The sequence below is a fragment of the Phyllopteryx taeniolatus genome, chromosome 15 (genome assembly GCF_024500385.1).
Source record: "Phyllopteryx taeniolatus isolate TA_2022b chromosome 15, UOR_Ptae_1.2, whole genome shotgun sequence".
Classification (NCBI taxonomy): Eukaryota; Metazoa; Chordata; class Actinopteri; order Syngnathiformes; family Syngnathidae; genus Phyllopteryx; species Phyllopteryx taeniolatus.
Genome location: NC_084516.1, coordinates 7116111 through 7219110, shown reverse-complemented (window position 1 = coordinate 7219110; position 103000 = coordinate 7116111). Strand labels below are relative to the sequence as shown.

The following is a 103000-nucleotide window of genomic DNA, read 5'->3' as shown; positions in this document are numbered from 1 at the left end:
TATAAATACATACAATATATGTGTGGATATATGTGTAAATAGAATAAGAAGAATGCTAAGTATATAATAATAATAATAATAATAGTAATAATAACAATAATAAATAAGTACACTGTGTAGTCAAATATATACTGTAAATATATATAATGAAATACATTAAGAAAGCTTATAATAAAAAAATAATTATTAGCACTTTTCTTGACAGGAAATATGGTGCAAAACAAAAGAGAGAAATTGAATCCTGTTGGCTGCCATGACGAGATGGGAGTATACTGTACCAGATTGGGGATGCATGATGTGTCTAACACACACGTACACAAACACACACACAACGCGGGATAGTCACCATGACGACTTGCTTTTTATTTATTTATTTTTTTAACAAACATCGTGGACAATGTCAAGTGTCGCTATGGTTGCGGATGAAAATATGTACACGCCGTTTTTTTTCTCCCGACCCTACCATCCATCCACTCCTTCCGCAGAAACATCAAGAACCGAATTAAAACTGTCGCCATGGTAACCTCAGAATATGGGAAAGTAGGGAGAGAGTGAGAGGGAGAGAGACAATAGCCTGCGTATGTGAAAGTGCGAGGCAAAGCTCTAGGAGGAGACAGCTTGATTGGATCCAAAATGGAGGCCGCCGTGCAATGAGGTGGCTGGATTTTGCTCCGTGGGAACTCACGGAAAGTCTCTTTATCTGTATCGGGGTCAAACTGTGGCCATTGTAAACCATTTTACTGTACATACTGTAATATTCGTATGTTGAACGCCTGCCTTCAAGGGGCGCGGCCTAGTGAGTGACGTCATACTGAAGTTACCTACATTCTATTTCCTGATCTACGGTTATCATCACCAAACTTTTCCTCTGTGGTACCCTGCTGTGAACAAATTACAAAAGGAACTACAACAATGTACAAAGTAATAAACATTAAAACTAAACACACGTGAATTTGTTAAAAGAAAAAAAACACACACACCAAGGTTGTACAGCTCTCGTTTTTATCTATATTTTTACTAAGCTTTTTTATTTTCTTTCTAATTAAAGAACAAATACATACAACACACGTGAATGTGTGAATGTACAAAGTAATGAACATTAAAACTAAACACAAGTGGATTTGTTAAAGGGAAAAAACCACACACCACATCTCTCGTTTGTATCTATTTTTTTACTAAGTTTAAAAAAAAAAAAATAACAAATACATACAAAAAAAGGGCATTTCACATTTATGTATCACTAAATCTGTACATTAAGAGCCGTACGGTTTTCTTTACAGTAGGTAACAGATTTGTTAAAATCTAATTCAAATTACGTGTCGGAAGCCCAGCTAACAGTCAACGTTTAGATGTTACACACTTCTACACCTTTCAGTCCTAATCCGGGAGAAATACACCCTAATACTACAAGGGCAGTTTGATAAATAAGAACGCATGGCCCGATGAGGGCGGTGATACGTTCGGAGCCGTTCGTCCCCGCCCGTTGGCGCTGCCGTGTGAAAACACAAAAAGCACACCATCGTGTCATCTCGCCTCCATGCTGAAAAAGCCTTCATTTATTTCAAGGCACCAGAATAGCTTGGCAGACGGCGGTTAGTCGCAAGTATTGACGTCTTTTAAACATAATAATCCTTGTAGACCGTTACAATAAGCCGTGAAGAGTACAGTAGTAACCCAAATTTGCACGTTTAGGTCGCAACGTGTACGTCGTGTCGCCGAGACGGGACACGCCTCGCGAGCACTTAGCTTAGCATCGCGAAGTCACGTCAACTTAGCCGCAACGAAGGACAAGCTTACTTCCAGTCGCCGTGACGCCTATCAACGGCAACTGTGAGCCGCTACAATGTTGTAAAACCCCCTCCATAAACGTAATTGATTGAGACCTGTGTGAGTCTTTGATTTATAACCCATCTTTATTGTGGAGGGTGCGCTTGTTTTGATTCCACAAGTGAGCCTCGATTTCGCGAGGGGCGGGGCTGCTTTTTTCACGGTTGAAGCAAGTGTGGGTAGACTGTGTATGTGTGTCGGTGGTTAATGTAATATTATAATACGTTAGACCAGCGTTTACAACCTTATTAAGGCACGTATTTTACAGTGCACTACCAGACAAAAATGTCACTATACGGAATATTACCTTGATTTAGGGGTTTAATTTACTGCGTCACCTAGTTCGTAACTATATATTTTTTTTCATATGGAAAATCAGTTTTCTCCATTATAATTAATTGAAATGAAATTATTACATTCCACCCCCCCAAATAACACCAATTTTATTTTTTTTGCTGTGTGTCGGACTATTGTTTAAAACCATAATACAACAATGAAATAATGTAAAGAAGGAAATGAGTTTATAAAGTGTAATTACTGTACATGTTGTAGTATTCATGTGTTGGATGTCGGCCTTTAAGGGGCATGGCTTAGGGAGTGAAGTCACAAACTGGAGTAGGGTTAGCCAGTTAGTCTGCGTGTGAGTGTCTAGGCGCGAGTTGTGACCTACAGCAGCTCCTTGCAAGTGTTCTCATTTTTCCCCCCCGATCCCGTGTTTTTAGGGGGTATTTTTTTCATGGCAATTATAAAGAAGTGTCTATTATGCGCGGGTTTTCAATATTTGCGGTCGTGCTCTTGCCCTATCTCGGCCGTCCTCCGTACTCAGTAAAAGGATTTCATCTGAACTTATTCACAGATTTACTTACTGTGTGAAATCTTGGCCTGTTTAGTTGAACACTAAGCTATTATTCTGCCGTATGAATGGCAATAGGTGGCTACACAAGTTAATTGTACATTCTGCCATTGTGTGGAAGAGCATGTAATTCTAACTATGTCGCTAACATGGATAAAACTAAGATTATTTGTAATAAATACATAATAATTTATAGACCGATTAAGTGATGTTGGATAATTTCCCACAGCACACCCGATCTTTCATGACCCACAGTGGTATGAATCCATATTTAGTGAAAATGACTTTTGCATTTTATACTTAATAGCATTCACTTTTTGTCTCGCGCTGCAGGTGAAAAATACAATGGAGGTGCAAATTGACCAGCAGGACGAAGATTTCACCTTTAGCACCCCTGATAGCAATGGTAAGATCAGACTTTTTTGTATACAGTATACATCGTCATACAAAGTTGACATACAGTACTTTTAATTCTCCAGATAGCTTCAAGGGCAAGTAGAAGTTATACAGTGAAGCTTTGCTATTAGTGACCAAGACCCTGCGCAATTAGCAAAGATTTGCAAATAGTAGACTACCCACCCAAAAATCATGCTTGTATTCATAGTTTACACCTTTAATACCCAAAACTTTGATAGCAAAACACTTCAATATTATTTCAAACTCATCTGACAATATTACACTTAAAAATAAATAGCTGACAGATAATTTGATTTTGAAAAAAAAAAAATTACTGCTTTGTTATCTTTAACGTTAGCTTCTTATGTTATCTTCTTAGATTTTATCTACATCTCTTATCGCCGTACTCCTTTTACATGGTGCCTCTGTTCAGATTTAGACACATCACAGTCAGGGCTTAAGAACAAGATGATAATCATGTGTTCCTTAATCTCAACGTCTGACACTGCTAATTTATTAGCACTTTTACTGGATAAATGGTAGGCATACTTGAATGTTACTTGCTCTGTTGCATTTATTTAAATTCTTTACACTTTACTGCATTCCTTGAAAAGTGGTTATACAACAAAATATTTTTAATGGTATTCATTTGACCACTGGATGTTTATGCTTTATTTTATTTGTATTAATCTTTTTTTTCATTTTATATAAAATATGTATTTTATAAATAAACAGAGAAAATGTCACAGAAAATGTACATTAATACCTTGTTATTTTAAGGAAAAATGCTATGTCGAGATATACTATTCGTTATCCGGATATTCAATTACCATTTTTGTCCATATTGCACAGCTCTACCTGAGATTTTACAAGACAAGCGTGTGGTTACATGCACTTTTGATGGAGAAAAAAAAAAAAAAAAAAAGATCATTCCTGGCTGGTGCTACATGACAGATGGTGGAGGGATACTGCTGTTCTGTAGCTCCCAAGCACTTTTTTTTTTAATCAGTAAGGGAACACAGTGGATCTGAGTGGTTTCCAGTTTGTGCTTGGGTGCCCGCTCATACATAGTGAACATCCAGTGCTAATCTGTGTACATTCACATATGTACATTACTCCAACAAGCGCTACCGCAAGGAACTACAGCGGTACCTTGATTTAAGATTGCCCCAATTTACAAGCCATCACTTGGGTCCATTTTGTTTTTGTTTGAGTGAAGTGAAAAAAAATGGGAGCAATTAAGGTGCTGTAATGCCCTTCGCATGTGGGCAAGGAGAGCCACTGTCTTTGATGCAGCCTTATATTGAGCGAGATAAACAGCCAAAATTACAAAATGAGAAGAATTGCAAGGAGCTGCTGTAATCCACAACTCCATGCAGGAGAGCCTCGTTTCTCTCTCTTGTTTGTTAGTTCAGGATGATGCGTTCAATGGTGTTTTCTCAGTTTTCCCAGCGGAAAAACAACTGCCCAAACCGAAGAGAGTAGAGCCAAGCCGAGCCAGCACCGTGCAGTGAAAAACTGGAAAACAGGCATCTCCAACTGGGGATGCATGAAATTACCAAAATACAAAAACACTACAAATTAAATTAGCCTGTTTTCAGGGGGCAAGTGAGTGACTGTATACCCCGCCCCGTATACTGCTCGGCCAATGGCCAATTTTACTTTTCTTTACCATCACCACTCGAGTGGCTTCCACTTGTGGGAGCAGAGCCCAACGTGTGAGCAAAAGAAGAAAAAAGAGCGCCTGTAAGGACATTAAAAGCATTTCAACTCACGGAGGCAGCACTTCATATACTATGCTGTTTATTTTCCGCTGATGATATGTCAAAATGTGGCTCATTGAAAGCAGCTAAATTGAGGTCATACACTGACCATAGACCAGTCAAAGACATCATTATTCATTCATTCGTGCCCCCGGTGGTTTTCCCTGCCAGGTAAGCGTCCGGCAGAGGACACGGACGAGGAGCAGGCTTTTAAGCGCTCGCGCAACGCCGACGAGATGTTGGAGCTGCGTGTGCTGCTCCAGAGCAAAGTGAGGAGGCCACATGTCACTCTTGTTTGTCTTGATTTTTCTTCCCGTTTTCTGAGAATGACCAACCCCCCGCGCCCTCCTTGCTGCTTCACAGAATGCTGGCGCCGTTATCGGAAAGGGCGGCAAGAACATCAAAGCGCTGCGCACCGACGTGAGTAAACACATGAAATGTTCAAGGATTGCTTTACAAAGTATCCCAACCACAACTCCTAATTGTAACACCTTGGTGCATTTCCTCAGTCTTATATTTGCTTTTATTTGGAATGCATTCACATTTTGCCTGTTGAAATGTAGGGATGGGCAAACGCACAATCAATCAATTTTGTAATTGTAATTTTTTTGTTTAAACATGATTTTCAACGAGATGGCTGAAACTGTCCCTGGATTTTCTGAACCCTTCGTTTAACGCAAAAGCCACCAGTTTGAATTGCACACAAAATTCTTCATGATCACTTAAGCTCATTTTTAAAACTTTATAAGTATAATTTCCTTTTTTCTGTCAAAAACCTTCCAACTATTGTCATATTTGTATTTTTTTGTAATCAAAAAGCAAACTTTATCCTTTTAATTTTAGACCTTTTAAACTGTATCTTAGCCCAGTGTTTATTTAGCGGAGCCATTTATTTTACCTTAGAAAAATGTCACAGGACTACACCAAATAAAAATGTCACAAAAATTACACACACTTACATAATGATGGATACACAGGTTAATTGTACCTTTTGCCATCTAGTGAAAGGGCATTTAATTGCTCTGCCTGTCAGCATACATCATTGGCATGGATAGATAGCAACGATACGTTATTTCTAGTAAATAAATAAATAATTTCGGACCAATTAAGTCAAATTGAATGATTTCCCGTGGCACCACTTTAGTGGTTGGTAATAACTGGAATTAGACTGTTGCTGTAACTCTGGGACGCTGCGTGTTGTACTGCGCAACCTCCGTTTGGCCGCAGCGCTCCCTTTTCATGCTGTCCTCAGTCTCCTCTTGGATGAAAGTAGATTCGTAATCACAACATTTGAGGATACCCAAAATGACAAACGCTGTGGTGCCCTGTTGTCTGGCTTAAAAAAGAAATACACATGCGAACCAAACATCCATTCGAGTGTTATGTTTTTCTAACATGACTTAATTATTACACAATGTTACCTTGACTTATCAGTGACTTGAGTTTTTCGAGATACAGTACAAGCTGTTGCTCGGCGGATTTTGTTTTTGTTTTAGTTTTGACTTGTCAGCAAAAACTTGGCATATGAGCACACAATGGTGGCAGCAAACGCAACTCCGCAAAAAGCAGCAGTTTGGCACATAGTGAACAATTCTTCAAAAAAACCGCCTTGAAGCTGTTTATTGCCATTCCCAATTGAGGTTTAAGAATTACACGTAAAACAGCCCCATAACTTTGCATCAAATTCCGCTAGCTTAATGCTAAAACACAATTGACGGACTTACAAATAGCATAGATATTGCAGTGTTATCGCCCTTTAAGCAACGGATATATGAACACAAACGCTGCAGCAACATATGTAAACAGACAATATAACAATACTTACAGGCATATATTTTTTATCCTCTGTGAAAAAGGAATACTATTACTGCAGGTTTCGGAGTCAGTTGTTAACCTGTTCTTCGTGTATGTCTGTATGTATGTATCGTATTATACTGCCTCCTGGTGGCCAAGTCACACACACCATAAGGAGCACAAATGTGTGGCTGAAACAGATTGAAAGCATTTCCATATATTTCAATAGGGAATGATGATTTGAGATATAAGTGTTTTGTGTTACAAGAGTTATTCCGGAAATTAAACTTGTAATTCACGGCACCATTATATTCATGTTTTTCTCATTTCTCTTTTTTTTGTCTCAAAAAAGTACTTATTTAATGTTTTTTTGTACAACTTTTTGTGTCAAAAACAAAAATTATTTCAGGACTTTCTTGTCATTATGTGAATACCTTTTGTGTGGACAGAAAACTAGTTGTGACTGAGTCAGTTGCTGTAGTACATTTCATTTTGAATTCCACACAACTGACCACACACAATTTATCAGGCACAGTGTAAATCTCATGCACCACCCTGGAAGGTGAGCGCCCACTTTACTTTGGGGAATCCCTGGATGAATCAACGATTATGCCCATCCCTATACATAATGCTACTTTAGATTTTATCATTGGCTAAAAATGATATCTCCCCATATTTTATCAAAGCTATTATCTACCTGCTTAAATATGATGCATGAGAAAATCCAGTGGGATACATTGTGCTCGTCTCTGACCATTTGTTTTGACCAGGTCACGCTTCCTGTTTCTCTCACATTTTGCCTAAAAAAGACAAAAGTTCAGCGTGCATTCAATTAAAAATGTATTCCTTCTCCCCCCTCTTTCCCCCTTGTCCTTTCTTTGTTTTTTTATTATTTTATTTTTGTGAATTCTTGGGCCACCTTCTGCCCGTTGCCCATGTACTGGACCGACATGCCCCTCCTGCGTTGGCCCAACCCAACCCCGAACGCCCGCCCGCCCGCCCGCCCGCCTGTCCGCCCACCTGCCACCCCCTGGTCGACCTTGCCCATAAACCGTGCCCCTAACGTGATTGAATCCCCCCCGCCCAATGCTGCCCAACCACCATCACCACCACCTCCATGCAGTACAATGCCAGTGTATCAGTCCCAGACAGCAGTGGCCCAGAGCGGTATGTCCCACCAGTTATTGCCTCACTGCCTGATGACAACGTCATGAATACGCTACGTTCTGTTTTCGCTGCAACGTTTATATTAATACAGATGATGACCCCCCCCCCCCCCCCCCCCTCGCTGCCAAATCCCCCCTACCCACTTCCCCCACATGTCCTCTTGATGTTTCTGTCCATTCCTAAACGTCTTTGCCACTTTAACCATGTTATATAGTGAAATGTCGGCTGTCTGATTCAAGGAGCGCAAGGCAAGCAGGCACCTTTTTAAACGAACCCCACCCATCGATCTCTCCCTCCCTTCATTCACCTCTCCATTTCCTGCATTGCCACTCATGATATCTCCCTTTCGCTCATCCATATTGTCGCTTTGCAGCCCCCTTCTCCTGCTATTAACATGTTTCGACTTGTAGAGATGAAAATGTCATATCACGATTGCACTGACCCAAATTATCAGCACAGTATTCTACGGCAGCAATATAACCAAAAATTGTAGGTAAGTAAGAATGCGCCATAGTCAAAGGTGGCAAATGTACTCACATTCTGTACTAAAGTACAGGTACAGATTCTTATGTTAAAAAAAAAAAAATACTGGTAAAAGTGGAAGTACTGATTCAACTCCTTTACTTTATCCTGTTCTAATAACTTGGCAAAAAAACTTGTTAACGCAGGCTTTTATGCTATCAAAACTTGTTCCCATAAAAAATTTGATAGTAGCTAATAATAACGCAAAAACTACACCTTACATGTACAGTGGGACCTCGATATAGCGGACTAATTGGGGGGGGGGGGGGGGGGGTTCGTCCAATATAGCCGATTGTTTGTTACATTGAAGCACCTTTTCTTTTTTTTTTTTTCTTTTTTTGAGGCCATATGCACCCATATTACTGTACCGTGCAAAATTATTGTTTTGTAGTTTTTTTTTGTGGTCTAAAATGCCCAGTTCAGTGCAAAGTTATTACAAATAAATGTAAAAAAAATTGCTTGAAAATGTTTGAATATTTCACATTTTATCCAAACTTACCACGCCGGTGTGCGTGGTCATGGTGACATTATTGACATACAGTACTCATCATAGACGAGTTGCTTTCAGCTGCAAGGAATTAGTGTGCTTCCTAGTTCCAAATCTGTTGTCAAAGGCGAACAGCTTGACAAAAAACTGTTACTGTACCAAAAATAGCATGTTCCAGACTCCAGAGACTTGTTTTGTATTCCTCAGAGTTAACGCCGCAGCCATGCCACTCTCTCTCTCTGTGCTGTGCTCCATTCATAATAGACAATAGATTCCACTGTTTTGTCTCCTCTTAATCAGGATATATGCATGCGCTTTTGGGTTTAAGTCTGGAGATAGACTTGCCCCAACAGTTCAGCACAGCCTCTGTCAGTTGATTGTCTTGTGGGCGTTAGTCCCTGCAGTCATGTCTTTAGCAGTCACAGTGGGTTTGTTTTTTAACTGTTTGTTCAATAAAACGATTGAAAGTGCACAGGAGGCTGTTTTTATCCTTGCCCACTTGCAGGGTAATTATAATACATAGATTTTGAAATTTGAAATCAAATTATTCGAGTTAGTCAATTAATCGTAGAAGTCCTACCTGCATGACCACACATTCAATATAGTTAATTTTGTACTGTTTGTAACATCAAAACATTGTATGTCGTAAACCAAGGACCCCCCTGTTCACACACCCATTGCGCCTCGCCGTATCGAGATGTGTCGCAACATCAGTGCGATCGCGCCAATTGCACACAAAGGCGCATAGACAGTGAATCTCTGTTTTTCAATTTTACTCTCCAATTGTAGTTTGGTGGCAATCCGCCTCTGTTACACAGTGTTAATGGTAAATTACAGGTGTAACCCCGCTGCTGCTAAACATGGCCCCAAACCTTCCATACACCTCCCCTTTGCTTGCACCCCCCTTTCTGTCCTCTGCCACCTTGCAGTGTGCAACCACTCGCATCTCCTTCCCCCCATTCTGCCGCTCCCACCACTACCTTGCTTGTGTTGTCTACGGCAGAACTTCTCAACCGGTCTCGTTTCCCCATGTACTCTATAATGCTTGAATGCAGACTTTTTAAATTTCACCGAGCTCTCCACATTGTACCATATTGAACAGGAATTTGGAATTTCAAACTAATTTGTTATACTCAAATTTGAAACGGCTTCAAACTACTTGAATGTTTTCGTTTAGAAATGCAAGTGAATAAGTGCAACTTGACATCTTAATGCCCCATATTTTAAGCCACTGCAACATTATTCACACTTTGAACATTAACACCGCATTTAAATATAACAAGGTAAAAAATCTGTAATAATTCGATTAAAATGTATTCCACATAAAAGTTAAAAATTATACCCAAATGAAAGTTTAAAAGCTAACAGTTCTTAAAGATTAAATGCAAAATAGATTGTACTAAATAGTTAAATACAACTGAACTGTACTCAGGCTGTGATTATTTCGCATACTACTAGTGGTTCTAGTACAGTACCACAATTTGAGAATCAGTGATTTAGGATACCCGCGTCATTCACCTTACATTGTTCAGCATTGTATGCAAGTGAAGAAGAAATTAAATAATTTAATCGAGAAATACTCATTTGTTCCATATTTCTGTAATTTAACATGTAACAATTATTGATGTATTCAAGAAGAGTGTTGGCAATAAGCCTGCCAAATTTGAATACATAAAAAATTCGGCAAGTATATAATATATAATAGTGCGGGCGTGTCCACTGAATGCGCTAAAACACGCCCAACTTTCAGACGGTCAACCAAATACGTTTGTTGTGTTCTGTATGTTCGAACAGCTACAATATATCCGCTTACAACCTTGGGTGGCTGGAATATATCCAACTGAGTGGTCGCGGGGCTTTTCCACACCGCTGAGAGAGTTGCTAGCCACCAGCTAGCTTGTGGCATAACAGGCTTCCAGACCCTGCAGACAGGCGGTGAGCTCTTCCAATATGTCACCGCCTCACTTGTTGTTGTGTAAGTGTGTAGGTCCACATAATAGAGACACTCCGGCGATAGTTAACTGTTTATTAAGCACAGCAGCAAGGTTATTCAGCCTGTGGCTCACACTACATGATAGATATTTGAGCACATACTGAACGTCCTAGTTATAAACCCCACATTGCTTTTCGTTGCAACATATTACGGTAGCCTGAATAACACAAAATACACTTGGGAATTTAAATAATACTACTAAGCTGCTCTGTAAATGGTGGTATCCAGGGAAGATGCATTTCATAGCGAGTTGGCTAATTGCATGCTGTAGTGGTAGCATGGCGGACACCCAAGTACGTCACTGGGCTTTGTGTTAGCCACGCCCCAATAATGAGGAAAACTGAAATGGTAAAAAGCAGTTTAAGACTATATCTCCACAATTGAGTACTCCACAGTTCTCAGTTTTTGCACATTTACAGCAATTATCTTCAGACATATATAATGTATTTAGAAACAAATCTCGGAATTCTTTTTATAGGGTCTTAAAATCATCTGATGAAACAGTATATTGTCTAATTATATATATATTTACTTTGAGCAAGAACAAAAACTTTCACTATTCATCAGTATATTGTAATTTGTTAACTAAGAGAAACAACAGTTATTTGGTTGCATAATTTATGTTTGATGTCCACCAGTTGAGAATCACTGTTCTACGACACACCCCCACTGCTTCCCCTCCTCCCCCTCTTCCCCCTTCTAGTGAGACGTTGTGCTGGCATTGTGTAGTGGGGTCTCGCTTCAATTAAGTTTTCCACTTTGTGTTATTATGTAATTTTATATGAAGGACTGCCCCAGCCCCCTGACTCCTCTGTGACCTCTTGTTAATTGTAGCCATTTGAAATCCATCCATCCCAGATAATCTTGTCTAAGTGCATGTTAGCCACGTGTAGTATTTGTGGGAAATAGCTCAGGGGATCGAGTCTTCTTTTCCTCTTTTCCAAGTTTGAAGCCTCCTCGTCCAAGCCTTTCTATATGCGTTTCCTTGACTATGGGTTTTCTGCCCTTCTCAATAATGGTATTTTCTTTTTGTCTTCTTTGTATAATACCTTGCATTCATTTTGGCTTTCCCGACAGGATCCTGAGCGTGAACGCCAACATCGACACCATCGGAGACATTCTGCTGAAGATCATACCTACTTTAGAGGAGGTAAAACACCCTAATTTCTATTCGACAATGACGTGTACAAGAAACCAATAGCTGATCTTCAGCATGCGGGGTATTTGCTGGCAAAAACGAAATGTAAATAAAAAATTAAAAAAAGGTTAAATTGAACATTTATTATGTATATTTTTATGTGATTTAGAAAGAGTCTTTATATTTAAATTTCAATTATCTACACATGGTATTTTTGTTAAAATTATTACATTTCATTATATTTCTAATATTGTCTTTAGATTTTTATTCATAATATACAGTATTGCATTTTATATACTATTTGTTACTCTTAGTACATTTTCTTTTTAATTTTATGTATAATATATCTTTAGCTTTTATTTTATTTATGTATTCTTTAAATGTTATTTTATACATAACATATTTAGATATTTATATTATAAAATGTTGGAATAAATTGGACAAATTGTGTTTGTTACTCCTTTATAATATATTATTTAGAATTATTTTTATTTGTAATATATTCTTCAAATGTTAATACAATATATGCTTGAGATCATCTATATTTCCCTATAATTTTATTAATAAAATTATACTAAAATGTTGTGTGTAATTTATTTAATATCCTTTAATGTGTATGGATAGTATAATATATATTAATTCTTTTGACAGTATATTTGTTTGTTTTTTATTTATTCATACAATGTTCTTTATGTTTTATACATATTGTTTCAGCTATTCCTCAACAGTGATGCTCAGTGTGGTACCACTAGTGTGGTACGCGGGCTTCATCTTGTGTTATGTGAAAAAAAATCACTGCTTAAGTACAGTTCAGTTGTATTAACTTTAAACTTCAATACATTTGCATTTAATCCTTTACAACTGATTGTTTATAAACATGTATTTGGCGCAATTTTTATTTAACATTTATGTGCAATACATTTTTTCTTGGTGTAAAAAGTGCTTTGTAACACTGCTTTATTACATATTAATTGTTGTTATTTTAAATGTAATCTAAATAGGTTTACTTTTTTAATATAATATGATTTAATATAATTTGTATGGCATTTATATTTTATTTATGTTTTAGTTTATATATTCTTACACATGAGAAAGATAAAAACTAGATGCTGCTTAACTTAAATAAAGTATCCCCTTTAATTTTGATTGACTGCACTAATTCTTAGGGATGTCCCGATCACATCTTTTAAAAAAATATTTGCATCGGAGTCTTTGATTGTAAGGATCTGCCGATACCGAGTCCTGATGCGATACCTCGATAATGCATTAAAAAATAGCGTGCATCCAAATTTTCTCAAGTCAAAGTGATCAGATTGTAACATCCCTACTAATTCTTTCGAGCTAGGTAGAGCAACTTCACTCTTAACCACGTTGTCATCCACTATTGTATCAGAATACATGGCAAAATCCACAATAAGCCCAGTGGGACACACTGTGGTCATCTGCAACGGCACAAGGCACTTAACTAGTCCCTCCCATTGTTGTGTTTGTGTAATAAGTACCAGCATTACAGCGGCATCGACTTTGACTGCGAGCTCCGCCTGTTGATCCATCAGAGCTTGGCGGGCGGCATCATCGGCGTGAAAGGCAGCAAGATCAAGGAGCTGCGAGAGGTAGGACGAGAGTCTTAAAGCGACAGCGCTTTAATTTCTGCTCAAAATGACCCAATGCCGGCGGCACGGTAGCCGACTGGTTAGAGAGTCAGCCTCACAGTTCTGAGGACCCGGGTTCAATCCCCGGCCCCGCCTGTGTGGAGTTTGCATGTTCTCCCCGTGCCTGCGTGGGTTTTCTCCGGGCACTCCGGTTTCCTCCCACATCCCAAAAACATGCATTAATTGGAGACTCTAAATTGCCCGTAGGTGTGACTGTGAGTGCGAATGGTTGTTTGTTTGTATGTGCCCTGCGATTGGCTGGCAACCAGTTCAGGGTGTACCCTGCCTCCTGCCCGATGACAGCTGGCATAGGCTACAGCACGCCCGCGACCCTAGTGAGGAGAAGCGGCTCAGAAAATGGATGGATGACCCAATGCCATTCTGCTTGCCGTAGTAACACATTTATGATGTTGTTTGTTCCCCCCGCCCAGAATACACAGACGACCATCAAGCTATTCCAAGACTGTTGTCCACATTCTACAGACAGAGTTGTCTCTGTTGGCGGGAAGCCAGAGCGAGTCGTGGAATGCATCAAAGTCATCCTGGAGCTGGTGGCTGAGGCGAGTCTTGACCTAGTTTTTACACTTCCCCAGACATTTTCTTCTCATACAAATGGAGGCAAAACAGCTGATGATGGATGAAAATATTAGGACTGATGCTCATACCTACAGCAAGGGGAAAATCTAGGAATAAATTGCTCTGCTGTCATCCGCATAGTCAGTTGAATCCCTCAAAAAATCAGTAGGCACACCTTTGTGTACTCCAAGGCAAAAATTTGACTCATTTGTTGTTAGCTCTTTCGCCAAAATGCAAATGCTACGCTACTTACATGAGGCTTGATTACGATCCATGGTACTGGCTAAAGCTAACAAAGCTAGAGGTTATTTTTGTTCCATTTCAGAAAACCCAAATTAAGTTAGATAAATGCAGGCCATAAAGCTATACGGTCGTCCACATAATCTCAGTTTGAATTTCTTCAAAATCAACAAGGACATCTTTGTCTGGTCTGAGGAAAGCAATGTATATATTTGTTAAATACTGCTTGCTATGCTGTTTTTCGTTAAGCCAAAAGTTGACACCATGCTACTCACTTGAGACAGAGTTACCATCTTTAACGATTAATCTAACAAGGCTAGAAATATATATATTTTTTGTTTGTTTTCAATTAGTAATCCCCAAACTAAATGCAGGCTTTGTATAAAGCTATGTGGTTGAACCAAAATGCTAACACCATGCTCCTAACATGAGGATAGTTACTATCCATGGTGCCAGCTAAGCTATGTGGTCATACAAATAATCAGTTGAATGTCTCAACGTACTTTTATTATCTGTAAAGTAGAAGATAGCTGGGATAGGCTCCAGCAGACCGCAACCCTAGTAAGAATAAGCGGTAAAGAAAATGGATGGATGGATGGATGGATAGTCTATTGTTTCCTCTGGAGGTGTCTCAATTAATTGATTAATCGACAACTAATTGATCATCAAATTAAATATTTTTGATTTCATTATTTTGATAATCGTTTAGAGCCATTGCTTAACCTAAAATTGTCCAAATCCTCTGATTTCAGCCTCTCAACAGTAAATATTCTTTAATAACTTTAATCATTAATGAAAGCAGACTGATTATCTTTTGTGTTAAATCAAGATATTTGCAAACATCTTCTTTTACTTTGGAAAACAACGATCAACATTTTTGCCCATTTTCCGACAGGATACGGACCAAACCACTAACTGATTCATAATCACTTCATGGAAAAAGAAATATATCAGTTAAATCTTTTTGCAACCGTCATACAAAGAACCTGTAATTAACATGTAGTTGAACGGGAAGCAGCCTCAGAAGTGTATCTCGAACTAGTAACACTTTACGTTAATCAGTAGCCAAGAAGTAGCTCTCAGTTTTAGAAAGGTTGGTGAGTACGACATCACTCCCTCTCGTGTGATACTGCTTAATTGTAGTTGATTTGGTTTTGTTTAATAAACAATACCAAATAAGCAACAATAATCACTTAAGAAACAGTAATCGGAAAAGGAGATTTTGCAATAAATTTTAATGCAAAGTAAAATTCCGATTAATTGATGGAATAATAGGTAGAATAATCGATTCTAAAAATATTCGCTAGTGACAGCCCTAGTTAGCTCACTAACCGAAATGCTAACTGAAATAACATCAAACAGCAGCTTATCTGTGTGTTGCAGGCTCCAATCAAAGGCCGCACCCAGCCTTATGACCCCAACTTCTACGATGAAACGTACGACTACGGCGGCTTCACCGTTATGTTCGAGGAGCGGAGCCGGCGGTCCATGGGGGGGTACCCCATCCGCGTGCGGAGTGGCTTCGAGCACCTTCCCCCCGTGCACGGCAGCCGGTCGCTGCACCCCTCCCGCCGGGATTATGACGACCTGAGCCCCCGTCGGGGTCCGCCGCCACCGCTGAGCCATGGACGAGTGGGCAGCCGACCCCGCAACCTGCCACTCCCACCACCACCTCCGCGAGGGTGAGGAGAATCTGTTCGTTTACAACAATATTATTCCATGGCACCCATCATGGTAACAGTATTGTGAAGTTTTGTATTTGATCTATAATGTATTATTTTTATTAGATTTTTATTACATATATATTTTTAATTATTTTATTTTATTCATAATGTACTCTTGATTTTATTTTATTTAGAATTTTGTCACAATATTTTCTCTATTCTTGATTTTATTTAGAATAAATATTAGTATAATTTATTTATGTATTTATATGTATTTAGCTTTTAGATTAATTTTATTCATAAATATTCAGACTTAATGAATACACTCAGATTTTATTTATAATAGGTTTATATTGGATACAATTGTTATTCTTTTATAATATATTCTTTATTTTTGATTGATTGATTGTTTTTTAGATTTTGTTTGTAAGTTTTTCCCTTTTATTCATAATGTATTCTTTTTTATTTTTTATTTTCTTATGTTTTATTTATAATTACTTCATCAAACACTTTTTTTCTAATAATGATCCTTGTGTACAGTGAGACTCCTATTACAGAAAATCATAACAACAGTATTATATTCATTTGATTTATAATATACATTTTTTATTTATATTTATTCCTTTTATTTTTATTTAGTTCTAATTTATTTAACGCTCATTTTATTTATAATATACTCAAGATTTTATTCTTTTGATCTTACTGATACTATATTGAGGTTCTATTTTCTGCACAATATAATTATTTTGTTATTGTTAAGAATATATTTTGATTTGATTTAATTCATATATTATTTGTTTTTTAGTCATATGTTTTTATGTTTTTATCATATATTATTTTCATTTGTATTAATTTAAAAAAAAATTCCACATTCTTTTTATTTATTTTACAATTAAATTTGTTATGAGACCATTTATTTTTCTTCTAACGCTCCTTGTTTACAGTGACAGATTCTCCCGCAGCAGCTATCATGATGACAGACCAAGGTGAGGCCGAAAATGTCCTCTCGCATCTTTTTAGCGTTAACCACGTGAATGCTCATCCTTTTTATGTGTGCAGTGACAGAAGAAGTCGTGGAGGAGAGCGCTACGATAGCATGGTGAGTGCCGCCGTATATGCAGTTCTCTCCCGACAAGGAGAGGCGATCAGAATTCCTCGTCCGAGCATAGTACGAGCGGAGCGGGCACGAACGCTGATGCTGTTTTTTTTACAGAGGCCTGTGGTTGCCCAGCAACACTCGTCTCCTTGGTTGTCTTGTGGCAAGCAGTGTATGCCGTCCGGAGAGCGCCGGGCGAGCAGAGTCGTTCCTGTGCAGCGTCGCTTCAAATTTATAATAATGAATCCATGACTTTGCCGTTAGTAATTGGATTATGTGGATTTATGGCGTCAAACAGAGGCCAAATGGCTGCGACCGGCAGAGGCGCCGCTGACTCACTTTCAACTAGGAGAACATGACGTCAGCCAGAGGAAGTGTAAAAAGTTATTCTGCTTAATAATCCAAAACAGGAATTCAGGACATTCTTTGAGAGTCACCCATCCCTTTAAAAACAATCGTTAGAAATTAACTGTATATGAATTGGTTACCAATCAACAAGGTGGAATGGTGAATAGTTGTTTTTTATGGGAATAGCAAAAGGACATTTCATATTAGCATCGTGTGATATGGTTATCGATTCAATTCCAAGTAAATACAGGGACAGTATTATGATACAGATACTACTTAATGATGAACGTTGATGCATCATCAAATTAATAAATCGAAAGAATTTTCATGCCCTTTAACGATTTTTGTGATTTTGTTGTTATTGTTATGGTTATTGTAAAACGATAATGTAGAATTGAACAACCGATATTAATTTATCATAATTTTCCCCATGGTTGAGCAAGGAAACGTAATCAAATGCCTATCTCTCGTAACAACCAATATGGACATGGGATTGTGAATCTAGTTGTTTTTAACAGTAGTGGTGTGCGATACTAAAGATTTGGTACCAGAGTGTTGAGGTGAACCCGACTATGTCCAGTCAGAATTTCTCGACCTCACACACCAGCTCAGACTCTTTCCCTGCCAGAGAGGTGACATTCCACGTCACCAGAGCCAGCTTGTGTAGCCGGGGATCGGATCGCCAAGGTCCTGCCTTTGGCCACCGCCCAGCTCACATAGCACCCGACCCCGCTGGACCCTGCCACAGGTGGTGAGACCATGGGAAAGGGAACTCACATTGCCTTTTCGGGCTGTGCCTGGCCGGGCTCCACAGGTGCAAGCCTGGCCACCAGGCGCTCGCCATCAAGCCCCACTTCTGGGATCAGGAAAACTAAAATAGTAAAAAAACAAAAAAGAAAAGTTCAATGCTACATCGCCAAAATTGAGTACTACACAGGTCTCAAGTTTGTGCACATTTTCAGCTATTGTCTTCAAACGTGCAGTACGTTTAGAAATAAATCTCTGAATTTACTTTGCAGGGTCTTCAAGACTTTACCATCATAATACAGTTTTTGTTTAGACACAATACAACTAACAAAACAGTAAAGCAAAACAAAGAAAAAGTAATGATGTCATTATCATCTATATCTGTACCGACATTTGCATTGATATTATGTACAACGACATTGATCCTGCCGTGACTGTTTGAGAGGCCTAACAAGCAAAATGTATGACATCGGATACATTTTTCTGTTGGCGTTGCTAATGGTAAAAATAATCATATTTTCTAACTGATCTGTCCCTGTGGACTCAATCACATGACTTCAAGTACAACGACAGCTTCAGCGCATTTCAGCCGAGTAGGCGTCAACCATCGGATGGTTCCAAGGTCGTAAAAGTTAAGACTTGACCCACTTACAGTGTGTATAAGATATGTTATACAATAATGGGGATGCGATTATGCTTTCGGAGACTTCGTTCCAAAGTTCAAGTTGTGCCAGAGGGACTGCAGGTGTGACATTTCAGGTCAACAACGTGTGAAACATTAATATGTGTGTGTGCATGCATGTTTGCATGCGTTTCTGTGTCCGTGTGTGCACCTGGAATGTTTCCAGAGCCTCACTTGGTCTAGTTATTTAATCTAGCCTGCTTTGTCAGAAATTGAACATAGAATGAATATTAAGATGATAAGCTCTATTATACGTTAAGTCTGTGAGCATGCCATCTTAAATCTGACACTAAACCATATTTTTCTTTCTCTCCTGTTGCTAAAATACAGAGTGGAGGCGGTTATGGTGAGTCTCACCATTTGTGTTAATGCAGTATACATTAAAATGATTGAATTTGAATGGTTTAAATTGCGGTTTTTACCTGTTGTGGTTTGGGTCTTGAACGTATCCTCGGGATAAACGGGAGTTCAACTGTACAAGCAATGTAGGAAGTGTAAAAATTATATAAGTTAACCACTGTTATTATTAAGAAGCCTTCGTATAGTCTTCAGTCAGTAGTTGCGAATGTATTAGAGATCTAATCTTGTTTACAAGCATTGGCTCATTTTTGAATAATCATTTTGTCTTACTTTCTATTCTGATGTTTTCAAGACAACAATTCCTGGGATCACTTTCATTCTGGTGAGTGGGCAAAAAAACAAACACATATCCAGCGTTGTATTGCACAATAAAAGACGCTTCGTGGTTGGCTTCCCAGGTGGCCGAGGCTCATACGGTGACATCGGCGGGCCTGTCATCACAACGCAAGTCACTATCCCCAAAGACGTAAGCATTCAAATCCGGGAAAAATGGTGGGGAAAAGACATTTGTGATTAAATATTGTGACCGTTTTGCAGCTCGCCGGCTCCATCATTGGCAAGGGCGGCCAGAGGATCAAGCAGATCCGCCACGAGTCCGGAGCCTCCATCAAGATTGACGAGCCGCTGGAGGGCTCGGAGGACCGCATCATTACCATCATCGGAACGCAGGACCAGATCCAGAATGCCCAGTACCTGCTGCAGAACAGGTGAGTGTCTCCCAACTCTGCTTTTAACATTCACGTAACTGCTTTGACCCGAGCTGTCAAATTGGTCTGAAAAACTTGAAAATGCTTACATATCAATGAAGCGCATGCTTAAATTTATTTGACGTCAAATTGCTACAATTCGCTTGCTTGATGGAATCACGTACCTGTACTTAAAGAAAATGTAAGATTAGAACCTTTCAGGGTTCTCATGTGCTTGAAATTTTAACTACATACATATCAGGCTGTATAGTTAGCTTGTTAGATCGATGAATTAATCTACATCATTTTTGCGGGGAGAACCTGCAGTGTCAAATTGGTCTGAACATTCTTAAATTTCAATGTTTAAAGTGCTTGCTTGATATGACTTTCCCGACAAATATCTTTTTGCTGACTAGTTAGTTAAATGGAAGAAGTAACTTTTGCAAAAAGTATTTAAGAGAGCCTGCTTCTTTAAAATGTTTACATTTCAATAAACAGTGGTGCCTTGAAATTACGAGTGATCTGATTTATGAGTTTTTCAAGATACGAGCCATCATTGGCCGGATGTTTTGCTTTAACTTGTGAGCGCAAACTTGAGATAGGAGCACTGTATGGTGGCAGTGACCTCAACTCACTTCACAATAACCAGCAGTTTGTAGCAAAAAGTGAGCAATCCTTCAAAAAAGAGGCTTGAAGCTGTTTAATGCCACTCACAAGTTTACTGTTAAACCCAACATAAAACAGAGAATTGCATGTTGTTTATTTAAAACAACCAAACAACTTTGCCTTAGGAACATACTCGCTAGCTTAATACATACAGTGGAAAACGCCGTTGACGGGCTAACGATTAGAATAGATCGTTATGGTGTTATAACCCTTAAAGCAACAGATATTTGACCACAAACAGTGGAGCAGCACATATAGACGGACAATATCACAACAAATTCAACTCGTATTTTCAAAGTGCCACTGTAGTTTGCTTGACCCAGCTGACTAGTTTGCTTGTTAAATCAACTAATAATATCGTGGATGAACAGTAGTTAAGAGAATTGTTTATTTCCTTCATGGCGAACAGTAGCTACCTTGCTGACTAAATCGTTTTTTATATGAATAAATAAACTTAGAATCTGCAGTGTGGGGGGAGAAAAAAATCCAGAAAATGCTTGAATTTCAATGTTTATTGTGTGCTTGAAATTTCTTTCATGTCAAATTTCTACTTGGCTGACTAGTTGGCCTTACATGGATGAATAAATATAAAGACCATTAAAGAGAACCTAGGCTGAGATACCCTTTATAAGCCCATAGGTGCTGCTGTTTTGGTTATCCAAGTTAAACTTTCATGTTTTGTTGTTGTTTTTCCCCCCAGCGTGAAGCAGTATTCCGGTCGGTTCTTCTAGGTTGGAAGAAAGACGAGAGAAGCCATGCCGCACGTGTACCATTTGTTCCAGAGCCAACATTCCTCCGCCATGGACGGATCAATTCTACCGTATCCATAGAAGCTTCGGGAAAATCGTTTAAAAAAAAAAAAAAAAAAGAGAGAAGAAGAAGCTGCCCCATAACATATTTCTGTGTTGGTGTAGATTATTTTCAAGGACATGATGTATCCAAATCATCTTTTACCTTAGTGTTTGCATTACAGTGCAGCATGCATCATCTTTTTTTTTTTTGATGAGTTTTTAAAAATGAAATAAGTTTCATACACACATTCTCTGTCAGAAGAAACGAGCAGCAATTAGCTTAACATTCTTGATGGACCTGGCGAGCGTCGCTATTTGTCGTCAGCCACACGACAGCTTCAAAACTAAAGTGGTTAACTGTGAATATTTCATTCAGAGGCCGGCAGTTTCCCATCTCTTTAGCTAACATTTTTTATGTACACGTCTTACTATAACGCTAAAAAAAAGACTTGTTCAAATGTCACAAATTTGCTTTGAAGTTTGATGAATGTTTGATACTATTGAAAAGATATTTACATTTCTTTTTTCATTGAGTGGCGAGGCGATGTACAAATTGTGTATATAATATTTACATCCAATTTTTCCTCTGTCTCGCCAAATAAATGCTTTGACATGTAGTTTTTTTTCGTTTTGATGGTTTATAGCCATTTGTAAAATGGTTGGAAATGACACGCCTTCTGTGTATCTGTTATCGATATTCCGCAGGTCTTTGCCAAATAAAGGTTTTTGTTTTCCACTGATCGCTCCGTTATCTGGTTGACTTCTAGAGTCGTGCAGCAGCACTAGCAAGAAAATTTTTTTGGGGGTCAAGCCGCCATAATTCAGACTTTTATTTTCACGCTCCAAATGTTTTTTATTTTTATCCCCCCAAAACACCAAATATTAACCCCCACACAAAAAAACAAAGCAAAACAAAAAACACAATACTATCAAAACACTTTGTTCTTAAGGAGCTTCTTTCATCTGTGAGGAAAAAAGCTAATCTGTGTTGTGTCAATACTGCCAGTTGTTGCTGCCAAGTGAAACATTGCAAAAACAAAAGTTATATTGTATGTATGTAGAATGCTTTGTCTGACAAATAGGACCAAATGGAGATAAATGCTTTTTCTCACAGCTACGGCAGTGAGCAACTAGCTTCTTCGTTTCATCTGGGAAAAAAAGCATGTTGAATATTTTTACCCCCCCCCCCCCAAAAAAAAACACCCAAACAAATGTTTTTTGGGGTGTGGCAGCAATATGCTTCCGTAATACACTACCGTAGAAATTGCACGTATGGATAAAAATGTGGAAAAATGGATATGCATGCTTTTATTGGTCACCTAAATGAAGCGTATTTGTTATCAGTGTTGTCTGGGGAGAAAACATCTCTCAGAACTTGGTGCTACTTATTTGTATTTAAAAAAGTTTTAATCATGTTTTCAGAAAAGACAAAAAAACATTGTTTTGAATATGATTGTCACTATCGAATATTTTTTTATTGATTATTCCATCGATCATGCCATTTAATGGGATAAAAAAAAATTGGATTAAAATTTATTGCAAAATATTTTTGGGGATTACTTTTTATTAAGCGATATTGTTATTTATTTAGTATTGTTTAGTGATAAAACCAAATAAAAAAACATCACACCAGCCTTTTTGAAACTTTGAGCTACTTATTGGGTACTAGTTTGATATACACTTCAGAGGCTGCTTCAGGTGCATCTACACAATAATTACAATACAGTATTGTATTTTCATAATAGATTAAATGACTATTTTTTCCCATAAATTGATTATGACTCAGTTAGTCCATGGTTTGGTCTGTAAAGTGTCAAAACAGGAAAAAATGTTGATCATTGTTTTCCAAAGTAAAATCAGTTGTTTGCAAATGTCTTATTTTGATTAAACACAAAAGATAATCAGTCTTCTTTCAACAAGGCCTATAGAAATCAGAGAATATTCACTGTTGAGAGGCTGAAATAAGAGGATAGGGACAATTTTATATTAAACAATGGCTCTAAGCGATTAATGGATTATCAAAATGTTTGTTGAATAATTTAATGATCGATTAGTCTTCGATTAATTGTTGAATGCGCTATAGTTTTGGATTAAAAAAGTCACTTGGAGATAAGCGTTTATTGTACTAACTATAAAAACTTTTTGCAGTCAACTCAACATATCTTTTTTACTTTAAGCCGTTTTTTTTTAATTGTACGCAATAGGTATTAAAATAAATATCTTTGTATACTTAGTAATTCACAAGAAAACTTAGTGTTGATTGTGTATAAGTATCATCGAGTCTTCTCTGTATCGTGATACTTTATCGTTATGGTTGTTAAAATGTCGCGATACTCTTGTGTCACGTGTCATGTCCACCAGCAGTCAGCACTCGCTTTCTTCTTTTTTTTTTTTTTTTTTTTTTTTTTACCGGAAACGAGTTACAGTAATGTCATAGACGAGAATTCACACGCTTTCCCATCGCTGGAGAGAACGCGAGAGCTTGGGGCTGTCAGTCCCCTTTCCCCCCCCGTCACATGTGCCATCCGTGCGGGGCTCAGTGAACCAACCTCCAGCTCACACCGCGGGGGTCGCCGCGGTGGGACGGAGACACATACACCCCGCTTTCGAGACCCCAAAGTCGGCTGCGGAGTTTTTTCGCCCCCTCCCTTCCTCCTCGATGAGACTTGGCTCCTTTTCGTCGTCTTGTTTTTGAATGTTTTTTACAGAATACACTTCATGGGACCATGAAGTGAAACTCCGCCATATTCGGCACATCCACCACGCCCGCCGAGAGTGCTGAAAACTTATTTGTTTCACTTCATTTAGCACTAAAAGCGGCGTGTAAAGGTAAAAAGTAAACTTACATAAGTTATATATGTTGTGCTTTTAAGTGAGTGGACTCGAGGTTGTTGTGCCCCCCCCCTCCCACCTTCTCCCATCCTCCCGCAGCGCTTAACCGGCATCATGTTTGTGTCCGTGCCCAGGGAGGCGACGCCTGAAGCCGGGCACGATGACCCTGATGGCGGCGGGGGCTTGCTGCCTCAGCCCGGAGGCCAAAGAGGCTCGGAGGATCAACGACGAGATCGAGAGGCAGCTACGCCGCGACAAGAGGGACTCGAGACGGGAATACAAGCTTCTTTTGCTCGGTAAATGAAGTAAATCAATCTTTACACATAGTGTTGTCAAGCCTTTGGTTACTCAATAGTTTTTGAATGTCATGCGTGACAGACGAAAGCGAACAGCCTCGGTGTGTGGAGTTTATTTAAAAAAAAAAAAAAACTTTATTTGCCCCCTGAGGGTGCGACATTTCAAGGTACTGACATGTTTTTGTACTAGACTCAAAAATAAAATCAATACTTTCAAAGTAAATCACCGGACACTCATATTAAAGTCAATGTAATTAAATCCATTGAGAAGAACGTCTTGTGTCAAGTAAGTTCATCAAATTCAAAGTGTGGATCAAAGGCAGTTTTTTCAAAACCACTTTTTGGAACCCTTATTGGGCGTGGTACGGTCTACCTTGGTCTTACGGTACCTATAGTATGGCATTCACTAAATTAAGATAATGGAATATATATGTATATATATATATATCCCTTCATGCCACAAAGTTACAGAAATACTGTATACAACTGGATGTTTACTGGCTAGCATACCATGTTGTCGCAACTCGCTCAGAAGCAAATCATCAATATAACAGTACACAGTGCTAAATAAAAGGGTTTCGGGGGCTGTCTGCAGTGGTAGGAGTAAGGCACAATGTACGAGTTGCAAGTAAATGTATTAACCCTCAAGTTTCAAGAAAGTCCCAAGTTACTGTGGCAAAAATCAAACGAGTCCAGACTAAATTTAAAGCATGTCGAGTCAAGTATGAAATTTCCCAAATTCAGAGAGCGGTATCAAAACTACTTTTTGGAACCTCTTGGACTGTCTGCAATACCTGCCTTGAACAGAAATTCACCAAATTGACTGTTATCAAATGTTGTGGAGGGTGTCAAAAGAGCTGTTCTGGACCATTTTTTTTTTGTTCTTTGTGCTAACCTGTTGTGTACAGGCGATCTGAACTGGCCAAATCTTGGAGGGGCACCAAAAGTCCCCATCTTAGGGTTCCCCCAACTTTGGTATGCTACGTAGGGACTAATTTTGACCTTTCTTTTCCTTTGCTTAAAAAAAAATCACTTGTATGGTTGATTTCTTAAGCATGGAGCCCCTCCAACTTAGAGGAAGGGTGTCAAATGAGGTGAGCTATTAACCGCAGTGGTATGGTATCTAAAGGACGGAGCAAGTGATGATGCTGGTCGGTACACATTTTTTAAACTCTACTGTTAGGAAAACAGTTTTTGTAGCTACTACTATTGTCCAGGTAGAATTCATAGTGGTACGGCTATCAACACAGTTGATCCATCCTATTTTTCTAGTTTTGGAATCCTATTGTTGGGACACTGATTTAAAAAACAAAACAAAAAAAACAAAATGTATATTGTATTTACCAGGGACCGGCGAGAGCGGTAAGAGCACCTTCATCAAGCAAATGAGGATCATCCACGGCCGAGGCTACTCTGACGAGGACAAGCGTGCCTTCACCAGGCTGGTGTACCAGAACATTTTCACCGCCATGCAGGCCATGATCCAGGCCATGAAGACGCTGCGGATCCCTTACAAGTACCAATACAATAAGGTACCCACACGCGCGAGGGAGCCTTTATCGTCAGTTTATACAATGACTGCAGGAGTGGGGGGGTGGTGTGGCGGGGCTGCGGTGTGTTAACTGCACAGTGGAGAACTTGATTTGCGGCCATGTTTAGTTTCGCAGTCCTGCTGCCAGACACTCACAGAGAACAAGGTGGTCAGTCCTCTGCAGGTTTACAATATTTTTCTTCGAGTGAATCCCCATTTATCACTGGGGATACATTCCAGATCCACCTGCAATAGGTGAAAATCAGCAATATATATAGATATTTTTTTATATATATATATATACAGTGGTGCCTTGAGATACAAGTTTAATTTCTTCTGTGACCAGGCTCATAACTTAAAACACTTGTATTTCAAATCATATTTTCCTATTGAAATGATTGGAAATGCAATGAATCTGTTCACGCCTTCCCTAAAAAAAAACAACAAAATATGTTTTAATGTGTCTTTTAATGAGGAAAAATAGCACTCCACAATATTGTACATTATAAATAAACCGTTTTTGTGTCACTACATAAATTGAATGACCATTGTGCTGCTCCTTCTTGTGTGCCTGCCTTGGCCACCTGGGGGCAGTATAAGACAGAAAGACAGCGTTACTGTTCATTGATGTGTCAGAGCTCCTCTCACAGCTCATCAGTATGCCACTAATACTAGTTGTTCTACGCAGAGGATAAAGAATATGATTCTTGAGTCCTATTATATTGTGTTGCTGCACCGTTTGTGTTCCAACCTTTGTTTAAACCGTTGTAGCACTGCAACATAGATGCTATTTAGCGTTAGCGTTAAGCTAGCAGACTGAAAGGCTTAGCTATGTGGTGTTTTTTAAATACAGTGTAATTGTCTTTGTTTTGTTTAGTTTGACAGTAAACCTCAGCTGGGAGTGGCAAGAAACAGATTGGAGCCTTTTTTTGAAGATTTGTCCACAAACTGTTACTTGTTGTGAAGTGAATTGAGTCACTACCAGAATACAGCTCGTCTCTTAGGTCTGCGCTTGCAAGTCAAAGCAAAAAAATCGTCTGAACGACAGCTCGTATCTCACAACACGCGCGCGCACACATTAAAGTATTTCCTCGCGCATGTTCTCACTTCCACATGCACAGTTCTCCATATGAGAGACAAAGTCTGCTTGATTTAAGCTGTTCATTTGTCAGTTCCAGTTCAACCAAACCATATTATATTTCTCCTCTTATTGGAACGGTTATTACTGGAGCTGGAAAGGCAGCTTTTTTTTCTTGGTTCTCAAAACGCTCTTGTTGTAGCAGCAATATTGAGCGTACTCTCATAGAATTATGCTGTTCCCATTTAAAAAAAAAAAGCTTTATAATCATAAAATTTATGTACATCTTTAGTTTCGTATGACTATTCTTATAGTGCAATTTTCTTTTCCCGCATCAGATGTGAATCAATGAATGAATAGTATTACTCGAAATAAGTCACAAATTACAATTTATTCTTAAAATTACAATTTACAAAGAAGTATTTTCTTGGTTTATTAAAATGTTTATTGTAAAATATTTTTTTATTGTAAAAGGATGACTCTTATCTGGTAAAAGTACAACTAACTAACTAACTCACATTTTTTCACTTGCTGTTCCATGTGAAATTAGGACTCCTCATAGTTTTTGACGTTATCCTTGTAAAAAAAACAAAATTTCCGCATACAATCAGAACTTTATTCCTATCAAATTACGGCTTTTTTGTCAGAATTATTTATTCTTAAAATTGTAATTTACCAAAAAATGTTTTTCATGCTGTAATAGATAGAACCTTTCTCGTAAGATCACTTTTCTCCTCGTTTGAGATGCTTAATTAATGATGTTATTATAAACACTCAATTGTATTTTTTTTTTCCTCGTTGTGGCACTAATAGCAATTTGTAGATGAACCACACACATACGCACACACAAATGCACATTTTCACAAACGTGAGAGACAAACGTGAATGTTTAATGGAGGCGACAGGAGCTTATTAATCACTCCAATTAGCACAAGCACACGAGAGCACAAGTTCCAGGTACAGACCAGGGAAGGCCCCATGGGAGAACGCTCCACTTCCCGATGTCCCTTGGTGTGAGTTTGTGTGTGTGTGTGTGTGATTGTTATCATGTCACAGTAACTTCATCTGAGTCAGCATGTGTATGTTCTTGAAAGGGAAATCATAAACCAGATGAACTCTTGGCTAACCCTAATGCTAATTATTACGCTAATAGGTCATTCATAAATGTCCCCTTTAAATGCAAGTGGAATATTTGTGCAGCTTGTTATTAATATAATAAACCAGATTGCATGGTTGCCGTTTTGTCCCTTTGTTGCGGTTTGTTTTGTCAGTTTGCGGGATTGCGCAAACATCGCACAATTTTAGCGAAGGGCCAAGATAGTTGATTCATACCACATTTTTTAAACCTTTCCTTGGGGGAACCAATTAGAGCGGTATGACACCTAAAGGTTAGAGGTCTTCAAATCTAGAGGAGTATCAAAGGTTGTCAACGTTGCTAAAATAGTTGATTTATAACCTTTTTGCTTTCTTACCATTTGTTCAATAAAGCGATTGAAAGTGCTCCGGCGGCTATATCTATTCTTGACCACTTGTTGCAATACGCATTGCAATACGTTTTGACTAGCGGTGGTAGGCTATATCAGCTAACATCGATACCTTACCATGTGTTGGCGATCGTAGACGTGCTGTTGTGGTACACATTACAGTTTATGTTCCTTATTAAGTGTGAAATGATCCCAAACTTTGGACAATCACAGCAACTTATTTCTCCGTGGAGTCCATGTGGAGAGACGACGCTTTGAGGCATAGATTTTGCTTTAACCTCTTTTTATACTCAAACTATCTTGAGTTATTTGTATAGCCATAGTCCAAAGTTGTGCAGGGTACCAACCAAGCTAGACGACTAGGGTTGGTACCCCAACTAATCGAATCACATTAGCTGGGTACCGACTCTAGTCGTTTGATACCTAAAATGGGAAGCTCACTTGTGACATTTGCAAATGCCATTTTAGCCCGATCTCCTTTGGAAAGAGGCTGAAGATAGCTGAGCCATGCCACATTTTTGGAAGCTTTCTCTTGGGTTACCAAACAAAAGCTGTTTCATGAAAGCGTAAGAATCCAAATTAGGAATGTTGCTCCTTCACTCACGCCTGCAAGAGGCACAAAATGGCTCCAGAATATCCTCTTTCAGCGCTGGAGTAAAATAGCGTCCACCTGGCCCGTGCGTTGACAGGAAGTATTCGCTGCCAAGCGGAGAGGCAGAGAATTAAGGGCGGCCAAAGATTCCAGGAAGACATCCGTCGGCCAAGCCCGAGGAGATTATCTCAACGAGATTTTACCCGGAACTCTGCAGCGGTGGCACTTAGGCGGCCTGCTAAATGCATTTGAACGGAAGCGCTCGATGTGCTCCTGCAACGATTAGACGCAAAACCTCAAAGACACACACACAGAGGCAGAGAAAGTGTTTCTTCTGTGGCAGTCCTGTTCTGCGGCACGGTTGTTTATGGGGAACGTTCACTGGATGTATTGAGTCAACTTGTGCGGACGTTTTTGTCATGAAAGAAAAGGAGGTCAACTGCTGTTTTGACATGTGCAGTCTTGCTCGTGATTTAATTGGCCGCTCCCTCGCGAAAGCAACAAAAACAATACCCGCACACCCTGCCGCAGATTCATATGCACAAGTACTCAATGCATAACGACTGTGAATATATATACAGTGTACACTACAGATACAGTGTGCTATCGATACATTAGGGGCTGAATTTACACTGCAGGTCCAAGAAGTGCACAGTTCTTATTCATTTTATATAGAGTGTATATAGAAAATACTTTTGTAATTTTCTGGTATCTTTACTTGAGTATTTATTTTTTGGGTGACTTTTTACTTTTATTCACATACATTTTGGCCACAAGGTTTTTCATCCACAGATACATTATGAATTATAAATATTGCGTTTTACAACGATACTTAACTATATTTGGCAGCAGCCGTTCTGTCTCGCTCACTTTATACCCGGAAATGTATTCTTAGCATGAGTAAAAGCTCATGTGCATTTTGATTGGCTGTAATCGGCGATGTTGCGATGCTGTGCACCGGCGATTCAAATTTTTAATCGGACAGTTCGGCCACTCATAAAAACTGTTGTCAAACGCCGTGAGAGTTAGTCAGGTTTAACATACATTTGCATTAGTTTTCATGGAAAAGGCATATTAAGCAATAGGATAAAAATCCTCTGTATCTCCAAAAGGTAATTAGCATCTTCAAAAAACATGTTGCAAATCATGAAACTTTATTTGCCGCACATTTTGGCATTAAAATCTTTAAAAATATTACTTTAGAGTAATTTTTTTTCTTAGAAGTAATTATTACATTTTGAATGATAACTGCCAATAAATAATTCAAATAATCATATCAGTGAAATTAATTGATTTTCAAAGTGAAATTCAGTGGGGTATGTTTTTACAGTTATTGATCAAATTACTATAGATGAAAATGACCCATATAAATAATTTACTGTGTTTTTGCACGCCCTTGTTCAGGCCAACGCCAGTACTGTCTGTGAGGTGAACGTGGAGACGGTGACGACGTTTACAAAAGAGTACGGAGACGCCATCAGGAGCCTGTGGGCCGACCCGGGGGTCCAGGAATGTTACAGTCGCAAGAGAGAATACCAGCTCTCCGACTCGGCCAAATAGTGAGTGTGCTGTAAACAGATGGGATACCTGCCGAATACTTTCCATTGTTTCCTATGCCAGCTGCATGCATGGCTTCTGGGTTTACTCTTTATAAAGGTGAAGTTTAAATAAAGTACAGTGCATGTACAAAAAAAGTTCTACACTTCTCTGTTCATATGCTATGGTTTTGTCATTTAAAAAAAAAAAAAAGAACAGAATAAATAATTTCAAAAACACTTCCACCATCAATGTGAATGAACTATAACCTGTAAAACTCAATGGATTTTCTTGTTTTGTAACCTTTTCAAAATAAACAACAGAAATAATGTGATTGCACAAGTTTGCAAACCCTCTTATAATTAGGATTTGGCTGTGTTCAGAATTGAAACTCATGTTAAATTTTGAGTCATCACACACCTGCCACCACTTAAAGCACTTCTGATTAAACCACTCAAATGTTCAGCTGTGTTAGTAAGTTTTGTGTTAACACTGACTGGTATATGAAAGTTTTGTGTTAACACTGACTGGTATATGAAAGTTTTGTGTTAACACTGACTGGTATATGAAGCTGTTCCTAATTCCCTTCACCTTGTGTAAAACCCAGGTTCCAGCTGAAGAAAGATAGCCCCAAATCATGATGCTGCCACCACTCACTGCCTTTCGGAATTATGGTCAAAAGTTTCAACCTTGGTTTCAACGGACTAAAACTAAATCTCCCAAGTACGTGGGAAAATGGTCTGATGAAACCAGCAAACGTTCTTTTAAAATAATTTTTTTCAGATAAAAAAACTTAACATTTTGAACGGGGTGTGTAGACTTTTTATGCCCACTGCATTTCCACAACCTAATTAAGATGCCAAGGCCCAATTAGTCATCAGGTGCATGGACCACTTTAGATGAATAAACGCCTCCTTCAACTTGTCCGTCACCTTTTTGCCATCAGAAAAACAAAATGGGTACCAACTGTAATCGCTAGCAGTGACGTAATCTTTTAGAGACATCGGATAATTGTGTCTCTGATCAGAATAGGGGGAAGGGTCAAAATAGGCCCAATTACTGGTATGTGTGTACCCCAGTGATTCCGAAGCAGTGTGCCATGGCACATTAGTCTGCCATGAGCAATCTTAGGGTGTGCCGTGGGAAATTATCAAATCGTACTTAACTGCTCCAAAAATTATTCATTTACAAGAAATGTAAATGTCCTCTATTTATGCCAGTGAGGCATAGTGACAGACAGAATACATGCTCTTCTGTTAGATGGCAGGAAGTACATACAGTAATTACTGTGTATCTACTTTTGTTGACATTTTTGTTTGTTGGTGTGCCATGGTATTTTCAAATTGTAAAAGATGTGCCTTCACTCTATAAAGGTTGGAAATCACTGGTGGAGCCCTACTTAAATGTAACTTGTTGCTCTCCAGCTACTTGAACGACTTAGACCGCATCGCCGACGCCGCGTACCTGCCGTCGCAGCAGGATGTGCTGCGGGTCAGGGTGCCCACCACGGGCATCATTGAGTACCCCTTCGACCTGGAGAACATGGTGTTCAGGTGAGTGTGCCGCCTCTGTCGCCTACTGTGGGGAGGGAAAAAAACGGGTCGCCATAATGCTTTTGTCTCCGCCGCAGGATGGTGGACGTGGGCGGGCAGCGCTCGGAGAGGAGGAAGTGGATCCACTGTTTCGAGAAAGTCACATCCATCATGTTCCTGGTGGCGCTCAGCGAGTACGACCAAGTGCTGGTGGAGTCGGCACACGAGGTGACGCCCAGCAGTGTGCTTTATTGGCCTGCAGGGGGAGATCTTCAGTCACTCTTCTAGGCTTGTTTACAGCTCCCTCCTCCTCCTATCTTTGAACATTACTTTCTTTTTGAAGAACCGTATGGAGGAGAGCATGGCCTTGTTCCGGACAATCATCACCTACGAGTGGTTCGAAGAGTCCTCGGTCATCTTGTTCCTCAACAAGATTGATTTGCTGGAGGAGAAAATAATGCAATCGCATTTGGTTGACTACTTTCCTGAATATAATGGTGAGCAGAGGAGAAGAAGCTTTTATTTACAATACTCACCTTATTCCTTGTCAAAACATTGGCACAGGTCCCACTAAGATTTTTTTTTGTTAATTTTTATATAGCTACTTTAGATAAAAGGGTTCAGTTGAAATTAATTAACGTTCTAATACATTCCATTACTTCATATAAGCAAGGTAGTGTATTACATTTGTCAACATGACATTTTATCATGTTAAAAAGATTTAATAATCTGTTACAACTTTGAATCAACCTCAGAAGGTGGAAAGTTAATGGGCCAACTTAACCCCACTGTTGAAAATGTATGCTTTTTTTTTGAAGAACAGCAACATGGGAAAAAGGCGCTTACATGACATACATGGCTAAATCTTTACAGGCAATACAAAAGAGACTTTACACACAGACGTCCCCCTGCCGTTGTTACAAATCTGTACTACCTCTGAATGCGGAAAATTGCCTGGTCAACTTCATCCCTCCCTTCTGTACAGTATCTCTGCCACATATACAGAACATAACCATGGAGAAAGGCGAAAAAATGCCAACTTTGATACTTTATGCTTGATATGCTTAATGCTTCAGATAATTGATTCTTAAAGTCTGATGGTCCACGGGTTCTTTAGTGGTATCCCAAAAGAATTATTGAATTAAATGTTGAAACCGTGCATAATTTTAAAGTGGCACAACCTTTTTTTTTTTTTTTGTTTTTTTAAATCCAGAACAATACATTTATTAAGTATAGTTGTATATTAATTTTAAGTACAACCTATTACAATGGCGACTTTGTACACGTTATGTGTCGGTGCTGCAAAAATGTGAAACAGTCAGAAAAACGTCACCTTTTAAGATGCTTTATTAGTAATTGGTGGCTTCTCATGTGCGCTCCCGCCCCTTTGAAGGTCCGCAGGGGGACGTGAAGGCGGGCCAGGAATTCATCCTGAACATGTTCGTCAACCTGCACCCCAACCGCAAGAAGCTCATCTACTACCATTTCACCTGCGCCACCGACACCGACAACATCCGATTCGTCTTCCACGCCGTCAAAGACCACATCCTGCAGGGCAACCTCGAAGACTACAACCTTGTGTGAAACGGAGGTATGGCGTCAGGGGTCCGGAGTGGAGGGAGATTCCTGAAAAGCCTCGCTATTTGACTACTTTGATGCAAGATGGCGGCAACGGAGCACCCAATGACGGTACTACTGAGATATTCAGACCTTTGATCACTAAACTGCTGCCCGAGTGGACGAAGCGTTATAAAAATCTCACCGAGCGGCAGTCAGCGGATGACTGCACGCGGACACAGCGGGACTGATTTTTACGTGGGTGCGAGTCGGTCTCACTTTAAAGTGGGAGTCCCCGTCCGTCCATTATAGCTCGTGTGTGCCTCTGTTGGGAAAACAGTATGGAAAGTCATTTGAGCATTTATTCGATATCCAGTAGGGATGGGCGAGTACCGTTACCAGGTATCGGTATCGGGTCTATACTGGCCTTATTTCAAGGTATTGGGTGAAGGCTGCTGATACCAGCCACCGATACTGAAGGCAAGAAAATCTGACCTGGAGTAAGTCCTCCTCATCAGTATTCGAGAAATCAGTGAATCATCATTAGGGTTGGGCATCAAGAATCGCGAGAGTCCAGTTCTCCCGGAATCGTTCAAATTAAAAAATATCTGTTCCCAGTTACGATGCCTATAGTCCGCCCACCCCGAAGAAGAAGTGGCGAAAACCAACTTAGAAGCGGCGAAAACCAACGAAGAAGAACACGCACAAACGCATGCTTGTGCCCAACGGCGCCGAACAAGTGTGTCTTAACTTTTTTCAAATTAATGACCAGTCGCCTCAGTGCAACACCGGTGCCGTGTGAAGTTACTTTTTGTGTCAAAATGCTGACTTCCGGTGCGTACCCTTCAAAATAAAAGGCTACAAGCTTAAAACAGGAAGTCAAATTAAAACGTGCACATATAAACCATTTGACATGATGTAACATCCATCCATTTTCCGTACCGCTTACCCACACGAGGGTCACGGGCGTGCTGGATCCTATCCCAGCTATCTTCGGGCGAGAGGCGGGGTACACCCTGAACTGGTGGCCAGCCAATCGAGTCCCAAATAACTGTTTTAGCAATGCTATATTTAACTTTTAGCTGAAACATGAATTAACGAATATAAAGTCATTTGGGTTAGTTCCACACACATTGCCATCTAGTTCATAAGTTTGATATTAATACTGGTGATAAAACCCCGAGTCAAATGTTCGTTTTAGTCTATGGTGCGGATTGCTAAGAAAATGGATGTTCATAATTTGGACACCCTTTATTTTAACCATGCAAATTTTGTTTGACCCAGCCCCCTAAAAGAACCGGAATCGAGAATCCTTTGGAACCGGAATCGAAATAAGGAACTGGAAGCGGAACCGGAATCGCTCAAATTCAAACGATGTCCAACCCTAATCATCATGTGCGTCAGAAAGAAAGAAAGTTTAGTTCACAATTATCTCTGATTGTATTAATTGAAATTCTATCTATCAAAAGTATTAGTGGTGTCGGTACTCAGTATTAGAGTAATCAAGAGCGAATACTTGTACTGGTATCTGTCTAAAAATATAAAGGGGTGTCGAGCATTCATAATATACAGCTTAAGGTCCATGTACTAATATGCTCTAGGTCCTCACTGTCAAACAATTCAACATACTAGTAGAACAACTTTGTGTCAAAACAAAACAAAACTGCACTAGTTGACACTGTGTGCTACTAGTACCTACTAGCTACTAGTTTTTATAGTGTCACATGTAGTGCAACGCTTAGGGTCACTAGTATCATGTCATTTTCCTACTGTTGTGCCCAAATTGTCCTACTGGTGAGGAGAAAGCGCATACTAGTTCATGGACCTTAAACTGGAGGTCAAGATTGTTGGATAAATGCTCGCACGGCTCTTTGAGCAAATATCCGATATCAAACCGTTAGAGCATTTATTCGATATCTTTGAACTTATAGTAGTAGTACTAGGCCAAAGGTAGCACAAGTAGTCGGGGAAAAAAAACATTACTCGTCGGACATAGTTGTTCTACTAGTGCGCTGCCTTGTGTTTCGAGTGAGGACAAACAGTGTACTAGAATATGGACCTTAAGCTGGATAGCAAGGATATGGAATAGATGCTCAAACGGCTTTCCATAACCCAGTCGTAATCAACACTAATTGCACATTTCCCTTTTAAGCCTTCACTCATTTGCATACTTGAGTAACATTGTTTCACCAGTTTGGAGTCGACATCTTTGTTTTTGTGTGTGCACAGCATCAATTTGTATTTGCCACACTGGAAAAAAGAAATACTACAATTGCGAGAAAACGGTTGTAAAGTTGCGAGAATAATACAAATAATAACGGAAATATCCGGATAAAATTTTTTGTAATTTTCCGAGAATAATATTACAGGATTTTTGGTTGTGTTTTTGTGAGGAAAAAGTCCAAATTTTTTTAATGAGTGAATTTAAAAAAAATAACTATAAAAAAACTTTATCCATGGAACATTCCAACTTTATTCTTTGCAATTTTGCTCTCTTTAAATTATTACTTTATTGTAGAGTCACACAGTTTTTTCCTTAATACAATTCTGGCTTTTTTGCTCATCCAACAATATGTTTTTCCTGTAAAATTTGGAATTTTATTCTCATGAAATTACCACTTTATTGTTGTGAAATTTGCCAGTAAAAGATAAAAAAAAAAAAAAGAAAAAAGTACAGTTTCAAAAAACAGTCGTAACGTTGCAAGAGTAATGCAATTGTAATTTCACGATTAAACAAAAGTTGGTTTACTTTTTAGGTTAATGTTTTGCTCATGTAACGAGGATCAAGTCTATCAGAAGTCTATTTTTTCGACAATGTTAAAAAAAGTCAAAATTTTAACTTGTGAATTAAGAAAACAAAACTATGGTATAACTGTATATACACGATTTACAACTGTGTTCTCATAACATTCCAACTTTGTTCTTATAAAATTGCGATTTTTATCCCCAACTAATTATGACTTTACTGTACATTTTTCCTTGAAAAAAATTCTACTTTTTTTCCCTGTAATACAACCTTATTTTTAAAATTCTGGGTCTTTTTTGTAAAATTGGGACTTTATTTTCCCCTAAGATTGCCACTTTACTCTTGTGAAATTTGCCACGTTTCTCAAAATATAACATTTAACTTTAGTATTAGCCACACTGAAAAGATTAAACAACAAACGGCAAGAAAAAAAAAACAGTCATACAGTTGTGATTATAATTTCACTATAATGTTCCGATAGTCTGTGCTTTTGATGAAGTTGTCATATTACGACACTAAAGTCATGTTACAAGACTTTTTTTCATCTTTTAGTGAATAAAGTAATTAATTTTAACGAGCGAATGTAAAAAACAAAAACTAAATCTTAAACCGCAAATAAAGTGTAACTAACTACACTGTTTACGAATGTTTGTAACACTCCTACTTTATTCTTGTAAAATTGCAATTTTTATCCTCTTCAAATGGTGACTTCAATGTAAATGGACTTTATTCTTGTAATATAGATACTTTTCCCCCCCCATAAATCATGACATGATTCTTGTAAATTACGACTGTTTGAATGTACAAATAAAAAAAAATCTCATAAAATTCTAAAACTTTTTTGGGGTCACAGTTTGACTTTTCATCGAAAGATTACCACTTTAGTTCTTAAATTTTGCACTTTTTTCTCAAAGTAACTTTTTGAGTAAAATTATGACTTTATTCTCGTAAAATAATACATCTTCATTAAAATGAGTTACTACTATTTTCATAAGTTACCACTTGTCTTGCAAAATAATGAATTTAAAGCACCACTGAAGCTATTGTTGTAAAATTAACTTTTTCAAAAAATGAATGTTTCTAGCCCATAAACTTTTATTCAGATAAGATACATCTTTTTCGCAAAATTATGACTTTTCTCATACTACTACAACTTTGTTCTTGTAAATTACATTGTTCTTCAAAATTTAGAACAGTTTCTCATAGATTAAGGCTAAAAGTCATTTTTTAAAATATTTTAATATTACAAAATACTTCTTGAAAATTTACTACTGTTTACTTCACAATATAACAACTTTTCTTGCAAAATTAGGACTGTCCTCTGGTAAACCTGAATTTGTTTTGTAAAATTACAATACCTCTCGTAAATTGAAAGTTTGTTTAAACTTATTCACTGCCAGCCTTCCCAGTTATTTTTTTATTTTTTTTTTTTCCATCAAACTGAGGCTGTTCTCGTAAGAATTACAACTTTATTTTTGTAAAGTTACGCCTTATTGAGCTGATATTCCGAGTATATTCTCGTTGAATTATGAGTTTGCGGTAAAAGTGCAAGTCTTATTAAAGTACAAGTTTTTCCCCGTAACCGAAGTAAAATTATTATTTTTTTTTTACGACTTTATTCTTGTAACAGTTTGACTTATTTTCAGTGTGTCCCTAATAGTCCACTTCCACAGGCACATGAACACATTTCAAAGGGAATTCTGCTACATAAGCATTTCATCATTTCTTTCTTTCCTTTTTTTTTCTTCCATAATTTGGTGATTGTATGAAGCTGCAGTCATGTAATTTGTAATATGCCAAATTGGCTGTAGAAGTGGGTTTATTTGAACGTGCACTATAAATATGACACGGTACGGCGACCGCAGTCCCGAAGAGCCTAAACGCCGAGAGAAAAGTGTGTTAAATGTGTGTTAAATAACCTCTCAGGCATTAAATGAGTGCGGTCTTGATCTCAGTTGAAGTGCTGTTTAAATTGTTGGAGTAAATGAATAAAAGCTTAATTAGAGCAGATTGGTGGCACCACTGTTTACATGACCTCTCGTCGTCTTATTAAAAGTAATTGCAGTCTAATTTATGCTTGAATTTCACTCACTGCAATTGATGTTTTATGCAGCATCTGTGTGTGTGTGCGCGCGTATGCATGTGTGTTTGTATGTGATCATTTGAATAAAGTAAAAATGTTGCTAATGGTTTGTGTCTTTGTGTGTTTACCACTGGCGCAGCATCAGACTTCACCATTACGTGTTTCTGTTGATGTGTGCTGAGATTTAGTCCACAGGGAACGATGATGTGCAAGGATGGATTTAAGGCAGTCTACAGAATTCCAATCGCCTGCTTGGAAATGTGTGCCTTCCAGCCATTTTGTGTTGGCATCCTGCTCCATCAGTAGGTAGGGACACTACAGTGGCGCCTTGAGATACGAGTGACCGGACTTGCGGGTTTTGCGGGATACAAGCTGTCGCCCGGCTGAGTGTTTGCTTTGACATGTGAGGGAAAATTTTAGATGTTAGCGCTATGTGGTGGTTGTGATTTCAACTCAAGTCACTTCACAAGCAGCAGTTCAGACTGCTCGTGAACTTAAAACTAAGAGAATTATACGTTGCGTATTTGAAACAACTGCATAGTTTTGGCTTAAAAAAAAAAAAAAGTGCTTAGCGTAACGCTAACAAGTAATGCAAAACACTACACGAGCTAACAAATAGCATCAATGTAGAGGTGGAACGCTTCAAGCAACAGCATTTGCAGTCAGACAATATGGCAATACTCAGGCGTTTATTCTTTGTCCTCTGTGAAAAATGACTAATGTTACTGCAGCTAACAGATCATTTCCAATCATTTCCACTTATTTCATTGAGGAAAGATGATGTGATAAATTATTGTTTTGAATTATGAGTATAATCATAGAATCAATTAAACTTTCAATTCTTTCACCTTCAAAATGTTTTATTTTTTTTGCGTGAGATTTTGTTTTAGATTTTCTTTCCTAAATTAAGACTATACCCGTTAAATTATGACTGTATAAAATTTTGACTTTTTCCTGTAAGTCTTTCTAAGAATTTCATTTGTCAAATTTTCTCTCCTAGATTAAAACTTAGTTCTTGTAAAATTATGGCTGCTTTTGCCAATATTTCTTTCCGCTGTTATTTTGTTTATTTTCATTTAAAAATTGTCATAAATTAAGACTTCAGTGGTACCTCAGGTTTTATGAGCTCCGAGCCATCGCTTTGCCAATAATTTTTTTTATGTCGTAAGTTGCAAGCAAAGACTTGACTTACAAACACTAAAATTGTGGCAGAAAACTTCACAACAAGCAGCAAATAATGAACAATTCTTCATAAGAGATGGCAAAGTGTTTGCTTAAAGCTGTTTATGGCCGTTCCAGTTGAAACATAAAACAAAGTACTGCCTTTACACGTTGTTTATTTAACCAAACCATAACTTAGAAAAGTCGGCAAGCTTAATTCGAACTCACAATGCAAAATGCTATATACGGGTGAGCAAAACTTCCATCGATGAACGTGTATATATATATATATATATATATATATACATATATATACGTTGCGGTAATTCTTTAAGTGACGGATATTTGGACACCAATGATGCAGCAACACATGTAGACAGACAATAGAACAATACTGAGGCAAATATTCTATGTCATCTGAAAAACAACTGACTGTCCTGTGGCTTACTGAGTCACTTAGTCGAAAAACTCTTTATGATGAATGTCTGTAATGCCCCCTGATGGCCAAGGAACAGACAACAGAAGGAGCACAATTTGAATGGGCATCGACGCATGAAATCATGATGCAAAATTACAAAAATATTATAATATAAATAATATAATATCTATATTCTCATATTGGAACTTTTTCTCGAAAACAGTCCGACATTCTTTTATACATCATCCTCAAATTATGACTACTGTAAAATTCAGACTTTTACGGCATAGCTACAGTATTATTGTAAACGTTTGACTTTTTTCTATTGTCCGATACTTTTTTTTCCTCAATAAATTCTGATTTTCTTTTTCTTGCTCGACCATTTTGGGTGGGGATTGATCACTTACAGTATGTTTTTGAATGTGTTTTACGTTATTTTCTCATCTTTTTTTTAGATTTTATAAAACAATGTACAAAAAGTATTAAAACATTGAATGGTTGGACCTACCTTGAGAAATGTGGAGGTCAAATAAAATTAATTTTACCTGTAAGGATTATAGTCCATTCTAATTTCATCCTAGTTTCACTCGAAAGAGGAATAACCCAAACGTTTTTGTGGCTAGTGTATACCAAGGATGAGGAAATAGTGGCACTAAATCAGAACAATTGCCCTCCCCAACCCCCCATCGGCGACACGCCTACGGCATTCTTCAGGACACCCACAAGGAAACTCCCTTTACTGGAGGCCCGTCATTTTTAGTCAACGCGTTACTTAGATGTGTTTTGACTGCGTATGATGTGATCAGAGGCGCGTCGCCGAGGTCCCAGCCAGGAGCCGCCGTACACCTCCGCCGCCTCGCCGGCCCCACAGGAATGTGGCCCCACACATGAACGCCAGCCAAAAGAGTGGCAACATCTCAGCCGGAGGCTGCTGGCGTTGCCATGGACTGCTGCATGGACCTCTGCCTGTCCCCCGAAGAGGCCGAGAAGCGCAGGATCAACAGAGCCATCAATAGGCAACTGCAACGTGATAAGAGAGAGTACCAGCGTGCCATCAAGCTCCTCTTTTTAGGTGAGTATTAACCTCTAAAAAACAGGGAAATATTGAAAGTGTCTCAAAATTCTGTGATATTTTTTATTTATTTATTTTTTAATCAAAACTGTTAAACTCAGTCATTTTTGTTGTTTTGCTGACAATCCTGCCATACCATGTAAGGATTGTCGCTGTCCACTGAAAGGCATGTATTCCCAATCTTTTTTTTTTTTTTTTTTTTTTCCCGCATAAAAAAAACGGCATTTTTGTAGTTTTTCGATTTAAAAAGGAAAAAGCAGCATAACAATCCTGCGATAAAATGCAATTATCTGAGATGTCTGTTGAAAAGCATGTACCCCCCTCTGTCAATTTTGTCGTTTCCTTTTGTTTTTCAATCACCCACCCCCGCCCCAAAATCTGTTTAGTTTTTGTTTTTGTTTTTATTGTTATCCAAGGAACCTCCCCAAAGACCTCCCCTTACTGTACGTCTGTCTGTGTGTTTCGGTTACAACCCGTCTCAGCCAGTTTGTGCTCTTTCTCACAAAGAGAGAAATAATCTCTGTTTCACCATTTTAGTTCAGCTAATTAATGAATTATGAAAGTGATACACAAGTCAAACTGTCATCTAGTGCATTCTTCTCACGCTATGAAAAGATAACCATTGGGACACAGGGAACATTTTTTCTTGTTTTGTTCCTGCCCTCCAGGGACGGCGGAGAGCGGCAAGAGCACCTTCCTCAAGCAGATGCGCATCCTCCATGGCAACGGCTACACTGAGGCCCAGCGGATTCCCTTTGCTCGCTTGGTGTGCCACAACGTGGTCACCTCCATCCAAGCGCTGATCGAGGCCATGCGGGTCTTCTGCGCAGACTACGCGGACAAACGCAACCTTGTGAGGGAACTCCGCCCACATGCCGCGCGAATTGCCAATGTACCTTGCTAGTCGGCATTCCATTCTAGTATGCTGTCTTCGTAGCACGCAACATTATTTTCACTTGCTCTAATTGGGTTTGCGATGATAACGTAGCAAGCTTGAGTATCGAAAGCATGAAGGCCTCTCAATGAGAACTTGACATTGTGCCATGTTGTGTGGTAATAATTCTATGAAGAATGAATGTAATCTAGGCCGGTTCTCGGAATGCAAACTTGATGGGGCAGGCAAAAATTTGAACAGGGCATCATTTAACACCATACTTTATATTTTTCATGATTTATTAGGCCACTGACTTGGCTATTGCTATGCAGCATCTTTCACTACTTAACGTCCTCCTGTATAATACTCTAATAACACATAGGTACTGACTACTGTTAATAGGGCACATAAACATCTGTACTTGTGTCTAAAAAAGTACAAAAAAGTGAAGCACACATAAACATAGGATCAATAAGTACACTTTACAAAGCAAATCCATGTACAGTGACAAAGTGCATTGTATTCTATTCTAATAAAACAATATTAAATCAGCAACATTCAAACAGCAAACAGAGCAGTTGCGATTGTTGCTCTTATTTTGAAACTCAGAATTGCACCACTTCGGGTGGCGGACTGTAACTTCACAATCACCGAACGGCAGGAGGTTCATGATTGAACGTCACTATAGAAATGTATACAAAATTAATAAATGTTTCAGGCAATGAAATTATGAAGATGAACATATTGCCTTCAACAATAAATGACTTTATAGCCATTTCTACAGTATCACCGCAGACAGCCAGCACACAGCACGAGAAGCGGAGGAGACGTATTTTATTTGAGGGGGCACGGCGTTGGAGGAAGCCATGCCCTGTCTTGCCCCAGCGTATAGCCGGCCCCGAATGAAATGCTAACATGCTAACAATTAGTATGCTTTTCTATTGCACGATAGCAACCTGAGTTCATTCATGTTATAGTTATGCCAGCATATATCAAGATAACCTGAGAAAGATGAGTTTGGTACTCGTGTGAATTGGTAAAATGCTAACAACAGAAAAAAATTGTAAAAAAATTGCATTGAGTCACATGGATGAGGATTTGATATCATGCCCTCTAGTCAGGTTATATTCCTAAATAGACTAAATTAAATGATAATATATTGGTGTGCTAAAATATAGTAATATAGCCTGAGTACAGGCACGGTGGCCGACTGGTTAGAGCGTCAGCCTCACAGTTCTGAGGTGCGGGGTTCAATCCCCGTCCCCGCCTGTGTGGAGTTTGCATGTTCTCCCCGTGCCTGCGTGGGTTTTCTCCGGGCACTCCGGTTTCCTCCCACATCCCAAAAACATGCATTAATTGGAGACTCTAAATTGCCCATAGGCATGACTGTGAGTGCGAATGGTTGTTTGTTTCTATGTGTCCTGCGATTGGCTGGCAACCAGTTCAGGGTGTACCCCACCCCCTGCCCGATGACAGCTGGGATAGGCTCCAGCACGCCCGCGACCCTAGTGAGGAGAAGCGGCTCAGAAAATGGATGGATGGATGGAGCCTGAGTACATAAAGCACTTTGGTATTGAGATGAGAATTTTGCGTCATGCCGTGTTGTCAGGTATTATTTTTAATAAAAATCAATAAAACGCTGACATGCTAACAATTGTTATGCTAGCATATTGCCAAGATGTCAACCTGGGTACAAAAATAGCCAAGGCAGATAATGCCCCTGTAGTTTGGTACTATTTTTTGATGAGAATTGATAAAATGCTAACATGCCAATAAATGTCATGATAACATATAGCAAGATGGCAACCTAGGTCCAGCTACAAAACTTGCATTAAGGCAGATGAATGAGGTCATCATGCCCTCTCGTCGGGTACCATTTCCAATAAGCATTTTTCAAATGCTAAGCTAATAGTAGCCCTCTCTTGCGGGTATTCTAGGCCCTGGCGGAACGTCTGAGGCAAGTGGAGGCCGAGAAGGTGGACAGGTTGGAGGCTTGGCAGGTGCGCGCCATCAAGATTTTGTGGAGCGATTCCGGCCTTCAGCACTGCTACGAGCGAAGACGTGAATTCCACCTGTCCGATTCGGCCAAATAGTACGTTTTTTAATAACATTTTTAGATGATATTTATATACGGTACAACATATTGACCGACCGGTGTTACAGTTACTTCAACGACATAGATCGAATCACTGCACCGGGTTACATCCCTAATGTGCAAGACATCTTGAGGGTCCGCGTCCCCACCACGGGCATCATCGAGTACCCTTTCCTTATAAAGGACGTTATCTTCAGGTAGAGTATGACACTTTAATTTTTCAGAATTTATTATTATTTTTTTTTGTACTCAGGTTGCTTTATTTCTGCGTTAATGTAATTAATGTCTTGTTAGCATTTTTATCATTTCTCTTCACTAGGTTGCTATATATTAGCATATTAGTGTTATATTGATTTGCCACCAAATAGTAAGTAAGTAGTAAATATATTTTCTGTCCGAAGAGATAAAATTTTTCTAAACCACCCCCCACCCACTATATATATATATATATATATATATATATATATATATATATATATGTATGTATGTATATATATATATATATATATATGTATATATATATATATATATATGTATGTATATATATATATATGTATATATATATATATATACATATACATATATATATGTATATATATATATATATATATATATATATATATGTATATATATATATATATATATATATATATATATGTATATATGTGTGTGTGTATATAGGATGGTGGACGTGGGCGGTCAGAGTTCTGAAAGGAGGAAGTGGATCCACTGCATGGACAACGTCATTTCCATCGTCTTCCTGGGCGCTCTCAATGAGTACGACAGCGTCATGCTTGAGAACCCCGCACATGTAAGCCTCAAAACTCCTCCTTTTGTTTTTGTTCTGTTTTCGGTGTGCTATTCTCTTTTTTTGTCGGTTTTTTTTGTCTTGTTTTTTTCTGCTTTTGTCTTAATATTTTATTAAATGTGTGCATCAATTATTTCTTTTTAATTTTTAAAATATAAGAAATATTAATAATAATAATATTTCATATCACTAAATGCCCGCATTAGCACCTGTAATTCCAAGGGGGAAGTAAGTAACTTGACAAGATTCTCTCGGTTTTCATGTCAAATTGACATATTGTGGCTCCACTGATGATGTCCTTTGGTTGTGGCTGTTAACGAGGTAGCTCAAATCTTCATATCTGGACTTGATTGAACTAATTCAGATCCAGCTCTCCTAAACCTGAATGATCCTAGTTTTTGAGTTCAGGGGAAGTCAACTCAGAACTCTGGTTTGGATTAAGAGCATTGTGAACCTGCTTGCTGGAATACCCCCTGATGTCTTTCTTATCGTTGTTTTCTGGCTTTGTTTGAACTGTCTGTTGCCTTTTTACTTTTTATGATCTTTTTTCTTGTAAGTTTTTTTAATTTTTCTTGTTCTTGTCCTTTAATTTGTCTCTTTTGTCTTTATTTTTGGCTTTGTGTTCTTGTTTCTTTGTTGTCTTGCTATTTTGGTTACATTTGAACTGCTGTTATTTTGTTTTTGTCTTTTGAGTATTTTTTCTTTGCCTTTTTTTCTTTATTCTGACCTTTTGTATTTATTTTTTTGTCTTGATCTCCTTTTGGTTTTGTATTTGTTATTGTCTTTTGTTGTTGTTATTATTCAATGTCCTCCCTTCCGGTCCATCAGAATCGGATGGAAGAGAGCTTGGCTTTGTTCGAGACCATCGTCAAGTACCCGTGGTTTAGCGAGACCTCCTTCATCCTCTTCCTGAACAAGAAGGACCTGCTGGAGGACAAAGTCCAGCATTCGGATGTGGCCACCTACTTCCCGCAGTACAAGGGTACGTACTTCCGCCTTTCTTCTCTGTGACGTGATGGCTTTTTTTCCTGGCAAGCCACCAGGCAGAGGTCACAAGTCAGTCTCAAGTCTGAAGTTTTAATTAAGACTGGGCGATTAATCGTTTTATTATTATTTTATTAGATATTTTTGAGTGACATTAGACCGCGTTGAATGTACCGCACACGCCGAGCTATTATGTAACCCGTTTGAGTTTATAAAAGTGTGGGGGGGAAAGAAAGTTCACCAAACAGTACAGCAGTATGAAATCAACTCCCCAGGGCTTAATAACATAGGGATAAGTGGCCCCAATCTTGAAAATGAACATTTTCAAATGTAAAGTAGTTCATGTTGAGTCTTTTGTGACCCGAGTCCCCCACATCTGCCACCAGGGCCTCGGAAGGACGCCAAACACGCCCAAGTGTTTTTCCTGGAGCTTTACAAGATTCCGCACAAGGGCCACAGGAAGCCTCTGTTCATGCACTACACCTGCGCCACCGACACCAGCAACGCCAAAGTGGTCTTCAACAGTGTCAAGGACACCATCTTCAGAGAAATCTTGGAATTCACTCAGCTATAGTCAGCTTTTGGAATGAATTGACTTTAATATGTTGTTGCAGCTTTAACCATCCCATAAAAGCAGCAAGGTACATTATGGTTTCTTTCCATTGGTTCATTTTTTTTTAAGCAAAGACTTTAAAAACTGTTTTGGCAAAAGTCGTCTGTGGTGAAATGCGACCAAACCCTACTTGCGGTTCTGCGAGGAGGAAATACAATGTCTTTGTTTTTGCTAATTAACAGATGCTCAATTTACAACAAGTTAAATTGCAAGAGTGATGTGACAAGAAAATTGCCCTACTGCACCTCCCAATCACAATGGGCTCAAGGTTGGAAGGCTTGCACAGACTAGACTAGTCAACTAGTCGATTGCTAACGGTTAGCATCAATAGATGCAGATTTACAACCATTTAAGCAATGGTTATTTAGGGGAGGACAAAACAGATTAAAGGCAAGTTTCCATTCATTTTCAGTTTTGAGCTACAAGCGTGGTCACAAATTCAACTTGTCTCTCAAGGCGCCGCTGTATTTTTATGACGGCTTATTAACCAAAAGGGCCGACTAACCAAGCGTTTCACTGCGTAGGTTTATGATGAACATGCGTGCCAGATTAGATTTTTTTTTTCCTTATCTGTATTGAAGGCCTTTTTTTTTTGTATGTTGAAGATGACTTATACTGTCTAAAAAAAATAAATACAAATCAAGCGATTTCAATTTCGCCTCTGTGCTTGAGCACTAATGGTAAAAAAAACTACCAAACCTCCTGTCAGCCACTAACATAGCAGCAATAACACAACATTATCCCACATCCTACCTCTCCACTCGCTCGCACAGCCTCGGGGGGAGCTGCTATAGGAGCAGGTGGTTGTCTTTATTTGGGCACAGCCCCGGTCACGTGACCAGAAAATGGCGGAAGCGGCTGGCCGCCTGCGAGACCAGCGTCTCCCGAGAAAGAGGAGGAAGAGGAGGGGGAGTAGGCTGGCAACAGGAAGTAGGCGACAGGAGCTGCTTCTTCTTCCCGGTAGCGGTGAGTATGGGAAAATGAGGGAATAAAAATGGGGATGTGATGGGGATAAAAGGCAGCTCAGCATCCTCCATGAAGGATGCTCACTCCTCACATCTTATTTCTCCATCCATACAGCAGAGCAAGGACTGCTTGTGGCCGTAGCAGGAAGTAGGATATTTTCATTGGATGTTTTATTGATTATGTTTGCGTTATTTGCATGCCTGTGATCATGCAGTCCTTCCCTTCGATGCGGGGCTTGTTGTGACGTAAAAAGTCCTCACATTCACACGGCAACGTGATCTTTATTTGAAATGTGAATTTATTTTTGTCGTCGAGCTGTGAGAGCTCGTGGTTACATTTGTGTGATTAGGGTTTGGTATTTTTTGTTTTGTAGGTCCTCCTGGGAATGGACCTCGTGCCACAGAGCAAAATGAACTCTGAGGGCAGCGACGGTAGACCTGGTAAGTGTGTGGATACCAAACATTAAAAAAAAAAAAACATTCAGGGCAGTCAACCCAAACCTTTATCGCAATTTGCCATTCACAAATTGTGAAACTGTTTCGCCCTAGATTTTACAAGAGTAAAAATATCCCTGGCTAATAGGAAAGTCGAAAATGGTGTAAAGGAGGTATGTTTATGTGATACATCTCAACTGAGAGATTAACATCTTCGTATGTCAGGGAGAGGCTAAATTTAGCCTGGGTTGTTAACGGAAGTTGCGGGGAATCTTGTGTCCCAAGATGGCGGAAGATGGTGCCAAAGCCCTAGCTAATGGGAAAGGAGCAATTGTGTCAAGGAAGTATGTTGACGTGATACAGCTTGACTGAGAGAGGAACATCTTCACATGACCTGGGTTGTTGTTAGCGGAGGTTACAGAGAATCTTCACCAATGTGCATGTTTTTGCTTGTACTTCCCGTGCGTTTTTGCCAAATAAAATTTTCTGTAATCAATTTATTTTTAAGGGTAATGTTTTAAATTGTTGAAATGGTATTACAGTGTGTTGGGATCATTGTTGGCAAATTTACAATTGAATCTATGCCAGAATTCTACTTTTGATATAATAATATAAAATAAACAATTTAAACTTAAATATGTGCTAGTTTAAATTTACCTCCAAGCACCATCCAATTTTGATAAAACGGGGAAAACTTTGAATCAATGTTTTAATCTCAAAGGCACTTGCATAAATTGGAGTTTGTTATTTCAGTACGGAGGCCGCGCTACTTCATTCACATAAAACACGGAATAAACTTTTTTTTATATAAAACTTTTTTTGAACTAAATTCCTGCTAACACAGAATAAATTACGGATTAGGACAAAATACTACATGATGTGTAGTATGTATGGGATTTCACTTTTTCCCCCCCCAATAGTATTAAAACAATCGTATTAAAATGTTTATGAATGCAGCAAATGTACTGTACAAAATGTAAGTGGATAATTGTAAATTTAATGGTTATTATTAAAATATGACTAATATTTGTGGCCAACTTTCAATTTAATCTATATATTTTTGTTAATATATTTTTTAAATGCAAAAATAAAATGTATTTTTTATTAAAATGTTGTGCCTCAGTATCAATAGGATTGTGTATTTTAATCCATAATTAAAAGTAAATTTCCACTATATTAATTAGTATTAAAATCTAATTAATAACAGTCATAAATAAAATTTGCACAGTGCTTTTTATAATACTTAAATACACTTAATATTATAATCATAATATTATTACTATCGAGGAAAATAACTGTTTTTTAAAAATGAAAAAACATTCCATTTAATTACATCAAAAACAGGCTGTCCCACCTATTCTTCTGTTTCTTTGGCACTCTGCTGGTCCACACAGCAGATGAAGGACATGGCGATATGGCAAGCACACAGTTCAGAAAAGTCACACACACACACACACAAACACACAAACACTATCTGGTGGGGCACTGGCAGATCTGCCCCTAATGCTAAACCAGCATGCAATACTATTAATGTTGTTTCAGTGCCACCCACCTCCCTGCCCCTCCAAGGAGGCGGCACCCACCGAAAGAAACTGTCGGCCCCCCGCATCAGTCTCTCCCTGGAGCAGAGCGAAGACGACTTGGGCGAGACACCCGACGACCTTGACATCAATGTCGATGACCTAGATACTCCGGACGAAGGGGATTACCTGGACTACACGGACCACGAGTTGGACTGGGACGGTAGGTCGGGCAAAAATCGGACAGAGATCGGACAGAAATTTGGACAATTGCGACAATTTCATGTGTTTTGATGAACTGTTTGATTTCAGAAGTGCAAAAGTACTCACGGTGCGTACTTAAGTAGAAGTGCAGTTACTAGTGTGAAAAGACCATGGTAAAAGTACTGATTCAACTCATTGACATAGTAAAACAATGACAGACCCCGAAAGGCACTGAAGTGCAAAACTAAAAAAGTAAAAATGTATTTTACTGTTAATTCTACACAATACACAGTTTGATAAATGTCAGAATGCTACCGTCTTTGCTCCCTCCTCACCATGCATACCACCACCCCACACTCTCCTTTCCAGCAGTTTCAAATTTACTCCCCACCACTTGTTTTCAGATCCCAAAGCTGAGAACCGATGTCGGACAAGCGAGTCGTACGAAGCCGCCCCGACGTACGGTGCCGAGGACGAGCGTCAGGACGTCAAGCTGTGGCGAACGGTGGTCATCGGCGAGCAGGAGCATCGCATCAACATGAAGATCATCGAGCCCTACATGCGAGTCATCTCCCATGGAGGTACACCGTCCCAAATAATAATGCTAAACTTTATCGGCGCGCAATAGCGTCGTTATTTCTCAATGGATTGAAAAACAGTAAAGGACAAAATGCGTAGCTAATTCAGTGTGGGTGTGCTATTATGTTTCCCGCTTGAAATACATTTTTCAGCTAGTTTACGACGGAAACAGCTCAGTAAGACAACAACATCCTGTCAAATTATTTTGTCACGAACTAATAAAAAAACATATGGAACTAGTTGACATAAAATTCTTTAGTTTAGTGTTGTTGTTTTTTAAAACTTGCTGAAGAACAAAATCTGTAGCTCATTTATCGTGGGTGCGCGATTTTTTTCCCCAGTCAGAAGTAGATGTCAGGAACAAATAATCAGACATTTTCTACAAACTTAAGATGGAAACGCAACGTAAGATTAGTCCAAAATGCATATAGATCACTGCACTTTAAAAAAAAAAAAAAGTGGTTTCACTATGTATGTTGCCAGAGACAAATGATCTGAGTTTTTCCACAAATGTAAGACGTTGACTCTTGTTTCTCGTGCTTAAAAAAAAAAAAATAATCAATTTAGGGTACTACGGCAACGGTGTGAACGCCATCATCGTGTTTGCTGCTTGTTTCCTGCCAGACAGTGACAGAGACGACTACCACGACATCATGGAGAACCTCTTCCTGTAAGTGCACTACTGATTTCCATTGCAGGGTAGTGTTTTGTATAGAAAGAACACTTCACAATTGCTCCCAATACTATACTACCACCACTACTACTCTTACTACCACTACAGTACTTCCTTCTAACATCTCAATTCAGTCTAGAATGCTGCTGCTCGCCACTTAACTGGAACACGTAAGAGGGAGCACATAACCCCTGTTCTGGGTTTCCTCCACTGGCTGCCTGTGCACTTGAGAGTTCATTTAAAGATTCTGCTTTTTGTCTGTAAAATGCTCTAATTGGTCTCAACTCGTCTTATCTTGCTGAACTGCTCATGCCTGGTGCCTCAGGTTAGCTGACCAGCTGCTCCTGGAGGTCCCAAAGTCTAAGCTCAGCACAACAACAGCACAAGATAATAGTTAGCAATGGCAGCATAATATTATAACAATTAGTGTGCGTGTATGCGCATTACCGTAGTTTAAAAAAAAAAAAAAAAAAAAAAAAAGGTCAGTTGGAGCCCATCAATTTTCAGCAGACAACCGACAGTCTTGTCATTCATTCATTCATCTTCCGTTCCGCTTATCCTCACTAAGGTCGCGGGTGTGCTGGAGCCTATCAGTCTTGTCATGTAAAATCAAATACATCTAAAGCGGCCACTGTTTAGTTTTTCCCTCGCAGCTAACAAACAGCAGAGAAATGTGCGTGCCGTGCGCACACCTTTTTTTTTTTTTTTCTCCATGCGGCGTCACTTAACAGCGAACGACAGTTAGCATGCCGGGAGTAAGTCAGAAAATAAATAAACAAAACATACAAATAAATAAATGGAGCTGCTAGGTCGCCAATGTCCACGAGCACAGTTTAGGAGTTGGTGTGTAACTTTACACGTTTTTACACGCACTTTGACATTGTCGTTTTGTTGTTTCTAGGCATTGAATTGTACGTGTTTTTGATGTTGTCGTTTTCTTTGATTAGGGGCATTGAACTTGACAGGTGTCTCCGATGTTCTCGATTGGTTTGTTTTAGGCATTGCAGTCTAAAAGTGTTTCTGTTGTTATTTATTTTGTTCAGAGGCATTGGACTTTCCACTGTCTTTGAAGTTGTTTAGTGTGAGGAATCTGATGTTAGTGGAGTCTTTGATGTTGCTTCGAGGCCAGAAAAGGTGTCTTTGATGTAGTCATTTTGTTTGCTTGAAGCAATTGATTTTGAAGGTTTCACTGTCTTTGTTTTTGTTTGTTTGTTCAAGTCATTGAACGGTCAAAGTGCCCTTGACGTTATTTCGTTAGTTTTTTTACTTTGGATTTTAGAGGTGTCTTTGTTGTGTCAATTTTGTTTGTTCAAAGCATTGGACTTTAGAGGTTCCACAGTCTTTGATGTTGCTTTATTTGGTTAATGCCATAGGGTTTGGTTTAGGAATTGAACTTTTAAAGAGTTGTTTTGGATGTTGTAGTTGTGTTGTTATGTTAGCATTTTAGCATTGTCTGTGCGTGTGTGTGTGTTCAGCTACGTGATCAGCACTTTGGAGCTGATGGTGGCAGAAGACTACATGATTGTGTACCTGAACGGGGCCACGCCCCACAGAAGAATGCCGGGCCTGGGTTGGCTCAAGAAGTGCTACCAGATGATTGACAGAAGGCGAGTCTTTGCGCACCTTTGAGGGTCAGGCGCAAATAAAACGCTAACACGCCATCACAACGTGTGCTTTGTCATCATTTAGACTCAGGAAGAACTTGAAGTCGTTCATCATCCTGCATCCATCTTGGTTCATCCGGACCATCCTGGCCATCACCAAGCCATTCATCAGGTACGCATTCATGTTTCATGTTTGTTTTGATGTTTTCATTTTGTTTGAGCCATTGAAATTCAGAGTGGTCTTTTTATGTTGTTTTTCCATTGGTGCTTTGGTTTTGTTGAAGTGCTTTCTATCATTTTGTTTGTTTGTTGGAGGCAGCGCCTTTAAGAGTTGGTAGTTCAACCTTTGATGTTGCTGTTTTGTTGATTTGAGCTGCCTAGATTTAGATGTGTATCTGGTGCTGTTTTTTTGGTTTTTTATGTTGTTTTCTTTGTTTATTTTATTTTAGATGTTTGACGCGTTAGAATGTATTGTTCTGCCGTCTTTGATGTTTTGTTTGATAAAAATACTGAACGTTAAGAAGTGTGTCCAAATCATAAGACTTTTGAGATGTATTTGATGTTACAGTTTTGTTGCTATGTCTTTGATAGTTTCCTTTTTTTAAATTGAGGCATTGCACTTTTTAGTGTTTTATATTGCCAATTTGTTAACAGTTGCCTATGATGTTGTCATTTTGCTTGTTCGAGGTATTAGAAGAAGAATCATCTTTTATTGTCATGAACATGCATACGTGCACAAGAAATTTGTTCTCTGCATTTAACCCATCACAGTGAACACATACACATGTTAGCAGCTGAAGCGCCCGGGGAGCATTTCGGGGTATCAGTGTCTTGCTCAAGGACACCACAGCCGTGAGTCCGGGGGATGTTGGCGGATGGTCCAGTCGGGGTTTTGAACCTAGGTCCCCCACGGTGGCAGGCGATGATCTTAAGCATTGGGCCACAGCTGCCCAATGGTTGGTCTTCGAGGAGCCTTTGATCTAGCCGTTTAGTTTGTTGGAGTCATTGAAATTCAAAGGGTGTCTGATATGTTTTTTTTCCCTTTGTCCACTGCTAGTGTTGATACTTGTGATAATAACGCTCTATTCCAGCACCAAGTTCAGCAGCAAGATCATGTACGTGAGCAGCTTGGACGAGCTGCAGGAGCTCATCCCCATGGAGAGTGTTCACATCCCAGAGTGCATCATTAGGTGAGACCTTCACACCCCACAATACACGTACATGCACACACACACGCACGCACGCATACAAACCACCCTCACATGTTCCCCAACCTATTGACAGCATTTTACATTTATCTTCTCTCCTTCCAGACTGGACCGAGAACTGAAGGACGCAGGAGAGATTTCAGTGTGAGCAACACACAACCATTATTACTCCCAACAAATATTACGACTATTACGATAACAATGACGGCAGCCACCACCATAACCAATGCAACCGTCACTACCACTGCTACCAATACTACTACAGTGGTGCTTTGAGATACGAGTGACTCGACTTAGGAGCAGTGAATTCAACTCACTATAGAATAAGCAGACATTTGCCAAATAGTAAATAATTACTCAAAAAGATGCTTCAAGTTGTTTAATGCCACTCCCAGTCGAGGTTTCCTGTCAAACTAAGCAGAAAACAAATAATAACATGTATATTTAAAAGAACCAAATTTTATTCCCTTAAGAAAGCGCCATTGATGGGCTAACGTTTAGCATCGATAGTTACGGCATATACACCTTCAAGCAACGGATATTTGAGCACAAATGTGTAGCAACGCATATGGACAGACCATATCACAACACTCACAGGTGTACAGTATATTCTTTGTGCTCTGTGAAAAAAATGACTAATATTACGTTAAATAGAGGTGGCCCTTTTTTTGTCTGTGTGACTGTATTATACTTCCTCCTGGTGGTCAAGGTGGGCACACCTTAAGGAATAACACAATTAATTGAATTGAAGCATTAGATCATGATACAAACTGTTTAATTACTTACATTATATTTAATTATTAATTATGTGTTTTTATATGTATGTTTTTATAAAGTACAATATTATAGAGTGCTATTCATAAAAGAAAACAAAGGCTGGAACGGAATAACGTAATTTCCATCCATTTCAATGGTGAAAGACAATTTGAGATGTGTCTTAAGTTACGAGCGTAGTCTAACTAATTAAACTAAACCACAACTAATACTACCAAAAGAACTGCTACTACTACAATTGTTACTACTATATGGAAAGCCATTTGAGCCTTTATTCTATATTGTACTAGTGTGCTGAATAGTCCATGTAATAGTACCCACTTTGTCCTCACGAGTAAGACCATTTAGCACACTAATAGAATGGCTAGGGTGCACTAGTAGAACTACATGTTACTAGTGAGGCAAAACTGTGCACTTGGTGTCAACTGCATGTTACGTGTACTTGGCGACATTATAAAATCCTACTTGTTAACGTGTAGCGCTTAACTAGTAGTACTAGTAGCGTGCAGATGTCACTAGTAACATCTAGTTGTTTAAAGGTCTGAATAAAGGCTCCTCTGGCAGCTACTTCTGTTTGACCCAGTTTTGTATCCGCTTAGTCCATATTTGGCTAAGACCGCCCCCTTTCCTCTGATTGGCTGCCTCCATGTGTTTGCACACGTGTTTGTGACAGCGCTGGCTCTGGTAGGTGGAGATCTTCGCTAGTACATAGATAAGCTCGAGAAATTCGAATGACCTGATTTCAGACCTCTCGGTAGGAAAAACGTTTAGAACTTAGGAATGCGTGAACGATTTTAATTCATGTTTCACTTGTTTACTGAGGCACAATAGAGCCAATATAACATCCCAAATACGAGAAAAAGTATTGGAAAAAACATTACTAGAGAGACAGTCGTTCTACTAATGTGCAAAGCTGTCTTAAACTAGTACTACTGAGGACAAAGAGCATACTAGTACTAATGTAGTTAGCAAGAAAAAAAGGGTGTACTGTGTGTCGCTGTGACTGAGTGAACGTGTGTCGGTTACTAGCTGATGTACGACTGTGCTAGCAAAGCAAACGAGGCGTCTCCCTGCCTCGTGTCCGATTTACGCCCTCAAATAAAAACGCGTGGCTGATGAATCACGCCGGAGAAAATCCCCGCCGCCATATATCACAAGTCCTGCTCTGCCAGAAAACGAACGACTCCATTATGTTTTGTGTCTTTCATTGCAGAGTGAATAGCTTTCTCCTGGGAACCGAGCCAACACGGTGAGTGTGGCTTTGTGTGTGTGTATATGTGTGAGGGAGAATGTGTGTACTCTTGTCAGTATGTGTGCGAGCGTGAGAGAGAGGTGTGTATCAGATGAAGAGTGTGCGTTGTTTATGAGAGCGAGAGTGCTTGCGGGAAATTGTGTGTGTGTTCATTCTTTTATATAACACTCAACACTCTTTTGTCTTCCCAGCAGAGCAAACGAGGCGGGTGCCAGCGCTCCTTAAACTGGGAACTCAACCTCCGAATGTGCGTGTGTGCGTGTGCGTGTGCGCGTGCGCAGTTTATCATGTGACAACACAACTTGGATAAATTGGACTCGTACACGCGCACAGCAGGCGGTCATACAGCAGCGCACTGTGGTGTGTCTGTGTTTGTGTAATGTCCCATGCTCACACACATCAGTATTTCAGAGACGTGTGTTTTCTAAGTAAAAGCGTCCAACGTGCTACACTACTATTAAAAAACATTACAAGTCGTAATGCAGAACAACACAATTGATTTGAATGCTTAGTATACACATTATAAAATACACACGATGGGCACTTCTTTGGGTACACGCGCACACCCTAATAAGGACATCTAATATAAGATACACACAAAAAATACGAATAATGTTTTGTTTATTTCGGTGGTTTGCAGCGACAGCTGTTTATTCATGTTATCATTATTATCACATAGTATGTATTATTATACTATAAAAATATTTATTGCACACATTCTAAAAACATTCGGAAATTATTCTAATACTTTATCCTAAAGAGATTAAAAAATATTAGAGATGAGATGTTTCATTCAAAAAAATATGTATTAATGATGATGTTGTATTTAATAGAAAACCATGTTGTTAGCAATGTTGTAAGGTTTAATTCTAAAAATACTATGAAATATTACAAACATTTTCTATTTATTTATTTTAGAATATATTTAAAGATACTGTATATTATAAAATATAAACAAATTCCAAATATTTTATCTTAAGGATATTGTCAAATATTAGAAACAATTTCTGATATTTAATTTTTTTATTACAAACTGTTAGGATTTTCAAATAATTAATTCTAAATACATTACATACTGTATTTCTTTTCTAAAAATATAATTAAAGATTAGAAACTGTTTCATATATTTAAGAAAACAGCTGAAATATTAGGACTCTTTGTAATTCTAAAAATATAAAATATTAACTTGTCATATTCATTCTAAAAATATATTATTCTTATTTTTATATTTTATATATTTATTATTATTATATATTGAATTAGAACCATTATACATATTTCATGTAAAAATATAAAATATTCTAAACTATTGATATTTTAGTCGTTCATTTTAAAAACATTTGTGTTATCAGAAAATTGTAATATTTAATTCCCAAAATATGCAGTACATTACAAAGTTTTGTCATTCAAAAAAAAATCTAAAATATTAGGGGGCTATTAATACACAAAATTGAGAAAATAAAAATTATACAATAAGAGTAGAAATTTTTCAATACTTTATTCAAATAAATAAATACATCATTAAAAAAAAACAAAAAAAACAATATATATCAGAACTGTTACTAATAATATGGTTGTCTTATTTAACTACATGAGAAGATCTAAAAATAGAAAAAAATGTCAGACTAATAAACATTGCTCAGGTGTACCTAATGAAGTGTTTCTACTCTTATAGGTGATTTAGCTTCACAAAGGACAGTCATAATAGTCAAAATAACAACGAGCATGTCCTTCTAATGAGTGTTAAAAAAAGAAAACTTTGAATAGTCGTCTTTATGATGAATAAACAGTCAAATATGTCTTTGAAGCACAATGTCTTATAAGTGTGTGTGTGTGTGTTTGTGTGTGCACGTGCCTTTTGTGCATAGCAGTGCATGTAGCCTCATAGTCACACAAACACTTGTTCAATAAACCGTAGACTCGTGTCTGAGCGATTGCTTCTGTCTGATTCATTGGCAACACTAGCACTCCGTGGCTTTTCCAACTTTATTTAAAAATTAAAAAAACAAGTCTCGGGTCATGCAACTTAATCAGTTGTTACACGCCCCGTTATTGATTCAGTGATCGTCTTTCTGTCAGCGAATTGCAATATTTTTCTCCATCCTGTGTATTTTTATAAAATTACCCCCCCAAAAAAATGCAGCTAATAATGAGTCAATGAGGTGCAGTTAGAATAATACAAACCGCTAATATTTAAAATAAATGAATACAATCTTATAACATTTCTAATATTGTGCTTTATTTCGGCTTCGGAGAAGAGAGGCAACTTTAAAAGTCAATAATACAATTAGAGAGAGCTAACACAATTTTTGTAATATAGAAGTGTAATTTAAAATTTTATGGCTACCACTAAAAGTTGAGTACAATCGTGGTCTAAGTCCAAACATTGTCAGTCAACAATTCATGAAAGATAACATTCACTTTTACTAATATGCAGATGCGCTGGCACCCAAGCTAAAGAATAAAGTGCTAAGTGCAATTATGGGCTGAAATAAAAGGTATGCCTTTTCTCTATTCATTTCTGCACTTAAAAATGGAGCTAGCCTACTCTGGTACGATACTATTGGTCTGTCTCCACGTGCGTGTGTGTTATTTTTACAAATTACTGAACAATTTAAAGTGTTGAAAATGGCTTACTCTTTTTGACGATTCAATGTTAATGGTTCAACAAAGGTGCTGTTTTGGAGGCACACCTCCAAAAATCGACGTTTTTGGAGGTGTGAGGATTCCGCCGGACACCAGCGATATGTCAAACTTTGAACTCATTTCGGTTAGACCAGTATTCACCTGAAAGATATGCCTTTTCTCTATTTATGTTAGCTCGCTCTAGTTCTCCATGTGAAAATTGGAACTAAACAAATTTGATTTAGACCAGTATTCACCTGAAAGATAGGCCTTTTCTCGATTTATTTCTGTACTTAACTTAAACATGGAGTTAGCCCACTCGTGTACTCAGTGGCTTATTTTAGGGTTGACAAAAGAATCAATGAAGACGGTCGCACACTACTTTATTCTAATATTATTAATAATAAAGAAGTCATGAAAAGAATTTTTATATTTTAATTATTTCTTATTTTAGGTGAGAAACGAAAATAAGCTTCATCGATACGTGTAGCTCTCATCGTCGTACTCCAAATCATCGTCGTCGCCCGGTTGTCCGTAGCGGAACTTCCTGTACACGGTTCCGTCCTGACTCATGTACACAATGTCCTCTTCGTCATCCTCAGCTACATCATCTTTTCCGACCGAGTAGCGTTTGCCCAAGTCCTCCATCTGCGTGCCTTTGTAGTAAGACGAGGAGGAGCTGTAGCCACCGGAACCGGAACCCAGTTTTTCGTAGCCGCGCGGAGTCCCGTCTGAAGGCGCCCTTTTGGAGCGCGAGTGCTGGATGAGGAAGATGGTGGCGGCGAGTCCGGCTACTAGAAGGACACACGTGATGATGAAGACCACCAGGTTGCCCCTCACCTCCTCTTCCTTCCCCTCATCCTCCTTGTCTTTGTTCCTGAACGCCAGGTTGGTGCTGAGGATGCACTCCCCTGAAAAACACACAACACAACACACACACATTTTGAGCCTGTCATTTCCTGTTATGACGACACGAGTCACATTTTCATATTCAACTACAAAGGGCACAAAAACCCTCAAACGTACACTTATTATTAATACGTAGTATTACTTGATTCCCATAACTTAACTTTTTTCCTTGTAAAATCCCATTTCTCCTCTGAAATACAACTTTGTTCTCAAAATATTAATTATTAAAAATTACATAAAACATCATATAATAAAATACAGGAATAGCTCCCCCAAAAAAGTTCTATTATGAATTTTGTCATGTAAAACAACTTTAGAGAATTCTGATCCTTCCCCCCCCCCCCCAATTTTTTTTTCTTTCATATTTTTCTTTGGATGTTTTGTTCATCCTTTTTTTCTTCTTCAGTAAATATGACACAAGTAACAATTTTAATATATTCATTTTACTGAGTTTTATTTGGGTAAAGTTTACTTTAGGAAATTACAAAAGAGATGGGGAAAAAAAACATCTCATCGTCTCAATATTGAATTTCTTTTGTATTTTTTTCTGTAAATTTTGTATTATTTAATATTTTTCTAATGTTTATGTAGTATACATATTCTGTTTATACATTTTCTTCCAAAAATCATCAGGACCCCCCCAAAACTATGACAAAATAAAGGGAAGAACTACAAATTTGGAGATGCATGATCTACCAATCTCATAGTTCATATTCTATATATATTAGGCTATATAATACTATTACAAAAATAACAATTTAAATGATCATTTATCATATGTATAAATATAGTTTTTAAAAAACAGTTTATAATACAAAAATATTCAAAAATAAAATGTAATAACAGAGATAAATGCAATATTAAAGTTAATTACTGAATAACCATGAATTAATGTTAACTGCATTACTTAATATTTATTTTAAAGCCTTCAAAAAGGTGAATAAAGTGTCAACAACTATTCTTTATTTATGCTATGCAATTGTAATGTTTGTTATTCATATTGATGCTTCTTCAGCATTACCACAACCTAATAATCATAATAATTATTCTTGTTGACTACCTGTTGTTTCCGTGCAGTTACAGCAATCCCGCGTGTGCGCGGCGGGGGATGCGTGGCAGCAAAGGAGACAGCGCCCCCCGGGTTCAAGGATGGCGTGTGGGGGGCACGCGCTACAGTTGGCCGGGCCGGGTCCCTCGCAACGCAGGCAGGATGCGTCGCAGTCCTCGCAGCTGTGACTGGAACCCTGACAGCAAACACAGTCAGACATTTCCATCCATCCATTTTCTGAGCCGCTTCTCCTCACTAGGGTCGCGGGCGTGCTGGAGCCTATCCCAGCTGTCATCGGGCAGGAGACGGGGTACACCCTGAACTGGTTGCCAGCCAATCGCAGGGCACATAGGAACAAACAACCATTCGCACTCACAGTCATGCCTTCGGGCAATTTAGAGTCTCCAATTCATGCGTGTTTTTGGGATGTGGGAGGAAACCGGAGTGCCAGGAGAAAACCCACGCAGGCACGGGGAGAACATGCAAACTCCACACAGGCGGGGCCGGGGATTCAGTCCTCAGAACTGTGAGGCTGACGCTCTAACCAGTCGTCCACCGTGCCGCCCAGTCAGACATTAGTATTTATGTAACGGAAGGTTCTTTTATATTGTAATGAATTTAAAAAAAAGAATTCTATGCATTTCTATTCATTTTTTTAGCTACAATTTAAAAATAATATCTATCATTTTATTTTCTAAATATTTTTTATGCACTCAGGGATGGAACATTCACAAAGTAATCCAAAACAGGTCGACCGCTATTTGTGGAAACGCGCCACGCTACAAAAAAGAAAAAAACAACACGACTGTACCTTCATTAGCGGGTACTTGGCCGTGTCGCACACAGACACGCACGTGCTGCCTGACAGGAAGTAACCAGGCCCACACGAGTCACAGGAGTGAGAACCCTTTCCTGCAAAATATGTCATCATACAGTAATATGATATGAATGCTAACAGCTCATTAATAACCTATGAGAGTCCATAACTGCAACAATTTGATAGAACTTGCCAAATAGTGAGCCTTATTCGGTTCAGGGTTTCAAAGGTTCTCAATCTATTTCTGATGGGAAGTCAATCTAACGCTGCAAGTCAGGCTTTGTTAGAACGACTTCCATACAGAACGACTACCAGTACTACTAATTTGTCATTTTATATTGAACACTACTACTAAAAAGGATAGTACAGTGTTGCCTTGAGATACAAGTTTATTTTGTAGTTTGACTACGCTCGTAACTCGAAAGACTCGTACTGCAAATAATCTTTCCCCACTGAAATGAATGAAAATGCCGTTATTCCGTCGCAGCCTCCAACAAAACCGAAATTTTTTTGTAATGTATTTAATAATGAAAATAGCACTCTGTAATATTACACTTCATAAAAACACAGAGTAATAAGTTCATTATATAAATTGTAAAAAAAAAAAAAAAAAAAAAAAAAAAAAGGGACAAAAACAGTTGCATAATGATTACGTCATTGCGGCACCTTTTGGTGTGTGTGCCTTCGCTCACCAGCAGGGGGCAGTATAATACAGACATACAGTATGAACATACACAAAGGGGAAAGTCACAACTGCACTAATATAATTCGTTTTCCCCAGAGGATTAAGAATATATGTCTGTCGATGTATTGAGCCACTGTTGGTGGTCAAATATCCTTTTGAGTTTTTAGAGTTGTAATACGGCGACACTGATGCTATTTGTTAACCTGTCTATGTCGTTATGCTTTGTGTTAGCATTAAGCTAGTGGAATTTAGGAAGGCAAAGTTGCGTGTTTTTTTTAAAAATGCACAGTAATTCTCTCTGTTTTAGGTTTAGTTTGGGAGTAAAGTTGGTCCGGGAGTGGCAATAAACAGGATGAAGCCTCTTTTTCTGCCTATCTGCTGCTTGTTGCGAAGGGTGTTGATGTTTCACGTGCTCTTATCTCAGAATTTCACAAGTTATAGCAAAATATTAGCCGAGCGACACCTCGTACCTCGAAAAACTCCTAAGTCGGGTCACTCATCTCTCAAGGCACCGCTGTCGTCGTTAATTTTCCATTTCTACGATGTCATCAATATCATCACGTGTCGCTGACCTGAGCACGTTGCGCAGTTGCCGTGGCAACGCTCGCACGTAGCGTACGCGTCGTCATCATCATCTCGGTGGTGATAGAACCCGCGAGGGCAGGCGTGGAGGCAGCGGCCTTCCCGCGGCATGAAAACCAGTCCTGGTGCGCAGCTCAGGCAGTCCCCGTCCCCCGAACACTCGCTGCAAGTGGGGCCGCATGGCTCGCACGCCCTTGAGGCCTGGTTGCCATAGTGACTGTGAGGAAGAAGGAGCAGAGGTCAGTGTATAGATACGACGCGCCATTAAACAACAAAGCGTGAAGACTTCATTCACGCAGCCTCTGTACAATTTATCGGAATAAACTGGCCAGGATTTAATTGCAATTTAACGGCACATTAATTTAATTTTCTCCACCGCTGTCCGCCAATTAAACATACGCAACAATTAGCATTTTACAGCCGCGTGAAGTGAATCTTCCACGTAATTAACACCTCAACTTACTCAAGCCACACATCTCCATAGAAAAGACGCGATAATAAGCTCGATAATCGCAGGCTCTATTACGGGGCTGGAAATTCCTGAAAATCTTCTCAAGTGATTGAAATTGGAATAAAAACCTTAGTTAAAGTAATCGCTCATTTATCGCAGGGTCATGGTCCAGACCACCCCTGCAGTCGGTGAAATCGACTGCATATTTGTTTTTGAGATTGAACCTCCCCAGAATCTTATTAATCTTCCCAGCACTCATAGTAACCTCTCCCATACTCTTAAACGCCTTTTAGAACGGTTAGCAAATCTTTAGACCAACGTCAGATAGCGATAACATTGTTCGGGGAAAAGAAAAGTCTAACTCAGCTAAGTTGACTTCCAAAATAGGTTGACGCAAAATTTCTCCACTGGAACAAAAAACATATAACATGATATATGAGTGAGTTGAATGGACGTTAGCGTTTATTTAAAAAAAAAAATATATTTTTTTTTACCTAAAATGGTAATTGCTAGCGCGCTAATGCTAATCGCGATTGCTAACTGTTTAGCATTGGCTATTGTTGTGCTCTCAAATTTTGTACACCGAGTTTATACTTATAATTACTCGATGGAATAGTCGTTAAGATAACTGATTCTAAAAAGATTCGATCGTGACAGCCCTAGACTTCAGTTATGCAATGACATATAGCAACATCGGATAGTGGCAACATCGGATAGAGGCAACATTGAATAGAGATGCTTGGAATTGCGACGACATCAGATAGCAACATCGGATAGTGGCAACACCGTGGAGCAATATTGGCTCGCGGCATCAGCTAACAACACTGGATAACATCATCACAGAGCAAAATTTTAGAACAATATGCAATAGCAACAACATCGGATAGCGACATCAGATACGATACGACATATAGCAACATCGAATATCGACGACATCTGATGCCGACACTGGATAGCGTCGACATCATTCAGCGACATTGGATAACGACAACATATAGCAACATTTTATAATGTCGACATCAAATAGCGATAAAATCGTATGGTGACAAACATTGGACAATGGTTGTTAAAAGTACTTACGAAGCGCATTAATTGGAGTGTTTTGTGGTTGGGTACCTGTGTGGACACGTCTCCACGCACTCGTTGCCGTGGCGAAAGAGCCGGTCCTTGCAGGCCAGACACTCGTGGCTGCCGTTCCCGGCGCAGGACTGACAAGTCGGGTGGCACGCTTCGCATTTCTGCCGCGACTCGTCGGCGTAGAAACTTGGCGGACATTCGTCAATGCAGCTGCCATCTGGTTAGGGGAAGGATTTCCTTTGATATTTTTCTGACGCTAAAGCTTTTTTTTTTTTTTTTTTTACTGCATTCAAAATTTCGAGGCAGCTGTCTGTGATTATTCCGTGAGATTATTTATTGTATTTTTATTTTTTAGGGAGAACAGCACTGGGCTAGAAGGACTAGAATGAGAACGTCTTACCAAATGAAACGAGGCTACGACTCAACGGGGCCACATTTAGCTAGTTAATGTTTTTTTAGTTTAATATCGAACAAGGTTACTGTATTCTTATTTTGCATTTTAATATAAGAAAAAATGTTACTGAATAATAAAACATTAATTCAATTAATTACAAATTTGAGCCAGGAAAAACCCTGCTTTTCATTGTCCTTTTGTACAATAAATCTCTATAAATGTATAATATGGTCATCACTAAGATGACCTTTCAAGATAGAGCTCACTTAGTAGAAGACGTCTCTGCTTGCAGCTCAAGCAGTGGTTCTTCCCCGGGCCGGAGCAGCGGCGGCAGTTCTTGTGGCACGGCTGGCATTCCTCGCGCTCGTCGACGTACTCGTGCGGCGAGCACTCGTCGGCCGACGGCACGCATTGGCCGCGACCCTCCAGTCCGCGACCTTCCAGTCTGTGGCCCTCTCTGCAGCCAGAGCAGGAGCCGGCCAAGGGCCCCACGCAGGTGAGGCAGGAGACGTCACACTCTATGATAATCATAAACAACACAATAGATTTGACTATTATTTACTCACCGAATAAAATACAATCAGTATCTGTAATACTACACGGTGTTATGTATTGTTAAATATGTTACCATTATATGTGACATAAAAAGTTGCAGAATCTGAATTTTCAAAAGTTGTAATATTACACAGACAAATCATAGTATTATGACTAGGAAAATTAGATTTTTTTGAGGGGGGAAAACATGATATTTTCAATAATTCAGATTTTGAGGACAAGATTGTATTTTGTGGGGGTAAATGAAATTTAGGAGAAGAAAAACTTGTAAAGAGGATGAAGGAGGAAGTCGTAATGTTATGAGAACAATGAGGAAAAAAGAACAGAATGTTGTAAAGAATAGAGTAATACCACAGAAATATTATCAGGACATATTACACTATATTACAAGGACAATGTTTAGAAAAAAAAATCTGAGAAAAAAAGTTGTGAAGTTACAAGGATAAAGAAATATTATGTTGACACTTGTATTTTTGGGGGTGCATTTAAAAGAAAAGTTTCAAAGTTCAGAGAATAAAGTCATGACATCCATCCATCCATCCATTTTCTTTACCGCTTATCCTTACTTGAGTCGCCTAGTGGAGCCTATCCCAGCTATCTTCGGGCGGGAGGTGGGGTACACCCTGAATCGGTCGCCAGCCAATCGCAGGGCACATATAAAGAAACGAATATTCACACTCACATTCACACCTACGGGCAATTTAGAGGCTTCAATCAACCTACCACGCACATTTTTGGGATGTGGGAGGAAACCGGAGTTCCCGGAGAAAATGCACCCAGGCACGGGGAGAACATGCGAACTCCACACAGGCGAGACCGGATTTGAACCCGGGTCCTCAGAACTGAGAGGCAGATGTGCTAACCAGTCGTCCACCGTGCCGGCAAGTCATAACATTACGAAGAAAAATTATTTTTTCAAAGGAGAAACTGAGAAAAAGTTGTAATGGAGAAGAATCCAGATTATTAATGTTACAAGAAAAAAGTAATTACACGGACAAAGTCAGAAATTACACTGGTCGCTGAATACAACGTGTTCTGAGATGAAAAAATGCACCCATTGTGTGTGTGTCGCGTGCCCCAGCTGGGTTTCTATCTGGAGGCGACGTGACAGCTGCCTGACTTCTGAGGAGCGTCGTTGCTATTTTAGTCGGCACTAAAATTATTCACCACGCTCAGAGGGAGAACTTCTGAATGTTGACTAAAAAGTGAGTCAAGTGAAGAAGGTGAAATGTGTGTGTGTGAGAGCGAGAGAGTGAAAGAGAAATATGGAATTAGCTAGCGTTAGAGAGTGTGAGAGAGTGCGAGAAAATGTGTTTGTATGTGTGAGGGTGTGTGAGTGAGAGAGCAAGAGTTTGAGAGAGAGGTTGAGCATGACACTGTGTGTGTGAGAAGGAATGGAAGAGAGAGAATGACAGAGGGAAAATGTGCGATTTTTTAATGTGAGAGAGAGAGATACTGTGTGAGAGAGGGAGAAAGAAAGTGAGTGTTTGTGAGATAAAGAGCGTGTCTTTTTGTGAGAGAGTGTATGTGAGACGTCTGCGTTTGTGCAAGAGTCAGAGCAAGTGTGCAATAATGTGTGAGAGTGTAAGCTGGAGATTGTGTTGATTTTGTGAGAATGCGTGTGTTTGTGAGAGACAGAGAGAGCGAGAGAGTGTGTTTGTGTGTATGTGTATGAGAGTGAGGTTACATGCATGTGAGAGGGAGAGAAACTAAATGTGTAAGAGTGTGAAATTGAGTCAGACTGAAATTATGAGTTGAGAGAAATGAGAATTTGAGAATGTGTGAGAGTGACAGTCTATATGTAATATGGTATATGTGTGTGAGAAAGCATGAGAGTGTATCATAGAGAGCGAGAGAGATTGCGGGTGCATGAAAGTGTGTGAGTGAGAATGTGGTGTGAGAGAGCGTGCTTGTGTGATGGACTTGATTACGTTGACACTCTCCCGTGGCGTCGTCCATGAAGGTCCGAGCGGGACACGGGGTCACGCACTCTCCGTCGCGTAGCGCGGCCCGGGGGTCCTCACAAGCGTCGCAGTCGTCGCGTCCGGGGCCGTCGCACGAGCGACAGTCGGCGCGGCAGCGCAGACACTCCCGCCGCTCGTTATCGCCGAAGAAGCGATCGGGGCAGTCGGGCATGCACGCACCCTCGTGGAGGAAGTGATACTCCTCGCAGGCTGCCAACACATAACTTTTTATCCCAATATGTGTGTATGTCTGTGTGTGCACCACACTGCCCCTAAAAGGCCAAGGTGCGCACAGCGGGAACAGCAGGTTTTTATTTGTATTCATTGTTTTCTACTGCTATTATTTTTAATATATATAGTTACCAATTTATTTTCTTTGTGTTCTTTTAAATTATATTTAAAGTTGAGTTTTTGGTAGCTGAAGAAATACACAATTAAAAAAAAAATTGCCCAGCCATACTGTGAGTACTGTTATATTGTCTGTCTACATGTTGTTGCTGCACCGTTTGTGTTCAATCAGTTGCTTAAATGATTAAAGCACCGCAACATAGATGCTAATTAGCGTTAGCATTAAGCTTGTAAATACACAAGACGTTATTCTCTTTGTTTGATGATTATGTATTAGTTGTGTGGACCAATTTGACCACAAAGGTTTGCTCTACCTGTGCACTCTCCAAGGGGGCTGCACTCTTCACAGGCCACGGGGCAGCGTCGGCAATCCTGGATGTGGACCGTGTGACCCGCGGGACACTGCTCCACGCACCGGTGATTGAGCAGCAGCAGAGGTTCTTCACAGCTCAGGCAGTAGGTGGAGTTCTTCTCGCAGGACACGCAGCCCGACACGCAGCTTCGACACACCTGACCGACGGGATAACCTCTGTGGAGACAATTAGATAACAATGAACAATACAATTTAGTGAACTTTTAAGAGTGATTCACAATCTTAAGTGACAGCGTTTCTGTTGCTAACAGTCATTTTAGAGATCCCTCAATGGTCAGGCATACTTGATGGACCTTGTGTCAAAAACGATGCTAGCTTTCTATTGAACAAACAAGTGTCGACCTCTGGCAAGTGCTGGATGTAGATGATGTCCGCATCGTCTACAAAATGTCGTAAAAATTAGTTACGTGGTTTTCGTATCATGCTTTCAACAAACATATTTAATGCATGGGAATTGTGCATATCAACGTTGTACTTGACGAAACTGTTGAAAAATGTTGGAATGTTCTGAATTAAAAGATGAATGTAATTAAATGTACTTTTAATACAATTTTTATTACATTCAAATAATTGTAATGAATTTTTAGTTATTTATTTATAATTTTTTTATTAATGAAATGTAATTCATTTAATTAAAATTGAATTAGAATTCTTCTCAGGAGCACCCAAAAGTTTGAAAAAAATCGATGGAGTAGCTTTTTTGCATGATTGTTCCAAATTTTAATCGATTTGTCTTTGGACCTTAACACGCTCCATCCAAGAATTAACGAGGATATCAGTGATCCTTCTTCACAAAGTTGCGTACAAATCTTTTTTGTGTGTGTAATCCGTCTAGCAGACAAAAATGATCACATGCAACATTTGAGACTGCCGGCAAATACGTCGGAAAGTGGCTGAGCTCTTAAGGGGTCAAATGGAAAAATTAAATCTTGACCCACACCTTTATCTGCATCGGCAGTTTTTACATTATACCAGTTGTGTTAAAAAAGGCAATATCTAATAAACCCCCCCAAAATACACAAGTGGTTTATACAGTCTTCTATTGTCTGCACATTTCTCCATCTGATGAAATCAATGTATTGTACATCAGTTTCCCCCCCGAGTAATAACTCGAGTGACGTTCCAATGCGTTTTTCCATGTCGGAGGTCGTAATTTTGCGACTGGATTGCAGCAATGACCTCCTTGGCGGAGGTAATAGAGCCAGATTGGGCAGCCTCTCATCCAGTCATCTGGGTGCTAATGGACACTCAAGGACAAGACGCGCTGGCAGTGTGGATTTAATTGCTCATAAATGTCCAGGAAGAAAAGTCAAAATGATGGGCAGCAAATATGTCAGGGATGAGATTTAATTTTTTCTGTTTTTTATTTTTTTATTTTATTTTTTACATTCTGCAGGAATCTTAACGTTGCGGACATGTAATTGAAAATTGACGTGACTTTTTCAACGATGCATAACAATAACTTGTGGGGGTAATTAAAATTTTGAGTATGTTTAATTTCAGGGTTTGTCCGCAAATTGTTGTGTGTCCGGAGTGCTTGCCCACCCACCAAATAATTCTGAAAATATTTCTTTGAGCAAGCCCTTCTTCACTATCAGCCTCCTCTGTTATGTAACAGTGGGGCCAATTTACATAATAACCACCCCCCTCACTGAGGTTCTTCACCCTGACATGATAAACTTAGCTGGGCGAAGATTCAGAGCCACTTTCCTGCAACAGCCAAACTACACTGTCTGAAGCCCAATCATACAGAGGCACAAAACACCTACATTCCCCAAGTGGTGGCCTTCTTTTTATTTTTTTAAAATTATTATTATTTTATTTTTTTATTATAATCGATGCTCACTCTTTTCCCCCACTCTGGGCTCTGTTTTTGCAAACAGTCGCCGCTGTAGTTCTAGTTTTACTGCAGCTGGCGTCATCTCCGTTGAAGCCAACCACGGGCCCACAAGTTCCTTCGTCATCACGTACAAACATATCTGCGCTTGTGATTTCTTGTTAACCTGCTGCTAATATTCTCTGATTGTGGTGATAGTGAGTGTGAACTATGACATATTGCATGAGCTTATAATACCTTAGAATACCCTAAATATAAATTATTAGCTTTAACCTGGAAAACCAGAAATCAAAACATTATTTTACTAAATTGCCTCTTCAAGTGGATTCTTGGGGGTTTTTGACAAAAGCATATATTATGGAGACTCTTGGGAACGGTTTTAAATTGTGAAGAAAACTTATATTTCTCCTATAAAACCCACAAAACCTTTGAGAAAGTAATTTGAGTTCTGACCTGACACACTGCTGGACACATTGGCCGTCCTGCAGGAACAACACCGCTGTGGGGCGGCTCAGGCAGCGGGTGCAGCGCTCAAGGTCCACGCAGTGCAAACAGCCGGCGGGGCACGCCTCGCACTTGCCGCTCAGTCGGTCGCCGAACGAACCCGGCGGACATTTTGACACACACGTTTGCTGAGGGCTCAGAAAGCGTCCTGGAAGAGCACCGCAGCACAAAACTAGATTACAGGTATACCCTACCATTCAAATTCCATTTATTTTTTAAAATCATTTTTAAGCACTGATTTTTTTTTTTTTTAATGTAGGTGACATTAAACATTAACATAACATAACATTAACCTAAAAATGGTGATAAAAAAATAAAGAAATGCACCTGAAGTGCGGGTTTACGTGCATGTAGTGAAGACTCTCCGGAACTAGAACAACCCAGGCTAAAATTAGCTCCTCCCCACCATGCAAAACTCACTTCAACAATGCTTCTAATTACTGTGCAACTTTCCAGTTCAGACAGGGCTTTAGCGTCATCTTATGGCATCTATTATGGCAGAGATGGGACATTGTGATTTCCTAGGAATGTTGTTGCCGTGTTCATTTGAAAATGTAAACACTTGAAATGGATAGATATTGCATATTGATATGTACAGGTATCCTTTTCTTGCCTTGTTCAATCATTGTTGATAACTATTGTGACAAACCATTAACATGATCGGTTTCTTCACATAAATTACAATAATTAATTATTAATTATTAATTAAAAAAATACAGTAATAAAAAGCAGTGCGAGCAAATTTTTTATTTCAGAAGTGAGTATCAACCTGGTATCCCTTTGCATTAATTAGTATTAACGTAGCACTCAGTATAAAAGAAAGTTGGTGAGCCGTGGTTTAGACATTGTAATGGTAATGATTAAAAAAAAAAAAAGTTTCAAAAGTAACATTTCCAAGTGATTTCCAAACTTTTCAAGGGTCGTGTATATGTAAATACATGAGTGTTTTTATGGAAAACATGAAATTGTCTAGGTGAGTGACCCCAAACCTTTGAATGGTAGTGTATAGTCTTATATATACACACACAAATTAAAACAGCGGTTGCAACGTGTGAGATTCTGACATACCTTTTGTACATTTGGTGCACTGGTTCTTGTTTTTTCCAGAGCAGGACTCGCACGATGGATGGCACTCCATACATTCGCCATCGCCTGCAGTACCAAACACATCCTCAAGCCAACCACAGAAAACGAAATGTTTTGGGTCGTTTAAAGTAGCATTCTGCCTTGGCCCATTCTCCATCGCTCGGTGACGAGAAGTAGGTTTTGCACCAAATTTCCCTTAGCCCAAACCTCAACCATCCACAAAGTTACGTGAAAATCAGTTATATAGGTTTGAGAGCTCCACTCCAAATCTTAAAGGATATCCATTTGAAAATTTTACTCGCACACAAACAGTTGGGTGTCTGAAGAATAGCTTCCCACTCATCGAGTGTGAAATTCAACAACTAATTGAATCCATTGTTATGTGCCAATTTCTGAAAATACAGTTAAATTGGCTGGTGTTTGCAGTCTGGACGCAGAGGGGTGAAGATCTGCTCTTGAGGGAGTCTCAAGTCTTCAGAGGTTTTCAATAAAACCACAAAAATGTATGCGATATTGCTATTATTGTACGTATGTTTTAAAGCCTATGGTTTCTGGGGGAAGACAAGCTAACTATCACATTCATTTTACATGTAGACTAATTACAGTTTTAATAGAAGGAGAAATTCGTTTTAAAAATTTTGTGTACAACTTGATGCCATATTTATTTCATGCTTAGCAGCAAGAACAACTTGTTTGGTGCTAAGCATGTTTTCCTCAAATAAAATACTGAGAAGAACCTCGAAATTTGACAGCTAAATAAACTGTTCCAGCGAGCATTACAGATTACTATAATCTATAATATAATAAGATACTGTCTTGAATAGTAAATTGTTTTTTTTTGGGAACAACATTTGCGCAACATTTGAGCTAACTTTGATGCTAACTATGAAGCTAACGTAGAGCTGGTGTCATTTCACCAAATTTAATAACACATACGTAACATTAAAGGTACTTTATGGTATACAATCATATAATCAATACCCAAAAGTGAATGTCATTGCACTTTTGGCTATTGTTACTAGGCTAGCGAACTAGCTAGAATCTTCTTCTTCTTCTTTGCCTTTCGGCTTGTCCCGTTAGGGGTCGCCACAGCGCGTCATCCTTTTCCATGAGAGCCTATCTCCTGCATCCTCCTCTCGAACACCAACTGCCATCATGTCTTCCCTCACGACATCCATCAACCTTCTCTTTGGTCTTCCTCTAGCTCTCTTGCCTGGCAGCTCCATCCTCATCATCCTTCTACCAATATATTCACTATTTCTCCTCTGGACCTGTCCAAACCATTGAAGTCTGCTCTCTCTAACGTTGTCTCCAAAACATCGAACCTTGGCTGTCCCTCTGATGAGCTCATTTCCGAAATAAACAAAAACTAGCTAGAATGATTAGTTTTAAGATTTATTTTCATGTCACGTTTTTTTTTTTTTTTTCTCCATTTAAAATGTTCTTATTAGCCTGTCAGAGGTATTTAAGTTCGTATAAATCGATGACTTGTCTCTGAATAAATACAAGATGTTGCTTTAAAAGTCTTAAAGTCTTGGAAGGAGAGCTAAATGTTCCACAAATACAGTCATCACAACGTCTTTCCTGGCAGAGGTTCAGTAGCACTGATTGAGTACTTAAACTGAAATCCAGGATTGATTTTGGAAAACAAGCTGTTGAATTGTTATTCTCACCGCTGCGAAAGGTCAGAACGGGACAGACGTCGCCTTCAGTCACGCACTGTCCGTTTTCCAGCATTTTGCCATCACCGCACGACACGCAGTCATCGTCCCCAGGGCCTCTGCACGTCGTGCATTCGCCGTGGCACTCCTCGCAGTCGTTGGTGTCCTCGTCACCGTAAAATCCCTCAGGGCACACGGACACACATTTTCCCTCTGAGAACATAAAAAAACAAAAATGTTTTGCTGTAATATTCCATGCCAGGCCACTAGTTGGCGATTGACTTTACATTTACATTAGCTTTGTTTAAGAAATGTATTAAATTGTCTTCAGCGGTTACAAAGCACTAGGGTAATTGAAGAAAAGTATTAAATTGTCATCAGTGTTTACAAAAACGTATGTTGGTTTGTCGGAGAAATTTGTTAAAGAAGTAGTTTAACAAGTATGCTACATTGTCTTTGATGTAACAGCTTTGTTAAAGAAGTTAAAGTTTGTTAAATAAGTCACATAAGTTGACATTTCTAAGAGGATACAAAACAAATTGAAGAAAATCTTCCATTCCATTTTTTCCCCTTACATGGACCACCAAAATTGACTAAATGTGCAGCAATATGCATGCCAGGGCACTAGTTCACGATGTCATTTAATGCGAACATCAGGTTTGTTAATTAAGTTAATTAAATTTTTGTCAATGTTTACAAAAGCAACTATATTTGGTTTTTAATGAAGTTTGTTAACCACAAAGTCTAACAAGTCAGTCTCTAAAGAAAGAAAACAAAACAGGAAGTTCTTTATTTTTTGACATTTACGTGCCAGGCCACTAGTTGGCGATGTCAACAAAGAAACACAACATGAACCAATAGCTATACAAAACATGACGTCATCATCCTTGTCATCGCATGTGTGTGTTAAAATTCATTTTTCAAATTATTTTCTCCGATTAGTTGTAAGACAAAGAAACACCTCCCTGAAATAGATGCCTCCCTTTTCCATCTATTTATCCTTTTTCTATAGCGCTTGTCCTCTCGGGTGAGCTAGAGCAAAGTCCAGCTGACATTGGGCGAGAGGTGGGTTATTGCTTGGACTGGTCGCCAGCCGTTCATAAGGCGCGTATAGACAAACATCCGTACACACCTGGGGAATATTTAAGAGTCTTCACTGAACATAACATGCATGTTTTCCAAATATATGAGGAAGCAAGAGTACCTGGAGAAAACTCAGGACCAAAATCCACCAAGGAAGGCCGGAGTTGAAATTGAAACCCAGAACCCCAAAACTGTTAGGCAGCTAAACCATAGTTCACCGTGCTACCATCATACCGTAGAATGTAATGGAAGAAAATACAGTATGTTTCAAGACAAGCCCTGTTGGTACAGTAGTGTGCTTGTTCCACTGGAAAAACCTCCAGCTGCAAGAGATTCGACCTCAGAAATGTGAGGCAAATGTGCTAATCATTAGTCTACCACGCTCTTCCCATCCAAAAAAAAATAAAAAAAAATTATTGTGTAAATATCGTGTAATTATTGTGTAGTTATCTCAGTTCAGCCATTGTCCACACACTAACGTTGAAGAGTTGGCTGCTGAGCTCGCTGGTTTGCCAACTAAGATAGGAGCACACAAATAGTCTCACAGCGGTATTAAAAGTGTAGAGACTTGCTGTAAATGGGTTCCCTGTACCAAAACAACCCAAAAATATCACTTAAATGCTTCTGTGTGCCAGATTGGTAGGAGTGCTACCTGACAGGAAGAGGTCCGTTTCGCACCAGTAGCACTCGTGCTGGTCGCAGCTGACGCAGTTGCTGTCGCACGGGACGCAGGTCATTTCTACGTCCACGTTGTAGGTCTTGGCGGGGCAGTTTTTGTAGCAGCCATCCTGGAAGCTAAGAACAAACGGCAGCGGTCGATGAGCTCCCGTTTCCTCAAGCCTAAATCCATTTCACTCTTTGAGGCCAAAATGTGCGTCGGACGGTAGCGTATCGGTAAAGTGAGAGGCTGAGCGAGTAGAGGAGAGGAAGGCGAGCTCACACAAGGCACACCGGCCTTACTTGTAAAAGCCTTCTTTACAGGACAGGCAATGCCTGGGGTTATCTGTTGAAAGCAGCAAAAATCCTCCTTTTAAAATGAGAAGACACTCTCAGGAAAAGAAATAATAAAGTACAGCAGACCTTTAGGATTCGATTTGTTTGGATCAGAAAATATCACAAGGAAAACAATATGGTTGTTACTTGAATTTTACCACTTGAGAAGATATCTGCGCCTTTTCGGACCTTCCAGATTTACATTTGTTTTCCGAAAACATATGTTATATTTGCTTAAAATGTTTCTTAAGCACAGTACACACATACCAATTATCGGGCCGATTTTAAGCTTTTTCCCTCTTTCTATCAAAGTCAGCAAAGGCCAGATTGTCGAATGTTATTATGAATATTATCTTAAAACACAATTTTGTGGTGTGGTGTGTTTCTCCCTCCCTAATCTGCTCGGAAAACGGTCAGGGGGTCGACAACCATAAATGCTCAACTTCTTCAATATTTACGATGGCAAATCATCACGTGTGTGGTAAAATTCAGCTGGGCCAAAAAGTCGCTATTTTATAGAATCTTAATATTAACACAAAGGTTAACATACAGGAATAACATTTTAATTTGGGGAGAAATTCTTAGTATTTTTCAGAAAATAATGTTATATTTTTACAGTCACAAAGTTGTACATTTAGTGTATGAGAACATCATATTAACAAGATTTGTTTCAAATTAATTTAACACAATTTTGATCGTATGGAAAAGTTATGTTGATGAGCATAAAATTGACCTATTAAGAAAGTAAAGTTTTATTTTTAGAGGTATGAAGTTGCAAATGTTTTTTAAAAAGTTTGTATTTACGGGGAAAACAATCAAAATTTTTATGAGAATAAAATCTCGCAAAAAATATTGTTGAATTGATAATTAAAAGTCCTATTTTGTAAGATAATAAAATCTTCACATTAACATGAAATGGTGATTCATTTAAAAAACGGTGCTTTTTATGAGAAAAAAGTCTGGAAAAAACTAATTTTACAAAAACAACTTCTTAATGTTAAATACGTACATTTATGTGGCTAAAGTTCTAATTTCATGTTTAAAAAAACAAGTATGAAGTTTGTTTAAATCCTCTTGAATGTTTTCAAAAGCACATACGTTGTGTAATGTAACTTGTGTAAAAAGATATCCTTTTTTTTTTTAACACAACGCTGTACTTTTGTCAAAAGTGCTGCACGAATTCTATTTATTATTATCATTGTTGACTGTGTGGAAAGCAGCCTGCAATAGGGGAAGTAGAGCGTGTGGGCTTACACAAGACACACTGCCTGCAGCCCTCCTCACAGGCCATGCAGTCGCTGTAATCTGGATCTTCAACTTCCCCTGAAAGAACAGGAGGAAATCCACTTTTTGCGAGAAGTGGAGAATGCGAGTGGCGCTCACGCGAGTTGGCTTGCCTTCGCCGCACTCCAGTTTGACACAGGCGCCGTCGGACACGTAGTGGGACGAGTTGCACCTCAGGCAGTGGGAGGCGCTCGTGCAGAGCGTGCAGCGCTGCGAGCAGGCCTCGCAGCTCCTCTCGTCGGCGTGGTAGAAGGCCTCGGGGCAGGCGTCCACGCAGCTGCCTTTGTGGAGGTAACGCTCCATTCCGAACTTATCTGCGGTGTTTACAAACGCTCGGTTTAATCTTCATCACCCTCATTCAGTGTGGACGATTTACTCAGAAAATGTTCATGCACGTGTGGCAAAGACAACTCCAAAACCTCCACTACTAAACATGCACATTTTGTCTCTCAGTCAAGATGTATCACTTCAATATACTTCATTGGACCAATTACTGTGCTACCTTCCTATCGAGATGGCATCCACTTGGCCTTTTTCAAAAAGAACACAAAAACGGTGACTAGGTAATTTTTACAGCAAATAGCTAAAGAAAATGTGACGCGGTGGATTCGTAAATGGTGAGCTGCGAATATGCGGGGGATTATTTTTTTCCGTGTAATATTCAAGAGGCGAGTGAATGAACATTCAATCTAACCACATTCAGAACGATCAATTCATCAGCTAATGGCTGATTATGCCTGTTCTGAGTAACAAAAAGCCAGACGCACACTAATGAATCCTGACAGAGATAACAAATGGTGACAAGACTTGGATGGTCCTCACCGGTGACACAGCTAGTACAGTTGGCAGGCCCCGCCTCCACACAGGTTGCACAGGTGTGGTCACACAGGTGGCACTGCCCACCCGACTGGTACTTGCCTCGGGAGCACTCCGCCAGGCAGCGACCCTCGTCCAGAGCGCTGCAATGACAACCGACCCCCCCACAAAAAAACATTTTCAACACATTCTAATTATGTTAATTTTAAATATGCCAGTCAGTTGCAAACTTCATACAGTGTTGAACTTGTTGTGCAATTTCCCATTCAAGTCGCAAGATGCTGTAACCTTTAAGAACGGAATTTGGAAAGAAACTTACAATGGGTTTTCTTTGCACCGTCATCACTTTCAAGTGCTCTTCAGCATTTTGGCGTATTGATCACAATTGTAGAGTATTAGGTCAGGGCAAACATGTGACTCAGCATTATATTGAGTGTGTCCGACTTACTGTGAAGCGTCGCAGTTGATGCAGTCTAGATGCTGCGGTCCCGTGCACTTCAAGCATGTCGGGTGACACGGGTGGCACATCCCGTCATTGGCCTGGTATTCCCCTGTCGTAGAAGACGTATAGTATATGGGTGTTCGTCTGTGCCAAAATGTGATTTACTTGAAATATAATTTCAAATAATTATATTATACCTATTTAACATAATGTATTTCATACCTGTATACCTCTTTACTTATTAATCACATCACAGTGTTGTTTATTTCAACAAAAAAAAAAGATTATTTAAGGGATTATTTATTTAATTATTTTCATTTACTGACATTTTAAATTATTTAATAGCTGTTTTTGAAGTGCCACTTTTTTCATGATGAAATTGAAAATGGACATTCAAAACGTGTAAAACACGGAGTGTTTAAAGAGTGAACGCAAACTGCAAAATGTGGGTGCGTCGCTTCCTGTTGTGTTTATTCAGACTAGAGGACGTGAGCCACTAAAAGCAGGCAGACGCTGACCATCTGCGCACGCCGTGTGGAGAACACACTCGCCCTCCTGCAGGCTGTGGCCGCTGGAACAGCTGCTGCAGTTGGCCCGGCCCGGCCCGACACAGGTGAGACAGCTGGCGTCGCACCTGTAGAAATAGAACAGCGCATAGCAGCAACACGCACACAGAAGGAGGCCTGCCATCAGCTGATAAACAAGCCACCCACACCTGAACAATCACCAGTGCGCTCACCTCCTACACACCCAGCGCCCGTCTGCCATTTCCGGGTTTGTGGCGAAGAAGCCGCTGCTGCAGGAGTGAACGCACCTCCATTCCTCCATCAGGTAGCCCTCCGCGCACTGCGTACACGCCTCTACGCCGGCGCCTGATGAACCAAAAAATAGCAAGATAAGAACACGTCTTTCCAACGCTGACCACCTTTAACACTGTGCTTCACACACTGGGGTTCTACGAGCCGCAACCTAAGGGTCTGTAAAATAATTTGAAATAAATTATGTCGTATCATCTAACCCTTGGGTGAAATTTGACCTGTTTTCAGAATCAGAATCAGAATCATCATCTTAATTTTGCCAAGCACGTCCAAACAACACAAAAGGAATTTTTCGCCGGTAGTTGGAACCTCTCTAGTACAACAACAGACAGTCAAATGACAGAAAACACTTTTGAGACATAAAGACATTGAGAAAAACAGTCACTGAGCAATAAAGGGTTGCTATTTATCTGGTAATGCCGGTACAATTTTTTAAAAAATTCTTTATTATTTTTTTTCTGGACAGTTGTGCAAAAAGATACACAGTCCTCTAGCACTTAGAGCAGTTTGAATGACTAACATAGCAATAGTCCGGTGCAATGACCATTGTGCAAAGGGCGCTGAGACTTCAAGGAGTGTATGCAGTTTAAAGTGACTAGTAGCGCGATAATCTAGGACAATGTTGATTGTGCAAAAGTTGCAGATGCTCCTCTGGCATGAGTGACTAGTATTGGTCAACAACAGATATGCAAATAGTGCAGCGTGGCGAGACTACTACAGTGAGTGCACGAGTAATGTATAATTCGCCCGACAGAAATGTGACAACAAACTCAAGACAAAAAAAATTGGCTGCATGTTGCAATGGAATTGTAGGTTAGCTGTTTTGACATTTGACAGCAATAAAAACAATCTAAACGTTATTCTTTCACTGAGGACTTCCTAAAGTGACAATACACAAAAATGTCTATCTTTTGTACTGGTGCTACACAGATTGCGTATACTGAGACTGTTCCGTCTCAAATTTGACCCATGTCACACTAGTGTGTCAAATCAATGAAAATGGTGATAATGGTGGTAATCTTGAAACTGTACATGCTATAAAAAATTATATTATGGGACAGTAACAGTGTTCAAGAGGGAGCTTGAAACTCTCTCGAGAACTGTCTGTGTTTCCAGCACATTTATACAGCTTCCTGCTGAAACATGCCCCTGTTGCTCTTTGAAGGGTCCCGGGGGGTCTCCAAACAGTAAAATAATGTACAGTAGTGCGTTGATTTAGGAGTTTTATTTGTTCCATGACCACACGTGTAACTTAAAACATCCATCCATCCATTTTCTGAGCCGCTTCTCCTCACTCGGGTCGCGGCCGTGCTGGAGCCTATCCCAGCTGTCATCGGGCAGGAGGCGGGGTACACCCTGAACTGGTTGCCAGCCAATCGCAGGGCACATAGAAACAAACAACCATTCGCACTCACAGTCATGGCTACGGGCAATTTAGAGTCTCCAATTAATGCAAGTTTTTGGGATGTGGGAGGAAACCGGAGTGCCCGGAGAAAACCCACGTAGGCGCGGGGAGAACATGCAAACTCCACACAGGCAGGGCCGGGGATTGAACCCCGCACCTCAGAACTGTGAGGCTGACGCTCCAACCAGTCGCCCACCGTGCCGCAACTTAAAACATTTGTATCTCAAATCATCTTTCCCCATTGAAATGAATTGAAATCTCTTCAATCCGTTACAGTATCCCAAAATACATAAAAACAAATAAATAATAAAAATAGTGCTCTACAGTATTGTACTTTATAAAAACACACAGTAATAATTGAAAATAAAGAATTAAACAGTTTGTTTATAATTCAGTGGGCATTGTGCTGCTAATTTTGTTGTGTGAACCTTGGCCACCAGGGTGCAGTATAATACATACAGGCATAATACACGTAGCTAGAAGACTATCTCAACTAGGCTGCAGTAATATTAGTCATTTTTTGTTCTGTGAGCATTGTTGTATGCTCTGTCTACATGTGTTGCTAGTGTTCATATATGACTTGTTTACTACTATTACGGCATCCTCGATGCTGGTTTCATTTGCCCCTCTATGGCCTTTTGCACTGTGTCTTAGCATTAGGTTTGGTAAATACACAACGTGTAAATCTTTGTTTTCTGTTTACTTTTAAAGTAAACTTCAACTGGGAGTGGCAGGAAACAACTTGAAACAATTGAACTATTCACAATCGGCCAAACTGTTGCTTGTTACGATGTTGACGGGAAACAATCCAGAGAACAGTTTGTGTTTCCAGCACATTTGTACAGGTTCCTGCAGAAGCATAACACCTGTTACATAAAATTTGAAAAACCCGTTTTAACATCTCACCTGCACAGGCGGTGCACACCCGGTGGCAAGCTTTGCAAAGGCCCTCAGCCTCGTCGAGGTACATTCCTGACGCGCAACGTCGCTGGCACCGGTTCCCACGCAGTCTGGATTGAGGGCGGAAAGAGAGACGAGAGACGGTATGCAGCGGCGTGACTCCCACAGCCAATCACGCAAAGGCGTCAGGGTGACTTACTCGTCGAGAGCCCCGCGAACGCCGCTCGGCAAACACGCCGAACACGAGGTCAGCTGAGCTAAGCACACATTAAAGATCTCGTCTGCAAACTTCTAATGAGGATTTGTCAGAGGATGCGTATTTTTTATGGAACATTGGGGACAGTGTTCAAGGGGGAGATTGAAGCAGTCTGAGAACTGTCCGTATTTCCACCACATTTGCACAGGTTCCCACAGAAACATGCACGTTGGTGCCATTTAAATAAAAGTTAATGAATTAAATTATATTGTTGTTGAATTACATCATGAATCATGAATCAATACTTTCATTGTTTTTTAATTGACTTCATATTAATATTTTCTGCACAAAACTCCATGATTAGGTAATGTATAACTTAAATCATTATAACAAAGTACTGCTATTTATAAAGACAGATTTTTGCAATTGATAAATATCAACGTAGTGAGTTTTGCATTCAAGGGGTACAATTACACAAGTTAGGGATTGGCACTGTTTTACTCCTCAAGGAACATTCAATTGTTGGGGAAGGTTGGATTTTTTAGCAAAACCTTTATACCTGCTACTGTATAGTTTTATCACTTTTATGTAAATTGTTTGTGTTCCAAAGAAAAATCACCTGATTGTGTATGATTTCTTTCGTCCTTCCGTGTGAGTGTGCCGGTGCAAAATGGAAATAGCAACGATAAGCCAGACATAAAAGTAGCGCGACTCTTTCCCATTGTTACGACGCTGCAGAGGGCATACGGACGAGTGCGTATTGTTTACTAGGCACTTGTCGGGGGCCTCATCAGATGCTTGGCTCACCTCGCGTCTGCTTTGCATTCCGTGCAGACGCTGGAGGACGTGCACCTCGAGCACTTCTCGCTGCATTTCCTGCACATATTTCCATCTGCAGTGGGGGAAAAAAATCAAACATTACACCCCTGTTATCTAGACGTCTTACTCGCTTGCACTCTTTCTTTTTCTTTTTCTCTTTCTCTCTCTCTCACTCTCTCTCAGCACATCCACCTCACAGTTCTGAGGTTGGGGGTTTGAATCCGGGCTTTGGCCTTCCTGTGTGGTCTTTGTGTTCTCCTCGTCCTTGCGTGGGCCTTTTCCTGGACACTCCGGCTTCTTCCCACATTCCAAAAACATGCATGGTAGGCTCAGTGAAGACTATAAATTGTCTCTGAGTGTGAATAGTTGCTTGTCTACAGCAAGTCGAGATCCACTTTTACAAAAGTGAACAACAATAAAGAAAAATACCTTTGAAAACATGTATGGTATATCATATTTTATAAAATTTAAACATAACTACACGTGCTGACATGTGACTTTGAGAGAACCTTATCAACTGAGGAGGAACATGACAATTGCATGTCCAAAAATTAATATCTTGCCATTGATGGTCTTTTCATTTTAGGAAATTGCAAAGTCAACTGTTTGTCTCCTTTTTAAGAAATGAAAGATACAGACCAAAGCAAACCTTACAGCTTTAACAGTCTGATTACTATGTTATCAAAACACCAATGGCATTTTTTTTTTTTAATGTACGAGCCTGTTTAAACACCACCTGAAGTTGTGTTTACACCCCAAGTGTTTCTGATGCAAGTCTGACCGGGGATCAGAATCAGAATCAGAATCATCTTTATTTGCCAAGTATGTCCAAAAAACACACAAGGAATTTGTCTCCGGTAGTTGGAGCCGCTCTAGTATGACAAAAGACAGTCAATTGACAGAAAACACTTTTGAGACATAAAGACATTGAGAAAAACAGTCACTGAGTAATAAAGGGTTGCTAGTTATCTGGTAATGCCGGTACAAATTATTTTATTTATTTAATAAATCTTTTTGACAATTGTGCAAAAAAATGTCCTCTAGCACTTAGAGCAGTTCGAATGACTAATCTCGCAATAGTCCGGTGCAATGACCATTGTGCAAATGGCGCCGAGACTTCAAGGAGTTTATGCAGTTTAAAGTGACGAGGAGCGCGATAATCTGGGAATCTGGGATGCACGTGAAATATTTCAGTGCTCCTACAGTGGGGACAGTCCCAAAATATTACAAACTAAAACTAAATATTGCAAATAAATCATTTATAGTTTGTAATTATAATGCAAATACATAAGTTCTTTTTTCTTAATATTATATTAAACATAATTATTAAACTAAGTAAATATTATTAATATATTTTTTTTTGGGTTACATTTTTGTACTATTACGATTTTTAAGTATTGTAGGTTTTTTTTGTTGGTTTAACTAAGCTTAACTAAGTTTTAGTTTTTGCTTTGTCTGATGTAAATATCACGTAAAATAGTTTAAATAACCTCATAAATAAATTAGTTCATCCGAGTGGGACTCAAAGCCATTAGATCAGAATCAGAATCAGAATAGTAGTCATAAAGGAGTTTGTCACATGCCATTCATGAGAGAATTGCAATTTGTCATTCTTGTTAAAAACAAACAAAAAAAAAAAGCTAGAAGCCCAACCGTGGTCCAGGAAGTAGCTCTCCTCGCAGACGGTGGTGCAGGTGTTGGTTCCCTCGGTCAGGTGATATCCGGCTTGACAGGAAGTGCACTGGTCACTGCGACTTCCTGTGCAACTCTCGCAGGTGGCGTAGCAGCGCTTGCAACGGCGCCTATCGCCCCAGAATCCCCGTGGACACCCGGACACGCACATTCTGTTGGGACAGGAACATGACATGGGAGTCTTAAGAGAAGGATGTGGGCTACAGGTAGAAGCCTTCACACTAACCTTGTGTTGTTCTTCAATTTAAGGAAAAAGTGGGCACATGTGACACATTGCCGAGGGCCGGGACCCTCGCAGCCGTCGTCGCTGCACTCTGGGTCGCAGGGTCCTGGAAAGGACAAGATGCCGGAAAGTCACAAGCTAAATCATTTCCATATCGAAAAATGTGAGTAACTTCTCAGCAGAACTGAAAGAGACAATGACTGTATACTGCAGCTCACGCTACATAAAAATAATAAAATAAAGTAAAACTGATTTGTGTTGATGTCTCCTCAGTGTTGAGGGACTCAAATTGCATGACTTGACTTGAGTCAGACTGAAAGGGACCATATTTTGCCAAACCAACTTTTTCTAGTATTTGGGATGTAATATTGTCTCTATGGTGCCTCAGTAAAAATGTGAAATATGAATTAAAATCGTCCACGCATTCCTGACTTCCAGACATTTTTCAGCCGAGAGCCCTGAAATCAGGTATTTCGAATTTCTCGAGCTTATCTACATCACTAGCGAAGATCTCCCCCTTCCCTTTTCACTCCTGAGCCAGCGTGTGCTCTGACAAGTGGGTCTTCTACACAGAGGCAAACAATCAGAGGAAAGGGAGCGGTCTTAGCCAAATATCGACAAAGCGGATACAAAACTGGGTCAAACAGAAGTAGCTGTCAGAGAGGCCTTTTTTGGACACTCGTATGACAAAACCAAGGTGTTATTTGAAATTAAATTGACACTTTTATACTAAGTCCATGTGAGAAAGTCACTCTATGGAGGTCTAAATAGCCAAAATACATTTTAGGACTTGGGAATTGGCTAAAACTCGACTGCGACTGGGTGTTACTGAAGATTATTATTGGATTCATTGAATCTTTGCAACTCAAAAACCCACAAACATTGGTAAGCTATGTTAACTACACAGTATAGCAAACAAAAAGTGGGTCAAACAGTGATTAAGCTGTACTGTATGTCGGAGTACATTAATAGACAAAACAGACTGGTTTTGGAACCACTGAAAAAAATGTGCAAATGCAAGCTTGCTAATGCGAGTACGTTTGAGGTATCATTCGGACAGACTAAAGGCTAGACTGCTCAAATGCGTAGTACAATTTAGGCTCTTCATGGCAACTTTCTCGAAACCAGAACTGATCGGACCCCGTACCTCTATGCATATCTAGGGGCACACAAATTTATTTACGGGGTGCTTCACACCGAGGACTCAGAGCATATGGACTGTAGTCACAGCTGTTATTCTTTCACACTAGCAGGCTTTGGCTGGCCACCATATACAATTTGGTGGTGACCAGAGCTTCTGGACAGTAGTTAGAAAGTTATACATTTAGACCACTAGTCGCGTAAACACACACCAGTGTATTCTTCAGCGAAGTCGGCGTCCTTCAGTATCTCGGCCGACCGCGCCGGCCTGCGCCGAGCGGGATACGGCTGCCGTGGGGTGCCGTAAATCACCAGAGACCACTCTTCCAGTGTCCCTGCGCAACAAACACGAGAACAGAAAGTGATGAGAGGCGCGCCCCGTAGAGGTCCGCCAACCCCACCTTGTGTTTTACTAAGAGAAACAGGTTCACCCGCTTGAGAGTTTTCCCTCCCTTCAGAGGGAGAATCACGGATGTTCAAGGTCCATTCCCCATCCGCCCGCTCCCCCCAGCAGTGAGTTGTCATGAATTCCCACTGGTGAAAACCCTCAGTGGAGTTGTCATGAGGCCTAAATGAAAAATCAACCTCACAGCACAACTGCTATTATGGTTCATACACATATCCTGGCCCACACAGTCGAATATGAGAGCTAGCACAAGAAACATACAGTGGAACCTCCAAGTCCAAAATAATCTGATGCTCTTAGTTGCTGCAGCTAGTTAGTTTCATTACATTACATCCTTACTTCGATAGTTAGATCGTTCACTAGTTTAATTACTTGGTTAGTTTGCTAGTCACTTAGCTAACTACCACCGAGTAACTAGATTAATATGTGAAATTGTTAACTAGATAGTTTAACCAGTTAGTTACTTAGGTAGCTGGTATTTAGGTTAGATTATTCAATTGATTTGTTAGTTATCAAGCTAGTTTATTTTGTTAACTATTTTTATTATCCAGCTATGCAGTTATTTAAAGTTACCACTTTAATTAGTTATCTATGCACAAACTAGCTTGGTAGTTAATTAGGTTGTTTAATTAAAAGGTGATGGTACTTGGTCTTAGGTAGTTGGTTAGCTATTTTATTAAGTGAGTTAGCTAGTTTGATGTGTTAGTTGGCTAACAAGTTATTTGGATAGTTTATGTAGTTAACTAGTTACGTAGGTAACCAGATACTTGGGAAGGTGATAGTTAACTAGTTAGCTTAGCTAGTTGAATTAGCTAGTTAAATTAGTACAACTATTGTGTAGTTATTCAACTAATAATTTATCAAGTTTAACTAGTTACCTCATTTATTACTTTGGTTACAAACTAGGTTGTTAGCTGTCAAGTTTAATTAGTTACGCCCAATCCAGGTATTTAGCTAATTTAATCAGTTATTACAAACTTGCTAGGTAGTTGGTTGGCTAGTTTAGTTATGCCATAGCTAGGTACTTAAAAAGTTGACTTTCCTAGTTAGTTTGTTAATTAGTTGATTAGCAGGTTAGCTTGCTCGTTAGTTGGCTAATTGTAAGTTAATTTGTTAATTAGTTAGCTAGCTAGTTTGACTAGTTAGCTAGGTAGTTACTCACCTCCTTGTTACTTAGGTAACTGGTTAATTGGCTAAATTAAGTTATCAGCTGACTAATTAACTGGCTAACTAGTTTAATTATTTGTCTGTTAGTTCGCCGTTGTTTACCTAGTTAGCTAGTTATCTATTTTAATTAGTAAAGCTAGTTTAATTATTTAGGTAGAAACGAGCTAGACTAACTGGAAGTGAGCTGGTTAGTTACTCAGGTTGCTGGTTAGTTAAGATAACAAGATAATTAAATTAGTAAACCAGCTTAGTTAGTTGTTAACTGGCAAGATAGTTATTTTGTAAGTTAGTTAGTAGTTGACTTTAGAAGCAAACATTTGACTTTAGAGGTTGTACTGTACACTGTACGTATGTACAGTATAACAAAAATATTAGTAAAACCAAAATATTAGAAGTACAGAAAAATATTTTCCACCAAATTGAAAGATTTAGCACAGCTGGGTTTTGTGCTGCAGGATGACGGTAATGTGTGACACAGCATGAGGAAAGAGCCAGAGATGGTACCTTTTATCGAGAAGCTGTGACACGGTACCCGAGGGCGACGTGAGCGCAATGGAAAGGTCGCCACGGCGACAGCAAGCCACTGTGACACGCACGACCACGTGCTCCGCGAAGGCCACGTGCTGCGGCCGTTGGGATGAAGCAGAGCAGCCGGATGTCTCCAACACTGATGTCAGCGACCTTCCCGCATCCAGCATTCTGTCAGGAGGTTCAATTGGGAAGAACGGGAGGAAGAGGGTCAGGGTTAGACACTCAGCAGACACATTATTAGGTACACAATCTCATGATATCCAATACTGCATCAAAATTTCTGCCATCACAATAAACAGACCTAGAGTTCAAATTGAGTAAACAAATGTATGTGTAAATTGAGAAGAGATCATTTAGTTAGCATCATTTTAATTACCTAGCCATTTAGGTGCCTGGTTAGATAGATAGTGACCTAGCTATTTAGATACTTTGTTGAATTGCTAGCTTGTTAGTTATCTAGTTAGTTATTAGATAGTCTAGTTTGCTAAATTCAGTGTTAACTAGCTAGCTTAGTTAGGGAATTCAGTCAGGGGTGTCAAACTCATTTTTGCTGTGGGCCACATCGTAGTTATGGTTTCCCTCGCAGGGCCGTCATGAGCACGAACACACAGTAAATGTACAATTGCCTCATGTTATTACATATTCAAAAAAATCGATGAATAACTACATTTGAAACCAGAAGCCAGTTTAATTTGAAATGGGGATTGGTAACAAAAATGTTTGCAATCAACGTTATATAAAAGGGAAGACGATTTGCAATGTTGTTATTTTAGTCGACGTACTTGATTTGCTTTCGCGGGCCATAAATTGATGTGGCGGGCTGGATGTGGCCCCCGGGCTTTGAGTTTCACACGTGACCTAGATAGTCACTGAATTTGTTGGTTCATTAGTTTAATTAGTGAGTTAGTTAGCACGTTACTTAACAGGTCCACAGTTTAAACTGAGTAAGGAAATTTGTGAGTAAATTGCGACTAAATCATTATTTCAGTATATACAGTGAATAAGAACCGAGCCCTTCCGCGAATTGCGAAAATATGGGAGTGATTCATGCACACCCAAAGAGGTTTGTAATTGCCTGTAGAAGCCACAAGAAGGCAGCAAAGCACTTTTTCTATTAGACAAGGCTATGGCCTGACTGAATGAAGCTCCTTCCCTTAGTTCAACATAGTTGCCTGACACCAAGATGCAACCAGATGGCGCCAAAGCAATATTTTCTTTTGCATCCAACATCAACTTAAGCACAAATCTTTTTTAGAATGCTGAACCACAAACATGGTGTGTTTCATTATATCCTTTCGGACACATTTTTGTTTGTTGGTGTGCTGGGAGATTGTTCGAATGTAATATGTTTTGACTCAGTAAAGGTTGTAAAGCACTATGATGTCATCGTACCTCTTTAACGGAGTGGGCGCCTCTACCGTGCACGCACTCTGCGGGGGGACCCGCCGCCATCGCTTCGCCTGCAGTACCATCCTCTCGGCATCCAGCAAGCCGAAGCCGTACAGGTGGCTCACTGACACACGCGCACGCAGTACACACATGCACACTCATTAGATGCCACATAAAAGGTGCTCTAGTTTCACACTGCACACACTGCTGGGAGTTTGTAGGCGTTTATCTCTGCCTTGCGCACAATCTCATTAGTGCGTATGTTTCATTTTTTTCCCCTGAAAAAACACCCCAAAACATTTAGCAAAACATAATTTCCCATTCTTCATAATTGATATTCTATTTAAAGTGTGAAAGGGATTTTTTCTTTTTATATATATATTTTTTGTCATTGTGTAAGCTATCAAGAATAGTATTTGGAATGCTTATAGGCCAACCAAAGTCATTGAAAGCCCCGGACATTGCAAGTCTGTAACTCCACTGATGGTATATTATTAAAAATGTAATTAAAGTTAAGTAATTAAATGAGTTAGGAACGTGAGCACAGGGTTCATTCAATTAGAGCTGTAGATAATTACTAGTAAGGGGGGCTTGTTGAAGGCCAACGTGCCATCACAGTGACATGACAGAAAACGTTGTATTACGTTACGGTTAAATATAATATTTCTCTTTTTCTTATATGGACATTTTTGGTGTCATATCTAAGCTATGCAAAACTGTGCTGGAGCTCCGTTACTTATTTCATTACTTAGGTACCCTGCTACTCAGTTTGCATGTTGGTTATCAAGTTAGTCAGCTAGTTTAATTATTTAATTTGTCAGTGACCTAGCTAGTTATTTAGTTAGTTAGTCAGCTGGTTAAAAATCTGATTTGGGTTTCAAATTAGTATTTAAAGTCAGGTTTAACGTTTCAAATGAGGTTTCTAAGACAGGGTTAGGGTTTCAAATTGGGGTATTAAGACATCGGGGTTTCCAAGTAAGGTTACAAGCCTGGGTTAGGGTTTCAAGTCAGGGTTAGGACTTCAAATTCCTGTTTCAAGACAAGGCTATGGTCGCAAAGTAGGCCTTGAAGACTGCGTTAGGGTTTCGAATAAGGGATTTCATTACTGGGTTACATTTTTTAAAGGTTTAAAGACAGGAATAGGATTTCAATTCAGGATTAGGATTTCCAGGCTGAGTTAGGGTTTAAAGTTAGGGTTCCAAGATGGGGTCAGGGCTTCAAAGTAGGGTTTTAAGGCAAGCTTAGTGTTCCAGTTTAGAGTTTCAAAATGGGGTTGGGTTTTTAAAGTAGAGAATTCCCCAGTAGAAGCCTTGGAATTTCTGGAGTTGCTGTTCCATTTCAACCATAAGTCCTTGAGAATTTGATAGACCCACCCAATGTTCAACCAATTTCATGTCAATTGGTCGGGGGCTCATTCTCTTTTTAAACCTTTCCAGTGGGGTATTACCTTTGTGTCCGGCACCATTCGTTTGCCAGTCTGACTCCACAAGCTGGCGAGTATCTGACGTCCGAACGATGATGTGCTGGATGTCTCTCCAGGTGAGCAGAGGACTGAGAAAAGGTGGAATAGAAAGTCACCATCCCAATTAATTGACTTTCTAAGTTAGTTAGTTGTATAGTGGTGAGCGTACTTGGCCTCCAGGGTGAGTGCGATGACGCCCGCCGCCGCTGAGGCAGAGAGGGCCGGGCCCCATTTAGCCGCACCGCAGCTCTGATGTGGAGCCAACATGGACTGTGATGCACATGATGTCTATTTTAGCTGTTTGTCATAATAATCTTTGCATCATATGGACGTCAATGGAAAAAATAAAAAATTGTACCATTACATCAGCCTACGTCCTGTTTTGTGAACAGAAAGTTTCCTGCTAGCTAGCATGTGAATGGACAAAAAAAAAATTGCATTCCACATTTTTTTCCACTTCACTTAAGAGTAGTATAGTATAGTATAGTATAGTAAATGTAAATGTAAAATGGTACGGCCCCATTGTCTTACGTCAACCTCCATGAACGCAGAAATAGCCTGCTAGCTAAGCAGATGGACAAAAAAAATACTGGACTCTCCAATTTTTCACACTCTTGTTAACCTATGTTCTGAACTGTCACTGCCCCTGTCTCAAATTCTAAAATGGTACGGTCCTGTCGTCTTACCTCATCCTCTATTATCAGGAAGTCACCTGCTAGCTAACAAACTGACTGTGCCCCGCAATTTTTTTTACTTTTGTTAAGCGTTGACTGGATAGTCGAAGTTACATTTGTTAGAGAAAATGCATGTTGACCCTGCCCCTTAAGGAGAAATGGTACTATCTTGCTTTCCTGGAGGAACCAAAAAGTGGCCTGCAACTATGCTAACAAATAAAAAATAAAAAACACTCCCCTCCACACACACGTTTGTCAATTTATATCTGACTTCCTGTACATTTTTTGCTTTCGACAAATTTCCATACACCCATCCTTGCAAAGTACCTGACCACTAAACCTATTTTCAATCTCCTTTACAGCTTCTACTCACGATCTCATCTGCGGTGGAGGCCGTGGCAAGCGTGGACGAGCACCTCTCCTGGTGGTCCGGCTGGTTCTGGAGGACCCGGCCGCTGCTACTGCCGATGGAGATGGTGTAGATGCTGTTGCTGTAGCCGTCACATGAGCAGTGGTCACCTCTGTGACCGCCGCTTCCCGCCGCCCATACGTAAACAGAGCCCCGCCCGTGTCGGCCCTGTTAATTAGAGTGGCACACCGAGGCCATTCATTATTCGAGATCCTAGTTAACGAGGAGGGAAAAGTCCTTGAAACCTTTTATAAGCCTTCCTCAAAAAGGGCCCTCATTTAATCTCCAGGTCGCACCGTGGGTGTACAGCTAATGGCAGATAAACATACCACATAACTCCATGAGCTGTGTAAATAGCTTGGGAAATTTTGGCTAGTAAGACAACGCAGAAAAATCAATCAAGTGCTGGTTCGTAACAAAAAAAAAAAAAACTTGCAAGTTGGGATCATTGCGTCTGGAAGTGTTTGGAGTTGAGTGAACAAATCAGTCTGAATGTGAGGAAACGCAGTTTATTCTCACAGTTTGGATGCCATTCTTCAAAGCAAGGCGAGTCAGGGGTCCGGGTCCGTCCACAGTGGCGCCGTCATCATCTGGCCCCCAGCTGGCCAAGTAGATGTCAACATGTTGTGGTTTGAAGCTCAGTGCCTGCGCCTCTGCCGTGTCCGTCACTTCTCCATCCGGTACATCCAGCATCCGGACGCCTACAGGTGTAACAGCCATGAGGGTCAGATTTGGAACGCTTCTAAATCTTCTTGTTGAACTCACCTCCAATCCTTGTGTGGAAAGCCACTCCCATGGTGCATGTGGAGTGGTTTGCAGCAATGGCGGCGGCCACCATTCCTGCACACTGAGTCCCATGACTGCAGGGAAAAGGAGGAGAACATCAGAACATGAGCTGGGATGCATATTGTATGAGGGGGACTATTTCCGTTACATCAAACCAGTGAGAAGACAGAAGTCGAAACGGAGATGGGAATTTGCATATTCAGTTATGCATGCAATTACAGGAGAATGGGGAAATAAATTGGAGCATGAATTAAAGGAAGGGTCAGGGTTGTGGAGGAAAGCTGAGTAGGAAGAAGTTCTCACTAGTTGGCAGCCATCACGGAATAACTCGGCGAAGGATGTCGTTCTTGTCCGTTCACATCAAAACTGGCGAGAGCGTCCTGAGCGAAATTGGATTATGAGGAGCAGCGCATAACAAGATGCCAGCAGCTATCCGTCTCCGTTTCATCAAACCAATCACAAAGAGCATTATTCACCAGTCCGGCCCACGCCTAAGTGGATCAGACGTCTAACGTCCATTCCAATAGTCCTCTCCAAGTATTTTGGCCCAAAAACTATAGCATGGCTGCCATATCTGTCTCTGTTATGCACTCTTATACTAAGAGCTGCGCTAAATTGATCAAGATTAATGTACCCCCCCTTTGCCGCCGAGAGCATCCCATCCCATCTGGGGGGTACTTACGTAATTTCTTTTCAAGTCTGGGTGCTCTCCATCGATGCCATCATCTAAGACGGACACAACCACACCCCTGCCGGTGTAGCCCCTCCCCCAGGCCCCGGCGATGTTCATGGGGGGCCGGCAGCCTTTGGAGTCATCACTGCAGAGCTGCGTAGCAAATAGTAGCACATCCAAATTAGTCGCTGCAGGGTAGGAACAAGTGTTGATTTATTTAAACATTATACATACAGTAATTATTTGCTGTTTTGAATATTATAATCAGTACTTCCATTGAACATTATGAGGAATGTGAGGTTACTTGCCAGCAAAGTATACAAAATAAAGGCTGTTATAAAACTGTTCTTTTAGTTTACATTCCCCTCTGGAGATAAACAAAAATAAAATAGATAGTGAAAAGACAGAATATACTATAGCATCTGCTTAGACAACAAAACGAAGACAAGTGGTGGTCGATAAATAGACCCTTTATTGTGAAAATGAAAAGTTAAACATCACCAACAACTAGTGTTTCACTCTTGCCTTTATCCCGCAAACACACTGCAAGCTCATCTTCGTCGTTCCAGTCGCCCCATTCCCCGACTCACCCATCCAATTACATATCACAGACACTTTCATGATCTAACAGACAGTCGGATCTTATAAAAGTCTTGTAACAATCCATGTAGAAAACTGCAGATTTGCTACGATACATTTTTGCAAAGCATCCCCTCCTCCGGTAATAAAAAAAAAAAAATATATATATATATATATATATATATATATATATATCCTACTATTATATACTGTAGCGAGTAGCCACCCTGCAGTTGTGTTACATAAATTGGTGTTAGAATGTTACAATTTACGACTGTCTGCGAGACCATGAAGTTATGTGAATGTGATTGGATGAGTGAATGTCTGAATGTGATTGGATTACGATTCTGGGGGATGGGGCCAGTGCAAGTGAGCACGGCAAGGAAAATGAGTGCGAAAGTGTGCATAGCGAGTTGACAACTAAAAAATATAAATGACGTCACTGATTAATCGACGGGATGAGATTTACTCAGGTCGAGCACTACTACGATTCACTCACATTGTACCACTGCTTGTACTCCTTGTGTTGCAAGCGGGTGTGATGGAAGTGGTGAAGAGCATCTGCACTGTGGGAGTTCTTTTTGCTGAAGGAGTACAAAGTTCTTTTCACTCTTTTCCGGATCACCTGCTGTTGGAGCCATTCCACCTTAAAAACAAAACACATTTGCATTTGTACGTACGGTATAACAATATTGCCAATAAAATGACTGCATTGTAAAAGAAATGTTTTACTGTTTTGACCCCAGCATCAATCAGCGATAGTGAAAGAACATTTGTTACTATGGTAATTTTTTAAAAAGTAAACATTTGGGATTTTTTTTGTCCATTTTGAGCCACCTTCCAATCTTGGCAGGTGTCAAGACTTCTGTGTTAACGGTTGGACTACAAAGCTTTAACATAAACATTAATAACTTATCGGTTCTTTTCAGGTTCTTTCCAGGTAGGACCTGGACACCTTTGTGGAATCTCGGCACCTGTCTACTGCCCCGTGGTCCTGGTAAGTTTTGACTTTTGAGTGGAGAGTTTGAGGGGTTTTTTTCGGGTTACGAGCTTGTCTTTACTTAGTTGGAAATCTGGGACTGTTTAACTGAACGCAATGCTGATACACTACAGAAAGCTATTCCAAAGGATTTCAAACTGTTTGCGTCCAGGAATCTTATACAAGGGAGATTCTTTTCCCCAGGATCCCCTCATAATCCAAACCCAACAACCTTGTGTACGCCTAAATGCCATAATTATTTATTGCAATTTTTTTGCAGACCCACAAGCTACAGTTTACAGGACCCCAAGGGTCCAGGGAACCCAGTTTGAAAACCATTGACTTATTCTGTTTTATGACTGGCAGCAGGTGGATATTAAGGTTAATTGGCTGGCGACCGGTTCAGGGTGTACCCCGCCTGTGATGCCGAAAATAAGCAGAAAACAAAGGATATTTGAGGAGTCGGCAAATAAACTTGAACTTGAATACTGAACATCTTGTTATGGCCGGATATCTGCCACTAATCAATAATCTATCAGGGAAGGTCGGTATCCAGTTACTGTACCTTGGTCTCCATGGCGACGTGAGCTGTTACTGTGTTGTTGGGCGCCGTGGACCGTGCTGCCATTGTGCGGTGGCGAAAGATGTAATGATTCCTCAGCTCTCCAATCTGGGCATACAGATACAGAATGTCTTTAGGGGAACATATGGAAAAGTGGCTTTTATGAGTTCTGAGCCATCGCTTGGGTGCTTTGTAGCGAGCCCAAAAAATTTTTAGCAATTAAGGTACGTCATGCTTCCCGGCTTCCACATTCATCGAGCGGACCGCGATATGGAATCATCGGGGAAAACAAAGGGCGGCGGGATATGCCTCTATATCAACGAAAAATGGTGTACGGATGTCACGGTGCTCAGCACACACTGCAGCCCGCATTTGAAGTCGTTATTCTTAAACTGTAAACCATTCTACTCGCCACGTGAGTTCGCATCATTCATACTGGCTGGAGTCTATATAACGCCTCAAGCTAACACGAACGCCGCATTGCTAACGCTCGCCGAACAAGTCAACGAAATTGAAAAAAAACACCCGGACTCACCCCTCATTATTCTCGGGGACTTTAACAAAGCTAAACTCAACCACGAACTCCCTAAATACAAGCAGCACATCGACTGTCCTACCAGGGAAAATAATACTTTAGACCACTGCTACACTAAGGTAAAAAACGCATACCGTGCTATACCTCGTGCAGCCCTGGGCTCGTCTGATCACTGCTTAATTCACTTAATACCGACGTACAGGCAAGAACTTAAATGTGCGAAGCCTACAGTGAAAACAGTCAAAAAGTGGACCAATGAAGCCAAGATGGAACTTCAAAGGTGTTTAGACTGCACAGACTGGAGTGTCTTTGAAAATTCAGCTGGCAGCCTGGATGAATGTACGGACACTGTCACATCCTATATCACTTTCTGTGAAGAGGTCTGTGTACCAACAAAATCCTTTCGCACATTCAACAACAATAAGCCGTGGTTCACTGCTAAACTTAAGCAGCTTCGCCAAGCTAAGGAGGACGCATATCAGAGCAGGGACAGGGGCCTGTATAATCGAGCTAGAAACCAGCTGACTAAAGAAATTAACATTGCAAAGAGGAACCATGCAGCAAAGTTGGAAAAACAGTTTAGCGAAAACGACTCTAAATCAGCCTGGCATGGATTCCAATCGCTGACTAATTACAAGCGACGATCCCCCCAAGCTGAGAACAATAGCACACTAGCCAACGACTTGAATAGCTTCTACTGCAGATTTGAAAAGGACAGTTTCACACCACACACCCACCCGGCCGCACCCGCGACCACAATCAGACCTCTGACTTCTGCGTTAACCATCCATGAACAGGATGTGAGACACATCTTCAAACAACAGAAGATTAACAAAGCGGCAGGCCCGGACCATGTGTCCCCATCCTGCCTCAAAGTCTGCGCGGACCAGCTTGCTCCAGTCTTCACTCAGATCTTCAATAGATCTCTGGAAATGTGCGAAGTTCCATCCTGTTTCAAACGCTTCACCATCATTCCAGTCCCCAAGAAACCTGCAATCTCGGGTCTGAATGACTACAGGCCTGTCGCTTTGACATCTGTGTTCATGAAGTCCTTTGAACGTCTCGTGCTGGACCACCTCAAGAGTGTCACAGGTCCCCTGCTGGACCCCCTGCAGTCTGCCTACCAAGCGAACAGGTCTGCGGATGATGCAGTCAACATGGGACTGCACTTCATCCTAGAACACCTCGACAGTGCAGGGACCTACGCGAGGATCCTGTTCGTGGACTTGAGCTCAGCGTTCAACACCATCATCCCTGAACTCCTTTCATCCAAGCTTCTCCAGCTCAGCGTCTCACCTGCCATCTGCCAGTGGATTTACAGCTTTCTGACGGGCAGGACATAGAAGGTCAGGCTGGGGGAGGCCACCTCATCCACACGCAGCATCAGCACTGGGGCGCCCCAAGGTTGTGTCCTCTCTCCGCTGCTCTTCTCTCTCTACACGAACGACTGCACCTCAGCGAACCCGACTGTCAAACTCCTGAAGTTTCCAGATGACACCACTGTCATCGGCCTCATCAAGGACGGTGACGAGTCTGCATATTGACAGGAAGCGGAGCGGCTGGAGCTGTGGTGCGGCCGACACAACCTGGAGCTGAGCACGCTCAAGACTGTAGAGATGATCGTGGACTTCAGGAGGCATCCTGTGGACGTGAGGAGGCCACAGCTGCCCCTCACGTTGTCCAGCTGCCTTGTGTCAACCGTCGAGACCTTCAAGTTCCTGGGAATTACAATCTCTCAGGACCTGAAGTGGGCGACCAACATCAACTCCGTCCTCAAAAAGGCCCAGCAGAGGATGTACTTCCTGCGGCTTCTGAGAAAGCACGGCCTGCCACCGGAGCTGCTGAGACAGTTCTACACAGCGGTCATCGAATCAGTCCTGTGTTCTTCCATCACAGTCTGGATTGGTGCTGCTACAAAAAAGGACAAACTCCGACTGCAACGGACAATCAAAACTGCTGAAAGGATTGTCGGTACCCCCCTACCCACCATTGAGGACTTGCACGCTGCCAGAACTAAGACAAGGACGTGCAAAATCCTCTCGGACCCTCCGCACCCCGGTCACCAGCTCTTCCAGCTCCTTCCCTCAGGTAGGCGCTACCGATCAATGCAAACTAGAACTAGTAGACATTCCAACAGCTTCTTTCCTCTTGCGATCAACTTCTTAAACACCTAACCTATAATTCCATTACAACAAGCTGGCAATTTTTTGACTTGAGTTCGTTGTCACATTTCTGTGGGGCCAATTATGTATTACTCGTGCACTCACTGTAGTTGTCTCGCCATGCTGCACTATTTGCATATACTGGCCACTCATGCCAGAGTAGCATCTGCTCCATTTGCACACTGATTGAGGAGTATCTGTAACATTTGCACAACCAACATTGTCCCAGATTATCGCACTACTCGTCACTTTAAACCGCATACAATCCTTGAAGTCTCAGCGCCCTTTGCACAATGCTCATTGCACCGGACTATTGCAATATTAGTCATTCGAACTGCTCTAAGTGCTAGAGCACTAGAGCTGAATTTGTTTTTTGTCAATGTTTTTATGTCTCCAAAGTGTTCTGTAAATTGACTGTCTGTTGTACTAGAGCGGCTCCAACTACCGGAGACAAATTCCTTGTGTGTTTTGGACTTACTTGGCAAATAAAGATGATTCTGATTGATGCCCATGCATGTGGGCAAGGAGAGCCACAGTTGCCAATGCACTTTTTGTTTACTGACCGCGACAAAACATCTAACACAAACATACAAAATTAAAACACTTGCAAGGAACTGCTGTTAGCCACAACCCATGCCCAAACCGGACAACTCAACAAAATATTAGCCCCTGAGCTCCAGGGAAAGGAACTCTGAATGTTCAGCATACCAAGAGATTTTGGACAAGCAAACAGGTTGGGTATTACCCTTTCCTGTTCCAACATGTCTGTGCACCGGTGCACAAAGCAAGGTCCATAAACACATGGATGAGATAATTTGGTATGGATGAACTTGATTGGCCTGCACAGTCCTTCCCTCAACCTGATAGAACACCTTCGGGTTAATTTCAAGTAGACAGTGAGCCAGGCCTTCTTGTCCAACATCAGTGAGTGACCTCACAAATGTGCTCCTAGAAGAATGGGCAAAAATTCCCATAAACTCACTCCTACACCTTGTTGAAAGCCTTGGCACAAGAGTTGAAGGTGTTACAGCTGCAAAGGGTAGGCCAACATCATATTAAACCATATAGATTTAGAATGGGATATCACTTAAAATTATACATGTGCGTCAAGGCAGGTGAGCAAATACTTTTGGCAGTATAGTATTTTTATTTATTTTTTGGCAATGGGTCAGCTGCACGCGCCACATGCACGGACGGATCCATGTCGAAACACCATAGTGCCGTCCCCTGTTTCACGATAACAAAAGACGTACTCTGCATTGGGCCGGCTGTTAAGGGCGGGGTGAGCAGTGGTGAATTTGCGTGAGACAGGACGCCCCCCTCAAAACAGGGTAAAGTCAGTGAGACTAGAACAGAATAATAGCAGACAGTAATTCTTGATCCTTGGAATATTTTCCCTAAAGAAAGTTAATAAGACGCCTGGGAACTGTTTTAAATTGTTACAGAAAATACATCATGAAGTCTCCAGATGACTCATACAGCACTAAACAGCTGATAAATTACCAGCAGTGTGGTAACTATACACTTGAGAGTCGTTTTTCATGCTGCGAAACTTGAGCTGCGACTCTGCGGCCTCGAGACGTCATCAAGTAAGGAGCTTTTATTTCAAGCAGCTCAGCGAGGTCGTTTCATGAAAACATATTAAAAGGATGATAATAATGAGGCGGGTGACAAGAATAAATTAAAGCTCTAATTAAAGATGTTGTGAGATTTAATATTGATTCCTGACCTAAAGTCTTTCATATCAGCCACACAAAGGCTTATTCTCCCAAAGGTTTTTAAATAACATATTAACTCCCAGCTGCTTTACGTGTTAAAATAGTGATTATATCCATTCTGTCGTCACTGATTAATGCACTCCCTTTTCTCTACTTTTAGGGTATTGTACTTTACATGGTGGGTGGCAATGTTCTATATGATTAAAACAGTGGCGAGGGTGCTGTTTGAGGTTACCTGCTCCAATAATTAATATTATATGGCGCAGGCAAAATAAATGGGTGTGAGAGGTGAAAGACGCCGTAAATTAAACTTGACACAAGTGTTGCCGTTGACGTAATTAAACTAATATTTTAACTGAATTCTGCCGCGGCTTACAGCGACACTTCATTACCTCCCGCTTTATTTATTTTTTTAATGCATTTTATCATCTGCTGGTTTACTGCACATCGTAAGTGTATTTGAAAATGCTTCAAAAATTGGACGCAAAAGATTTCTAAGAAATATGACATGATAATGACATGAAAAAAAATCTGTTTTATCGTCGTACGCCTTAAAATATTCGTAGCACTTTCCCTTAATCACATAGAAACCTTTTCAAACAAACAAATATATTGAAGCGGTATTTCAACATTTCAAAATCTTTTTATAAGTGTAACACAAAAATCCGCAATATAGCATGATAGCATGATAGGCGCACCGAGATATGGGGATTACTTTATTTTGCAATTTATGTACAGCAAAAGTGGAGTTTAATGCAAAACAAAACAATAAAGTCTATAATTGAAAAAGGCAGTGAAAGAATTGAGGCCAACTAGGCGGAGCTAATAAGTTGTGCATTTCCCCAGAACAGAAAAACAACATTGTGGAGAGGCCACGTGTTAAACAGTGTACTGGAACGCGAATCATTGCACGTATCCTCGTTTTAAACACTGCACAGGGAACTTGGGTTTATGTGCCCTGGTGTGGAGCGGCTGTTTTGGTTTGCAGCAGTTGGTGAGCTCTTTCTAGAAACGTACACATCATCTTTTGTATCAACAGACAAATGAAAAAAACCTGAAAAATAAAAATCATTGTGTAGCTCTGTGGAACTTAAATACAAAATTGTGGAGCTACTACTGTATATTAGTTAATCTGATAAACTGTTTATGTGCCTTGGTCGATGCTGCTATAGTTTTGGTTAGTAGAGGCCTTCAAACGTGCAGAGCAGTTAACTGTTTAATGTCAGTGTGTGAACAACAGCGTCAGCTAATTACACTTCCTACCTGTTTTTTGTTTTTTTTCTTCCCCCTGGGAACAGGGACTGCAGCACGGTGTAACTGCAATTAGCTAGTGACCATTTCAGGGTGTACCCCACCTCTCTCGCCAAAAGTCATCTTCGGTTAATCGAAGACGCTAAATTGTCCACAGTGCCCTGTGATTGGCTAGTGACTAGTCCAGGCTGCATTCTCTCAACAAAAGTTTTGATGGCCTCCAGCTCAGCAGTGAGTCTCACATACTTGGCAAATAAAGATGATTCTGATTCTGATTCTGATGAGCTCAAGCATTAATTGAAATTTGAGGGAGGTGTTTATTTTCCTAAGTGTATGACACACCCATCAGTATCCAATATATGCAGAAATATGGTAGTTCTTTTTAAAGTACATACTGTAGATGCTGACTGCTGTAACGTTAACACTATTTATGTAATCCAGCATGAAGAGAGCTATTTAAAAGGCACCGCAAGGAGACTACAAGCCAACACAAGTCGTCGTGTCCTCTTCAAAGACTTCCCTGTGATCTGAGCAGGGAATGAAGCGCCTCAAGGAAAAATGATTCATTTTTAATGAGAATAAATGCAGCAGCCAATCAGAGGAGGGTCTTTAAAGGAGCACGTTCGCAGTGACCTGCCCGCTCGTGTTGTTTTCTCCTTCTCCTTCTTCAGCAAGCGTCCCCGACGGACACCCGACACGGATGCAAGCGATTACAGTCAGTCTAAATCTTGAGCTGTGAACGACAACGAGCAGGTTTGTGATGTAACCTGGCTCTCATCCGGCGCGGTGGAAAATAAATGAGAGGAGCGCAGGAAAACTTTTAAGTTGTCTCAGGCGTCTTCTGAGAGACGCGGGCACGTTTTGATGTTCAAGAGAATCGCTCGCTTTCAAGCGGTGACACGTTCCCCTGGAAATAATAGTCATAGGCCTTGACGTCAACATGAGCTCCAATACGCACTTTGTTCAAAGCGTCATCTTGGTTATTTATGTTGTCATGTATATATAACTGTTGTTTTTATATTGTCCTATTCAATTCATCGCTGCAAAAGGAGAGGGCCAATGTCAGTTTTAAAGCACCCTTGCACAACTTATGATTTATTCATCCTCACGCAAATTCTTCCATCCATGTTCTGTAGCGCTTGGCCCCATTAGGTTCTACGGTGAGCTGCTGCAGCCTATGCCGGCTTCTGGTCAGAGAAGAGGGGTACACCCTAGATTAGTTGGCAGGTAATTGCTGGTAAAATGTAGAAAAATAACTAGATGTGCAAGGATGAATCAATTGATGTGATAACTAACCGATTGTCAAATTAATCACATTTGGGGCGGCTGTAGCTGAGTTGGTAGAGCGGGTCGGCCACTGACTGAAGGGTCGGCCGTTTAAATTGTTCGCTGTCGAAGTGTCCTCGGGCAAGACACTGACCCTAAATTGCATCCAGGTCAGCATTGTAAAAAGGAAACCCTTTTCACTTGTCTTACCTGGTTAAATGAATACAAAATAAATGAATAAATAAATCTTCGCGTTTCATCAAAAAAGGATATTTTCAAACATATTTTACTTTGGAAAACAGTTATCAACTTTTGTATCTATTTTCTGACATGTTACAGACCAAATCAGTACCTCAATCATAATCACTTTATGTTTGTGCATTTTCTGCACCGTCAATTTGAAATAATGTCGTGTTTTTTTAATAAAGGGATGGAAAGTTTCTTTTAAATTCAATTAATCAAAAAAGTAATTGACAGATTACTCAATTGTTAAAATAATTGTTAGTTGTAGCCTTACAAACAACAATTCACGCTGATATTTACACCTGTGGACAATTTAGTCTTCTCGTTAACCTAAGATCATTTTTCGTGGGATACGCCCTCATTTTTTCCCTTTCACTTCACTTGAGTGACGGCGTATCTAAAGCTCACTCGTTACTCAAATTTTGTCTCGAAAAACAAAGCAAAAAAAACAAAAACGAACAAGCAACTTGATGAATTAGTAAGTTGAGGTATTTATAAGTCAAGGTACCACTGCACTACACAATAAGCCGAACTGTCTCTAAATGACTCCAAATTACAGTACGAGAAGTTTTACAGACACTTCCAAACCTCCGTTGTGGATGTTGTCTGGGCCCTTGTCCCAAAGTCATCCCACTCTTCCTTCAGATTCTCACCATTCTGAGACCAATCAATGTTCTTTTGTTCCTTCCGCACAGCCTTCCAGAACAGTCGACGTCACAAAAAATGTTCACAAAAGTCTGTCACAGGTTTAGACTTTGACTCCGCCATCACACCATTGAGGCCCAGTCAGAGAAGAATTCATGCGTTTTTTTGTTTTTGTTTTATTTTAACGCAATCATCCGTCATCCATCAGGATTTTGGCATGCCATCTCGCAATGGGTACTTTTTAATGTAGTATTGAACAGCCCCGCGTTTATGCGAGCGACTCGCGTTTGGTCTACATTTTTATTTTTTATTTGGTCACTAATGAGACTCCGATCTGAGTTGAAAGATGTGAGGATTCTTTCAAGTGTGACATGAGGGTTTGTTTATGAGCAACGTTACCGATTCATGCAGAAGAGACGTTTGCATTTATTGCTTTAAATTGCATCAAATGTCTTTTTTGCTCACCGACTGTGAGGCAACCTTGAGCGAGTCTCAAAGACAGGCTGGATTGTATATACTGTATACAGAGTAGAGGTTCCCTTGGGAGGTAAATAGTGCTCTTTTTGATAGACTGTCTGACTCTGAGTTCAGTGGTTTCTCATTTAAGCAGCCCAGTAGGCGTGGTCTGCATTTTAACGTGAAGACACTCACAAGGACGAGGAGTAACCCTCCCTCTGCACATTTGCCATCAGAGTCACCATATATAATTTATCGTGTGTCGTGTTAAAATACAACTGATTACTTCTTTTAAACTTGTATGAGAGAATATAAAGAAAAAAAAGGTCGCACATAACGGTATTTGAGAAGAATAGCCGTATTATATATATTCTCGTAAAATAAGGATTTTTTTTCATGAAAATATACATCATTCTTGTAACTGTT

At 39.9% G+C, this 103000-nt stretch overlaps 5 protein-coding genes across 23 annotated transcripts; 4 read left to right on the top strand and 1 right to left on the bottom strand.

The window, feature by feature from the left end:
• Window positions 1-1317: 1317 nt before the first annotated feature.
• On the top strand, window positions 1318-22188 carry hnrpkl (heterogeneous nuclear ribonucleoprotein K, like). Of its 11 annotated transcripts, none has more exons than XM_061798961.1 (16): window positions 1338-1887; window positions 3014-3086; window positions 5011-5108; window positions 5203-5259; window positions 7757-7800; window positions 11880-11952; window positions 13440-13553; window positions 14024-14152; window positions 15792-16090; window positions 17017-17058; window positions 17132-17171; window positions 19276-19291; window positions 19598-19627; window positions 19704-19771; window positions 19843-20012; window positions 21358-22188. In XM_061798961.1, the coding sequence occupies exons 2-16, from the start codon at window positions 3026-3028 to the stop codon at window positions 21386-21388; spliced, it is 1272 nt and encodes a 423-aa protein (XP_061654945.1). In that variant the 5' UTR covers window positions 1338-1887; window positions 3014-3025; the 3' UTR covers window positions 21389-22188. The 11 variants fall into 11 exon arrangements, 9 of the variants coding, with proteins under 9 accessions (XP_061654948.1, XP_061654945.1, XP_061654947.1 ...); XM_061798963.1 differs by having other exon boundaries at window positions 1339-1603; XM_061798962.1 differs by having other exon boundaries at window positions 1339-1830.
• Window positions 22189-23863: 1675 nt separating this feature from the next.
• Window positions 23864-41234, top strand: LOC133465001 (guanine nucleotide-binding protein G(q) subunit alpha-like). 3 transcript variants are annotated; one of them, XR_009784527.1, is made up of 10 exons: window positions 23864-24277; window positions 24415-24576; window positions 25924-26108; window positions 30666-30820; window positions 32222-32350; window positions 32428-32557; window positions 32673-32826; window positions 33723-34018; window positions 38904-39021; window positions 41101-41234. XR_009784527.1 is itself a non-coding variant. In XM_061747287.1 (8 exons), exons 2-8 carry the CDS (start codon window positions 24441-24443, stop codon window positions 33911-33913), a joined length of 1080 nt encoding a protein of 359 aa, XP_061603271.1. In that variant the 5' UTR covers window positions 23864-24277; window positions 24415-24440; the 3' UTR covers window positions 33914-38819. The 3 variants fall into 3 exon arrangements, 1 of the variants encoding a protein (XP_061603271.1); XR_009784528.1 differs by having other exon boundaries at window positions 38855-39021; XM_061747287.1 differs by lacking the exons at window positions 38904-39021; window positions 41101-41234 and having other exon boundaries at window positions 33723-38819.
• On the top strand, window positions 41222-47393 carry LOC133465002 (guanine nucleotide-binding protein subunit alpha-11-like). Its single transcript, XM_061747288.1, has 7 exons — window positions 41222-41366; window positions 42035-42219; window positions 44178-44332; window positions 44404-44532; window positions 45017-45146; window positions 45972-46125; window positions 46514-47393. The coding sequence occupies exons 1-7, from the start codon at window positions 41237-41239 to the stop codon at window positions 46699-46701; spliced, it is 1071 nt and encodes a 356-aa protein (XP_061603272.1). The 5' UTR covers window positions 41222-41236; the 3' UTR covers window positions 46702-47393.
• Window positions 47394-47433: 40 nt separating this feature from the next.
• Window positions 47434-60701, top strand: prune2 (prune homolog 2 with BCH domain). Of its 7 annotated transcripts, none has more exons than XR_009784530.1 (13): window positions 47575-47853; window positions 48080-48146; window positions 49683-49883; window positions 50269-50445; window positions 51011-51113; window positions 52592-52723; window positions 52806-52892; window positions 53812-53910; window positions 54034-54072; window positions 55916-55951; window positions 56149-56201; window positions 59182-59467; window positions 60566-60701. XR_009784530.1 is itself a non-coding variant. In XM_061747291.1 (12 exons), exons 3-12 carry the CDS (start codon window positions 48092-48094, stop codon window positions 56177-56179), a joined length of 963 nt encoding a protein of 320 aa, XP_061603275.1. In that variant the 5' UTR covers window positions 47604-47706; window positions 47824-47853; window positions 48080-48091; the 3' UTR covers window positions 56180-56912. The 7 variants fall into 7 exon arrangements, 5 of the variants coding, with proteins under 5 accessions (XP_061603277.1, XP_061603276.1, XP_061603273.1 ...); XR_009784529.1 differs by having other exon boundaries at window positions 56146-56201; XM_061747291.1 differs by lacking the exons at window positions 59182-59467; window positions 60566-60701 and having other exon boundaries at window positions 47604-47706; window positions 47824-47853; window positions 56146-56912.
• LOC133465113 (proprotein convertase subtilisin/kexin type 5-like) lies at window positions 58169-92462 on the bottom strand. The gene is made up of 35 exons (XM_061747561.1): window positions 92450-92462; window positions 92188-92366; window positions 91809-91885; window positions 91485-91579; window positions 91239-91420; window positions 90684-90887; window positions 89806-89906; window positions 89622-89725; window positions 88178-88298; window positions 86759-86953; window positions 85113-85249; window positions 84894-85016; window positions 83545-83647; window positions 83280-83470; window positions 81615-81699; window positions 80618-80721; window positions 78228-78360; window positions 78007-78122; window positions 77495-77597; window positions 77053-77189; window positions 76344-76544; window positions 76201-76269; window positions 74914-74956; window positions 74606-74748; window positions 72883-73083; window positions 71192-71275; window positions 70073-70271; window positions 67724-67938; window positions 67029-67271; window positions 64809-65060; window positions 64188-64365; window positions 62611-62837; window positions 61348-61448; window positions 60549-60732; window positions 58169-59490 (listed from the first exon to the last, which is right to left on the bottom strand). Exons 1-35 carry the CDS (start codon window positions 92460-92462, stop codon window positions 59054-59056), a joined length of 5280 nt encoding a protein of 1759 aa, XP_061603545.1. The 3' UTR covers window positions 58169-59053.
• Between the last annotated feature and the right edge of the window lie 10538 nt (window positions 92463-103000).

Excerpts from the sequence above, each read along its gene's own strand:
- hnrpkl (XM_061798961.1), top strand. The coding sequence starts at position 3,026 with ATGGAGGTGCAAATTGACCAGCAGGACGAAGATTTCACCTTTAGCACC. Across the intron at positions 5,109-5,202 it reads GTGTGCTGCTCCAGAGCAAA|AATGCTGGCGCCGTTATCGG; the intron begins GTGAGGAGGCCA and ends GCTGCTTCACAG. Across the intron at positions 5,260-7,756 it reads TCAAAGCGCTGCGCACCGAC|TACAATGCCAGTGTATCAGT; the intron begins GTGAGTAAACAC and ends ACCTCCATGCAG.
- LOC133465001 (XM_061747287.1), top strand. The coding sequence starts at position 24,441 with ATGACCCTGATGGCGGCGGGGGCTTGCTGCCTCAGCCCGGAGGCCAAA. Across the intron at positions 24,577-25,923 it reads ATACAAGCTTCTTTTGCTCG|GGACCGGCGAGAGCGGTAAG; the intron begins GTAAATGAAGTA and ends TGTATTTACCAG. Across the intron at positions 26,109-30,665 it reads ACAAGTACCAATACAATAAG|GCCAACGCCAGTACTGTCTG; the intron begins GTACCCACACGC and ends GCCCTTGTTCAG.
- LOC133465002 (XM_061747288.1), top strand. The coding sequence starts at position 41,237 with ATGGACTGCTGCATGGACCTCTGCCTGTCCCCCGAAGAGGCCGAGAAG. Across the intron at positions 41,367-42,034 it reads CATCAAGCTCCTCTTTTTAG|GGACGGCGGAGAGCGGCAAG; the intron begins GTGAGTATTAAC and ends CCTGCCCTCCAG. Across the intron at positions 44,533-45,016 it reads ATAAAGGACGTTATCTTCAG|GATGGTGGACGTGGGCGGTC; the intron begins GTAGAGTATGAC and ends GTGTGTATATAG.
- prune2 (XM_061747293.1), top strand. The coding sequence starts at position 48,092 with ATGGACCTCGTGCCACAGAGCAAAATGAACTCTGAGGGCAGCGACGGT. Across the intron at positions 48,147-49,682 it reads GGGCAGCGACGGTAGACCTG|TGCCACCCACCTCCCTGCCC; the intron begins GTAAGTGTGTGG and ends ATGTTGTTTCAG. Across the intron at positions 51,114-52,591 it reads ATCATGGAGAACCTCTTCCT|CTACGTGATCAGCACTTTGG; the intron begins GTAAGTGCACTA and ends GTGTGTGTTCAG.
- LOC133465113 (XM_061747561.1), bottom strand. Across the intron at positions 70,272-71,191 it reads GTGCACCAAATGTACAAAAG|GACGCTTTCTGAGCCCTCAG; the intron begins GTATGTCAGAAT and ends GTGCTCTTCCAG. Across the intron at positions 67,272-67,723 it reads CCCCCTTGGAGAGTGCACAG|CCTGCGAGGAGTATCACTTC; the intron begins GTAGAGCAAACC and ends ATGTGTTGGCAG.